The sequence below is a fragment of the Haliotis cracherodii genome, unplaced genomic scaffold (genome assembly GCF_022045235.1).
Source record: "Haliotis cracherodii isolate W230 unplaced genomic scaffold, xgHalCrac1.p SCAF_22, whole genome shotgun sequence".
NCBI classification, from domain to species: domain Eukaryota; kingdom Metazoa; phylum Mollusca; class Gastropoda; order Lepetellida; family Haliotidae; genus Haliotis; species Haliotis cracherodii.
The window spans coordinates 8,358,762-8,502,940 of record NW_027266278.1 but is presented as its reverse complement, the minus strand read 5'-3'; the positions used below and the strand labels follow the sequence as shown (position 1 = coordinate 8,502,940).

The following is a 144,179-nucleotide window of genomic DNA, read 5'->3' as shown; positions in this document are numbered from 1 at the left end:
GACGACGTGTGACGTCACATGCAGAGGATCGTCTGATTGTCTTACGTCACCTCCGTAACCGATTTTTGATGGCTACATCAACCAGAAATGAACTGTTTAGGGGTAGACTGAGTGCGCAAACTGTTCGAAACCGTCTGAGAACTGCTCACCTTCAAGCACGACGGAGATACTGCGTGCCGATTCTGACTCAATTACACAGACGTCAACGTCAATTGTGGGCACTGCGACACTTACGATGGACTCAGAGGAATTGGAATCAAGTCGTCTTCAGTGATGAATCCCGATTTAATCTTGGATTTGCTGATGGTAGGGCGAGGGTGTGGAGGCGCCGTCATGAACGTTACGCCCAGTGTTGTGTACAGGAAGTTGACAGATTTCGAGGCGGAAGTGTCATGGTGTGGGGTGCTTTCTGTGGCAATGCACGTTCCAGGCTTCTTGTCATCCGTGGCAACTTCAACGCTGCTTCTTACTGCGACCAGGTACTGGCACCAGAACTTCTGCCTTTTATGGCAGCACATGGACCCGGTTTGATCTTCAAACACGACAATGCCAGACCCCACACAGCAATTTTGACAAGGAATTTCCTTCAGAATGCTGGAGTCAACGTCATGGACTGGCCGTCAAGGTCTCCCGACCTCAATCCCATCGAACACTTCTGGGATGCTCTTGGCAGAAGTCTGCGCACTCTCCAGAACCAACCACAGAATTTGCAAGAACTTGGCACCATTTTGCAGCAACAATGGCGTCGTCTTCCAAAGCATCACAAGGTCCATGCGGAGGCGATGTGTGGCAGTTGTCAACGCACTTGGTCGCCATACACGCTACTGAATTTGTGTGCCATCAGATTCTCGTGCTTGGGACTTATGATTTAAACTGTTGATAATTATAACCGAATACCGTAGGTGCTTGGAACAAGTTATGGTTACCACCGTTAATTAAAATCCTTCTTTGGACATAATGATTAAAAATTACCTTCTCTGTTACATTTGTCGTATATCATAAATGGGATTACTTTTAAAAATGTGAAGTTTTTAATTTGACTCAGTATAGTTTGTATACAAAGACATCAATACAGACACGATCGTTTTACTCTTAAAAGGCGAGAAACCATACTAGATCAATATAATGACTGACGTGACGATGTAGCATTTACAAACAAACCGTAGTGTTCAGACCGGAGTGTGCATCTGTCCATGTGGAAGCAACGGGTGCCTCAGAAGATGTTTCTACCATTCCTAGTGCCTCAGTTCCTTGTATGTGTTTCCTGCATACAAACATTGAACCATCCTGTTGGTATCAACGTATGCAGAGTCAAGTGCATGGAAAGTGGCTCCTGTCAGGCTGTTGCATACGGCATTGAAACTCTGACATGCCGACAGCTGACTAGTTCCTTGGAACGACAGGAGACGGAGGGTTACATTGTTTTTCGAAAAGGTACAGATCAGATGGTATGTTATATTTGTATATTTGTTAATATTTAGTGACCCGTAATGATCCGGGGAAGAATAGGTCTTCAGCAACCCATGCTTGCCATAAAAGGCAACTGTGCTTTGTGTTTAGAGGCGACTTACGAGATTGTGTGATCCAGACACGATTATTTACAGACCGACGTCATATAGCTGGAATATTGCTGAGCGTGGCGTTAAACAACGACAAAAAACAAGTATAATATTTAGTAAAAGTGATTTCAGGATAATTATATTCATTTGTAGGTTTGTAAATAATGCTGCAAAAATATTTGAATTGTGTGTTGACTGAAATAAAACATTGCACTTATACTATTTGACCTTTGCATAGCCTTCAACAGGTGCTTGCTCAATGAAGATCTGCGTTTCCACCGACCGATGTCTCGAAAATCGTCGGGGTCGTGCGGTCTGTGTCCATGGTAATACATGTTGGAATATAACGAATTAACTAAAGGGTGTAAATGGAAATTTATAGAGTGATCGTTGTGAATCAAAAAGATTACATTGATAATTATAACTTTACGTTGTCAGCAAGTCATTTATCAATTCGATGGGAAATCATCATTAGTATTTAGATATTTGGGCTTGAAATTACATTTTTCAACTTGCGATTTATGTGTGGCATTTCATAATGTAGTTTAATTTGTATTGCGATAAGATGACATAAACTAAACATTTTATGATTCTGTACCTTTTCATGGCATTAGTGCTTTAACTTTCTGGAAGTGTTCCATGTAAATCAATTTTATACATCTGTACATGTTCACAATGTCCTGGCTCAAATTGAAAATATCGACTTCGTCTTCCAAGCATATTGTGCATATTGCCATCATACACAGATTACGATAACCCCGACGCGGCATCCAAGGCAGCTACTCTCTCTCCAGGTAGGACAAAACCTCCATCTGTGTTACATTCTACACATTTCTACTAAGAAATTAGTTTATTTGATGGATAGTACTATCGGCGATATAAGCCAATCCTAGACTTGGTATAAGGATCCAGTAAATGTGCAAAAGAGGTCGCTTAGGAAGAACTACTTTCAAGCTTCATACAACGATGCAATGCCTTTTTTCTCAATACACTAACATTCCTAAATGCTTAGGTTGTTGTAGAGAAACATGGCTACAAATCGTTCAGCGGTATTTGATAAATTCGAATATTGTGTTCATACTCGGTTACTTAATGTTTCTTCATTTAGTGAAATTACATTTTTAACGTCTTCACTTTTGCTCATGATGTCAATCACTGGATTGTCTGGTCCAGACTCGATTATTTACAGACCGCCGTCATATAGCTGGAATATTACTAAGTGCGGCGTAAAACAAATAAAAAAAATAATATAATTTTAATAAATTTACATAGTTTCTTTTGGACAGATATCTTATGAGTTGTAACATATTTGGTCTTTTGGAATAGTGTCTTGTGATGTTCATGTCACTTTGTTCATTGAAATATTTACAATTGAAGTTATACTAGAATTCATCTCCAAAGTAAAAAAGAGACCTGTGAAGATTCCGGGGTGGAATAGGTCTTCAGCAACCCATGCTTGCTGTAAAAGGCGACTATGTTTGTCGTAAGAGGCGACTAACGGGATCGGTTGGTCAGGCTCGCTGACTTGGTTGATGCATGTCATCGATCTCAATTGCGTGTATCGATGCTCATGACATCAATCACTGGATTGTCTGGTCCAAATTCGATTTTACAGACAGCCGTTATATAGCCGGGATATTGCTGAGTGCGGCGTTAAACAACAAACAAATCTTTCTATAGAAGTAAAGTCACACATCTGCTTGTCCTGGCATTATAATCTCGTAACATAACAACATCAAAATCAGAATCATACCTACATATTTCAGCTCCAATATCATGAAAACACACATGGTTATGGTGGGGTGATCGCTCAGGAGGGATGTATGCAACACCAAGTACTAAACCATACTCAGATAGCAGTATCTCAGATGGTATCTTGACAAGAAAAAAACAGTCACTGTTAAATGGGCTGTGTGAGACATACATGTTGATAGTATTCTCCACTAGGATTGCTAATCCTCCTGATCTTGTGTCAGTTGATCTGTTCTTAGTGTTGGCTGTGTAGTTCATTATATCTGAGGCGTCATAGTCATCCAATTTAGTCTCAGCCAGGAGAATGGCGCTTTTGATGATTTGATGCACTGGAGAAAGTCAGGATTAATTAGTTTACTCACACACATTAATAAATGAGAAAGTTGGGGGGAATTTATTTGTCTCGGCAGTTACACCTGTACTTTCTGGCTCCTGCTATCTGGCTCCTGCTGTCTGGCTCCTGTTTTCTGGCTCCTGCTGTCTGGCTCCTGCTTTCTGGCTCCTGCTTTCTGGCTCCTGCTGTCTGGCTCCTGCAGTCTGGTTCTGCTGTCTGGCTTCTGTTTTCTGGCTCCTGCTGTCTAGCTCCTGTTGTCTGGTTTTGTTTTCTGGCTCCTGTTTTCTGGCTCCTGCTGTCTGGTTCTGCTGTCTGGCTCCTGCTGTGTGGCTCCTGCTGTCTGGCTCCTGCTATATGGCTCCTGCTTTCTGGCTCCTGCTGTCTGGTTCTGTTTTCTGGCTCCTGATGTGTGGCTCCTGTTGTGTGGCTCCTGCTTTCTGGCTCCTGCTTTCTGGCTCCTGCTGTCGGCTCCTGTTTTCTGGCTCCTGCTTTCTGGCTCCTGCTGTCTGGTTCTGTTTTCTGGCTCCTGATGTGTGGCTCCTGCTGTGTGGCTCCTGCCTTCTGGCTCCTGCTGTCGGCTCCTATTTTCTGGCTCCTGCTTTCTGGCTCCTGTTTTCTGGCTCCTGCTGTCTGGCTCCTGCTTTCTGGCTCCTACTGTCTGGCTCCTGCTGTGTGGCTCTTCTGTCTGGTTCCTGCTTTCTGGCTCCTGCTGTCTGGCTCCTGCTTTCTGGCTCCTGTTGTCTGGTTCTGTTTTCTGGCTCCTGCTTTCTGGCTCCTGCTGTCGGCTCCTGTTGTCTTGTTCTGCTGTCTGGCTCCTGCTTTCTGGCTCCTGCTGTCTGGCTCCTGTTGTCTGGTTTTGTTTTCTGGCTCCTGTTTTCTGGCTCCTGCTGTCTGGCTCCTGCTCTCTGGCTCCTGCTGTCTGGTTCTGCTGTCTGGCTCCTGCTTTCTTGCTCCTGCTGTCTAGCTCCTGTTGTCTGGTTCTGTTTTCTGGCTCCTGCTGTCTGGTTTTGCTGACTGGCTCCTGCTGTCTGGCTCCTGCTGTCTGGCTCCTGCTTTCAGGTGAAATATTGCTACTTATATTTAAACATCATCGCTCCATCACTCCTATTCTGTTTGGTATTTGCATATGCAGAATAAATCTTGAATAAACACAGGTAAACCGGTAAAAATGCTAAAAAGAAGGTGCAAGGACGGCGGCTGTCCAGGCAGTCTTAAGTGCGACAATGGAAGATGCAAATGTTCGGGGAGATTACTTTTCAACCCTGCTGACAACACCCGTATCAAGCGTAAGTCAAAACTGATACACAATGACATCTCGTTACTACAACTGAGGTTTTACAAGTTATTATGTTTTGTTTCCTTATCAATGATCCACAGTTTTACAAGCGGTCGTACCTTCCATAGCCATGAGATAACCACAGTTAAATTTGTGAGAACAATATACGGCGCCTGTATCTCCTCATATTTTCCTCCAGAAATGGGCTCACATTCCAGATCCGTACGAATCATATTTCTAAGTTTGACGGTGTGTAGTGGGTAGCCTAGCGGTCAAAGCGTTCGCTCGTCAAGCCGAGGACCCGGGTTCAATTCCCCACATGGGTACAATGCCGTGACATTGCTGGAGTATTGCTAAAAGCGTTGTAAAAATATATTCACTCACTCACTCTAGGTTTGACAGTGTCATATCCTGCTCGAGTGTTTTAATAAAGTGATACACGTCTAAGACCGGCGTCAACTCGGGCCTACCTAGCTGACACGTCATGATATAACTAAACAAATGTTGAAGCAGTGATAACCTCACTCACTCACCAAGATGGTGTAATCCTCCTTTGTTTCTACATGCTAATTGTGTTCTATATGATCTTGTGCTATATGCAATATACATGTATACTGATGACTGTTTCAACTCTGATTTCTATTTCAAGGCTGTAAAGTGCATGGACGATGGACGACGTACAAAGGACTTTTCCGTCGCGAATTCTTTATTCGCAATTTCAAGATTTGTTCCCGTAAATGTTCAGCTAAGACCTCATTCTTTTGCTTCGGTTACCACTCCATTGGCAAAACATTTACCTGTCAGGTCTTGGAGTCCTGGCTGGTCTGATTTTCCTTTAGAAACTGTTAAAAGAAAGCAAAACCTTTGGTACCTTGCAGCTAGACATTGCGCTTAAAGACAATAGTAAATAGTGAATTTCAACCCTTTTGGCGAAATAGTGTTGAATGAAATAGTGTTGAATCAGCTTCCCAACCATCGCTGGTCTGTATCACCCAGCTTGTTAATTTAAGGGTTCATATCAGTGACGACAATAGTTATGTCGTACTAGGTTACGAATTGTATTCATTTCGGGTACCCAATGATTTTTTTTTTCTTAATTTATTTTATAGGCATCGGAGGATTGGGTATAGGGGTAGCTGTGTCACAAGAATATCTCACGGGGATGTCTTTGGTCAGAAGGAGTCACTTAAACGTGCATTGTGACGAATATAATAAACATGTTGACAATTTCAAAAATGATTTTTAACATTTCCATTGATGCGGCATTATCAAAATGATTCGATCTACAGAATGCAAACGTTATTACATATCAGTGATAATTGTGATAGTAAGATTAACGGGAACAGATTGATCATGCTGTTAATTATATTTCGTATTCGGGGGAAAGTTATTCCGCTTAAATCTATTCAGGGAAATGTATGCAATTACCAGTATTACCTGTGAAATAATAATATATTGTGCTTTGTTGGATTCTAAAAATAAATATAAAAGACCTATTCGAGTTCATGTTTGTTTTTAATGCTGCAACGATGAGTACCATAGGTGATTGGCAACATTAGCTCAAGATAGACTGTGTTCTGATATTAATGAACAAGTGTCTGTTACATTAGTGAATCAGTATCTATATATTAGGGTAGTATCTACATTAGTGCATGAAATTGTAAATCTATGGATCTGTACCTCCATCAGTGTGTGACGACGTGTCTCCATGAGTGTGTACCCCCATCATTGTGTGACGACGTGTCTCCATGAGTATGTACCTACATAAGTGTGTGACGACTTGTTTCCATGACTGTGTACCTACATTAGTGTGTGTCGACTTGTCTCCATGACTGTGTACCTACATAAGTGTGTGACGACGTGTCTCCATGAGTGTGTACCCCCATCATTGTGTGACGACGTGTCTCCATGAGTATGTACCTACATTAGTGTGTGACGACTTGTCTCCATGACTGTGTACCTACATAAGTGTGTGACGACGTGTCTCCATGAGTGTGTGCCTACATTAGTTGGTGACGACGCGTCTCCATTAATGTGTACCTACATTAGTGTGTGACGACGTGTCTCCATGAGTGTGTACCTACATTATTATGTGACGACGTGTCTCCATGAGTGTGTACCTACATTAGTGTGTGACGACGTGTCTCCATGAGTTCGACCTACATAAGTGTGTGACGACGTGTCTCCATGAGTGTGTACCTACATTAGTTGGTGACGACGTGTCTCCATGAGTGTGTACCTACATTAGTGTGTGACGACGTGTCTCCACGAGTGTGTACCTACATAAGTGTGTGACGACGTGTCTCCATGAGTGTGTACCTACATTAGTTGGTGACGACGTGTCTCCATGAGTATGTACCTAAACTAGTGTGTGACGACGTGTCTCCGTGAGTATGCACCTGCATTATTGTGTAACGACGCGTCTCCATGAGTATGTACCTACATTAGTGCCTGAGTTTGTATATCTATGGATGAGTACCTACATTAGTGTGTGACGACGTGTCTCCATGAGCATGTACGTACACTAGTGTGAGACGACGCGTCGCCATGAGTATGTACCTAGATTAGTGTGTGACGACGTGTCTCCATGAGTATGTACCTGCATTATTGTGTGACGACGTGTCTCCATGAGTATAAACTTACATTAGTGCATGTGTTTGTATATTTGTGGATGTGTACCTACATTAATGTGTGACGACGTGTTTCCATGAGTTTGTACATGTATCTTTTGAAGCTACAGCAACTGGCACGACGATACTTGTGTATAAGAATAAGTTGTTTGATGACGTGAAGCGCTTGTTGACCTTGCTGCCACAGTGCCTCAATAGACGCTCCACAATTGAGATGCAACCATTATGCAACATGAGAAAATGCCTCTTACATTGATACAAGCCTTCATATCTGCCACGTATGAGGTACAATGAAAATTTATATAATTCCATGTTTATGTTAATTAATCCATAATATTGCCGTTTACGGTGCCTAGTGTTCCAGTAGAGTTCGTTCTTTCAATCATTTCTTGTTTAACGCAGCACTCAGCAGTATTCCAGCTGTACGATGGCGGTCTGTGAATAATCGAGTCTGGACCGGACAATCCAGTGATTGACATCATGAACATCGACCCACGCAATTCGGATACAATGATATGCATCAACCACGCTAGAGAGCCTTATCACCGGATCCCGTCAGTCGTTTCTCAGGGCCATACATGAAAGGAAAGAGCCCACCCTTTCCCGCACGATAACGTCGTATTGTGAGGACTTCCTGAAAACCGATAACGTCAAAGCATTACCTTAATTAGCCAGCACACTTTCCAGTCATGCCTATATCAAACATTTCTGGGATGATGGAGATTAACTTGTTCGACATCCTCCAATCAACTGGTAAGAGTCAGACATGATTCACACTTTGAACGAGGACAAGCGACATCTTCAATGACTACCGCGATGCGACGGAGGGTACATGGTCGCATCCAGAGACCGGGAGGTCGCACACGTTATTAGTACAGGTCGCAGCCCTGATGAGGGTTCTAAGAGTTTCACTAACATAGAAATACTGACGTGAATAGCAATGATGATTTATTAGCCATGGTGTCATTAACAAGCGCTACATGCCTATCTTTTTCAGTTTCGGTTTTGTACCATTCGATGTCATACCGACTATCATACCGGTTTGACAAGATACGCGAACACCTGGTATCATCATTATTTAAAAGTGATTCATAAACACATGCTCATGATATAGACGGAATTGTACAATGATCTCTGCTTTTAGAAGGTATTTCTTATGATTACGGAATGTGTTTAGTTGCTCTTATTAAAAAATTAAAAAAAGTTGGCCACCATAGACAGGACTTTCTCTTGACAACATCATGAGGAATTTGGGGTTAAGACTTCAAGGCAAGAGGTATGCATTCCCATGGGCACCAGTTGTGCTCCCCTTAGCGATCAGCTTCTTTATGCATTTGCTTCGGAATTCCTTTTCGGACTGGCAAAATCTAAACAACGGAATTCGTCCAAGATATTTTTAATGATTATAGAAAGGGTTTATTTGAAGTATTAAAAGGTCATTCAAGGAAGTTGGATGTCTTAGGCAGTGACGGATGTAAAATTCTATCTCCAACAAAATACCTGTCAAACCAACTGATGTGAGTGGGCACGTAATCGGAAAATCATGATTCTGCTATCGGATTCAACATACAGGAATTCTATATATACTTCCCTATAAGTATGCATAATAGCCTTTAGTTTACCGGGCCAGAATGAATGAACTAGTCACCTACAACAAAGACTGCTTCACGTGAAAAGAATGTTTTAATGGTAGGGAACCTGCGAACAACCGTAGTCAGGGCTATACTTCACCAACAGCGTGTATACATATGTTATTAGGCTGCTTGTCCATCTTAATCCCATGGAACACAAATACAACTGATCGCGGTCGTCGTGTATACCGCTCAGATCACGGGAATGTTCTCATTGAAATAGTGCAATTGAATGCCTTGGACTACTATAAACTCCTCTCAACATAACAAACGACTCTTTGACAAGGCAGGAAACGTGAGATTATCGCGAGCATCATCGTGCAGTAGAGACATTTAGTGGAAAAGGATTGTCTTTATTGTAGTGCTTGCAAAGACAAATACATACTGAGACCGTATTACCGTATAACTGCCGAGGGCATTGCTTTTTTTTTAATTCAGATATGGCATGATACCGTTGAGCTGAGTGTATAGTCTCATTGTACTCATATGCCAACCTTCAAGGCTTTCAGTTAATCTTGTCTAAGGTTTTGGTAGCAATTCAAGTTTTCAATAACAACAGCGATCCAACGTGAGAGGGCTAATATAAGGACGTTATTGAAGTCTCTGGTCCCTCCATACAGACACAAGCTTGTGTTCCCAAGGAATCCTACTTGACCTCGGTAGTCCTCATGGAATTCAATATTGCCATTGACCTGTTTGATTGATTATGATTCATATCAAGCCTACTGTAACGGCAATGCATATCTAGTTGGCCTTTAGATAATTATATAGGTGTGTGTAGTATAGATTGTCCATTCTAGGGCAAACTAGCTTCTCGAAAATATAACCCTTGGGGCTTTTTCATATCAGATTGGGGTAGTCTAGTAGTTAAAGCGTTTGCTCTCCACGAAGACCCAGGTTCGATTACCCTAGTTGGTACAACGGGCCAAGCCCATTTCTGGTGTCCCCTCATCCCCGCCGTCATATTGCTGGAATATTGCTAAAACGGCGTAAAACCTTACTTACTCACTTACTCGTATCAGATCACCTAGGTCACTTCGACTGCCGACTGAGATGAACTTAACCCATACTGTCAGGAATAGTTTTTTAAGCCGTTTCTAACAATATTTACATTAACGCGAAGAACCATGTGCAATCCTGTTCATCTGTATTTTCTTTCATAGTTAGAAACAACATGACAAAACACTGGCACATGCTGAAGCTTATGTGCTTTGCGAAGAATTGGTCAATACAATAGTCAAAGAAAAGCTAAAAGCTTTGGAGACGCGAGTTTCTGAGTTGAATATTTTCTTTATTTCTGTTTTCTCTTTCTGAAAAAAGTAGCTTCACATGGGTATATTGCTTGAACCTCATAGCCTGGTCGACAAGGAAATCTTTAAAATCCGTCACTACCGAGCGAATAAACCAGGAAATCACTATTGACCGACGTGTTAGTTATATGTGTCTGTGCACAATGCATGGTGAGAAACTCGTGTCGGAACTCAGTAAAAACGGGAGAACTCTGAATTGCGTGTGGAGCCGAGTGTCATTAAACAGCAAAAAACTTAATTTCCACTTTGGTAGCAAACCTGGCGTTGTAGTTCCAATTCTCAAATGCGTGATTATGTTTTTGCACATCTATTGTTATGAACTGTATTAAACTAAAGTGACAAAAGGTCCGGAAAACCTTTTCAAGACTATATTGGCATTTCTAGACATATTTTGATATAAGTATATCGATCAGTACGACAAATATTGTTTGTTCCATATTTCATGACAATAAGCCATATTTTTGCCTCGATCATAGTTCGGCTCAGAACATGTCACCCGTCCTCGTACATGAATGGTTAGAAAAGAAAGCAATACAAAAGTGTAAGTAATATAAACTTGTATCGGAAATAAGTATCATTCCCTTCTTATTGTTGACACCTAATAATAAGATAGATAAACTATTTGCCTTTCTGTGAAATTTGAATAATATATACATGGTATAAAGTTCCAGATGAGAAATGTAGACGGCCAAAAATGGAACTGACGTTATGTTGCTCGACATGAAGGGTAAATTGACGATTGGAAAAACGAAATCATCTCTCTTGTACAGCTTAGTACTAACTCTGGCATCATTTTGAATGGTGGCATGGGTACTTCTTATTATAATACATATACATTTGGAACATAGGAAAAGAAAGCAGCGACGCTTAACGATTTCTGGATCATTGCATATCTCTATCACGAACAATAAGAAAAATCGCTGTTGCTCTCCTAGCACTACACATACCGACGTTCCTCTGTGAAGAGGTCTAGGCAAATATCATCTCAGTGTAAAGACAGATGAGATAACGATTAGACAATTTAAAAGACTTAATCATCACTCAGGAAACAAAGCATTCGCTGAAAACAAACATGCGGAAGTGTTTTCACCCAACCACCTCTGGTCATCGGTTTGGTCGTTAACCGATTCTTGTCCCCCTGTGTCAATGAGAATATCGGTTCTGAGAAATTAAATTTACTTATCGGTCGTTCGCGTGATACCCTCGATTAACTATCACCTTCCGTTTGAGATTGTGTATAAGGCAATAGAGTCGGTCAATATCTGGCATAGGAATATTATTTTCACAATACATAGGGGTCTAGGAAGACCAAGAAGAACAATACTCGAAGCACGTTAATGCTTACGCTACCTGATGTTATCAGTTAAATATATCCTTGATAAATACTAACGGATATATAATTTATATACTAAAGTAACTGTGCAATACAGATACTATTGCAATCCCTTTGCAGACGTTATCTTCAGCAGGGCATCACTCATGAATTGCAACGGGCCGGTCGCCCTCGTGTGACGTAATGTCCGCAAGACAAACATATTCGGTTGGTGCAGCCAATACAATTCCTATGTTGAGACCAAGTAGTGGCTGAATCGTACTCAACCGGTTGAGGGAACACAACATCCAGCCCCGACGACCAGCGATACACCCAGTTTACCTTTCCGTCTCTGCCAGGCATGCATAGCTTAGTGGAGACAACCTCTGAGGATCAGCAGACAAGATTGGGACAGTATACCATTCAGAGATGAGCCTAGGTTTCATCTAGACATTTCTGATGGTCTTTGAAGGGTCTACAGGCGGCCAAGAGACGCTTGTGTCACGCAACGTCGTCAGTTATGGGGTGGAAGTGTAATGGTATTGGGTGGAATCACAATTCATGGGAGAACACTATTCGTCATTGTTAATGGCAATTTGAATGACGTACGCTACCTTGTTCTACTCATGTTCTACCCTTTGGGCAAATGCAGAGTCGAAATGTTGCGTTGCAGCAGGAAAATGCCCGCCCCATGTTGCAGGTGTTTCAACAGACCCTTTGAGCCAGCATCACACTGCTGTATTGCCATGGCCGGCCGTATATTCAGACCTTTTCCCTATAGAACATGTCTGGTATGAGATGGATCGACGCTACGGTAGGACCAGAACGAGCCAGTAACGATAGCGCCATTTCGCAAATCTTTGGTAGACATTTGGCACAACATGTGGACCCTATGCCTCCCTTGCATTAACGCAAATGGTTACATTGTTAAATGATTTGTTGCACCACCCCTATTTCAGGGCGTGTAGCTGTTTCCTGTGAACAGGTACGAGTGTTGTCAACGCATTTCTGATGATAAAACATTGTTTCAAACCAATGACCAAAAAAGTGTGTTGTTATTTTCAAAAGTATGACATTGACACTACTTTGTATGAAACATATTACTCTTTTTGCAGTGAGTATATATCTTTAACACCATAAGATAATATTAACATTTAATAACATCAATGAAACATTTAACATATGGCACTGTGATAAGACGATGGTGTGAGGAGTAAGTGAGTGATTTAGTTGACGCCAGAGGCTTTTATAAAAATCTTACACAGAAGAAATGATGCCATCATTATTTGCATAATGCTTGCCAGACAGTTCTTACTTCACGTTTGGGAAGGAGTCGACTTCTTACCGTGCCGCATCTGGTGATTCTCCTTTGGAACCCCAGATGACAGAAGCCATGTCCTTGCCAGATAATGGCTTCTTTGGAGTTGGAGACAATCTAATTATGACCAATGGTTATATTGATATAATGAATCTCAACGTATCATAACTAAATATTACACAGAGCAGTGGGAGTATTAATATTTGGGCGACGTCGCGAAAACTGCCTCCCCTTACAACTTAAAGGGAATGTTTACAAAAACAAAAAGCCATTCCCTTTGGTGAATGTGTAATGTGTCAAGGAAGTAAGGTTTTATAAAATGCCTTTTGTCGAAATATTACGCAGAATGAGACAAGGTGTGTGCTCCATGGGAAAAAAAGCCTGGAACATTTCGTTCCACATTTAAATGTCAGTGTCAACGTGATTGCCATTAGTGTGTGGTATCATAGGAATGATGGAGAGAAATGCTTGAAGTGTTTTATGAGGGAACTTTGCATTTGATGTCAGGCTGCCGGTGCTCCACTCTGAAAGCATCCTTGCTTGTAGAGCAGCTTGTCATGTTTAACTCGCACTACAATCTCATACACGTGCATTCGTCTTCAACTTTGCCAGGAGTTTGCTAAACAGTTCATAGGCATGATCTATATGTAAGCATTGTTGAGGAATCCCAAACAGATAAGCAGATGAATGAAGTGTTTTACCTGAAGGTTTTAAAGTCCAAACAAAGACAGTTTGTTCAAAACATGTAAAAGTAACATTCATATCTCAGGTCTATCACTGGTTAATGTTTCAATGTCATTTTCAACTTATCATGACATAACCATTTAGATGGTTCAGGAAGTACGACCTCATATACAATAGTGTCAGCTGCACAGGTGATGAAGTACGTCAGGAAATAATTTTTAGGGTTATTTTTTATGTTTGAATTGTTCTCAAAGTTTAATGCACATTCTTCAAACATGAACTATGTATATCTTTTGGGATACGGAATGTGTTAAACTAAGCTTGAATGTTCAAACACCTTCGCGATAACCTACACTGGCTTTTACCCCCAGATACAATCTCTACCTCTAATCGTCGTCTATGTCTACACCTGCGCCTACATTCCCATCTACTTTTACATGTGCATTTGCTTAAACATCAACATCTACATTTACCTTATCGTCTACGTCTACGTATACTCCTACATCAACGTCGACGTACATGTTTAGTGTACACATTCATCTACATGCATTTTATCAGAAACGTTCAAGCCATGTTTGATTACAACTTTTAATATAGCGGACGCGTTAGTATTACTATTTGGAACTTAGGGCGATAAGGCTCGACGTCAGCACAAAGAGCCATATTTAGCTTGCATTTGTATGGTGTAATAACAACCAATCCGTAAACATCAACAATTGGACATCAACATCGAAAATGTACAACGACATCCCTCTGGGCCACATTTCAACAAGCATGTAGTAGTTTGTGTTAACTCTGTTAAATATTAATTACATCTACCCACGAAAGCATTTAGTCAAGCTGTTAAGTTAGGAACCGTTTTTAAGAAAGGAGCTCTTCCTTACCTTAAGTTGTGGAAGGAGTCCAGTGAAATGCATTTTTTGCTTCTACATTATTATCATCAACATGTACATCTGTGTCAACATCTACGTCTACTTCTTTAGCTAAATCTACGTCTACCGCAACGTTTTCTGCGTCTGTTTCTTTATGTACATGTACATCCAAGTCTACTTATATATCTCCATCTACACCTACCTCTACGCTTACATATAAATCTACGTCTACGACTCTATCTTAATCTACTTATACAGATTCACCTACGTTTTCATCTATATACACGTCCTACGTGTACGTCTACAACGGCATCTACCCCTACATTATAAATGAGAGTGAAAGTGCGTTAGATGGGTCATACGTAGATTGTAGCATTATTCCCCCGACTTTACTACTACTTCACACAATGTCCCGATGTAGCCAGTCGAACCCAGCCTTCAGCATGAAATGTCAACGTTCTCATCGCTCGGCTTCACTCTATCGCACACTAAGAAAAGATGTGGTATTTGTGCTCATCATATTCTGGGCATATGACCACGACTAAAAACTGGTGTTCATAAAGATTACTCCTTTCCTTGAAACAGTCACCAATATAAACATTGTAGATACAAATAAACCTATTTCCCTTGAAGCTGTAATAGACATAAATATTGTATATCAAAATACACCAAGGGTATTCAGATTTCCGGAATAACGAGGCCATTGACGTAGAAATACGTGTTCATTGCTTCCATTGTTAAAAGTTTATGTGATAATATAAAGTCAGTATACTGGCTTAGCAGGGTTTTATGTGATTTTACTGCCAAACAGTTTATGGGTTAATATGGTTTCTCATGACAAGCATGTCCCTGGAACAACTTATTTTCACATGTCTTTATTGATTATTAAGTCTAGGTAAACATGATTTCAAGTGGTTTTATTGATTATCAGGTTCCTGATTTACAGTATTTCATGGGATTTTATTATCAGGTTCCATGGTAAACATGGTTTCATGTGGTTTTATTAATTATCAGGTTTCTAGTTAAGAGTGTTTCGTGTGATTTTATTCAATATCAAGATACTGATTAACAGCGTTTCGTGTGGTTTTATTGATTATCAGGTTTCGGGTAAACAGTGTTTCATATGGAATTTCTGTCAAGCAGGATTCGGGTTTATATACTTTCATTGCTCATTTGGATTTAGAATAGATGTAGTTTTAAATATCTGGAGTCTTCCTCATCGCCACCGATCTACGCTTAATGTGCGAAAGTCAACACTCCAGTTTTGATGACAAAGAATTGATGAAAAAACAATCAAAGTAAGAAAACCCCAGATATGATATATTTTTAATGTTACTAGAAAAATAGGATTGATATAACAAACTGCGGCTTACCCCTGATTCATCATGTAGCTGACAACGAATTTGCGGTGAAATGATACAGAGTAAACATCAGTGTCAGCTAAATCATCACTGGTTCATTCTGTGCATGTTGATACCAAGCCAACATGCCCCTGCCAATGACATTCAACATTACTAAAGCCCCGGCTCATTAATTCCGACTCTTCCAGACATGGGGGGTACTATGGGACAACCTTTGATAACGCCAGGCATTGATTTTCTGCTGAAATTGTAGGCGATGAGATTATGGACTGTAGCAACAAATGGCAAGGTGTAAAATGCAACACAATTCTTACACCTAATTTCCAAGTGGTATATTGATCCATAGCCAGTTCGTCCCCCACAAATGACACGCAGCTTATTGGGAAACTGGTCCTCCAACAAAATCGCCGTTAAACTCAACAGGCAAACATTGACCTAAAAGATTACTTCCGCATCAATACATCAATGCATGGATAATAAACTCATTTTGACATGGTGTTCCGTTAACTTTTTTTCTACTATCATTAGTTTCCTGTTGTTAGTTTTTTGAAAAAATGAAACCCAGGACTTGTTTGCTTTGTATTACTTGCACAATAGCTATAATTCTTATTATTTTGTCCTCAGTATTCAATACTACTGACGCCATTGATTTCGAGCTGTTGACACTACCTTTAGAAAATAGTGCAGGAACAATAACACAGATGCATTGAATTCATAATTGGCACAAACCGTGAGATATAAACATGTGGTCATACACTGTAATTCAACAAATCGGAAAAGTGTGAAAATCAACCTAATCCTTACAACTAACTGTAACCACCCCTGACCATAAAGGTGGAGGTTTTATGAGTATAGATGACTTTGTTTATTCCCTCACGGTGTTAATGGGAGTATTGTTTCTTATATTGTGAATGATTTAGTGTGGATATATTCTAGGATTACCTTCTCACCGAATGTAAATGGCCGAATAGACGGGCCAAGACATTATTTAGAATAAAAAAAACCCGTTATACTACATTACATGCTGTCTGCAGTGATGCGGACTTTGACGTTAAGCAGCAATAATACGTCACCAAGGAGATCATACTGTTGTGGTTATAAGCATAGCATATGAAATATTGTGTCTCTTGAGTGCACATGCTGACACTGTCTAGGCACATGTTCGACTGTCTTGTTGAATCATATACTCATATACAAAAGAAGATCGTATGCTTCTAGAATTGTTGTGCTTAATCCCCTTGTCTCAAGTCTCCCGTTAATATCTCCATGTACTTACAACATTGCAATGATAATAGTTAGTCAGCTGGTAATTCCAGTTTGTTATTTGTTGTTGTTGTTGTTGTTGTTGTTTAACACCGCACTCAGCAAGATTCCAGGTATATGGCGGCGGTCTGTAAATAATCGAGTCTGGACCAAACAATCCAGTGATTGGCATCATGAACATCGATCCACGTAATTGGGTTGGTTGGTTTGTTGTTTCACGCCGCACTCGGCAACATTCCAGCTACATGACATGCATGCACGAAGTCAGCAAGCCTGACCACCTGATTCCATTAGTCGCCTCTTACGACAAGCATAGTCAACTTTTACGGCCAGCATGGGTTGCTGAAGACCTATTTCACTTGTACTACAGTTGACACGAACACTTCACCTACCTCCAAAACCCGCATCCTGTAGTGCCATCATCCTACCGTTAATTGCTGTGTCATTATAGAGCCCGCCTTACATTTCAGGACAGTGCCGGCTTGTGTGTTTCATGATGAAAGCACCATTCTTGAATGTATCATGACAGCACTCGTGTTGAATGTATCATGACGGCGCCGTCTTGACTGTATCATGACGGCAACGTCTTGAATGTATCATGTCAGCAACGTCTTGAATGTATGATAACAGCACCATCTTGAATGTATCATGACAGCACCGTCTTGAATGCATAATGACAGCATTCGTCTTGAATGTATAATGACAGCATTCATCTTGAAGGTATCATAACAGAACCGCCTTGAATGTATCATGACAGCACTCGTCTTGAATGTATAATGACAGCATTCATCTTGAAGGTATCATAACAGAACCGCCTTGAATGTATCATGACAGCACTCGTCTTGAATGTATCATAACAGAACCATCTTGAATGTATCATAACAGAACCATCTTGAATGTATCATGACAGAACTCGTTTTGATTGTATCATGACAGCACCATCTTGAATGTATCATGACGGTTCTCGTCTTCAACGTATCATGACAGCATTCATCTTGAATGTATCATGACACCACATTCTTTAATTATCATGACAATACACGTCTCTTGAACGTACCATGACAGCATTCATCTTGAATGTATCATGACAGAACCCGTCTTGAACCCAGGCCATGAATATGTTTGACATACGAAAATTTCATTTAATCCTGGTCAAAAGATCTGAAGAAGTTAAAGACAATATGTGTGAGGACATTATTCCTTCGTGGTAATTGGTCTGTAAGCATGGGAGTAATCGGACGTTGATTCTTGAATGTATCAAGGTTGGTTGGTTTGCTTTTTTACGCCGCAACATTCCAGCTATATGACGGCGGTCTGTAAATAATCGAGTCTTCACCAGACAAGTGATTAAAATCATGAGCATCGATCCACGCAATTGGGATCGATGAGATGCATCAACCAAGACAGTACCCGTCTTGAATGTATCATGACAGCACTGTCTTGAAAGTATCATGACAGTACCCGTCTTGAAAGTTGTATCGTACAGAATCTACAAATGTTAACAATCTCCTCACAGCGCTTGGTAAGTCAAAGATTATCAATTTACAATAACTCCCTCTTATTGAAACAACCGATTTGAAGGCAGCATCACAGCGGAAGCCAATATCTTTCAAAAATATTGTACTTCTTTTTCAGTCATTGTCGGTAGGCATATTTTAGGTACACTTATGGGTCACAAAATGCACAGTTGATGTGATTATAATATTCAAAGTATGTGTGGGACCCGATGAATGTAGAAACAAAATGTGTGAACACATTGTTCCTTCGTGGTAATGGGTCCGTAAGCATGAGCGTAATCGGACGTTGATTCCATAGCGTTATCTGAGCAAGTAAAACATACACAACGGCTTGCCAAAAATTCATGGTATGTCACTGACAATAACCATAGGAGCAACAAAACCCTGCATGAACTTGGAAGTTGTTGTAGCTGTAGTCTGATGCTTGACTCTTTATGTTTGCTAATGTTGCCAACAGCGGGATCATTCAGGAAAGATACCTGGTTCTGTAAGGAACCAGTGCCCTGTAGATTGTATCTATGATATAACATTTCTACAAAAATACAATCAAGATCAAACACAGCAATTTACCATAACTGTCAACGAACGTTCGGTGCAGTATTAAAGTGTAAACAAGGTTGTCAAGTAAATCATCACTGGATCTTTCCGTGCATGTTGGTGCCAAGCCAACATGCCCCTGCCAATGACATTCAACATGTCTAATGTCATTCTGACTTCCCTAGACACGTGTGGTGCGCTGGGACGACCTTAGATAACGCCAAGCATTGATTTCCTGATAAAGTTGTTAGCAATGGGATTAATGACTGATGCAACGAGCCAACAGGTGTGAAATGCATAATTATTCTTACAACTAGTATAATCCTCCAAGAGTACATTGATTCTGTCCATTTTTCCAATGCACATGTCCTAAGGCTTTATAAGCGGAACCTGTTCCTCCACCTTAATTGCACAGTTCATTCCCATGGAATCTGTTTCATAGGATAATCGAGAATCGCTATTCTCTGGTGGTGGAGTTTTATATTTACATTAATCTCCGGTAATCTGTCAAATATATTTTAAACTATAACTTGTTTTAGAGATGTCATTCCCGCAATCAGATTGAACGGTACAAAAAAGGTCAATGAAACGACATGTTTGTTTGTTTGTTTGTGTGTTTGTTTATTGTTTACCGCCGCACTAAGCAATATTGCAGCTATATGACGACGGTCTGTAAATAATCGAGTCTGAAGCAGACAATCCAGTGATTGACATCATGAGCATCGATCCACACAATTTGAATAAGATGACATGCATCAACCAAATCAGCGAGCCTGACCACCCGATCCCGTAAGTCGCCTCTCACGACAAACACAGTCGCCTTTTACAGCAAGAATGGGTTGCTGACGACCTATTCTACCCCGGATCTTCACGGGTCAAAACTACACGTGTATCAACAACGTAATTATCCAGAACGAACAAATAATGTGATATAAACATGTGTCAAACTAATAAGCATCAAATAAGCTTCAAGTGTGAAATTCAAAATAATTCGTAGATCACGCCAAGCAGCTGCACCTCATTAAACCTTCCTCAATACTGCTATATATACACACTCAAACTCACGACAAGATGAGGCATATTGTTGCTATATTTGAAGTGTATGGGAATTAGTTATTTCAGTATTGTCACTTGTGGCACATTATTCTGCTTCTATTGACAATGATTTGTGTCGATAAAACCATTAATTTATGACACTACCAGCCCAACATACAGGGAATTTACAAATGCACTGCATTCTCCGGCATGTATATGCCACGTTGATTTAAAAGCGTGGTAATTCATGTTTGTTTGTTTGTTGTTTAACGCCATACATAACGTTCCAATGACGGTTGGGATTTTATCGAAAATAATACATTGTCCGAAAAAATTCTTGAAAAAAATCATAATGAATGTTGAAATGTTGAATAAGAATGTTGAAATACTGAAAGAAAAAGCAATTGTCTCTCTCAAAACAACTCAATTGTTACAAGTTTTTATTCTAAAAATAATATTCTGGTTCATAGTTTTAATTAGAACAATACCTGGTTTTCAAGCTGTAGCTGACAAGATATTAAACTCCAGCCCAAACCAGATTATCAAATGGTCGGTCCCAGCGACAAGTTGTTGTTCGAGTTAAACATTGCTAAGCTCAAGCAGTGCTCTCCTGTTGTCCTAGCTTTGTTTGAAAATAATTTCGGACTTATGATTGCAAGGTGTGTTAGTAAACCGAATGAAAAATGACCATTTAGTGATCGCAACGTTAGCACATACATGTAATAACGATGTCGCGCGAGGCTCAAGGAGAGCAAATTCGACATGTAGCAAATACCAAACATTGCAACTGATAGTCTACCAGTTTATGTACGCAGTCATCATATACGAGACTTTATTTGATTGCAGATCATGTGTGTATTCATTCATCACAAACAACACCTACGTCTTAAGCTCGGAGTACAATTATTTGTACTTGCTCATAATGCTGCTGACACGAGCCTGCCACAACGATTAATACATGCGCATGCGTCCTGATAATCGCTATATGAATATATTCTCTGTCAATAACCCTCACATAACCATGGAAGCTGAATTCAATGATCTAGCTCAGTTAGGTTTATTATTCTCCAAACCACCGTCGGTGGTACAAAAGAGTACAAAAGTACAAGCATGTAAACAAAGTATTAATATGTGACAAGATGACAGTATGTCATGCATGAATAGGATATATCTTTTCTGTTTTGTGTTTTCTTACTGCTTTAAATATTTCATCAATAAATCTCGATAGGTTCTTAAGATACCTCGTGTTTTGACTGGATAATAAGCTCTTGAATGTATTATAAATTAGACCAATTATTTTGGTAAGCAGTTGGTAAGTATACACTTCTATGTTTTGACAGAGCCTGGCATCTAAACAGATAATGGAATTCGTCTGCGACTGAAGGAGAGTTGCACAGTTCACATACACGATCCTCTTTCTTTACATAAATCAAACGGCCGGTTTCAATAGGTAAATTATGGTTACATGTTCTGAATTTTTAGATTGGAATATACATATTTTTTGTCATTAGTAGGTATCTTTCAAATTTTGGTTTTTCTGTCAGATACTGATAACAGTAGCCTTTACTGCTTAATGCCATATTGCATCTCCATTCTTGTAGGAATTGATCCTGTAGTATCTGGCCTACCTTTGAAACCAGCCATGTGGTTTTACAAGTATAAGAGTTATAGAATATGAGAGTTAGTCCACAGTTATTTAATATAGTTTTAATCCATTCTAGCCAGGGATTGCTTACATCATGATTCCTTTCAACAATGTGATAAATCATTGTGAAAGTTTCTTATCACACACAAGTGCTGCGATGTTATGCGAGAATTTAATAACACGTTTTGAGATAGTTATGCGTAGAGGTTCCCTGCATAATTCGTCATAAACCATAGCCTGATCACATTGGCAGTTGTTGTTGTAGACCTTGACGCACACACGTTGCCCCAAAATGGGCGTTGATATATATTCCCCCTGGATGTTCTTTCCAGGCGAAGTAACATCTCAGGTACAAAATTTCCAGAGAAATATTTTGTCAAGGATATTATTCCGCAGCCAGCTATCTTACTAACACTGGAATATTTTCCATATGAATATTCCTTCCTCGGGAACTATTGGACCAGGAAACATTAATCGTTTACATGCTGCCAGAGCACATGGTCCCTCAGCATGCAATGGTTATTATGATACCGACTGGTCACTGGACTTAATGAACTAAATGAGCTGTTGGTAAGTGTTGGTAAATAAATTATTAAGAGGTTTACTCTACCATCCTGCTAATCAGTTTGGCTGGCCTATCCTTTTAATTGAGTATTCTGATTCACCCACAGTGTCTACGTGAGTATTATATTTTGGGATTACCTTATCGCTGAGACTGTGTAAACGGCCAAGGAGACAGGTCAGGATATTACTTAGAAAAACGATTTCATACTACATTAAGTTTTGTCTAAACTGATGTGGAGGAGAGCAGAATGTGTAGGTGGTAGACGTGAAACACGAAAGGTTATGTTCCTCGAATGTACATTCTTACAGTGAATGTAGCTGTTTAACACTCACTTATGTGCAACTGTTTTTTTATCCATGTCGTGATTATGTAAATTGCCTCAACTACATGTATTCGCAACACTGGTCAAGCTTCCTTGATAGGCGTAGGTTGGATACCGGGCCGAACAGCGATCTTCACACGAAAGCGGGTTTTGAACTGATAGATGAAATGTGAGATGACAAACACGAACCCGCTTCATTTTTATACAGTCTAACCAGCTGCCAGCACTTTCCACACGGTGCTCGACCAGTCCAGTGCCACAAGAACATCACAGAATATTTGACATGTTTCTATAACGCTTGACATCAATCCATGCTATTCTGGAGGTTTACAGATAATTCGAATATCTAAATATAATAACTTCCTCACCACTGCTTATATTAAATAGCAATAAACTCCTGACAACTAGTCATTGTCCAAATACAATACAATGAGCTTCTACGGAATCTGAACAGAAACTATGTAAAACAGTTAGGATAATTGTTTAACAATATATTACACTGCCATATAACACACATATTTAACCTCGATAGTTCAACCTTTTGGGTTTGCATGTCACTAAAAGACGACATGATGTATCAAATATCCACAACAATAACCTTGGGCGGCTTTATTTTTGACATTCTGATCTTCCTAATTATATTCGTTTTCTAGATAGAGAAATCACATATGCTCGTCAGTATACTTCACTGTCTCTTGCCGAGAGATTAGGAGCCTCGACAACGACTGACAACAAAGTTCTCGTGGCGCGACCTCCTTTGGAGATGTTGTCAGCTCAAATTATCAAATAAAAATTTAGTCAAGTCAGCTTGACCTGTCAGTCAAGGCATGATGATTTACCGACGGTGTCTTATTGTCCACAGTCGGTTTTAATGTCTCCTAAAGGTGCCGGGGAAGAACCTCCTAAATGTCACTCCTGTGATGAACTGTCAAGGGGGAGATCGCCAGGGATTCCTAGTTTAGGCAGAAAATCTGGCATCGAAATTTAAAAGTCTCTATCATACATTGTGATAATTTGTTGAAATTATTTGCTTTTATCATATTTAATACAGTTGTCATATCTTCATTGTCCCTGCTTGTTTGATCAGCGTGGTTCAATGTATGTATTGTTTGTATCACTTAATGGTTGAGCTATTGCCGATACGACGGTAAATATTAACTCACTCATTAACTCGATCATTGACGTGTGTAATCTGAAAAATGTAGCACTAGCTGATATTTCCTTTTCAATTTATAATATTAATTATCATCTGATTTTAAGTATTATCTGAGTTTCACATCATAAATATTCATATATTAGGTTTACAAATAGAATTATGTGTGACTTTGACATTCTTGAGATAATCGATGTTTTAGATGTTTTGGTCTGGTTTGTTGTTTAACGGCGCACTCAGCAATATTCCAGCTATATGAGGGCGGCCTGTAAATAATCGAGTCTGAAGCAGACAATCCAGTGATTGATATCATGATCATCGATCCACGCTATTGGGATGGATGACATACATCAATCAAGTCAAAGAGCCGTTAGTCGCCTTTTACAACAAGCATGGTCACCTTTTACGGTAAGCATGGGTTGCTGAAGATCTATTCTATCCCGGAATCTTCACGGACCGTTTTACATGTAATTTTGCTCAGTGAAGTAACTTTCCAAACGGCATGTGAATATGTTTCGGTGAACAGCCCAATAGATGAAATTGTGTGAAGTGATTTGCAGTCATGAACAGCTTCAGAAACATGCATACAGATCCTATTTCTAAACTTTTGTTGGAAACATACGTCACTAGTTTATTGAACAAGCTTCATTGGTTTTTAGAGCTTGAAAGTAGTTCCTGATATGTGACCTTGTTTATCCGTTGTTTAAGTTTGCTAAGATAGCCAACACAGCGAGTGTATCAGTGCGATGGGTTAAATGCTGGTTTGAACTATATTCGAGTGATATATTATCGGGATTTGATATTTAATGGGGAAAAACGATATTATTGAGATTTGATATTTAATGGAGACAAAATTGAATGTCCACACATTATATCAAACACCAGGGATCAACACTGTCAATTAACTGGGACATCTTTAGCTTCTATTTGCAAACAGGGTCATGGGGGAATTGGTCGTTTAAGGTTGTCTAATTCGATGCATGGAGTTGCGACCCTAAGACATCCCAGCAACACTGATTGAATCCCAGATTCGTCCTGGTTACGTTTCTAGGTTTCTAGGTTTCTCAGCACCAGCGCAGGTTCGTGAGTTGCACCAGTGGAAAACCGTCTAAGACCTGCATTAATTTTGGTTGCCTCCCTCAACCTCATCAAACTGACACACTGTGATATGACTGAAACACTGTTTAAAGCGGCGTTAAACTCACGTGATCGCTACTCACTCAACCATCCCCTCACTCACTCACTCAACTACCTACCCACTCGTAACGTCGTGTTTACAGATAAATCTTTTCAGTGCTCTCCGACTTTTTTTTAAAAGACAATCGTTCATATGTTACAGTTTTGAACTGTCCTTATTACTTTAATTGCAAAATATGACATGTTTTAGTCATAATATCCCTGAAATACTGCATATGTGTAACTAACTCACCCACTTTTTTTAACAAGAAGTTGAAATGGTCATGTTGAAATTCGAGATTTGGAAGGCATTGAAACTTATAAATGAAATTTGTTTTGGTCAATCTAGGGTCAGTGCTTAACTCTGATCCAAGACGATAATATCCAATGACGTTTGTTTGTTTGTTTGTTTGTTTATTCTAGCTATATGACGGCGGTCTGTAAAAACGAGTCAGGACCAGACAGTCCAGTGATTGACTTTATGGGCATCGATGCACAGACATGCATCAACCAAGTCAGCGAGCCTGACCACCCGATCCCGTTAGTCGCCTCTTACGACAAGAATAGTCGCCTTTTTCGGCAAGCATGGGTTGCTGAAGACCTGTTCTATCACGTATCTGCGTGTAGACTTATTCTACCCCGGATCGGCACTTTGTACCCGATTTGGGGAATCGAAACCTGGCCTAAACCAGCGAATGATTTACCTACTAGGCTACCCATTGCCCGTTATACACATAACCAATGACATGCCATGGACATCTGCCACATTACCCATGTGTTGCTGTATTAGAAAACCTGTTTTCTGTGTACCATGTGGGCTCAATACAACACTTCCAGACACTGAAAGAGGTACATTTTAGTGAACATTTTAAACAGACATTTAGTTATTGACTATATTTTACAGGTGATGTCAGTTGAAATGGGGTTTTAATGTTGTGTCGGGTTTTAATGTTGTGTCCAACAGTATTGCTCTAATACAGAGGCGTACATGCACGCTGCTTGTACCAGTCCGGACAAATCCCCATTTTACAGTACTAGCCAAATGAGATAACAGTCCGCTGTTTAACATGAATACCCAACCTAGCCACAGTATGCTTACTACGAGCCGATCACGCACACTTTAACAAATTATTATGAAAAATGAACACACTCGGTCATGGTGAAGCATGCATTTCGTGAAAACAAAAAGTGCGAATGCGACTCTTCGATACTCCAATCTGAATCAAAACAGTGTTAAAATTATACCAATTATAGTATTTGTTTGTTTGGTGTTTATCGCCGCACTCATCAACATTACAGCTATATGACGGCGGTCTGTAGATAATCGAGTCTGGACCAGACAATCCAGTGATTAACAACATGAGCATCGGTCCACGCAATTGGGATCGATGACATGCATCAACCAAGACAGCGAGCCTGACCACCAGATCCCGTTAGCCACCTCTGACGACAAGCATAGTCGCCTTTTACAGCAAGCATGGTATGCTGAAGACCTATTTTACACCGGATCTTCACGGGCCTTGATACGATGACATGCATCAACCAAGTCAGCGAGCCTGACCACACGATCGCCTCTTACGATAAGCTCCGTCACCTTTTGCGGCAAGCATGGAATGCTGGAGATCTATTCTACCTCGGATCTTCACGGGTCATCAAGTATAGTGCAAGTAACTTACACATGCATGTATTATACAGAAATGTTTAAGTGTTGTTAATGTAATTCAACCTTAGGTGCAACTGTAGCGTAAATTAGCTTTGCTGTCAATTATATATAATAGTATCATAAGTGTCAGCAAACTATACTACTTTAATGAGATGAAATAAAAAGTTTTTAACATTATTTTCCTCCTTCAGGACAAATACTTTAGTTGCTTACACAAGGACATAATGACACTTTCGGTTTGGTCTTTCTACGCCTTTTTTTCAATGGTTTTGACGGAGGTCGAATAGTATACAACTCAAAGTAGTTGATTGGCCTCTAACTGCACTTGCGTTTGTATTAATTCAACTCCTTTGGTTCTTTTTGTTGCGTTGCTGCCTTCACAAGATGTGTTGATTACAAAGCATAGATGTTGAATGAGATCGATGGAAATAAGAAATAAATTTTACATGGTCCATAGTTATTTCTACGTTATTACAAAAACTGCTTTAATAACTAAAATATGAAAAGAAACCAAAACACATTTTGTGTTACAGTGATTGAACATTAACTGCCGTTACGACGTAAATTGTAATAAAAAGGTAAATTGTAATACTTGCAGCAAATTGTAATAATTTTGTCGTAAATTGTAATAACAACGTAAATTGTAATACAATTTGACGTAAATTGTAATACGCAAATTGTCATAAAAATTGACGATGATAGCATGCCACAAACATCACATCACTTCCAATAAATGTCTTTCACTATGTACCAGCCAAAACCACTTTACTCAAGGTACAACCAGGCATTGATCCACTTCTGATGGCAAATCACTTTCTTCAGCTCTAATGCAAGTCCGTTACCTTTTCCATACGTCATTATTAGCCTTCAGACACTGATAAGAGTCGGTAAATTTTCTAGCGGACAATATATTCGAGGATTTTTTATTTTTACGGATTTGGTTATGGTTCTAAAGGAACTTGAAACTCTCATATCTTGCGGTGGATCGTCCGCACTTAAGGCTACATAAGGCTACAAAGCTATCAAGCATAGTACATTAATATCACAGAAGGTAAAAAAGCTATTTCTCAAGTGAATATATTTCTTACATATAAAACATGCATGGTATTTGTCCCATACTACATGAAGGTCACATTCTATACATATAGATTCTGTATGAGATATATTTAACAATGATATGTTACAAATAATGTTGACTCGAAAGAGATATACGAAATGTCCACATTGCACTAACTAATCGTTTGTTGTTGAGTACTGTTATGTGTGATTTGAAGAGATTTTATATCAACATAATGCTCTAAAACGTAGACGACTCCAAACTGTGGTACCATGATTGGAAATATATATATTTAACGTCTTCTAAATGCAGACAAAACATGTTCTTATCACCAACATCTTGGAATAGCCACACCTACGCAAAACCGCTATAAATTAACATTAGTCTCACATACGATGCCCAATTGAATTTTCAATTCTCATCTAATACTTAAAGCAGAACATAACGCTGTACGGGGTATCGACTTGCATTCATTCGCAAAAGCTTAATTCAGTACTTAATATGTACCTAAAGTACATTTAGCTGCCAATATTCATAAACACATTGACATTTGCAACTTGATCTCTTTATATACCAATTTTTGCTATATTAATATATATCCACCATAATTAAACACTATTCAATCACGCGTTTCAGTGTTTCCAACATTAAACCTGAATTGTCGAGTAATTGTCGTCAATAATGATAATAAACATGTAATATTCAACACTTCCTCGGATACAGATGCCATCACCGTAATGTTCTAATGCTTCTGACTGTATCATATATGATCTGCCTCCTTGATAGGAAACAATAACAGCTTTTCAAAACATTTTGTCCATTATCATATATCGCACAAATAATAATACTTATTGCTAATACCATGCGTTATTGGCCAAGGATCCTGTTTCCAATGACTTTGCTGAAGCACGACAATTCTTCGTGCAGCCAATTCCACCATTTTCGATTTTCAAGGTCATGGTAACCCTTTTTACTTTTAAAAGTTGCTTGGTTGAATTTGTCATGTCAGAAATTATTTTATTAGACACTAAAATCATGACTATCGGACAATGTTAACTGTGTTTGTGAATGTCACCGACTGCAAAAAGTGTGTTGACCTTTCAACGTTTTTGGCCATAGCTCCCCCATTTAAGGTCGGAAGTATAACAAACTATATATTTCTAGGTTCCTTATCATTGGACGAGAAATTTGATATGCATATTGACACAATTTTGTATTTTGACCCCTGTTTTACCTTTGTTGACCCTTCCCCAAAATGCCCGGGATTTTCAACCGGGCAGCCCAAGTCAAAATTGTTCAGTATACATGAGGAAACTCAAAAACACTTTCAAACCTTTGTTTCCATGATTTGGTCACGGGACCTACAGGATGGTCTTCTAGTATATAGGCTACGTTTCGATGAGTTCTACCAGTTGAAGCAGGCCAATAGTTGTAGACGACGCATTCCCAATATGATGTAAATCACTGGATTGTCTGCTCCAGACTGGATTATTTACAGACCGCCGTCACATTGTTGCAATATTGCTGAGTGCGGCGTAAAACAACAAACCAAAACATAAAACGGAGGGACCAGTCTGACCTTTCGTCTCACATCCAAGTTATTCTGATCATGCTGAAACGAATTATTTCTGTTTCGTTGGTTAGTTGGTTGGTTGTTTTACGCCGCACTCAGCAATATTCCAGCTATATGACGGCGGTCTGTAAACAATCGGGTCTGGACCAGACACTCCAGTGATTGATGTAATGAGCTTCGATGTACGCAATTGGGATAGATGACATGCATCAACCAAGTCAGCGAGCCTGATCCCTTTAGTCGCCTCTCACGATAAGCATAGTCCCCTTTGACGGCAAGCATGGATTGCTGATGACCTATTTTACCCCGGATCTTCACGAGTCCCAAATCGCAGGGACTGACCTCCCGATTCCCATTGTAATACACTCTAATTAAAAGCATGACAGAAAGATGTACTCTGTGTTGTTGTTTTTGTTGTTTTACGCTACACTGAGCAACATTCATGCCATATACCACGGTTTGTTGTCTAACGCCGCACTCACCAATATTCCAGCCATATGGCGGTGGCATAATGTACTCTGTTTGTACGGTCATGTGTGTGTGTGTGTGTACGTGTGCGTGTGCGTGTGCGTGTGCGTGTGCGTGTGCGTGTTTGTTGTTTAACGCCGCCATCAGCTATATTCCAGCTACATGACGGTTGCATGATAGTCAAGGAGTCCAAGGAAAACATGGAAAGGTGACCACAAAAACATTTCGTCTAAGCCATCATTTTTTTGCAATCTCAAAAAACTCATTTTGCCGGACTTGTCTAATAGATCCGGATTTAAAGAATGTTGGCAATTAAACAGCATGTTTCCCATGTTCCCGAAGTTCGAAGCATCTTGCTCGCAGATCCGGGGTAGAATAGGTCTTCAGCGAACTATGCTTGTCATAAGAGACGACTAACGGGATCGGGTGGTCAGGCTCGACGACTTTGTTGATGCATGGCATCGATCCCAATTACATGGATCAATGCTCATGATGTCAATCACTGGATTGTGTGGTCCAGACTCGATTATTTACAGACCGCCGTCATATGGCTGGAATATTGCTGAGTGCGGCATTAAAAAACAAACAAAGAAACAGTCGCCAGAGGAGTTGAACTGCCAACAAAAATACATAAAAATTCAAATTAATAATGTGTAATATACTGAACCAAATTAAAACTTCACAATCCTAAAATTTTAACATTTTGACCAGTTATCATTGTTGGCCCTTATTGTGTATTTAAAGAGAAATGGCTACGTAGTGTCCTCAGATAACACCCGTTTTTGTGCAGGTGAATCGATCAAAATCATGTGCACAGCACTAAAGTGGCAAAAGTGGTTTTTCACGTGCAACTGGTCACGTGGCCATAATACCGCACGTGTTTTCAGCCATACTTGTCAGCAGTCATTAACAAAAAATGAAAAACACAAGAAAACAAAAGTCTTGACGGCCATTTGTCATGCCACGCCTTTCAAATGTGCAACGTGAACGTGCCATCGGCATGTTGCAGACGGGAACGTCCGTACCTGAAGTCGCAAGGAGGATGGGTTGTAGTCGACTGACTGTTTATGATTTACAGACGCGTCTACAGAAAACGGGTACCACCGCTGATCGCCCTTGGCCAGGTCGACGACGTGTGACGTCACATGCAGAGGATCGTCTGATTGTCTTACGTCACCTCCGTAACCGATTTTTGACGGCTACATCAACCAGAAATGAACTGTTTAGGGGTAGACTGAGTGCGCAAACTGTTCGAAACCGTCTGAGAACTGCTCACCTTCAAGCACGACGGAGATACTGCGTGCCGATTCTGACTCAATTACACAGGCGTCAACGTCAATTGTGGGCACAGCGACACTTACGATGGACTCAGAGGAATTGGAATCAAGTCGTCTTCAGTGATGAATCCCGATTTAATCTTGGATTTGCTGATGGTAGGGCGAGGGTGTGGAGGCGCCGTCATGAACGTTGCGCCCAGTGTTGTGTACAGGAAGTTGACAGATTTCGAGGCGGAAGTGTCATGGTGTGGGGTGCTTCCTGTGGCAATGCACGTTCCAGGCTTCTTGTCATCCGTGGCAACTTCAACGCTGCTGCTTACTGCGACCAGGTACTGGCACCAGATTTTCTGCCTTTTATGGCAGCACATGGACCCGGTTTGATCTTCAAACACGACAATGCCAGACCCCACACAGCAATTTTGACAAGGAATTTCCTTCAGAATGCGGGAGTCAACGTCATGGACTGGCCATCAAGGTCTCCCGACCTCAATCCCATCGAACACTTCTGGGATGCTCTTGGCAGAAGTCTGCGCACTCTCCAGAACCAACCACAGAATTTGCAAGAACTTGGCACCATTTTGCAGCAACAATGGCGTCGTCTTCCAAAGCATCACAAGGTCCATGCGGAGGCGTTGTGTGGCAGTTGTCAACGCAAATGGTCGCCATACACGCTACTGAATTTGTGTGCCATCAGATTCTCGTGCTTGGGACTTATGATTTAAACTGTTGATAATTATTACCGAATACCGTAGGTGCTTGGAACAAGTTATGGTTACCACCGTTAATTAAAATCCTTCTTTGGACATAATGATTAAAAATTACCTTCTCTGTTACATTTGTCCATTGTATATCATAAATGGGATTACTTTTAAAAATGTGAAGTTTTTAATTTGACTCAGTATAGTTTGTATATAAAGACATCAATACAGACACGATCGTTTTACTCTTAAATGGCGAGAAACCATACTAGATCAATATAATGACTGACGTGACGATGTAGCATTTACAAACAAACCGTAGTGTTCAGACCGGAGTGTGCATCTGTCCATGTGGAAGCAACGGGTGCCTCAGAAGATGTTTCTACCATTCCTAGTGTCTCAGTTCCTTGTATGTGTTTCCTGCATACAAACATTGAACCATCCTATTGGTATCAACTTGTGCAAAGTCAAGTGCATGGAAAGTGGCTCCTGTCAGGCTGTTGCATACGGCATTGAAACTCTGACATGCCGACAGCTGACTAGTTCCTTGGAACGACAGGAGACGGAGGGTTACATTGTTTTTCGAAAAGGTACAGATCAGATGGTATGTTATATTGTTTATTTTTATATGCTTGCAATGAGAAATGCTTATGGTGCTACATTTGATGTAAGGTTTCATATAATATTTAGTGACCCGTAATGATCCGGGGCAGAATAGGTCTTCAGCAACCCATGCTTGCCATAAAAGGCAACTATGCTTTGTGTTTAGAGGCGACTTACAGGATTGTGTGGTCCAGACACGATTATTTACAGACCAACATCATATAGCTGGAATATTGCTGAGCGTGGCGTTAAACAACAACAAAAAACAAGTATAATATTTAGTAAAAGTGATTTCAGGATAATTATATTCATTTGTAGGTTTGTAAATAATGCTGCAAAAACATTTGAATTGTGTGTTGACTGAAATAAAACATTGCACTTATACTATTTGACTTTTGCATAGCCTTCAACAGGTGCTTGCTCAATGAAGATCTGCGTTTCTACCGACCGATGTCTCGAAAATCGTATGGGTTGTGCCGTCTGTGTCCATGGTAATACATGTTGGAATATAACGAATTAACTAAGGGGTGTAAATGGAAATTTATAGAGTGATCATTGTGAATCAAAATGATTACATTGATAATTATAACTTTACATTGTCAGCAAGTCATTTATCAATTCGATGGGAAATCATCATTAGTATTTAGATATTTGGGCTTGAAATTACATTTTTCAAATTGCGATTTATGTGTGGCATTTCATAATGTAGTTTAATTTGTATTGAGATAAGATGACATAAACTAATCATTTACGCATTTTGTACATTTTTCATTGGCGTGGCATTAGTGCTTTAACTTTCTGGAAGTGTTCCATGTAATATGAATTTTATACATCTGTACATGTTCACAATGTCCTGGCTCAAATTGAAAATATCGACTTCGTCTTCCAAGCATATTGTTCAATAATTGCCATCATACACAGATTACGATAACCCCGACGCGGCATCCAAGGCAGCTACTGTCTCTCCAGGTAGGACAAAACCTCCATCTGTGTTACATTCTACACATTTCTACTAAGAAATTAGTTTATTTGATGGATAGTACTATCGGCGCTATAAGCCAATCCTAGACTTGGTATCAGGATCCAGTAAATGTGCAAAAGAGGTCGCCTAGGAAGAACTACTTTCAAGCTTCATACAACGTTTCAATGCCTTTTTTCTCAATACACTAACATTCCTAAATGCTTAGGTTGTTGTAGACAAACATGGCTACAAATCCTTCAGCGGTATTTGATAAATTCGAATATTGTGTTCATACTCGGTTACTTAATGTTTCTTCATTTAGTGAAATTACATCTTTAACGTCTTCACTTTTGCTCATGATGTCAATCACTGGATTGTCTGGTCCAGGCGCGATTATTTACAGACCGCCGTCATATAGCTGGAATATTACTGAGTGCGGCGTAAAACAACAAATCAAAACAATATATTTTTTATAAATTTACATAGTTGCTTTTGGACAGATATCTTATGAGTTGTAACATATTTGGTCTTTCGGAATAGTGTCTTGTGATGTTCATATCACTTTGTTCATTGAAATATTTACAATTGAAGTTATACTAGAATTCATCTCCAAAGTAAAAAAGAGACCTGTGAAGATTCCGGGGTGGAATAGGTCTTCAGCAACCCATGCTTGCTGTAAAAGGCGACTATGTTTGTCGTAAGAGGCGACTAACGGGATCGGTTGGTCAGGCTCGCTGACTTGGTTGATGCATGTCATCGATCTCAATTGCGTGTATCGATGCCCATGACATCAATCACTGGACTGTCTGGTCCAAATTCGATTTTACAGACAGCCGTCATATAGCTGGGATATTGCTGAGTGCGGCGTTAAACATCAAACAAATCTTTCTATAGAAGTAAAGTCACACATCTGCTTGTCCTGGCATTATAATCTCGTAACATAGAACATCAAAATCAGAATCATACCTACATATCTCAGCTCCAATATCATGAAAACACACATGGTTATGGTAGGGTGATCCCTCAGGAGGGTTGTATGCAACACCAAGTACTAAACCATACTCAGATAGCAGTATCTCAGATGGTATCTTGACTAGAAGTAAACAGTCACTGTTAAATGGGCTGTGTGAGACATACATGTTGATAGTATTCTCCACTAGGATTGCTAATCCTCCTGATCTTGTGTCAGTTGATCTGTTCTTAGTGTTGGCTGTGTAGTTCATTATATCTGAGGCGTCATAGTCATCCAATTTAGTCTCAGCCAGGAGAATGGCGTTTTTGATGATTTGATGCACTGGAGAAAGTCAGGATTAATTAGTTTACTCACACACATTAATAAATGAGAAAGTTAGTTGGGGGGGGGGGGGGGGGGGGGGGAATTTATGTGTCTCGGTAGTTGCACCTCTACTTTCTGGCTCGTGCTGTCTTGCTCCTGCTGTGTGGCTCCTGCTGTGTGGCTCCTGCTATCTGGCTCCTGCTTTCTGGCTCCTGCTGTCTGGTTCTGTTTTCTGGCTCCTGCTGTCGGCACCTGCTTTCTGGCTCTTCTGTCTGGTTCCTGCTGCCTGGCTCCTGCTGTCTGGCTTCTACTGTCTGCCTCCTGCTGTCTGGCTCCTGCTTTCTGGCTCCTGCTTTCTGGCTCCTGCTGTGTGGCTCCTGCTGTGTGGCTCCTGCTTTCTGGCTCTTCTGTCTGGTTCCTGCTGCCTGGCTCCTGCTGTCTGGCTTCTACTGTCTGCCTCCTGCTGTCTGGCTCCTGCTTTCTGGCTCCTGCTTTCTGGCTCCTGCTGTGCGGCTCCTGCTGTGTGCCTCCTGCTTTCTGGCTCATGCTTTCTGGCTCCTGCTGTCTAGCTCCTGTTTTCTGACTCCTGCTTTCTGGCTCCTGTTGTCTGATTCTGCTGTCTGGCTCCTGTTTTCTGGCTCCTGCTTTCTGGCTCCTGCTGTCGGCTCCTGCTTTCTGGCTCTTCTGTCTGGTTCCTGCTTCCTGGCTCCTGCTGTCTGCCTCCTGCTGTCTGGCTCCTGCTGTATGGTTCCTGCTGCCTGGCTCCTGCTGTCTGCCTCCTGCTGTGTGGCTTCTGCTTTCTGGCTGATGCTTTCTGGCTACTGCTGTCGGCTCCTGTTTTCTGGCTCCTGCTTTCTGGCTCCTGTTGTCTGGTTCTGCTGTCTGGCTCCTGCTTTCTGGCTCCTGCTTTCTGGCTCCTGCTTTCGGCTCCTGCTTTCTGGCTCTTCTGTCTGGTTTCTGCTGCCTGGCTCCTGCTGTCTGCCTCCTGTTGTATGGCTCCTGCTTTCTGGCTACTGCTGTCGGCTCCTGTTTTCTGGCTCCTGCTTTCTGGCTCCTGTTGTCTGGTTCTGCTGTCTGGCTCCTGTTTTCTGGCTCCTGCTTTCTGGCTCCTGTTGTCTGGCTCCTGCTGTCTGGCTCCTGCTTTCTGGCTCCTGCTGTGTGGCTCTTCTGTCTGGTTCCTGCTGTCTGGCTCCTGCTGTGTGGCTCCTGCTTTCTGGCTCCTGTTTTCTGGCTCCTGCTTTCTGGCTCCTGCTGTCGGCTCCTGTTGTCTTGTTCTGCTGTCTGGCTCCTGCTCTCTGGCTCCTGTTGTCTGGCTCCTGCTGTCTGGTTCTGTTTTCTTGCTCCTGTTTTCTGGCTCCTGCTGTCCGGCTCCTGCTTTCTGGCTCCTGCTCTCTGGCTCCTGCTGTCTGGTTCTGCTGTCTGGCTCCTGCTTTCTGGCTCCTGCTGTCTAGCTCCTGTTGTCTGGTTCTGTTTTCTGGCTCCTGCTCTCTAGCTACTGCTGTCTGGTTCTGCTGTCTGGCTTCTGCTTTCTGGCTCCTGCTGTCTAGCTCCTGCTTTCTGGCTCCTACTGTCTGGCTCCTGCTGTGTGGCTCTTCTGTCTGGTTCCTGCTGTCTGGCTCCTGCTGTGTGGCTCCTGCTTTCTGGCTCCTGTTGTCTGGTTCTGTTTTCTGGCTCCTGCTTTCTGGCTCCTGCTGTCGGCTCCTGTTGTTTTGTTCTGCTGTCTGGCTCCTGCTTTCTGGCTCCTGTTTTCTGGCTCTGTTTTCTGGCTCCTGTTTTCTGGCTCCTGCTGTCTGGCTCCTGCTTTCTGGCTCCTGCTCTCTGGCTCCTGCTGTCTGGTTCTGCTGTCTGGCTCCTGCTGTCTAGCTCCTGTTGTCTGGTTCTGTTTTCTGGCTCCTGCTCTCTGGCTCCTGCTGTTTGGTTCTGCTGTCTGGCTCCTGCTTTCTGGCTCCTGCTGTCTAGCTCCTGCTGTCTGGTTCTGTTTTCTGGCTCCTGCTGTCTGGTTCTGCTGTCTGGCTCCTGCTGTCTGGCTCCTGCTGTCTAGCTCCTGTTGTCTGGTTCTGTTTTCTGGCTCCTGCTGTCTGGTTCTGCTGTCTGGCTTCTGTTTTCTGGCTCCTGCTGTCTGGTTCTGCTGTCTGGCTCCTGCTGTCTGGCTCCTGCTGTCTAGCTCCTGTTGTCTGGTTCTGTTTTCTGGCTCCTGCTGTCTGGTTCTGCTGTGTGGCTCCTGCTGTCTGGCTCCTGCTGTCTGGCTCCTGCTTTCAGGTGAAATATTGCTACTTATATTTAAACATCATCGCTCCATCACTCCTATTCTGTTTGGTATTTACATATGCAGAATAAATCTTGAATAAACACAGGTAAACCGGTAAAAATGCTAAAAAGAAGGTGCAAGGACGGCGGCTGTCCAGGCAATCTTAAGTGCGACAAGGGAAGATGCAAATGTTCGGGGAGATTACGTTTCAACCCTGCTGACAACACCCGTATCGAGCGTAAGTCAAAACTGATACACAATGACATCTCGTTACTACAACTGAGGTTTTACAAGTTATTATGTTTTGTTTCCTTATCAATGATCCACAGTTTTATAAGCGGTCGTACCTGCCATATCCATGAGATAACCACAGTTAAATTTGTGAGAACAATATACGGCGCCTGTATCTCCTCATATTTTCCTCCAGAAATGGGCTCACATTCCATATTTCTTAGTTTGACGGTGTGTAGGGGGTAGCCTAGCGGTCAAAGCGTTCGCTCGTCAAGCCGTGGACCCGGGTTCAATTCCCCACATGGGTACAATGTGTGAAGCCATGTCTGGAGTCCCCCGCCGTGACATTGCTGGAGTATTTCTAAAAGCGTTGTAAAAATATATTCACTCACTCACTCTAGGTTTGACAGTGTCATATCCTGCTTGAGTGTTTTAATAAAGTGATACACGTCTAAGACCTGCGTCAAATCGGGCCTACCTAGCTGCCACGTCATGATATAACTAAACAAATGTTGAAGCAGTGATAACCTCACTCACTCACCAAGATGATGTAATCCTCCTTTGTTTCTACATGCTAATTGTGTTCTATATCATCTTGTGCTATATGCAATATACATGTATACTGATGACTGTTTCAACTCTGATTTCTATTTCAAGGCTGTAAAGTGCAAGGAGGTCGATGGATGATGTACAAAGGACTTTTCCGTCACGGATTCTTTATTCGCAATACCAAGATTTGTTCCCGTAAATGTTTAGCTAAGACCTCATTCAGTTGCTTCGGTTACCACTCCATTGCCAAAACATTTACCTGTCAGGTCTTGGAGTCCTGGCTGGTCTGATTTTCCTTTAGAAACTGTTAAAAGAAAGCAAAACCTTTGGTACCTTGCAGCTAGACATTGCGCTTGAAGACAATAGTAAATAGTGAATTTCAACCCTTTCGGCGAAATAGTGTTGAATGAAATAGTGTTGAATCAGCTTCCCAACCATCGCTGGTCTGTATCACCCAGCTTGTTAATTTAAGGGTTCATATCAGTGACGACAATAGTTATGTCCTACTAGGTTACGAATTGTATTCATTTCGGGTACCCAATGAATTTTTTTTTCTTAATTTATTTTATAGGCATCGGAGGATTGGGTATAGGGGTAGCTGTGTCACAAGAATATCTCACGGGGATGTCTTTGGTCAGAAGGAGTCACTTAAACGTGCATTGTGACGAATATAATAAACATGTTGACAATTTCAAAAATGATTTTTAACATTTCCATTGATGCGGCATTATCAAAATGATTCGATCTACAGAATGCAAACGTTATTACATATCAGTGATAATTGTGATAGTAAGATTAACGGGAACAGATGGATCATGCTGTTAACTATATTTCGTATTCGGGGGAAAGTTATTCCGCTTAAATCTATTCAGGGAAATGTATGCAATTACCAGTATTACCTGTGAAATAATAATATATTGAGCTTTGTTGGATTCTAAAAATAAATATAAAAGACCTATTCGAGTTCATGTTTGTTTTTAATGCTGCAACGATGAGTACCATAGGTGAGTGACAACATTAGCTCAAGATAGACTGTGTTCTGATGTTAATGAACAAGTGTCTGTTACATTAGTGAATCAGCATCTATATATTAGGGGAGTACCTACATTAGTGCATGAATTTGTAAATCTATGGATCTGTACCTACATAAGTGTGTGGCGACGTGTCTCCATGAGTGTGTACCCCCATCATTGTGTGACGACTTGTCTCCATGAGTGTGTACCTACATTCGTGTGTGACGACGTGTCTCCATGACTGGGTACCTACATAAATGTGTGACGACGTGTCTCCATGAGTATGTACCTATATAAGTGTGTGACGACTTGTCTCCATGACTGTGTACGTACATTAGTGTGTGACGACTTGTCTCCATGAGTGTGTACCTACATAAGTGTGTGACGACTTGTCTCCATGAGTGTGTACCCCCATCATTGTGTGACATTTTGTCTTCATGACTGTGTACCTACATAAGTGTGTGACGACGTGTCTCCATGAGTATGTACCTACATTATTGTGTGACGACGCGTCTCCATGTGTATGTATCTACATTAGTGTGTGACGACTTGTCTCCATGAGTATGTACCTACATTATTGTGTGACGACGTGTCTCCATGAGTATGTACCTTTATTAGTGTGTGACGATGTGTCTCCATGAGTATGTACCTACATTAGTGTGTGACGACGTGTCTCCATGAGTATGTACCTTTATTAGTGTGTGACGATGTGTCTCCATGAGTATGTACCTACATTAGTGTGTGACGACGTGTCTCCATGAGTATTTACCTACATTAGTGTGTGACGACGTGTCTCCATGAGTATGCACCTACATTATTGTGTGACGCCGTGTCTCCATGAGTGTAAACCTACATTAGTGCATGAGTTTGTATATTTGTGGATGTGTACCTACATTATTGTGTGACGACGTGTCTCCATGAGTATGTACCTACATTAGTGTGTGACGACGTTTCTCCATGAGTATGTACCTACATTAGTGTGTGACGACGTGTCTCCATGAGTATGCACCTACATTATTATGTGACGCCGTGTCTCCATGAGTATAAACCTACATTAGTGCATGAGTTTGTATATTTGTGGATGTGTACCTACATTAGTGTGTGACGACGTGTTTCCATGAGTATGTACCTACATTATTGTGTGACGACGTGTCTCTATGAGTATGTACTTACATTATTGTGTGACGCCGTGTCTCCATGACTGGGTACCTACATAAATGTGTGACGACGTGTCTCCATGAGTATGTACCTATATAAGTGTGTGACGACTTGTCTCCATGACTGTGTACGTACATTAGTGTGTGACGACTTGTCTCCATGAGTGTGTACCTACATAAGTGTGTGACGACTTGTCTCCATGAGTGTGTACCCCCATCATTGTGTGACATTTTGTCTTCATGACTGTGTACCTACATAAGTGTGTGACGACGTGTCTCAATGAGTATGTACCTACATTATTGTGTGACGACGCGTCTCCATGTGTATGTATCTACATTAGTGTGTGACGACTTGTCTCCATGAGTATGTACCTACATTATTGTGTGACGACGTGTCTCCATGAGTATGTACCTTTATTAGTGTGTGACGATGTGTCTCCATGAGTATGTACCTACATTAGTGTGTGACGACGTGTCTCCATGAGTATGTACCTACATTATTGTGTGACGACGCGTCTCCATGTGTATGTATCTACATTAGTGTGTGACGACTTGTCTCCATGAGTATGTACCTACATTAGTGTGTGACGACGTGTCTCCATGAGTATTTACCTACATTAGTGTGTGACGACGTGTCTCCATGAGTATGCACCTACATTATTGTGTGACGCCGTGTCTCCATGAGTGTAAACCTACATTAGTGCATGAGTTTGTATATTTGTGGATGTGTACCTACATTATTGTGTGACGACGTGTTTCCATGAGTATTTACCTACATTAGTGTGTGACGACGCGTCTCCATGAGTATGTACCTACATAAGTGTGTGACGACGTGTATCCATGAGTATGTACCTACATAAGTGTGTGACGACGTCTCTCCATGAGTATGTACCTACATTATTGTGTGACGACGTGTTTCCATGAGTATTTACCTACATTAGTGTGTGACGACGTGTATCCATGAGTATGCACCTGCATTTTTGTGTTCTTCATGAGTGTAAACCTACATTAGTGCATGAGTTCGTATATTTGTGGATGTGTACCTACATTATTTTGTGACGACGTGTCTCCATGAGTATGTACCTACATTATTGTGTGACGACGTTTCTCCATGAGTATGTACCTAGATTAGTGTGTGACGACGTGTCTCCATGAGTATGCATCTACATTATTGTGTGACGACGTGTCTCCATGAGTATAAACCTACATTAGTGCATGAGTTTGTATATTTGTGGATGTGTACCTACATTAGAGTGTGACGACGTGTTTCCATGAGTTTGTACATGTATCTTATGAAGCTACAGCAACTGGCACGACGATACTTGTGTATAAGAATAAGTTGTTTGATGACGTGAAGCGCTTGTTGACCTTGCTGCCACAGTGCCTCAATAGACGCTCCACAATTGAGATGCAACCATTATGCAACATGAGAAAATGCCTCTTACATTGATACAAGCCTTCATATCTGCCACGTATGAGGTACAATGAAAATTTATATAATTCCAAGTTTATGTTTATTAATCCATAATATTGCCGTTTACGGTGCCTAGTGTTCCAGTAGGGTTTCTTCTTTCAATCGTTTCTTGTTTAACGTAGCACTCAGCAGTATTCCAGCTGTACGATGGCGGTCTGTGAATAATCGAGTCTGGACCGGACAATCCAGTGATTGACATCATGAACATCGACCCACGCAATTCGGATACAATGATATGCATCAACCACGCTAGAGAGCCTGATCACCGGATCCCGCCAGTCGTTTCTGACGACAAGCAGGGCCATACAGGAAAGGAAAGAGCCCACCCTTTTCCCGCACGATAACGTCTTATTGTGAGGACTTCCTGAAAACCGATAACGTCAAAGCGTTACCTTAATTAGCCAGCACACTTTCCAGTCATGCCTATATCAAAAATTTCTGGGATGATGGAGATTGACTTGTTCGACATCCTCCAATCAACTGGTAAGAGTCAGACATGATTCACACTTTGAACGAGGACAAGCGATATCTTCAATGACTACCACGATGCGACGGAGAATCCAGAGACCGGGAGGTCGCACATGTTATTAGTACAGGTCGCAGTCATGATGAGGTTTCTAAGAGTTTCACTAAGATAGAAACACTGACGTGAATAGCAATGATGATTTATTAGCCATGGTGTCATTAACAAGCGCTGCATGCCTATCTTTTTCAGTTTCGGTTTTGTACCATTCGATGTCATACCGACTATCATACCGGTTAGACAATATACGCGAACACCTGGTATCATCATTATTTAAAAGTGATTCATAAACACATGCTCATTATTTAGACGGAATTGCACAATGATCTCTGCTTTTAGAAGGTAGTTCTTATGATTACGGAATGTGTTTTGTTGCTCTAATTAAAAAAAAGTTTGCCACCATAGACAGGACTTTCTCTTGACAACATCATGAGGAATTTGGGGTTAAGACTTTAAGACAAGACGTATGCATTGCCATGGGCACCAGTTGTGCTCCCCTTAGCGATCAGCTTCTTTATGCATTTGCTTCGGAATTTCTTTTCGGACTGGCAAAATCTAAACAACGGAATTCGTCCAAGATAAGTTTAATGATTATAGAAAGGGTTTATTTGAAGTATTAATAGGTCATTCTAGGAAGTTGGATGTCTTAGGCAGTGACGGATGTTAAACTTCTCTCTCCAAGAAAATCGGAAAACATATCGGAATTCTATATATACTTCCCTATAAGTATGCATAATAGCCTTTAGTTTACCGGGCCAGAATGAATGAACTAGTCAACTTCAACAAGGACGGCTTCACGTGATAAGAATGTTTTAATGGTAGGGAACCTGTAACCAACCGTAGTCAGGGCTTTACTTCAGCAACAGCGTGTATACATATGTTATTAGGCTGCTTGTCCATCGTAATCCCATGGAACACAAATACGACTGATCGCGATCGTCGTGTTTACCGCTCAGATCACGGGAATGTTCTCATTGAAATAGTGCAATTGAATGCCTTGGACTTCCATAAACCCCTCTCTACGTAACACACGAGCCATGGACTCTTTGACAAGGCAGGAAACGTGAGATTATCGCGAGCATCATCGTGCAGTAGAGACATTTAGTGGAAAAGGATTGTCTTTATTGTAGTGCTTGCAAAGACAAATACATACTGAGACCGTATAACCGTATAACTGCCGAGGGCATTGCTTTTTTAATTCAGATATGGCATGATACCGTTGAGTAGAGTGTATAGTCTCATTGTACTCATATGCCAACCTTCAAGGCTTTCAGTTAATCTTGTCTAAGGTTTTGGTAGCAATTCAAGTTTTCAATAACAACAGCGATCCAACGTGAGAGGGCTAATATAAGGACGTTATTGAAGTCTCTGGTCCCTCCATACAGACACAAGCTTGTGATCCCAAGGAATCCTACTTGACCTCGGTAGTCCTCATGGAATTCAATATTGCCATTGACCTTTTTGATTGATTATGATTCATATCAAGCCTACTGTAACGGCAATACGTTCAATTGTATTAGCATATCTAGTTGGGATTTAGATAATTATATAGGTGTGTGTAGTATAGATAGGGTAGCCTAGTAGTTAAAGCGTTTGCTCTCCACGAAGACCAAGGTTCGATTACCATAATTGGTACAATGTGTCAAGCCCATTTCTGGTGTCCTCTCATCCCCGCCGTGATATTGCTGGAATATTGCTAAAACGGCGTAAAATCTTACTCACTAACTCGTATCAGATCACCTAGGTCACTTCGACTGCCGACTGAGATGAACGTAACCCATACTGTCAGGAATAGTTTTTTAAGCCATTTCTAACAATATTTACATTAACGCGAAGAACCATTGACCGACGTGTTAGTTATATGTGTCTGTGCACAATGCATGGTGAGAGACTCGTGTCGGAACTCAGTACAAACGGGAGAACTCTGAATTGCGTGTGGAGCCGAGTGTCATTAAACAGCAAAAAACTTAATTTCCACTTTAGTAGCAAACCTGGCGTTGTAGTTCCAATTCTCAAATGCGTGATTATGTTTTCGCATATCAAAATAAAATGACAAAAGGTCTGGAAAACCTTTCCAAGACTATATTGGCATTTCTAGACATATTCTGATATAAGTATATCGATCAGTACAACACATATTGTTTGTTTCATATTTCATGACAATAAGCCATATTTTTGCCTCCATCATAGTTCGGCTGAGAACATGTCACCTGTCCTCGTACATGAATGGTTAGAAAAGAAAGCAATACAAAAGTGTAAGTAATATAAACTTGTATCGGAAATAAGTATCATTCCCTTCTAATTGTTGACACCTAATAATAAGATAAATAAACTATTTGTCTTTCTGTGAAATTTGAATAATATATACATGGTATTAAGTTCCAGATGAGAAATGTAGACGGCCAAAAAATTGAACTGACGTTATGTTGCTCGACATGAAGGGTAAATTGACGATTGGAAAAACGGAATCATCACTCCTGTACAGCTTAGTAATAACTCTGGCATCATTTTGAATGGTGGCATGGGTACTTCTTATTATAATACATATACATTTGGAACAAAGGAAAAGAAAGCAGCGACGCTTAACGATTTCCGGATCATTGCATATCTCTATCACGAACAATAAGCAAAATCGCTGTTGCTCTCCTAGCACTACACATACCGACGTTCCTCTGTGAAGAGGTCTGGGCAAATATCATCTCAGTGTAAAGACAGATGAGATAACGATTGGACAATTTAAAAGACTTAATCATCACTCAGGAAAAAAAGCATTCGCTGAAAACAAATATGCGGAAGTGTTTTCACCCAACCACCTCTGGTCATCGGTTTGGTCGTTAACCGATTCTTGTCCCCCTGTGTCAATGAGAATATCGGTTCTGAGAAATTAAATTTAATTATCGGTCGTTAGCGTGATACCCTCGATTAACTATCACCATCCGTTTGAGATTGTGTATAAGGCAATAGAGTGGGTCAATATCTGGCATTGGAATATTATTTTCACAATAAGACCAAGAAGAACTATACTCGAAGCACGTTAATGCTTACGCTACCTGAAGTTACCAGTTAAATATATCCTTGATATATACAAACGGATATATGCTTTATATACTTAAGTAACTGTGCTACATATAAGGTCCAATACAGATACTATTGCAATCCCTTTGCAGACGTTATCTTCAGCAGGGCATCAGTCATGACTTGCACCGGGCCGGTCTTCCTCGTGTGACGTAATGTCCGCAAGACAAACATATTCGGTTGGTGCATCTATGATACCAAACTGCCACATTGACAGCCAATACAATTCCTATATTGAGACCAAGTAGTGACTGAATCGTACTCAACCGGTTGAGGGAACACAACATCCAGCCCCGACGACCAGCGATACACCCAGTTTACCTTTACGTCTCTGCCAGGCATGCATAGCTTAGTGGAGACAACCTCTGAGGATCAGCAGACAAGATTGGGACAGAGATGAGCCTAGGTTTCATCTAGACATTTCTGATGGTCTTTGAAGGGTCTACAGGCGGCCAAGAGACGCTTGTGTCACGCAACGTCGTCAGTTATGGGGTGGAAGTGTAATGGTATTGGGTGGCATCACAATTCATGGGAGAACACTATTCGTCATTGTTAATGGCAATTTGAATGACGTACGCTACCTTGTTCTACTCATGTTCTACCCTTTGGGCAAATGCAGAGTCGAAACGTTGCGTTGCAGCAGGAAAATGCCCGCCCCATGTTGCAGGTGTTTCAACAGACCCTTTGAGCCAGCATCACACTGCTGTATTGCCATGGCCGGCCGCATATTCAGACCTTTTCCCTATAGAACATGTCTGGTATGAGATGGATCGAGTATATATCTTTAACACCATAAGATAATATTAACATTTAATAACATCAATGAAACATTTAACATAAGGCACTGTTATAAGACAGTGGTGTGAGGAGTAAGTGAGTGATTTAGTTGACGCCAGAGGCTTTTATAAAAATCTTACACAGTGAAATGACGCCATCATTATTTGCATAATGCTTGCCAGATAGTTCTTACTTCACGTTTGGGAAGGAGTGGACTTCTTACCGTGCCGCATCTGGTGATTGTGGAGGAAATTCAATGAGTTCAAAGCCAATGTCAGGCATTGTAACCATGGCGATAACGAACTTGTGGACAGGTGCATTGGCCAGTTTTCCGCGACGTTGATATTCTCACGCAAAAGCCTAAGCAGAGCAGCATAATCTTGGTCTCCTTTGGAGCCCCAGATTACAGAAGCCATGTCCTTGCCAGATGATGGATTCTTCGGAATTGGAGACAATAGATATCTTTGACCGTTGTTTGTCTAAAAGAGGTGATCCCATGACGTATCCATGGTCCCAAATTGCTCAACAATTCCATCTGTGTCTTTATCAAACGAGCGTTTCTGATCAGAAGTGAAAAGCCTTGCTAACCAGCTTGCTGAAACCTTCATCATTGCCCGTCCATGTTATGAATATTTCGCCACTTTTGCCTTGGATCACCTTCAAAGCTCCCTCTTCCCGTCTTGAACTCTGTCAACATCCTAGCAGTGGCAAAGGACGGAAACACCAGTTTTGTCCTTTTTCATTAATGGAGAATACCTCGTCTTTTTGATGCATGTTAAGAAATGCTGTCTGGTTGTGTACTTGGTTCAAATGCAGAATGTGTGTGGGGGACGTATTGTAGATAATACACGCACACTGTGTACTATACACCCTTCATAGTTGATTTCAGAACTTTTCAGCCACTACTCGTATGTTCCATTTGAAACCCACGAGCACGAGAACGGTGTTGTCAAAGCAAGTAACATGATCAGAGCCAATCAGTGAGAATCATGGTTTCCTGAAACGCAGTAGCAATGCAGCTCTCCACAGCTAATTGTGGCGCCATAGACGTCTGACAGTACCATGATGCCTGGTTAAAACAATTGTTGGTTCGTTAAATATATGATTTATATTCCACAATAATTTGAAATTATGCTTAAAATGAGTTTTTTTCTGAGTGAGATATAACACTGAATATCACATTATTCAAAACACATAACGGATTCCTTGCGTTTTTGTTTTCAGCTACGACTTGACAGATGGAAGTTTAATCTCCCCATAACACTCACAGACGATTAGGCAAGTATATATGTGTCATTTTCCCCAGATCCGCCTCCACCACCACATCACGCCATTATCCTCACATACATTAAAACAAATTCTACTCAAGACGTCCAACAACTGCAAACGTATCTGGCCAGAAACTGCATGACACAGCATGCATGGCAGAAGTATTTAAGACATGTCACAAGTGTCCACTACGAGATCCATTGGGGGTAATAATGTGAGCAGTTGAATAATTGATGTGGGAATTACCGGGGAAGGTAGGTTTAGTGTTTCACTGACAGGTCTTGAAACATCTCCATACCTTCACATGCAAATACATGAGCCAGCAGAACCTGGCTTGCGTTTTCCATGATAATGGTTTAGTGTTGGTGGATAAATGACACAGCTTGAAAACATCGCCATAGATCGTCATTTACATGAACATGAACATTTACATTAACACATTCTGCTGCTAATGGTCCTTTCTCTCCTGCTTCTAACACTACTGTTCGAGATGGGTATATTTCCTCTCCTCCTACTCCTACTACTATTACTACGAATACTACTGCTACTTCCACCACGACTACTACAACGACTACTATTACTACTACTACTACTATTACTACTACTATTACCACTACTACTACTACTACTACTACTACTACTACTATTACTATTACTATTACTATGCAGAATGAGACAAGGTGTGTGCTCCATAGGAAAAAAAACCTGGAACATTTCGTTCCACATTTAAATGTCAGTGTCAACGTGATTGCCATTGGTGTGTGGTATCATAGGAATGATGGAGAGAAATGCTTGAAGAGTTTGATGAGGGAACTTTGCATTTGATGTCAGGCTGCCGGTGCTCCACTCTGAAAGCATCCTTGCTTGTAGAGCAGCTTGTCATGTTTAACTCGCACTACAATCTCCTACACATGTATTCGTCTCCAGCTTTGCCAGGAGTTTTCTAAACAGTTCATAGGCATGATCTATGTGTAAGCATTGTTGAGGAATCCCAAACCGATAAGCAGATGAATGAAGTGTTTTACCTGAAGGTTTTAAAGTCCAAGCAAAGACAGTTTGTTCAAAACATGTAAAAGTAACATTCATATCTCAGGTCTATCACTGGTTAATGTTTCAATGTCATTTTCAACTTATCATGACATAACCATTTAGATGGTTCAGGAAGTACGACCTCATATACAATAGTGTCAGGTGCATAGGTGATGAAGTACGTCAGGAAATAATTCATGGGTTATTTTTTATGTTTGAATTGTTCTCAAAGTTTACTGCACATTCTTCAAACATGAACTATGTATATCTTTTGGGATACGGAATGTGTTGAACTAAGCTTGAATGTTCAAACACCTTTGCGATGACCTACATTGCGTTTTACTCCCAAATGCATCTCTACCTCTAATCGTCGTCTATGTCTACACCTGCGCCTACATCCCCATCTACTTTTACACGTGTATCTGCTTATATATCTACATCTATATTTACCTTATCGACTACGTCTACGTATACTCCTACATCAACGTCGACGTACATGTTTAGTGTACACATTCATCTACGTGCATTTTATCAGAAACGTTCAAGCCATGTTTGATTACAACTTTTAATATAGCGGACGCGTTAGTATTACTATTTGGAACTTAGGGCGATAAGGCTCGACGTCAGCACAAAGAGCCATATTTAGCTTGCATTTGTATGGTGTAATAACAACCAATCCGTAAACATCAACAATTGGAAATCAACATCGAAAATGTACAACGACAACGACATCGTTTTCTGCGTCTGTTTCTTTATGTACATTTACATCCAAGTCTACTTATATATCTTCATCTCCACCTACGTCTACGCTTACATATAAATCTACGTCTACGACTCTATCTTAATCTACTTATACAGATTCACCTACTTTTCATCTATATACACGTCCTACGTGTACGTCTACAACGGCATCTACCCCTACATTATAAATGAGAGTGAAAGTGCGTTAGATGGGTCATAGTAGATTGTAGCATTATTCCCCCGACTTTACTACTACTTCACACAATGTCCCGATGTAGCCAGTCGAACCCAGCCTTCAGCATGAAATGTCAACGTTCTCATCGCTCGGCTTCACTCTATCGCACACCAAGAAAAGATGTGGTATTTGTGCTCATCATATTCTGGGCATATGACCACGACTAAAAACTGGTGTTCATAAAGATTACTCCTTTCCTTGAAACAGTCACCGATATAAACATTGTAGATACAAATAAACCTATTTCCCTTGAAGCTGTAATAGACATAAATATTGTATATCAAAATACACCAAGGGTATTCAGATTTCCGGATTAACGAGGCCATTGCCGTAGAAATACGTGTTCATTGCTTCCATTGTTAAAAGTTTATATGATAATATAAAGTCAGTACACTGTCTTAGCAGGGTTTTATGTGATTTTACTGCCAAACAGTTTATGGGTTAATATGGTTTCTCATGACAAGCATGTTCTGGAACAACTTATTTTCACATGGCTTTATTGATTATTAAGTCTAGGTAAACAAGGTTTCACGTGGTTTTATTGATTATCAGGTTCCTGATTTACAGTATATCATGGGATTTTATTATCAGGTTCTATGGTAAACATGGTTTCAAGTGGTTTTATTAATTATCAGGTTTCTAGTTAACAGTGTTTCATGTGTTTTTATTCATTATCAAGATACTGATTAAGAGCGTTTCGTGTCGTTTTATTGATTATCAGGTTTCGGGTAAACAGTGTTTCATATGGAATTTCTGTCAAGCAGGATTCGGGTTTATATACTTTCATTGCTCGTTTGGATTTAGAATAGATGCAGTTTTAAATATCTGGAGTCTTCCTCATCGCCACCGATTTACGCTTAATGTGCGAAAGTCAACACTCCAGTTTTGATGACAAAGAATTGATGAAAAAACAATCAAAGTAAGAAAACCCCAGATATGATATATTTTTAATGTTACTAGAAAAATAGGATTGATATAACAAACTGCGGCTTACCCCTGATTCATCATGTAGCTGACAACGACTGTGCGGTGAAATGATACAGAGTAAACATTAGTGTCAGCTAAATCATCACTGGTTCATTCTGTGCATGTTGATACCAAGCCAACATGCCCCTGCCAATGACATTCAACATTACTAAAACCCCGGCTCATTAATTCTGACTCTTCCAGACATGGGGGGTACTATGGGACAACCTTTGATAACGCCAGGCATTGATTTTCTGCTGAAATTGTAGGCGATGAGATTATGGACTGTAGCAACAAATGGCAAGGTGTAAAATGCAACACAAGTCTTACACCTAATTTCCAAGTGGTATATTGATCCATAGCCAGTTCGTCCCCCACAAATGACAACACGCAGCTTATTGGGAAACTGGTCCTTCAACAAATCGCCGTTAAATTCAACAGGCAAACATTGACCAAAAAGATTACTTCCGCATCAATACATCAATGCATGGATAATAAACTCATTTTGACATGGTGTTCCGTTAACTTTTTTTCTACTATCATTAGTTTCCTGTTGTTAGTTTTTTGAAAAAATGAAACCCAGGACTTGTTTGCTTTGTATCACTTGCACAATAGCTATAATTCTTATTATTTTGTCCTCAGTATTCAATACTACTGACGCCACTGATTTCGAGCTGTTGACACTACCTTTAGAAAATAGTGCAGGAACAATAACACAGATGCATTAAATTCATAATTGGCACAAACCGTGAGATATAAACATGTGGTCATACACTGTAATTCGACATAAAGGTGGAGGTTTTATGATCATAGATGACTTTGTTTATTCCCTCACGGTGTTAATGGGAGTATTGTTTCTTATATTGTGAATGATTTAGTGTGGATATATTCTAAGATTACCTTCTCACCGAGTGTAAATGGCCGAATAGACGGGCCAAGACATTACTTAGAATAAAAAAACCGTTATACTACATTACATGCTGTCTGCAGTGATGCGGACTTTGACGTTAAGCAGCAATAATACGTCACCAAGGAGATCATACTGTTGTGGTTATAAGCATAACACATGAAATATTGTGTCTCTTGAGTTTACATGCTGACACTGTCTAGGCACATGTTCGACTGTCTTGTTGAATCATATACTCATATACAAAAGAAGATCGTATGCTTCTAGAATTGTTGTGCTTAATCCCCTTGTCTCAAGTCTCCCGTTAATATCTCCATGTACTTACAACATTGCAATGATAATAGTTAGTCAGCTGGTAATTCCAGTTTGTTATTTGTTGTTGTTGTTGTTGTTGTTTAACACCGCACTCAGCAATATTCCAGGTATTTGGCGGCGGTCTATAAGTACTCGAGTCTGGACCAAACAATCCAGTGATTGGCATCATGAACATCGATCCACGTAATTGGGTTGGTTGGTTTGTTGTTTCACGCCGCACTCGGCAACATTCCAGCTACATTACATGCATGCACGAAGTCAGCGAGCCTGACCACCCGATTCAATTAGCCGCCTCTTACGACAAGCATAGTCAACTTTTACGGCCAGCATGGGTTGCTGAAGACCCATTTCAACTTGTACTACACGAACACTTCACCTACCTCCAAAACCCGCATCCTGTAGTGCCATCATCCTACCGTTAATTGCTGTGTCATTATAGAGCCCGTCTTACATGTTTCAGGACAGTGCCGGCTTGTGTGTTTCATGATGAAAGCACCATTCTTGAATGTATCATGACAGCACTCGTGTTGAATGTATCATGACGGCACCGTCTTGACTGTATCATGACGGCAACGTCTTGAATGTATAATGACAGCATTCGTCTTGAATGTATAATGACAGCACTCGTCTTGAATGTATAATGACAGTACTCGTCTTGAATGTATAATGACAGCATTCGTCTTGAATGTATAATGACAGCATTCGTCTTGAATGTATAATGGCAGCACTCGTCTTGAATGTATAATGACAGTACTCGTCTTGAATGTATAATGACAGCACTCGTCTTGAATGTATAATGACAGCACTCGTTTTGAATGTATCATGAGAGCAACATCTTGAATGTATCATGACAGCAACATCTTGAATGTATCATGACAGCACCATCTTGAATGTATCATGACAGAACCATCTTGAATGTATCATGACAGCACTCGTCTTGAATGTATAATGACAGCATTCATCTTGAATGTATCATAACAGAACCGCCTTGAATGTATCATGACACCACTCGTCTTAAATGTATCATGACAGTATTCATCTTGGATGTATCATAACAGAACCATCTTGAATATATCATGACAGAACTCGTCTTGATTGTATCATGACAGCACCATCTTGAACGTATCATGACGGTTCCCTTCTTCAACGTATCATGACAGCATTCATCTTGAATGTATCATGACACCACATTCTTTAATTATCATGACAATACACGTCTCTTGAACGTACCATGACAGCATTCATCTTGAATGTATCATGACAGAACCCGAATATGTATGACATACGAAAATTTCATTTAATCCTTGTCAAAGGATCCGAAGAACTTAAATACAATATGTGTGAGGACATTATTCCTTCGTGGTAATTCATCTGTAAGCATGAGAGTAATCGGACGTTGATTCTTGAATGTATCAAGGTTGGTTGGTTTGTTGTTTTACTATGACGGCGGTCTGTAAACAATCGAGTCTTCACCAGACAAGTGATTAATATCATGAGCATCGATCCACGCAATTGGGATCGATGAGATGCATCAACCAAGACAGTACCCGTCTTGAATGTATCATGACATCACTGTCTTGAAAGTATCATGACAGTACCCGTCTTGAATCTATCATGACAGTACCCGTCTTGAAAGTTGTATCGTACAGAATCTACAACTGTTAACAATCTCCTCACAGCGCTAGGTAAGTCAAAGGTTATACATTCACAATAACTCCCTCTTATTGAAACAACGGATTTGAAGGCCGCATCACAGCGGAAGCCAATATCTTTAAAAAGTATTGTACTTCTTTTTCAGTCATTGTCGGTAGGCATATTATAGGTACACTTATAGGTCACAAAATGCACAGTTGATGTGATTATAATATTCAAAGTATGTGTGGGACCCGATGAATGTAGAAACAAAATGTGTGAACACATTGTTCCTTCGTGGTAATGGGTCCGTAAGCATGAGCGTAATCGGACGTTGATTCAACAGCGTTATCTGAGCAAGTAAATCATACACAACGGCTTGCCAAAAATTCATGGTATGTCACTGACAATAACCATTGGAGCAACAAAACCCTGCATGAACTTGGAAGTTGTTGTAGCTGTAGTCTGATGCTTGACTCTTTATGTTTGCTAATGTTGCCAACAGCGGCATCATTCAGGAAAGATATCTGGTTCTGTAAGGAAGTAAATATTACACAGAATCAAATTACACAGAACCAGTGCCCTGTAGATTGTATCTATGATATAACATTTCTACAAAAATACAATCAAGATCAAACACAGCAATTTACAATAACTGTCAACGAACGTTCGGTGCAGTTTTAAAGAGTAAACAAGGTTGTCATCACTGGATCTTTCCGTGCATGTTGGTGCCAAGCCAACATGCCCCTGCCAATGACATTCAACATGTCTAATGTCATTCTGACTTCCCTAGACACGTGTGGTGCGCTGGGACGACCTTAGATAACGCCAAGCATTGATTTCCTGATAAAGTTGTTAGCAATGGGATTAATGACTGATGCAACGAGCCAACCGGTGTGAAATGCATAATTATTCTTACAACTAGTATAATCCTCCAAGAGTACATTGATTCTGTCCATTTTTCCAATGCACATGTCCTAAGGCTTTATACGCGGAACCTGTTCCTCCACCTTAATTGCACAGTTCATTCCCATGGAATCTGTTTCATAGGATAATCGAGAATCGCTATTCTCTGGTGGTGGAGTTTTATATTTACATTAATCTCAGGTAATCTGTCAAATATATTTTAAACTATAACTTGTTTTAGAGATGTCATTACCTTAATCAGATTGAACGGTACAAAAAAGGTCAATGAAACGACATGTTTGTTTGTTTGTTTGTGTGTTTGTTTATTGTTTACCGCCGCACTAAGCAATATTGCAGCTATATGACGACGGTCTGTAGATAATCGAGTCTGAAGCAGACAATCCAGTGATTGACATCATGAGCATCGATCCACGCAATTTGAATAAGATGACATGCATCAACCAAATCAGCGAGCCTGACCACCCGATCCCGTAAGTCGCCTCTCACGACAAACACAGTCGCCTTTTACAGCAAGATTGGGTTGCTGACGACCTATTCTACCCCGGATCTTCACGGGTCAAAACTACACGTGTATCAACAACGTATTTATCCAGAACGAACAAATAATGTGATATAAACATGTGTCAAACTAATAAGCATCAAATAAGCTTCAAGTGTGAAATTCAAAATAATTCGTAGATCACGCCAAGCAGCTGCACCTCATTAAACCTTCCTCAATACTGCTATATATACACACTTAAACTCACGAAAAGATGAGGCATATTGTTGCTATATTTGAAGTGTAGGGGGAATTAGTTATTTCAGTATTGTCACTTGCGGCACATTATTCTGCTTCTATTGACAATGATTTGTGTCGATAAAACCATTCATTTATGACTCTACCAGCCCAACATACAGGGAATTTACAAATGCACTGCATTCTCCGGCATGTATATGCCAAATTGATTTAAAAGCGTGGTAATTAATGTTTGTTTCTTTGTTGTTTAACGCCATACATAACGTTCCAATGACGGTTGGGATTTTATCGAAAATAATACATTGTCCGTGAAAATTCTTGAAAAAAATCATAATGCTTAAGAATGTTGAAATACTGAAAGAAAAAGCAATTGTCTCTCTCAAAACAACTCAATTGTTACAAGTTTTATTCTAACAATAATATTCAAGCTGTAGCTGACAAGATATTAAACTCCAGCCCAAACCAGATTATCAAATGGTCGGTCCCAGAGACAAGTTGTTGTTCGAGTTAAACATTGCTGAGCTCAAGCAGTGCTCTCCTGTTGTCCTAGCTTTGTTTGAAAAGAATTTCGGACTTATTATTGCAAGGTGTGTTAGTAAACCGAATGAAAAATGACCATTTAGCGATCGCAACGTTAGCACATACATGTAATAACGATATCGCGCGAGGCTCAAGAAGAGCAAATTCGACATGTAGCAAATACCAAACATTGCAACTGATAGTCTACCAGTTTATGTACGCAGTCATCATATACGAGACTTTATTTGATTGCAGATCATGTGTGTATTCATTCATCACAAACAACACCTACGTCCTAAGCTCGGAGTACAATTATTTGTACTTGCTCTTAATGCTGCTGACACGATCCTGCCACAACGATTAATACATGCGCATGCGTCCTGATAATCGCTATATGAATATATTCTCTGTCAATAACCCTCACATAACCATGGAATTCAATGATCTAGCTCAGTTCAGTTTATCATTCTCCAAACCACCGTCGGTGGTACAAAAGAGTACAAAGTACAAGCATGTAAACAAAGTATTAATATGTGACAAGATGACAGTATGTCATGCATGCATAGGTTATATCTTTTCTGTTTTGTGTTTTCTTACTGCTTTAAATATTTCATCAATAAATCTCGATAGGTTCTTAAGATACCTCGTGTTTTGACTGGATAATAAGCTCTTGAATGTATTATAAATTAGACCAATTATTTTGGTAAGCAGTTGGTAAGTATACACTTCTATGTTTTGACAGAGCCTGGCATCTAAACAGATAATGGAATTCGTCTGCGACTGAAGGAGAGTTGCACAGTTCACATACACGATCCTCTTTCTTTACATAAATCCAACGGCCGGTTTCAATAGGTAAATTATGGTTACATGTTCTGAATTTTAAGATTGGAATATACATATTTTTTGTCATTAGTAGGTATCTTTCAAATTTTGGTTTTTCTGTCAGATACTGATAACAGTAGCCTTTACTGCTTAATGCCATATTGCATCTCCATTCTTGTAGGAATTGATCCTGTAGTATCTGGCCTACCTTTGCAACCAGCCATGTGGTTTTACAAGTATAAGGGTTATAGAATATGAGAGTTAGTCAACAGTTATTTAATATAGTTTTAATCCATTCTAGCCAGGGATTGCTTACATCATGATTCCTTTCAACAATGTGATAAATCATTGTGAAAGTTTATTATCACACACAGGTGCTGCGATGTTATGCCAGAATTTAATAACACGTTTTGAGATAGTTATGCGTAGAGGTTCCCTGCCTAATTCGCCATAAACCATAGCCTGATCACATTGGCAGTTGTTGTTGTAGACCTTGACGCACACACGTTGCCCCAAAATGGGCGTGGATATATATTCCCCCTGGATGTTCTTTCCAGGCGAAGTAACATCTCAGGTACAAAATTTCCAGAGAAATATTTTGTCAAGGATATTATTCCGCAGCCAGCTATCTTACTTACACTGGAATATTTTCCATATGAATATTCCTTCCTCGGGAACTATTGGACCAGGAAACATTAATCGTTTACATGCTGCCAGAGCACATGGTCCCTCAGCATGCAATGGTTATTATGATACCGACTGGTCACTGGACTTAATGAACTAAATGAGCTGTTGGTAAGTGTTGGTAAATAAATTATTAAGAGGTTTACTCTACCATCCTGCTCATCAGTTTGGCTGGCCTATCCTTTTAATTGAGTATTCTAATTCACCCACAGTGTCTACGGGAGTATTATATTTTGGGATTACCTTATCGCTGAGACTGTGTAAACGGCCAAGGAGACAGGTCAGGATATTACTTAGAAAAACGACTTCATACTACATTAAGTTTTGTCTAAAGAATTGGTGATGTTAACAGTTCGTAACTGATGTGGAGGAGAGCAGAATGTGTAGGTGGTAGACGTGAAACACGAAAGGTTATGTTCCTCGAATGTACATTCTTACAGTGAATGGCGCTGTTTAACACTCACTTATGTGCAACTGTTTTTTTTATCAATGTCGTGATTATGAAAATTGCCTCAACTACATGTATTCGCAACACTGGTCAAGCTTCCTTGATAGGCGTAGGTTGGATACCGGGCCGAACAGCGATCTTCACACGAAAGCGGGTTTTGAACTGTGAGATGAAATGTGAGATGACAAACACGAACCTGCTTCATTTTTATATAGTCTAACCAGCTGCCAGCACTTTCCACACGGTGCTCGACCAGTCCAGTGCCACAAGAACATCACAGAATATTCGACATGTTTCTATAACGCTTGACATCAATCCATGCTATTCTGGAGGTTTACAGATAATTCGAATATCTAAATATAATAACTTCCTCACCACTGCTTATATTAAATAGCAATAAACTCCTGACAACTAGTCATTGTCCAAATACATTACAATGAGCTTCTACGGAATCTGAACAGAAACTATGTAAAACAGTTAGGATAATTGTTTAACAATATATTACACTGCCATATAACACACATATTTAACCTCGATAGTTCAACCTTTTGGGTTTGCATGTCACTAAAAGACGACATGATGTATCAAATATCCACAAGAATAACCTTGGGCGGCTTTATTTTTGACATTCAGATCTTCCTAATTATATTCGTTTTCTAGATAGAGAAATCACATATGCTTGTCAGTATACTTCACTGTCTCTTGCCGAGAGATTAAGAGCCTCGACAACGACTGACAACAAAGTTCTCGTGGCGCGACTTCCTTTGGAGATGTTGTCAGCTCAAATTATCAAATCAAAATTTAGTCAAGTCAGCTTGACCTGTCAGTCAAGGCATGATGAAGGTGCCGGGGAAGAACCTCCTAAATGTCACTCCTGTGATGAACTGTCAAGGGGGAGATCGCCTGGGATTCCTAGTTTAGGCAGAAAATCTGGCATCGAAATTTAAAAGTCTGTATCATACATTGTGATAATTTGTTGAAATTATTTGCTTTTATCATATTTAATACAGTTGTCATATCTTCATTGTCCCTGCTTGTTTGATCAGCGTGGTTCAATGTATGTATTGTTTGTTTTTATCACTTAATGGTTGAGCTATTGCCGATACCACGGTAAATATTAACTCACTCATTAACTCGATCATTGACGTGTGTAATCAGAAAAATGTAGCACTAGCTGATATTTCCTTTTCAATTTATAATATTAATTATCATCTGATTTTAAGTATTATCTGAGTTTCACATCATAAATATTCATATATTAGGTTTACAAATAGAATTATGTGTGACTTTGACATTCTTGAGATAATCGATGTTTTAGATGTTTTTGGTCTGGTTTGTTGTTTAACGGCGCACTCAGCAATATTCCAGCTATATGATGGCGGCCTGTAAATAATCGAGTCTGAAGCAGACAATCCAGTGATTGATATCATGATCATCGATCCACGCTATTGGGATGGATGACATACATCAATCAAGTCAACGAGCCGTTAGTCGCCTTTTACAACAAGCATGGTCACCTTTTACGGCAAGCATGGGTTGCTGAAGACCTATTCTCTCCCGGTATCTTCACGGACCGTTTTACATGTAATTTTGCTCAGTGAAGTAACTTTCCAAACGGCATGTGAATACGTTTCGGTGAACAGCCCCATAGATGAAATTGTGTGAAGTGATTTGCAGTCATGAACAGCTTCCGAAACATGCATACAGATCCTATATCTAAACTTTTATTGGAAACATACGTAACTAGTTTATTGAACAAGCTTCTTCGGTTTTTAGAGCTTGAAAGTAGTTCCTGATATGTGACCTTGTTTATCCGTTGTTCAAGTTTGCTAAGATAGCCAACACAGCGAGTGTATCAGTGACATGGGTTAAATGCTGGTTTGAACTATATTCGAGTGATATATTATCGGAATTTGATATTTAATGGAGAAAAACGATATTATTGAGATTTGATATTTAATGGAGATAAAATTAAATGTCCACACATTATATCAAACGAACACCAGGGATCAACACTCTCAATTAACTGGGACATCTTTAGCTTCTATTTCCAAACAGGGTCATGGGGTAATTGGTCGTCTAAGGTTGTCTAATTGGATGCATGGAGTTGCGACCCTAAGACATCCCAGCAACACTGATCGAATCCCAGATTCGTCCTGGTTACGTTTCTAGGTTTCTAGGTTTCTCATCACCAGCGCAGGTTCGTGAGTTGCACCAGTGGAAAACCAGTCTAAGACCTGCATTAATTTTGGTTGCCTCCCTCAACCTCATCAAACTGACACACTGTGATATGATTGAAACACTGTTTAAAGCGGCGTTAAATTCACGTGATCGCTACTCACTCAACCATCCCCTCACTCACTCACTCAAACACCTACCCACTCGTAACGTCGTGTTTACAGATAAATCTTTTCAGTGCTCTCCGACTTGTTTTAAAAGACAATCGTTCATCTGTTACAGTTTTGAACTGTCCTTATTACTTTAATTGCAAAATATGACATGTTTTAGTCATAATATCCCTGAAATACTGCATATGTGTCACTAACTCACCCACTTTTTTTAACAAGAAGTTGAAATGGTCATGTTGAAATTCGAGATTTGGAAGGCATTGAAACTTATAAATGAAATTTGTTTTGGTCAGTCTAGGGTCAGTGCTTAACTCTGATCCAAGACGATAATATCCAATGACGTTTGTTTATTCTAGCTATATGACGGCGGTCTGTAAAATCGAGTCTGGACCAGACAGTCCAGTGATTGACTTTATGGGCATCGATGCACAGACATGCATCAACCAAGTCAGCGAGCCTGACCACCCGATCCCGTTAGTCGCTTCTTACGACAAGAATAGTCGCCTTTTTCGGCAAGCATGGGTTGCTGAAGACCTGTTCTATCACGTATCTGCGTGTAGACTTATTCTACCCCGGATCGGCACTTTGTACCCGATTGGGGAATCGAAACCTGGCCTTAACGAGCGAATGATTTACCTACTAGGCTACGCATCGCCCTTTATACGCTTAACCAATGACATACCATGGACATCTGCCACATTACCCATGTGTTGCTGTATTAGAAAACCTGTTTTCTGTGTACCCAATGGGCTCAATACAACACTTCCAGAAACTGAAAGAGGTACATTTTAGTGGACATTTTAAACAGACATTTAGTTATTGACTATCTTATATTTTACAGGTGATGTCAGTTGAAATGGGGTTTTAATGTTGTGTCGGGTTTTAATGTTGTGTCCAATATCATTGCTCTAATATAGAGGCGCACATGCATGCTGCTTGTAACAGTCCGGACAAATCCCCATTTTACAGTGCTAGCCAAATGAGATAACAGTCCGCTGTTTAACATGAATACCCAACCAAGCCACAGTATGCTTACTACGAGCCGATCACGCACACTTTAACAAGTATTTATGAAAAATGAACACACTCGGTCATGGTGAAGCATGCATTTCGTGACAACAAAAAGTGCGAATGCGACTCCTCGATACTCCACTCTGAATCAAAACAGTGTTAAAATTATACCAATTATAGTATTTGTTTGTTTGTTGTTTATCGCCGCACTCATCAACATTACAGCTATATGACGGCGGTCTGTAGATAATAAAGTCTGGACCAGACAATCCAGTGATTAACAACATGAGCATCGATCCACGCAATTGGGATCGATGACATGCATCAACCAAGACAGCGAGCCTGATCACCAGATCCCGTTAGCCACCTCTGACGACAAGCATAGTCGCCTTTTACAGCAAGCATGGTATGCTGAAGACCTATTTTACACCGGATCTTCACGGGCCTTGATACGATGACATGTATCAACCAAGTCAGCGAGCCTGACCACCCGATCCCGTTAGTCGCCTCTTACGATAAGCACCGTCACCTTTTGCGGCAAGCATGGAATGCTGGAGATCTATTCTACCTCGGATCTTCACGTGTCATCAAGTATAGTGCAAGTAACTTACACATGCATGTATTATACAGAAATGTTTAAGTGTTGTTAATGTAATTCAACCTTAGGTGCAACTGTAGCGTAAAACGAAATTAGCTTTGCTGTCAATTATATATAATAGTATCATAAGTGTCAGCAAACTATACTACTTTAATGAGATGAAATAAAAAGTTTTTAACATTATTTTCCTCCTTCAGGACAAATACTTTAGTTGCTTACACAAGGACATAATGACACTTTCGGTTTGGTCTTTCTACGCCTTTTTTCAATGGTTTTGACGGAGGTCGAATAGTATACAACTCAAAGTAGTTGATTGGCCTCTAACTGCACTTGCGTTTGTATTAATTCAACTCCTTTGGTTCTTTTTGTTGCGTTGCTGCCTTCACAAGATGTGTTGATTACAAAGCATAGATGTTGAATGAGATCGATGGAAATAAGAAATAAATTTTACATGGTCCATAGTTATTTCTACTTTATTACAAAAACTGCTTTAATAACTAAAATATGAAAAGAAACCAAAACACATTTTGTGTTACAGTGATTGAACATTAACTGCCGTTACGACGTAAATTGTAATAAAAAGGTAAATTGTAATACTTGCAGCAAATTGTAATAATTTTGTCGTAAATTGTAATAACAACGTAAATTGTAATACAATTTGACGTAAATTGTAATACGCAAATTGTCATAAAAATTGACGATGATAGCATGCCACAAACATCACATCACTTCCAATAAATGTCTTTCACTATGTACCAGCCAAAACCACTGTACTCAAGGTACAACCAGGCATTGATCCACTTCTGATGGCAAATCACTTTCTTCAGCTCTAATGCAAGTCCATTACCTTTTCCATACGTCATTATTAGCCTTCGGACACTGATAAGAGTCGGTAAATTTTCTAGCGGACAATATATTCGAGGATTTTTTATTTTTACGGATTTGGTTATGGTTCTAAAGGAACTTGAAACTCTCATATCTTGCGGTGGATCGTCCGCACTTAAGGCTACATAAGGCTACAAAGCTATCAAGCATAGTACATTAATATCACAGAAGGTAAAAAAGCTATTTCTCAAGTGAATATATTTCTTACATATAAAACATGCATGGTATTCGTCCCCTACTACATGAAGGTCACATTCTATACATATAGATTCTGTATGAGATATATTTAACAATGATATGTTACAAATAATGTTGACTCGAAAGAGATATACGAATGTCCACATTGCACTAACTAATCGTTTGTTGTTGAGTACTGTTATGTGTGATTCGAAGAGATTTTATATCAACATAATGCACTAAAACGTAGACGACTCCAAACTGTGGTACCATGATTGGAAATATATATATATATATATATATATATATATATATTTAACGTCTTCTAAATGCAGACAAAACATGTTCTTATCACCAACATCTTGGAATAGCCACACCTACGCAAAACTGCTATAAATTAACATTAGTCTCACATACGATGCCCAATTGAATTTTCAATTCTCATCTAATACTTAAAGCAGAACATAACGTTGTACGGAGTATCGACTTGCATTCATTCGCAAAAGCTTAATTCAGTACTTAATATGTACCTAAAGTATTCATAAACACATTGACATTTGCAACTTGATCTCTTTATATACCAATTTTTGCTATATTAATATATATCCACCATAATTAAACACTATTCAATCACACGTTTCAGTGTTTCCAACATTAAACCTGAATTGTCGAGTAATTGTCGTCAATAATGATAATAAACATGTAATATTCAACACTTCCTCGGATACAGATGCCATCACCGTAATGTTCTAATGCTTCTGACTTTATCATATATGATCTGCCTCCTTGATAGGAAACAATAACAGCTTTTCAAAACATTTTGTCCATTATCATATATCGCACAAATAATAATACTTATTGCTAATACCATGCGTTATTGGCCAAGGATCCTGTTTCCAATGACTTTGCTGAAGCACGACAATTCTTCGTGAAGCCAATTCCACCATTTTCGATTTTCAAGGTCATGGTAACCCTTTTTACTTTTAAAAGTTGCTTGGTTGAATTTGTCATGTCAGAAAACATATTATTAGACACTAAAATCATGACTATCGGACAATGTTAACTGTGTTTGTGAATGTCACCGACTGCAAAAAGTGTGTTGACCTTTCAACGTTTTTGGCCATAGCTCCCCCATTTAAGGTCGGAAGTATAACAAACTATATATTTCTAGGTTCCTTATCATTGGACGAGTAATTTGATATGCATATTGACACAATTTTGTATTTTGACCCCTGTTTTACCTTTGTTGACCCTTCCCCAAAATGCCCGGGATTTTCAACCGGGCAGCCCAAGTCAAATTTGTTCAGTATACATGAGGAAACTCAAAAACATTTTCAAACCTTTGTTTCGATGATTTGGTCACGGGACCTACAGGATGGTCTTCTAGTATATAGGCTACGTTTCGATGAGTTCTACCAGTTGAAACAGGCCAATAGTTGTAGACGACGCATTCCCAATATGATGTAAATCACTGGATTGTCTGCTCCAGACTCGATTATTTACAGACCGCCGTCATATTGCTGCAATATTGCTGAGTGCGGCGTAAAACAACAAACCAAAATATAAAACGGAGGGACCAGTCTGACCTTTCGTCTCACATCCAAGTTATTCTGATCATGCTGAAACGAATTATTTCTGTTTCGTTGGTTAGTTGGTTGGTTGTTTTACGCCGCACTCAGCAATATTCCAGCTATATGACGGCGGTCTGTAAACAATCGAGTCTGGACCAGACACTCCAGTGATTGATGTAATGAGCTTCGATGTACGCAATTAGGATCGATGACATGCATCAACCAAGTCAGCGAGCCTGATCCCTTTAGTCGCCTCTCACGACAAGCATAGTCCCCTTTGACGGCAAGCATGGGTTGCTGAAGAACTATTTTACCCCGGATCTTCACGAGTCCCAGGTCGCAGGGACTGACCTCCCGATTCCCATTGTAATACACTCTAATTAAAAGCATGACAGCAAGATGTACTCTGTGTTGTTGTTTTTTGTTGTTTTACGCTACACTGAGCAACATTCATGCCATATACCACGGCATTCTGTACTCTGTGTCTCTGTTTGTTGTCTAACGCCGCACTCACCAATATTCCAGCCATATGGCGGTGGCATAATGTACTCTGTGTGTACGGTCATTTGTGTGCGTGTGCGTGTGCGTGTGCGTGTGCGTGTTTGTTGTTTAACGCCGCACTCACCAATATTCCAGCCATATAGCGGTGGCATAATGTACTCTGTGTGTACGGTCATTTGTGTGTGTGTGCGTGTGCGTGTGCGTGTGCTTGTACGTGTGCGTGTGCGTGTTTGTTGTTTAACGCCGCCATCAGCTATATTCCAGCTGCATGACGGTTGCATGATAGTCAAGGAGTCCAAGGAAAACATGGAAAGGTGACCACAAAAACATTTCGTCTAAGCCATCAGTTTTTTGCAATCTCAAAGAATATAACTCATTTTGCCGGACTTGTCTAATAGATCCGGAGTTAAAAAATGTTGGCAATTAAAAAGCATGTTTCCCATGTTCCCAAGTTCGAAGCATCTTGCGCGCAGATCCGGGGTAGAATAGGTCTTCAGCAACCCATGCAAGTCCGTTAAAAGCGACTATGCTTGTCATAAGAGGCGACTAACGGGATCGGGTGGTCAGGCTCGATGACTTTGTTGATGCATGTCATCGATCCCAATTACATGGATCAATGCTCATGATGTCAATCACTGGATTGTCTGGTCCAGACTCGATTATTTACAGACCGCCGTCATATGGCTGGAATATTGCTGAGTGCGGCGTTAAAAAACAAACAAAGAAACAGTCGCCAGAGGAGTTGAACTGCCAACATAAATACATAAAAATTCAAATTAATAATGTGTAATATACTGAACCAAATTAAAAACTTCACAATCCTAAAATTTTAACATTTTGACCAGTTATCATTGTTGGCCCTAATTGTGTATTTAAAGAGAAATGGCTACGTAGTGTCCTCAGATAACACCCGTTTTTGTGCAGGTGAATCGATCAAAATCATGTGCACAGCACTAAAGTGGCAAAAGTGGTTTTTCTTGTCACGTGACCATAATACCGCACGTGTTTTCAGCCATACTTGTCAGCAGTCATTAACAAAAAATGAAAAAAACAAGAAAACAAAAGACTTTCCGGCCATTTGTCATGCTACGCCTTTCAAATGTGTAAAGTGAACGTGCCATCGGCATGTTGCAGACGGGAACGTCCGTACCTGAAGTCGCAAGGACGATGGGTTGTAGTCGACTGACTGTTTATGATTTACAGACGCGTCTACAGCAAACGGGTACCACCGCTGATCGCCCTCGGCCAGGTCGACGACGTGTGACGTCACATGCAGAGGATCGTCTGATTGTCTTACGTCACCTCCGTAACCGATTTTTGATGGCTACATCAACCAGAAATGAACTGTTTAGGGGTAGACTGAGTGCGCAAACTGTTCGAAACCGTCTGAGAACTGCTCACCTTCAAGCACGACGGAGATACTGCGTGCCGATTCTGACTCAATTACACAGACGTCAACGTCAATTGTGGGCACTGCGACACTTACGATGGACTCAGAGGAATTGGAATCAAGTCGTCTTCAGTGATGAATCCCGATTTAATCTTGGATTTGCTGATGGTAGGGCGAGGGTGTGGAGGCGCCGTCATGAACGTTACGCCCAGTGTTGTGTACAGGAAGTTGACAGATTTCGAGGCGGAAGTGTCATGGTGTGGGGTGCTTTCTGTGGCAATGCACGTTCCAGGCTTCTTGTCATCCGTGGCAACTTCAACGCTGCTTCTTACTGCGACCAGGTACTGGCACCAGAACTTCTGCCTTTTATGGCAGCACATGGACCCGGTTTGATCTTCAAACACGACAATGCCAGACCCCACACAGCAATTTTGACAAGGAATTTCCTTCAGAATGCTGGAGTCAACGTCATGGACTGGCCGTCAAGGTCTCCCGACCTCAATCCCATCGAACACTTCTGGGATGCTCTTGGCAGAAGTCTGCGCACTCTCCAGAACCAACCACAGAATTTGCAAGAACTTGGCACCATTTTGCAGCAACAATGGCGTCGTCTTCCAAAGCATCACAAGGTCCATGCGGAGGCGATGTGTGGCAGTTGTCAACGCACTTGGTCGCCATACACGCTACTGAATTTGTGTGCCATCAGATTCTCGTGCTTGGGACTTATGATTTAAACTGTTGATAATTATAACCGAATACCGTAGGTGCTTGGAACAAGTTATGGTTACCACCGTTAATTAAAATCCTTCTTTGGACATAATGATTAAAAATTACCTTCTCTGTTACATTTGTCGTATATCATAAATGGGATTACTTTTAAAAATGTGAAGTTTTTAATTTGACTCAGTATAGTTTGTATACAAAGACATCAATACAGACACGATCGTTTTACTCTTAAAAGGCGAGAAACCATACTAGATCAATATAATGACTGACGTGACGATGTAGCATTTACAAACAAACCGTAGTGTTCAGACCGGAGTGTGCATCTGTCCATGTGGAAGCAACGGGTGCCTCAGAAGATGTTTCTACCATTCCTAGTGCCTCAGTTCCTTGTATGTGTTTCCTGCATACAAACATTGAACCATCCTGTTGGTATCAACGTATGCAGAGTCAAGTGCATGGAAAGTGGCTCCTGTCAGGCTGTTGCATACGGCATTGAAACTCTGACATGCCGACAGCTGACTAGTTCCTTGGAACGACAGGAGACGGAGGGTTACATTGTTTTTCGAAAAGGTACAGATCAGATGGTATGTTATATTTGTATATTTGTTAATATTTAGTGACCCGTAATGATCCGGGGAAGAATAGGTCTTCAGCAACCCATGCTTGCCATAAAAGGCAACTGTGCTTTGTGTTTAGAGGCGACTTACGAGATTGTGTGATCCAGACACGATTATTTACAGACCGACGTCATATAGCTGGAATATTGCTGAGCGTGGCGTTAAACAACGACAAAAAACAAGTATAATATTTAGTAAAAGTGATTTCAGGATAATTATATTCATTTGTAGGTTTGTAAATAATGCTGCAAAAATATTTGAATTGTGTGTTGACTGAAATAAAACATTGCACTTATACTATTTGACCTTTGCATAGCCTTCAACAGGTGCTTGCTCAATGAAGATCTGCGTTTCCACCGACCGATGTCTCGAAAATCGTCGGGGTCGTGCGGTCTGTGTCCATGGTAATACATGTTGGAATATAACGAATTAACTAAGGGGTGTAAATGGAAATTTATAGAGTGATCGTTGTGAATCAAAAAGATTACATTGATAATTATAACTTTACGTTGTCAGCAAGTCATTTATCAATTCGATGGGAAATCATCATTAGTATTTAGATATTTGGGCTTGAAATTACATTTTTCAACTTGCGATTTATGTGTGGCATTTCATAATGTAGTTTAATTTGTATTGCGATAAGATGACATAAACTAAACATTTTATGATTCTGTACCTTTTCATGGCATTAGTGCTTTAACTTTCTGGAAGTGTTCCATGTAAATCAATTTTATACATCTGTACATGTTCACAATGTCCTGGCTCAAATTGAAAATATCGACTTCGTCTTCCAAGCATATTGTGCATATTGCCATCATACACAGATTACGATAACCCCGACGCGGCATCCAAGGCAGCTACTCTCTCTCCAGGTAGGACAAAACCTCCATCTGTGTTACATTCTACACATTTCTACTAAGAAATTAGTTTATTTGATGGATAGTACTATCGGCGATATAAGCCAATCCTAGACTTGGTATAAGGATCCAGTAAATGTGCAAAAGAGGTCGCTTAGGAAGAACTACTTTCAAGCTTCATACAACGATGCAATGCCTTTTTTCTCAATACACTAACATTCCTAAATGCTTAGGTTGTTGTAGAGAAACATGGCTACAAATCGTTCAGCGGTATTTGATAAATTCGAATATTGTGTTCATACTCGGTTACTTAATGTTTCTTCATTTAGTGAAATTACATTTTTAACGTCTTCACTTTTGCTCATGATGTCAATCACTGGATTGTCTGGTCCAGACTCGATTATTTACAGACCGCCGTCATATAGCTGGAATATTACTAAGTGCGGCGTAAAACAAATAAAAAAAATAATATAATTTTAATAAATTTACATAGTTTCTTTTGGACAGATATCTTATGAGTTGTAACATATTTGGTCTTTTGGAATAGTGTCTTGTGATGTTCATGTCACTTTGTTCATTGAAATATTTACAATTGAAGTTATACTAGAATTCATCTCCAAAGTAAAAAAGAGACCTGTGAAGATTCCGGGGTGGAATAGGTCTTCAGCAACCCATGCTTGCTGTAAAAGGCGACTATGTTTGTCGTAAGAGGCGACTAACGGGATCGGTTGGTCAGGCTCGCTGACTTGGTTGATGCATGTCATCGATCTCAATTGCGTGTATCGATGCTCATGACATCAATCACTGGATTGTCTGGTCCAAATTCGATTTTACAGACAGCCGTTATATAGCCGGGATATTGCTGAGTGCGGCGTTAAACAACAAACAAATCTTTCTATAGAAGTAAAGTCACACATCTGCTTGTCCTGGCATTATAATCTCGTAACATAACAACATCAAAATCAGAATCATACCTACATATTTCAGCTCCAATATCATGAAAACACACATGGTTATGGTGGGGTGATCGCTCAGGAGGGATGTATGCAACACCAAGTACTAAACCATACTCAGATAGCAGTATCTCAGATGGTATCTTGACAAGAAAAAAACAGTCACTGTTAAATGGGCTGTGTGAGACATACATGTTGATAGTATTCTCCACTAGGATTGCTAATCCTCCTGATCTTGTGTCAGTTGATCTGTTCTTAGTGTTGGCTGTGTAGTTCATTATATCTGAGGCGTCATAGTCATCCAATTTAGTCTCAGCCAGGAGAATGGCGCTTTTGATGATTTGATGCACTGGAGAAAGTCAGGATTAATTAGTTTACTCACACACATTAATAAATGAGAAAGTTGGGGGGAATTTATTTGTCTCGGCAGTTACACCTGTACTTTCTGGCTCCTGCTATCTGGCTCCTGCTGTCTGGCTCCTGTTTTCTGGCTCCTGCTGTCTGGCTCCTGCTTTCTGGCTCCTGCTTTCTGGCTCCTGCTGTCTGGCTCCTGCAGTCTGGTTCTGCTGTCTGGCTTCTGTTTTCTGGCTCCTGCTGTCTAGCTCCTGTTGTCTGGTTTTGTTTTCTGGCTCCTGTTTTCTGGCTCCTGCTGTCTGGTTCTGCTGTCTGGCTCCTGCTGTGTGGCTCCTGCTGTCTGGCTCCTGCTATATGGCTCCTGCTTTCTGGCTCCTGCTGTCTGGTTCTGTTTTCTGGCTCCTGATGTGTGGCTCCTGTTGTGTGGCTCCTGCTTTCTGGCTCCTGCTTTCTGGCTCCTGCTGTCGGCTCCTGTTTTCTGGCTCCTGCTTTCTGGCTCCTGCTGTCTGGTTCTGTTTTCTGGCTCCTGATGTGTGGCTCCTGCTGTGTGGCTCCTGCCTTCTGGCTCCTGCTGTCGGCTCCTATTTTCTGGCTCCTGCTTTCTGGCTCCTGTTTTCTGGCTCCTGCTGTCTGGCTCCTGCTTTCTGGCTCCTACTGTCTGGCTCCTGCTGTGTGGCTCTTCTGTCTGGTTCCTGCTTTCTGGCTCCTGCTGTCTGGCTCCTGCTTTCTGGCTCCTGTTGTCTGGTTCTGTTTTCTGGCTCCTGCTTTCTGGCTCCTGCTGTCGGCTCCTGTTGTCTTGTTCTGCTGTCTGGCTCCTGCTTTCTGGCTCCTGCTGTCTGGCTCCTGTTGTCTGGTTTTGTTTTCTGGCTCCTGTTTTCTGGCTCCTGCTGTCTGGCTCCTGCTCTCTGGCTCCTGCTGTCTGGTTCTGCTGTCTGGCTCCTGCTTTCTTGCTCCTGCTGTCTAGCTCCTGTTGTCTGGTTCTGTTTTCTGGCTCCTGCTGTCTGGTTTTGCTGACTGGCTCCTGCTGTCTGGCTCCTGCTGTCTGGCTCCTGCTTTCAGGTGAAATATTGCTACTTATATTTAAACATCATCGCTCCATCACTCCTATTCTGTTTGGTATTTGCATATGCAGAATAAATCTTGAATAAACACAGGTAAACCGGTAAAAATGCTAAAAAGAAGGTGCAAGGACGGCGGCTGTCCAGGCAGTCTTAAGTGCGACAATGGAAGATGCAAATGTTCGGGGAGATTACTTTTCAACCCTGCTGACAACACCCGTATCAAGCGTAAGTCAAAACTGATACACAATGACATCTCGTTACTACAACTGAGGTTTTACAAGTTATTATGTTTTGTTTCCTTATCAATGATCCACAGTTTTACAAGCGGTCGTACCTTCCATAGCCATGAGATAACCACAGTTAAATTTGTGAGAACAATATACGGCGCCTGTATCTCCTCATATTTTCCTCCAGAAATGGGCTCACATTCCAGATCCGTACGAATCATATTTCTAAGTTTGACGGTGTGTAGTGGGTAGCCTAGCGGTCAAAGCGTTCGCTCGTCAAGCCGAGGACCCGGGTTCAATTCCCCACATGGGTACAATGCCGTGACATTGCTGGAGTATTTCTAAAAGCGTTGTAAAAATATATTCACTCACTCACTCTAGGTTTGACAGTGTCATATCCTGCTCGAGTGTTTTAATAAAGTGATACACGTCTAAGACCGGCGTCAACTCGGGCCTACCTAGCTGACACGTCATGATATAACTAAACAAATGTTGAAGCAGTGATAACCTCACTCACTCACCAAGATGGTGTAATCCTCCTTTGTTTCTACATGCTAATTGTGTTCTATATGATCTTGTGCTGTATGCAATATACATGTATACTGATGACTGTTTCAACTCTGATTTCTATTTCAAGGCTGTAAAGTGCATGGACGATGGACGACGTACAAAGGACTTTTCCGTCGCGAATTCTTTATTCGCAATTTCAAGATTTGTTCCCGTAAATGTTCAGCTAAGACCTCATTCTTTTGCTTCGGTTACCACTCCATTGGCAAAACATTTACCTGTCAGGTCTTGGAGTCCTGGCTGGTCTGATTTTCCTTTAGAAACTGTTAAAAGAAAGCAAAACCTTTGGTACCTTGCAGCTAGACATTGCGCTTAAAGACAATAGTAAATAGTGAATTTCAACCCTTTTGGCGAAATAGTGTTGAATGAAATAGTGTTGAATCAGCTTCCCAACCATCGCTGGTCTGTATCACCCAGCTTGTTAATTTAACGGTTCATATCAGTGACGACAATAGTTATGTCCTACTAGGTTACGAATTGTATTCATTTCGGGTACCCAATGAATTTTTTTTTCTTGATTTATTTTATAGGCATCGGAGGATTGGGTATAGGGGTAGCTGTGTCAAAAGAATATCTCACGGGGATGTCTTTGGTCAGAAGGAGTCACTTAAACGTGCATTGTGACGAATATAATAAACATGTTGACAATTTCAAAAATGATTTTTAACATTTCCATTGATGCGGCATTATCAAAATGATTCGATCTACAGAATGCAAACGTTATTACATATCAGTGATAATTGTGATAGTAAGATTAACGGGAACAGATGGATCATGCTGTTAACTATATTTCGGATTCGGGGGAAAGTTATTCCGCTTAAATCTATTCAGGGAAATGTATGCAATTACCAGTATTACCTGTGAAATAATAATATATTGTGCTTTGTTGGATTCTAAAAATAAATATAAAAGACCTATTCGAGTTCATGTTTGTTTTTAATGCTGCAACGATGAGTACCATAGGTGATTGGCAACATTAGCTCAAGATAGACTGTGTTCTGATGTTAATGAACAAGTGTCTGTTACATTAGTGAATCAGTATCTATATATTAGGGTAGTATCTACATTAGTGCATGAAATTGTAAATCTATGGATCTGTACCTCCATCAGTGTGTGACGACGTGTCTCCATGAGTGTGTACCCCCATCATTGTGTGACGACGTGTCTCCATGAGTATGTACCTACATAAGTGTGTGACGACTTGTTTCCATGACTGTGTACCTACATTAGTGTGTGTCGACTTGTCTCCATGACTGTGTACCTACATAAGTGTGTGACGACGTGTCTCCATGAGTGTGTACCCCCATCATTGTGTGACGACGTGTCTCCATGAGTATGTACCTACATTAGTGTGTGACGACTTGTCTCCATGACTGTGTACCTACATAAGTGTGTGACGACGTGTCTCCATGAGTGTGTGCCTACATTAGTTGGTGACGACGCGTCTCCATTAATGTGTACCTACATTAGTGTGTGACGACGTGTCTCCATGAGTGTGTACTTACATTATTATGTGACGACGTGTCTCCATGAGTGTGTACCTACATTAGTGTGTGACGACGTGTCTCCATGAGTGTGTACCTACATTATTATGTGACGACGTGTCTCCATGAGTGTGTACCTACATTAGTGTGTGACGACGTGTCTCCATGAGTTCGACCTACATAAGTGTGTGACGACGTGTCTCCATGAGTGTGTACCTACATTAGTTGGTGACGACGTGTCTCCATGAGGGTGTACCTACATTAGTTGGTGACGACGTGTCTCCATGAGTATGTACCTAAACTAGTGTGTGACGACGTGTCTCCGTGAGTATGCACCTGCATTGTGTAACGACGCGTCTCCATGAGTATGTACCTACATTAGTGCCTGAGTTTGTATATCTATGGATGAGTACCTACATTAGTGTGTGACGACGTGTCTCCATGAGCATGTACGTACACTAGTGTGAGACGACGCGTCGCCATGAGTATGTACCTACATTAGTGTGTGACGACGTGTCTCCATGAGTATGTACCTGCATTATTGTGTGACGACGTGTCTCCATGAGTATAAACTTACATTAGTGCATGTGTTTGTATATTTGTGGATGTGTACCTACATTAATGTGTGACGACGTGTTTCCATGAGTTTGTACATGTATCTTTTGAAGCTACAGCAACTGGCACGACGATACTTGTGTATAAGAATAAGTTGTTTGATGACGTGAAGCGCTTGTTGACCTTGCTGCCACAGTGCCTCAATAGACGCTCCACAACTGAGATGCAACCATTATGCAACATGAGAAAATGCCTCTTACATTGATACAAGCCTTCATATCTGCCACGTATGAGGTACAATGAAAATTTATATAATTCCATGTTTATGTTAATTAATCCATAATATTGCCGTTTACGGTGCCTAGTGTTCCAGTAGAGTTCGTTCTTTCAATCATTTCTTGTTTAACGCAGCACTCAGCAGTATTCCAGCTGTACGATGGCGGTCTGTGAATAATCGAGTCTGGACCGGACAATCCAGTGATTGACATCATGAACATCGACCCACGCAATTCGGATACAATGATATGCATCAACCACGCTAGAGAGCCTTATCACCGGATCCCGTCAGTCGTATCTCAGGGCCATACATGAAAGGAAAGAGCCCACCCTTTCCCGCACGATAACGTCGTATTGTGAGGACTTCCTGAAAACCGATAACGTCAAAGCGTTACCTTAATTAGCCAGCACACTTTCCAGTCATGCCTATATCAAACATTTCTGGGATGATGGAGATTAACTTGTTCGACATCCTCCAATCAACTGGTAAGAGTCAGACATGATTCACACTTTGAACGAGGACAAGCGACATCTTCAATGACTACCGCGATGCGACGGAGGGTACATGGTCGCATCCAGAGACCGGGAGGTCGCACACGTTATTAGTACAGGTCGCAGCCCTGATGAGGGTTCTAAGAGTTTCACTAACATAGAAATACTGACGTGAATAGCAATGATGATTTATTAGCCATGGTGTCATTAACAAGCGCTACATGCCTATCTTTTTCAGTTTCGGTTTTGTACCATTCGATGTCATACCGACTATCATACCGGTTTGACAAGATACGCGAACACCTGGTATCATCATTATTTAAAAGTGATTCATAAACACATGCTCATGATATAGACGGAATTGTACAATGATCTCTGCTTTTAGAAGGTATTTCTTATGATTACGGAATGTGTTTAGTTGCTCTTATTAAAAAAATAAAAAAAGTTGGCCACCATAGACAGGACTTTCTCTTGACAACATCATGAGGAATTTGGGGTTAAGACTTCAAGGCAAGAGGTATGCATTCCCATGGGCACCAGTTGTGCTCCCCTTAGCGATCAGCTTCTTTATGCATTTGCTTCGGAATTCCTTTTCGGACTGGCAAAATCTAAACAACGGAATTCGTCCAAGATATTTTTAATGATTATAGAAAGGGTTTATTTGAAGTATTAAAAGGTCATTCAAGGAAGTTGGATGTCTTAGGCAGTGACGGATGTAAACTTCTATCTCCAACAAAATACCTGTCAAACCAACTGATGTGAGTGGGCACGTAATCGGAAAATCATGATTCTGCTATCGGATTCAACATACAGGAATTCTATATATACTTCCCTATAAGTATGCATAATAGCCTTTAGTTTACCGGGCCAGAATGAATGAACTAGTCACCTACAACAAGGACTGCTTCACGTGAAAAGAATGTTTTAATGGTAGGGAACCTGCGAACAACCGTAGTCAGGGCTATACTTCACCAACAGCGTGTATACATATGTTATTAGGCTGCTTGTCCATCTTAATCCCATGGAACACAAATACAACTGATCGCGGTCGTCGTGTATACCGCTCAGATCACGGGAATGTTCTCATTGAAATAGTGCAATTGAATGCCTTGGACTACTATAAACTCCTCTCAACATAACAAACGACTCTTTGACAAGGCAGGAAACGTGAGATTATCGCGAGCATCATCGTGCAGTAGAGATATTTAGTGGAAAAGGATTGTCTTTATTGTAGTGCTTGCAAAGACAAATACATACTGAGACCGTATTACCGTATAACTGCCGAGGGCATTGCTTTTTTTTTAATTCAGATATGGCATGATACCGTTGAGCTGAGTGTATAGTCTCATTGTACTCATATGCCAACCTTCAAGGCTTTCAGTTAATCTTGTCTAAGGTTTTGGTAGCAATTCAAGTTTTCAATAACAACAGCGATCCAACGTGAGAGGGCTAATATAAGGACGTTATTGAAGTCCCTGGTCCCTCCATACAGACACAAGCTTGTGTTCCCAAGGAATCCTACTTGACCTCGGTAGTCCTCATGGAATTCAATATTGCCATTGACCTGTTTGATTGATTATGATTCATATCAAGCCTTCTGTAACGGCAATGCATATCTAGTTGGCCTTTAGATAATTATATAGGTGTGTGTAGTATAGATTGTCCATTCTAGGGCAAACTAGCTTCTCGAAAATATAACCCTTGGGGCTTTTTCATATCAGATTGGGGTAGTCTAGTAGTTAAAGCGTTTGCTCTCCACGAAGACCCAGGTTCGATTACCCTAGTTGGTACAACGGGTCAAGCCCATTTCTGGTGTCCCCTCATCCCCGCCGTCATATTGCTGGAATATTGCTAAAACGGCGTAAAACCTTACTTACTCACTCACTCGTATCAGATCACCTAGGTCACTTCGACTGCCGACTGAGATGAACTTAACCCATACTGTCAGGAATAGTTTTTTAAGCCGTTTCTAACAATATTTACATTAACGCGAAGAACCATGTGCAATCCTGTTCATCTGTATTTTCTTTCATAGTTAGAAACAACATGACAAAACACGGGCACATGCTGAAGCTTATGTGCTTTGCGAAGAATTGGTCAATACAATAGTCAAAGAAAAGCTAAAAGCTTTGGAGACGCGAGTTTCTGAGTTGAATATTTTCTTTATTTCTGTTTTCTCTTTCTGAAAAAAGTAGCTTCACATGGGTATATTGCTTGAACCTCATAGCCTGGTCGACAAGGAAATCTTTAAAATCCGTCACTACCGAGCGAATAAACCAGGAAATCACTATTGACCGACGTGTTAGTTATATGTGTCTGTGCACAATGCATGGTGAGAAACTCGTGTCGGAACTCAGTAAAAACGGGAGAACTCTGAATTGCGTGTGGAGCCGAGTGTCATTAAACAGCAAAAAACTTAATTTCCACTTTGGTAGCAAACCTGGCGTTGTAGTTCCAATTCTCAAATGCGTGATTATGTTTTTGCACATCTATTGTTATGAACTGTATTAAACTAAAATGACAAAAGGTCCGGAAAACCTTTTCAAGACTATATTGGCATTTCTAGACATATTTTGATATAAGTATATCGATCAGTACGACAAATATTGTTTGTTCCATATTTCATGACAATAAGCCATATTTTTGCCTCGATCATAGTTCGGCTCAGAACATGTCACCCGTCCTCGTACATGAATGGTTAGAAAAGAAAGCAATACAAAAGTGTAAGTAATATAAACTTGTATCGGAAATAAGTATCATTCCCTTCTTATTGTTGACACCTAATAATAAGATAGATAAACTATTTGCCTTTCTGTGAAATTTGAATAATATATACATGGTATAAAGTTCCAGATGAGAAATGTAGACGGCCAAAAATGGAACTGACGTTATGTTGCTCGACATGAAGGGTAAATTGACGATTGGAAAAACGAAATCATCTCTCTTGTACAGCTTAGTACTAACTCTGGCATCATTTTGAATGGTGGCATGGGTACTTCTTATTATAATACATATACATTTGGAACATAGGAAAAGAAAGCAGCGACGCTTAACGATTTCTGGATCATTGCATATCTCTATCACGAACAATAAGAAAAATCGCTGTTGCTCTCCTAGCACTACACATACCGACGTTCCTCTGTGAAGAGGTCTAGGCAAATATCATCTCAGTGTAAAGACAGATGAGATAACGATTAGACAATTTAAAAGACTTAATCATCACTCAGGAAACAAAGCATTCGCTGAAAACAAACATGCGGAAGTGTTTTCACCCAACCACCTCTGGTCATCGGTTTGGTCGTTAACCGATTCTTGTCCCCCTGTGTCAATGAGAATATCGGTTCTGAGAAATTAAATTTACTTATCGGTCGTTCGCGTGATACCCTCGATTAACTATCACCTTCCGTTTGAGATTGTGTATAAGGCAATAGAGTCGGTCAATATCTGGCATAGGAATATTATTTTCACAATACATAGGGGTCCAGGAAGACCAAGAAGAACAATACTCGAAGCACGTTAATGCTTACGCTACCTGATGTTATCAGTTAAATATATCCTTGATAAATACTAACGGATATATAATTTATATACTAAAGTAACTGTGCAATACAGATACTATTGCAATCCCTTTGCAGACGTTATCTTCAGCAGGGCATCACTCATGACTTGCAACGGGCCGGTCGCCCTCGTGTGACGTAATGTCCGCAAGACAAACATATTCGGTTGGTGCAGCCAATACAATTCCTATGTTGAGACCAAGTAGTGGCTGAATCGTACTCAACCGGTTGAGGGAACACAACATCCAGCCCCGACGACCAGCGATACACCCAGTTTACCTTTCCGTCTCTGCCAGGCATGCATAGCTTAGTGGAGACAACCTCTGAGGATCAGCAGACAAGATTGGGACAGTATACCATTCAGAGATGAGCCTAGGTTTCATCTAGACATTTCTGATGGTCTTTGAAGGGTCTACAGGCGGCCAAGAGACGCTTGTGTCACGCAACGTCGTCAGTTATGGGGTGGAAGTGTAATGGTATTGGGTGGCATCACAATTCATGGGAGAACACTATTCGTCATTGTTAATGGCAATTTGAATGACGTACGCTACCTTGTTCTACTCATGTTCTACCCTTTGGGCAAATGCAGAGTCGAAATGTTGCGTTGCAGCAGGAAAATGCCCGCCCCATGTTGCAGGTGTTTCAACAGACCCTTTGAGCCAGCATCACACTGCTGTATTGCCATGGCCGGCCGTATATTCAGACCTTTTCCCTATAGAACATGTCTGGTATGAGATGGATCGACGCTACGGTAGGACCAGAACGAGCCAGTAACGATAGCGCCATTTCGCAAATCTTTGGTAGACATTTGGCACAACATGTGGACCCTATGCCTCCCTTGCATTAACGCAAATGGTTACATTGTTAAATGATTTGTTGCACCACCCCTATTTCAGGGCGTGTAGCTGTTTCCTGTGAACAGGTACGAGTGTTGTCAACGCATTTCTGATGATAAAACATTGTTTCAAACCAATGACCAAAAAAGTGTGTTGTTATTTTCAAAAGTATGACATTGACACTACTTTGTATGAAGCATATTACTCTTTTTGCAGTGAGTATATATCTTTAACACCATAAGATAATATTAACATTTAATAACATCAATGAAACATTTAACATATGGCACTGTTATAAGACGATGGTGTGAGGAGTAAGTGAGTGATTTAGTTGACGCCAGAGGCTTTTATAAAAATCTTACACAGAAGAAATGATGCCATCATTATTTGCATAATGCTTGCCAGACAGTTCTTACTTCACGTTTGGGAAGGAGTCGACTTCTTACCGTGCCGCATCTGGTGATTCTCCTTTGGAACCCCAGATGACAGAAGCCATGTCCTTGCCAGATAATGGCTTCTTTGGAGTTGGAGACAATCTAATTATGACCAATGGTTATATTGATATAATGAATCTCAACGTATCATAACTAAATATTACACAGAGCAGTGGGAGTATTAATATTTGGGCGACGTCGCGAAAACTGCCTCCCCTTACAACTTAAAGGGAATGTTTACAAAAACAAAAAGCCATTCCCTTTGGTGAATGTGTAATGTGTCAAGGAAGTAAGGTTTTATAAAATGCCTTTTGTCGAAATATTACGCAGAATGAGACAAGGTGTGTGCTCCATGGGAAAAAAAGCCTGGAACATTTCGTTCCACATTTAAATGTCAGTGTCAACGTGATTGCCATTAGTGTGTGGTATCATAGGAATGATGGAGAGAAATGCTTGAAGTGTTTTATGAGGGAACTTTGCATTTGATGTCAGGCTGCCGGTGCTCCACTCTGAAAGCATCCTTGCTTGTAGAGCAGCTTGTCATGTTTAACTCGCACTACAATCTCATACACGTGCATTCGTCTTCAACTTTGCCAGGAGTTTGCTAAACAGTTCATAGGCATGATCTATATGTAAGCATTGTTGAGGAATCCCAAACAGATAAGCAGATGAATGAAGTGTTTTACCTGAAGGTTTTAAAGTCCAAACAAAGACAGTTTGTTCAAAACATGTAAAAGTAACATTCATATCTCAGGTCTATCACTGGTTAATGTTTCAATGTAATTTTCAACTTATCATGACATAACCATTTAGATGGTTCAGGAAGTACGACCTCATATACAATAGTGTCAGCTGCACAGGTGATGAAGTACGTCAGGAAATAATTTTTAGGGTTATTTTTTATGTTTGAATTGTTCTCAAAGTTTAATGCACATTCTTCAAACATGAACTATGTATATCTTTTGGGATACGGAATGTGTTAAACTAAGCTTGAATGTTCAAAGACCTTCGCGATAACCTACACTGGCTTTTACCCCCAGATACAATCTCTACCTCTAATCGTCGTCTATGTCTACACCTGCGCCTACATTCCCATCTACATTTACATGTGCATTTGCTTAAACATCAACATCTACATTTACCTTATCGTCTACGTCTACGTATACTCCTACATCAACGTCGACGTACATGTTTAGTGTACACATTCATCTACATGCATTTTATCAGAAACGTTCAAGCCATGTTTGATTACAACTTTTAATATAGCGGACGCGTTAGTATTACTATTTGGAACTTAGGGCGATAAGGCTCGACGTCAGCACAAAGAGCCATATTTAGCTTGCATTTGTATTGTGTAATAACAACCAATCCGTAAACATCAACAATTGGACATCAACATCGAAAATGTACAACGACATCCCTCTGGGCCACATTTCAACAAGCATGTAGTAGTTTGTGTTAACTCTGTTAAATATTAATTACATCTACCCACGAAAGCATTTAGTCAAGCTGTTAAGTTAGGAACCGTTTTTAAGAAAGGAGCTCTTCCTTACCTTAAGTTGTGGAAGGAGTCCAGTGAAATGCATTTTTTGCTTCTACATTATTATCATCAACATGTACATCTGTGTCAACATCTACGTCTACTTCTTTAGCTAAATCTACGTCTACCGCAACTTTTTCTGCGTCTGTTTCTTTATGTACATGTACATCCAAGTCTACTTATATATCTCCATCTACACCTACCTCTACGCTTACATATAAATCTACGTCTACGACTCTATCTTAATCTACTTATACAGATTCACCTACGTTTTCATCTATATACAACGGCATCTACCCCTACATTATAAATGAGAGTGAAAGTGCGTTAGATGGGTCATACGTAGATTGTAGCATTATTCCCCCGACTTTACTACTACTTCACACAATGTCCCGATGTAGCCAGTCGAACCCAGCCTTCAGCATGAAATGTCAACGTTCTCATCGCTCGGCTTCACTCTATCGCACACCAAGAAAAGATGTGGTATCTGTGCTCATCATATTCTGGGCATATGACCACGACTAAAAACTGGTGTTCATAAAGATTACTCCTTTCCTTGAAACAGTCACCAATATAAACATTGTAGATACAAATAAACCTATTTCCCTTGAAGCTGTAATAGACATAAATATTGTATATCAAAATACACCAAGGGTATTCAGATTTCCGGAATAACGAGGCCATTGCCGTAGAAATACGTGTTCATTGCTTCCATTGTTAAAAGTTTATGTAATAATATAAAGTCAGTATACTGGCTTAGCAGGGTTTTATGTGATTTTACTGCCAAACAGTTTATGGGTTAATATGGTTTCTCATGACAAGCATGTCCCTGGAACAACTTATTTTCACATGTCTTTATTGATTATTAAGTCTAGGTAAACATGATTTCAAGTGGTTTTATTGATTATCAGGTTCCTGATTTACAGTATTTCATGGGATTTTATTATCAGGTTCCATGGTAAACATGGTTTCATGTGGTTTTATTAATTATCAGGTTTCTAGTTAAGAGTGTTTCGTGTGATTTTATTCAATATCAAGATACTGATTAACAGCGTTTCGTGTGGTTTTATTGATTATCAGGTTTCGGGTAAACAGTGTTTCATATGGAATTTCTGTCAAGCAGGATTCGGGTTTATATACTTTCATTGCTCATTTGGATTTAGAATAGATGTAGTTTTAAATATCTGGAGTCTTCCTCATCGCCACCGATCTACGCTTAATGTGCGAAAGTCAACACTCCAGTTTTCATGACGAAGAATTGATGAAAAAACAATCAAAGTAAGAAAACCCCAGATATGATATATTTTTAATGTTACTAGAAAAATAGGATTGATATAACAAACTGCGGCTTACCCCTGATTCATCATGTAGCTGACAACGAATTTGCGGTGAAATGATACAGAGTAAACATCAGTGTCAGCTAAATCATCACTGGTTCATTCTGTGCATGTTGATACCAAGCCAACATGCCCCTGCCAATGACATTCAACATTACTAAAGCCCCGGCTCATTAATTCCGACTCTTCCAGACATGGGGGGTACTATGGGACAACCTTTGATAACGCCAGGCATTGATTTTCTGCTGAAATTGTAGGCGATGAGATTATGGACTGTAGCAACAAATGGCAAGGTGTAAAATGCAACACAATTCTTACACCTAATTTCCAAGTGGTATATTGATCCATAGCCAGTTCGTCCCCCACAAATGACACGCAGCTTATTGGGAAACTGGTCCTCCAACAAAATCGCCGTTAAACTCAACAGGCAAACATTGACCTAAAAGATTACTTCCGCATCAATACATCAATGCATGGATAATAAACTCATTTTGACATGGTGTTCCGTTAACTTTTTTTCTACTATCATTAGTTTCCTGTTGTTAGTTTTTTGAAAAAATGAAACCCAGGACTTGTTTGCTTTGTATTACTTGCACAATAGCTATAATTCTTATTATTTTGTCCTCAGTATTCAATACTACTGACGCCATTGATTTCGAGCTGTTGACACTACCTTTAGAAAATAGTGCAGGAACAATAACACAGATGCATTGAATTCATAATTGGCACAAACCGTGAGATATAAACATGTGGTCATACACTGTAATTCAACAAATCGGAAAAGTGTGAAAATCAACCTAATCCTTACAACTAACTGTAACCACCCCTGACCATAAAGGTGGAGGTTTTATGAGTATAGATGACTTTGTTTATTCCCTCACGGTGTTAATGGGAGTATTGTTTCTTATATTGTGAATGATTTAGTGTGGATATATTCTAGGATTACCTTCTCACCGAGTGTAAATGGCCGAATAGACGGGCCAAGACATTATTTAGAATAAAAAAACCCCGTTATACTACATTACATGCTGTCTGCAGTGATGCGGACTTTGACGTTAAGCAGCAATAATACGTCACCAAGGAGATCATACTGTTGTGGTTATAAGCATAGCATATGAAATATTGTGTCTCTTGAGTGCACATGCTGACACTGTCTAGGCACATGTTCGACTGTCTTGTTGAATCATATACTCATATACAAAAGAAGATCGTATGCTTCTAGAATTGTTGTGCTTAATCCCCTTGTCTCAAGTCTCCCGTTAATATCTCCATGTACTTACAACATTGCAATGATAATAGTTAGTCAGCTGGTAATTCCAGTTTGTTATTTGTTGTTGTTGTTGTTGTTGTTTAACACCGCACTCAGCAAGATTCCAGGTATATGGCGGCGGTCTGTAAATAATCGAGTCTGGACCAAACAATCCAGTGATTGGCATCATGAACATCGATCCACGTAATTGGGATGGTTGGTTTGTTGTTTCACGCCGCACTCGGCAACATTCCAGCTACATGACATGCATGCACGAAGTCAGCAAGCCTGACCACCTGATTCCATTAGTCGCCTCTTACGACAAGCATAGTCAACTTTTACGGCCAGCATGGGTTGCTGAAGACCTATTTCACTTGTACTACAGTTGACACGAACACTTCACCTACCTCCAAAACCCGCATCCTGTAGTGCCATCATCCTACCGTTAATTGCTGTGTCATTATAGAGCCCGCCTTACATTTCAGGACAGTGCCGGCTTGTGTGTTTCATGATGAAAGCACCATTCTTGAATGTATCATGACAGCACTCGTGTTGAATGTATCAAGACGGCACCGTCTTGACTGTATCATGACGACAACGTCTTGAATGTATCATGTCAGCAACGTCTTGAATGTATGATAACAGCACCATCTTGAATGTATCATGACAGCACCGTCTTGAATGCATAATGACAGCATTCGTCTTGAATGTATAATGACAGCATTCATCTTGAAGGTATCATAACAGAACCGCCTTGAATGTATCATGACAGCACTCGTCTTGAATGTATAATGACAGCATTCATCTTGAAGGTATCATAACAGAACCGCCTTGAATGTATCATGACAGCACTCGTCTTGAATGTATCATAACAGAACCATCTTGAATGTATCATAACAGAACCATCTTGAATGTATCATGACAGAACTCGTTTTGATTGTATCATGACAGCACCATCTTGAATGTATCATGACGGTTCTCGTCTTCAACGTATCATGACAGCATTCATCTTGAATGTATCATGACACCACATTCTTTAATTATCATGACAATACACGTCTCTTGAACGTACCATGACAGCATTCATCTTGAATGTATCATGACAGAACCCGTCTTGAACCCAGGCCATGAATATGTTTGACATACGAAAATTTCATTTAATCCTGGTCAAAAGATCTGAAGAAGTTAAAGACAATATGTGTGAGGACATTATTCCTTCGTGGTAATTGGTCTGTAAGCATGGGAGTAATCGGACGTTGATTCTTGAATGTATCAAGGTTGGTTGGTTTGCTTTTTTACGCCGCAACATTCCAGCTATATGACGGCGGTCTGTAAATAATCGAGTCTTCACCAGACAAGTGATTAATATCATGAGCATCGATCCACGCAATTGGGATCGATGAGATGCATCAACCAAGACAGTACCCGTCTTGAATGTATCATGACAGCACTGTCTTGAAAGTATCATGACAGTACCCGTCTTGAAAGTTGTATCGTACAGAATCTACAAATGTTAACAATCTCCTCACAGCGCTTGGTAAGTCAAAGATTATCAATTTACAATAACTCCCTCTTATTGAAACAACCGATTTGAAGGCAGCATCACAGCGGAAGCCAATATCTTTCAAAAATATTGTACTTCTTTTTCAGTCATTGTCGGTAGGCATATTTTAGGTACACTTATGGGTCACAAAATGCACAGTTGATGTGATTATAATATTCAAAGTATGTGTGGGACCCGATGAATGTAGAAACAAAATGTGTGAACACATTGTTCCTTTGTGGTAATGGGTCCGTAAGCATGAGCGTAATCGGACGTTGATTCCATAGCGTTATCTGAGCAAGTAAAACATACACAACGGCTTGCCAAAAATTCATGGTATGTCACTGACAATAACCATAGGAGCAACAAAACCCTGCATGAACTTGGAAGTTGTTGTAGCTGTAGTCTGATGCTTGACTCTTTATGTTTGCTAATGTTGCCAACAGCGGGATCATTCAGGAAAGATACCTGGTTCTGTAAGGAACCAGTGCCCTGTAGATTGTATCTATGATATAACATTTCTACAAAAATACAATCAAGATCAAACACAGCAATTTACCATAACTGTCAACGAACGTTCGGTGCAGTATTAAAGTGTAAACAAGGTTGTCAAGTCAATCATCACTGGATCTTTCCGTGCATGTTGGTGCCAAGCCAACATGCCCCTGCCAATGACATTCAACATGTCTAATGTCATTCTGACTTCCCTAGACACGTGTGGTGCGCTGGGACGACCTTAGATAACGCCAAGCATTGATTTCCTGATAAAGTTGTTAGCAATGGGATTAATGACTGATGCAACGAGCCAACAGGTGTGAAATGCATAATTATTCTTACAACTAGTATAATCCTCCAAGAGTACATTGATTCTGTCCATTTTTCCAATGCACATGTCCTAAGGCTTTATAAGCGGAACCTGTTCCTCCACCTTAATTGCACAGTTCATTCCCATGGAATCTGTTTCATAGGATAATCGAGAATCGCTATTCTCTGGTGGTGGAGTTTTATATTTACATTAATCTCCGGTAATCTGTCAAATATATTTTAAACTATAACTTGTTTTAGAGATGTCATTCCCGCAATCAGATTGAACGGTACAAAAAAGGTCAATGAAACGACATGTTTGTTTGTTTGTTTGTGTGTTTGTTTATTGTTTACCGCCGCACTAAGCAATATTGCAGCTATATGACGACGGTCTGTAAATAATCGAGTCTGAAGCAGACAATCCAGTGATTGACATCATGAGCATCGATCCACACAATTTGAATAAGATGACATGCATCAACCAAATCAGCGAGCCTGACCACCCGATCCCGTAAGTCGCCTCTCACGACAAACACAGTCGCCTTTTACAGCAAGAATGGGTTGCTGACGACCTATTCTACCCCGGATCTTCACGGGTCAAAACTACATGTGTATCAACAACGTAATTATCCAGAACGAACAAATAATGTGATATAAACATGTGTCAAACTAATAAGCATCAAATAAGCTTCAAGTGTGAAATTCAAAATAATTCGTAGATCACGCCAAGCAGCTGCACCTCATTAAACATTCCTCAATACTGCTATATATACACAATCAAACTCACGACAAGATGAGGCATATTGTTGCTATATTTGAAGTGTATGGGAATTAGTTATTTCAGTATTGTCACTTGTGGCACATTATTCTGCTTCTATTGACAATGATTTGTGTCGATAAAACCATTAATTTATGACACTACCAGCCCAACATACAGGGAATTTACAAATGCACTGCCTTCTCCGGCATGTATATGCCACGTTGATTTAAAAGCGTTGTAATTCATGTTTGTTTGTTTGTTGTTTAACGCCATACATAACGTTCCAATGACGGTTGGGATTTTATCGAAAATAATACATTGTCCGAAAAAATTCTTGAAAAAAATCATAATGAATGTTGAAATGTTGAATAAGAATGTTGAAATACTGAAAGAAAAAGCAATTGTCTCTCTCAAAACAACTCAATTGTTACAAGTTTTTATTCTAAAAATAATATTCTGGTTCATAGTTTTAATTAGAACAATACCTGGTTTTCAAGCTGTAGCTGACAAGATATTAAACTCCAGCCCAAACCAGATTATCAAATGGTCGGTCCCAGCGACAAGTTGTTGTTCGAGTTAAACATTGCTAAGCTCAAGCAGTGCTCTCCTGTTGTCCTAGCTTTGTTTGAAAATAATTTCGGACTTATGATTGCAAGGTGTGTTAGTAAACCGAATGAAAAATGACCATTTAGTGATCGCAACGTTAGCACATACATGTAATAACGATGTCGCGCGAGGCTCAAGGAGAGCAAATTCGACATGTAGCAAATACCAAACATTGCAACTGATAGTCTACCAGTTTATGTACGCAGTCATCATATACGAGACTTTATTTGATTGCAGATCATGTGTGTATTCATTCATCACAAACAACACCTACGTCTTAAGCTCGGAGTACAATTATTTGTACTTGCTCATAATGCTGCTGACACGAGCCTGCCACAACGATTAATACATGCGCATGCGTCCTGATAATCGCTATATGAATATATTCTCTGTCAATAACCCTCACATAACCATGGAAGCTGAATTCAATGATCTAGCTCAGTTAGGTTTATTATTCTCCAAACCACCGTCGGTGGTACAAAAGAGTAGAAAAGTACAAGCATGTAAACAAAGTATTAATATGTGACAAGATGACAGTATGTCATGCATGAATAGGTTATATCTTTTCTGTTTTGTGTTTTCTTACTGCTTTAAATATTTCATCAATAAATCTCGATAGGTTCTTAAGATACCTCGTGTTTTGACTGGATAATAAGCTCTTGAATGTATTATAAATTAGACCAATTATTTTGGTAAGCAGTTGGTAAGTATACACTTCTATGTTTTGACAGAGCCTGGCATCTAAACAGATAATGGAATTCGTCTGCGACTGAAGGAGAGTTGCACAGTTCACATACACGATCCTCTTTCTTTACATAAATCAAACGGCCGGTTTCAATAGGTAAATTATGGTTACATGTTCTGAATTTTTAGATTGGAATATACATATTTTTTGTCATTAGTAGGTATCTTTCAAATTTTGTTTTTTCTGTCAGATACTGATAACAGTAGCCTTTACTGCTTAATGCCATATTGCATCTCCATTCTTGTAGGAATTGATCCTGTAGTATCTGGCCTACCTTTGAAACCAGCCATGTGGTTTTACAAGTATAAGAGTTATAGAATATGAGAGTTAGTCCACAGTTATTTAATATAGTTTTAATCCATTCTAGCCAGGGATTGCTTACATCATGATTCCTTTCAACAATGTGATAAATCATTGTGAAAGTTTCTTATCACACACAAGTGCTGCGATGTTATGCGAGAATTTAATAACACGTTTTGAGATAGTTATGCGTAGAGGTTCCCTGCATAATTCGTCATAAACCATAGCCTGATCACATTGGCAGTTGTTGTTGTAGACCTTGACGCACACACGTTGCCCCAAAATGGGCGTGGATATATATTCCCCCTGGATGTTCTTTCCAGGCGAAGTAACATCTCAGGTACAAAATTTCCAGAGAAATATTTTGTCAAGGATATTATTCCGCAGCCAGCTATCTTACTAACACTGGAATATTTTCCATATGAATATTCCTTCCTCGGGAACTATTGGACCAGGAAACATTAATCGTTTACATGCTGCCAGAACACATGGTCCCTCAGCATGCAAAGGTTATTATGATACCGACTGGTCACTGGCCTTAATGAACTAAATGAGCTGTTGGTAAGTGTTGGTAAATAAATTATTAAGAGGTTTACTCTACCATCTTGCTAATCAGTTTGGCTGGCCTATCCTTTTAATTGAGTATTCTGATTCACCCACAGTGTCTACGTGAGTATTATATTTTGGGATTACCTTATCGCTGAGACTGTGTAAACGGCCAAGGAGACAGGTCAGGATATTACTTAGAAAAACGATTTCATACTACATTAAGTTTTGTCTAAAGAATTGGTGATGTTAACAGTTCGTAACTGATGTGGAGGAGAGCAGAATGTGTAGGTGGTAGACGTGAAACACGAAAGGTTATGTTCCTCGAATGTGCATTCTTACAGTGAATGTAGCTGTTTAACACTCACTTATGTGCAACTGTTTTTTTATCAATGTCGTGATTATGTAAATTGCCTCAACTACATGTATTCGCAACACTGGTTAAGCTTCCTTGATAGGCGTAGGTTGGATACCGGGCCGAACAGCGATCTTCACACGAAAGCGGGTTTTGAACTGAGAGATGAAATGTGAGATGACAAACACGAACCCGCTTCATTTTTATACAGTCTAACCAGCTGCCAGCACTTTCCACACGGTGCTCGACCAGTCCAGTGCCACAAGAACATCACAGAATATTCGACATGTTTCTATAACGCTTGACATCAATCCATGCTATTCTGGAGGTTTACAGATAATTCGAATATCTAAATATAATAACTTCCTCAACACTGCTTATATTAAATAGCAATAAACTCCTGACAACTAGTCATTGTCCAAATACAATACAATGAGCTTCTACGGAATCTGAACAGAAACTATGTAAAACAGTTAGGATAATTGTTTAACAATATATTACACTGCCATATAACACACATATTTAACCTCGATAGTTCAACCTTTTGGGTTTCCATGTCACTAAAAGACGACATGATGTATCAAATATCCACAACAATAACCTTGGGCGGCTTTATTTTTGACATTCTGATCTTCCTAATTATATTCGTTTTCTAGATAGAGAAATCACATATGCTCGTCAGTATACTTCACTGTCTCTTGCCGAGAGATTAGGAGCCTCGACAACGACTGACAACAAAGTTCTCGTGGCGCGACCTCCTTTGGAGATGTTGTCAGCTCAAATTATCAAATAAAAATTTAGTCAAGTCAGCTTGACCTGTCAGTCAAGGCATGATGATTTACCGACGGTGTCTTATTGTCCACAGTCGGTTTTAATGTCTCCTAAAGGTGCCGGGGAAGAACCTCCTAAATGTCACTCCTGTGATGAACTGTCAAGGGGGAGATCGCCAGGGATTCCTAGTTTAGGCAGAAAATCTGGCATCGAAATTTAAAAGTCTGTATCATACATTGTGATAATTTGTTGAAATTATTTGCTTTTATCATATTTAATACAGTTGTCATATCTTCATTGTCCCTGCTTGTTTGATCAGCGTGGTTCAATGTATGTATTGTTTGTATCACTTAATGGTTGAGCTATTGCCGATACGACGGTAAATATTAACTCACTCATTAACTCGATCATTGACGTGTGTAATCTGAAAAATGTAGCACTAGCTGATATTTCCTTTTCAATTTATAATATTAATTATCATCTGATTTTAAGTATTATCTGAGTTTCACATCATAAATATTCATATATTAGGTTTACAAATAGAATTATGTGTGACTTTGACATTCTTGAGATAATCGATGTTTTAGATGTTTTGGTCTGGTTTGTTGTTTAACGGCGCACTCAGCAATATTCCAGCTATATGAGGGCGGCCTGTAGATAATCGAGTCTGAAGCAGACAATCCAGTGATTGATATCATGATCATCGATCCACGCTATTGGGATGGATGACATACATCAATCAAGTCAAAGAGCCGTTAGTCGCCTTTTACAACAAGCATGGTCACCTTTTACGGTAAGCATGGGTTGCTGAAGATCTATTCTATCCCGGAATCTTCACGGACCGTTTTACATGTAATTTTGCTCAGTGAAGTAACTTTCCAAACGGCATGTGAATATGTTTCGGTGAACAGCCCAATAGATGAAATTGTGTGAAGTGATTTGCAGTCATGAACAGCTTCAGAAACATGCATACAGATCCTATTTCTAAACTTTTGTTGGAAACATACGTCACTAGTTTATTGAACAAGCTTCATTGGTTTTTAGAGCTTGAAAGTAGTTCCTGATATGTGACCTTGTTTATCCGTTGTTTAAGTTTGCTAAGATAGCCAACACAGCGAGTGTATCAGTGCGATGGGTTAAATGCTGGTTTGAACTATATTCGAGTGATATATTATCGGGATTTGATATTTAATGGAGAAAAACGATATTATTGAGATTTGATATTTAATGGAGACAAAATTGAATGTCCACACATTATATCAAACACCAGGGATCAACACTGTCAATTAACTGGGACATCTTTAGCTTCTATTTCCAAACAGGGTCATGGGGGAATTGGTCGTTTAAGGTTGTCTAATTCGATGCATGGAGTTGCGACCCTAAGACATCCCAGCAACACTGATTGAATCCCAGATTCGTCCTGGTTACGTTTCTAGGTTTCTAGGTTTCTCAGCACCAGCGCAGGTTCGTGAGTTGCACCAGTGGAAAACCGTCTAAGACCTGCATTAATTTTGGTTGCCTCCCTCAACCTCATCAAACTGACACACTGTGATATGACTGAAACACTGTTTAAAGCGGCGTTAAACTCACGTGATCGCTACTCACTCAACCATCCCCTCACTCACTCACTCAACTACCTACCCACTCGTAACGTCGTGTTTACAGATAAATCTTTTCAGTGCTCTCCGACTTTTTTTTAAAAGACAATCGTTCATATGTTACAGTTTTGAACTGTCCTTATTACTTTAATTGCAAAATATGACATGTTTTAGTCATAATATCCCTGAAATACTGCATATGTGTAACTAACTCACCCACTTTTTTTAACAAGAAGTTGAAATGGTCATGTTGAAATTCGAGATTTGGAAGGCATTGAAACTTATAAATGAAATTTGTTTTGGTCAATCTAGGGTCAGTGCTTAACTCTGATCCAAGACGATAATATCCAATGACGTTTGTTTATTCTAGCTATATGACGGCGGTCTGTAAAAACGAGTCAGGACCAGGCAGTCCAGTGATTGACTTTATGGGCATCGATGCACAGACATGCATCAACCAAGTCAGCGAGCCTGACCACCCGATCCCGTTAGTCGCCTCTTACGACAAGAATAGTCGCCTTTTTCGGCAAGCATGGGTTGCTGAAGACATGTTCTATCACGTATCTGCGTGTAGACTTATTCTACCCCGGATCGGCACTTTGTACCCGATTTGGGGAATCGAAACCTGGCCTAAACCAGCGAATGATTTACCTACTAGGCTACCCATTGCCCGTGATACACATAACCAATGACATGCCATGGACATCTGCCACATTACCCATGTGTTGCTGTATTAGAAAACCTGTTTTCTGTGTACCATGTGGGCTCAATACAACACTTCCAGACACTGAAAGAGGTACATTTTAGTGAACATTTTAAACAGACATTTAGTTATTGACTATATTTTACAGGTGATGTCAGTTGAAATGGGGTTTTAATGTTGTGTCGGGTTTTAATGTTGTGTCCAACAGTATTGCTCTAATACAGAGGCGTACATGCACGCTGCTTGTACCAGTCCGGACAAATCCCCATTTTACAGTACTAGCCAAATGAGATAACAGTCCGCTGTTTAACATGAATACCCAACCAAGCCACAGTATGCTTACTACGAGCCGATCACGCACACTTTAACAAATTATTATGAAAAATGAACACACTCGGTCATGGTGAAGCATGCATTTCGTGACAACAAAAAGTGCGAATGCGACTCTTCGATACTCCAATCTGAATCAAAACAGTGTTAAAATTATACCAATTATAGTATTTGTTTGTTTGGTGTTTATCGCCGCACTCATCAACATTATAGCTATATGACGGCGGTCTGTAGATAATAAAGTCTGGACCAGACAATCCAGTGATTAACAACATGAGCATCGGTCCACGCAATTGGGATCGATGACATGCATCAACCAAGACAGCGAGCCTGACCACCAGATCCCGTTAGCCACCTCTGACGACAAGCATAGTCGCCTTTTACAGCAAGCATGGTATGCTGAAGACCTATTTTACACCGGATCTTCACGGGCCTTGATACGATGACATGCATCAACCAAGTCAGCGAGCCTGACCACACGATCGCCTCTTACGATAAGCTCCGTCACCTTTTGCGGCAAGCATGGAATGCTGGAGATCTATTCTACCTCGGATCTTCACGGGTCATCAAGTATAGTGCAAGTAACTTACACATGCATGTATTATACAGAAATGTTTAAGTGTTGTTAATGTAATTCAACCTTAGGTGCAACTGTAGCGTAAATTAGCTTTGCTGTCAATTATATATAATAGTATCATAAGTGTCAGCAAACTATACTACTTTAATGAGATGAAATAAAAAGTTTTTAACATTATTTTCCTCCTTCAGGACAAATACTTTAGTTGCTTACACAAGGACATAATGACACTTTCGGTTTGGTCTTTCTACGCCTTTTTTTCAATGGTTTTGACGGAGGTCGAATAGTATACAACTCAAGGTAGTTGATTGGCCTCTAACTGCACTTGCGTTTGTATTAATTCAACTCCTTTGGTTCTTTTTGTTGCGTTGCTGCCTTCACAAGATGTGTTGATTACAAAGCATAGATGTTGAATGAGATCGATGGAAATAAGAAATAAATTTTACATGGTCCATAGTTATTTCTACGTTATTACAAAAACTGCTTTAATAACTAAAATATGAAAAGAAACCAAAACACATTTTGTGTTACAGTGATTGAACATTAACTGCCGTTACGACGTAAATTGTAATAAAAAGGTAAATTGTAATACTTGCAGCAAATTGTAATAATTTTGTCGTAAATTGTAATAACAACGTAAATTGTAATACAATTTGACGTAAATTGTAATACGCAAATTGTCATAAAAATTGACGATGATAGCATGCCACAAACATCACATCACTTCCAATAAATGTCTTTCACTATGTACCAGCCAAAACCACTGTACTCAAGGTACAACCAGGCATTGATCCACTTCTGATGGCAAATCACTTTCTTCAGCTCTAATGCAAGTTTATTACCTTTTCCATACGTCATTATTAGCCTTCAGACACTGATAAGAGTCGGTAAATTTTCTAGCGGACAATATATTCGAGGATTTTTTATTTTTACGGATTTGGTTATGGTTCTAAAGGAACTTGAAACTCTCATATCTTGCGGTGGATCGTCCGCACTTAAGGCTACATAAGGCTACAAAGCTATCAAGCATAGTACATTAATATCACAGAAGGTAAAAAAGTTATTTCTCAAGTGAATATATTTCTTACATATAAAACATGCATGGTATTTGTCCCCTACTACATGAAGGTCACATTCTATACATATAGATTCTGTATGAGATATATTTAACAATGATATGTTACAAATAATGTTGACTCGAAAGAGATATACGAAATGTCCACATTGCACTAACTAATCGTTTGTTGTTGAGTACTGTTATGTGTGATTCGAAGAGATTTTATATCAACATAATGCTCTAAAACGTAGACGACTCCAAACTGTGGTACCATGATTGGAAATATATATATTTAACGTCTTCTAAATGCAGACAAAACATGTTCTTATCACCAACATCTTGGAATAGCCACACCTACGCAAAACCGCTATAAATTAACATTAGTCTCACATACGATGCCCAATTGAATTTTCAATTCTCATCTAATACTTAAAGCAGAACATAACGCTGTACGGGGTATCGACTTGCATTCATTCGCAAAAGCTTAATTCAGTACTTAATATGTACCTAAAGTACATTTAGCTGCCAATATTCATAAACACATTGACATTTGCAACTTGATCTCTTTATATACCAATTTTTGCTATATTAATATATATCCACCATAATTAAACACTATTCAATCACGCGTTTCAGTGTTTCCAACATTAAACCTGAATTGTCGAGTAATTGTCGTCAATAATGATAATAAACATGTAATATTCAACACTTCCTCGGATACAGATGCCATCACCGTAATGTTCTAATGCTTCTGACTGTATCATATATGATCTGCCTCCTTGATAGGAAACAATAACAGCTTTTCAAAACATTTTGTCCATTATCATATATCGCACAAATAATAATACTTATTGCTAATACCATGCGTTATTGGCCAAGGATCCTGTTTCCAATGACTTTGCTGAAGCACGACAATTCTTCGTGCAGCCAATTCCACCATTTTCGATTTTCAAGGTCATGGTAACCCTTTTTACTTTTAAAAGTTGCTTGGTTGAATTTGTCATGTCAGAAAACATTTTATTAGACACTAAAATCATGACTATCGGACAATGTTAACTGTGTTTGTGAATGTCACCGACTGCAAAAAGTGTGTTGACCTTTCAACGTTTTTGGCCATAGCTCCCCCATTTAAGGTCGGAAGTATAACAAACTATATATTTCTAGGTTCCTTATCATTGGACGAGAAATTTGATATGCATATTGACACAATTTTGTATTTTGACCCCTGTTTTACCTTTGTTGACCGTTCCCCAAAATGCCCGGGATTTTCAACCGGGCAGCCCAAGTCAAAATTGTTCAGTATACATGAGGAAACTCAAAAACACTTTCAAACCTTTGTTTCCATGATTTGGTCACGGGACCTACAGGATGGTCTTCTAGTATATAGGCTACGTTTCGATGAGTTCTACCAGTTGAAGCAGGCCAATAGTTGTAGACGACGCATTCCCAATATGATGTAAATCACTGGATTGTCTGCTCCAGACTGGATTATTTACAGACCGCCGTCACATTGTTGCAATATTGCTGAGTGCGGCGTAAAACAACAAACCAAAACATAAAACGGAGGGACCAGTCTGACCTTTCGTCTCACATCCAAGTTATTCTGATCATGCTGAAACGAATTATTTCTGTTTCGTTGGTTAGTTGGTTGGTTGTTTTACGCCGCACTCAGCAATATTCCAGCTATATGACGGCGGTCTGTAAACAATCGGGTCTGGACCAGACACTCCAGTGATTGATGTAATGAGCTTCGATGTACGCAATTGGGATAGATGACATGCATCAACCAAGTCAGCGAGCCTGATCCCTTTAGTCGCCTCTCACGATAAGCATAGTCCCCTTTGACGGCAAGCATGGATTGCTGATGACCTATTTTACCCCGGATCTTCACGAGTCCCAAATCGCAGGGACTGACCTCCCGATTCCCATTGTAATACACTCTAATTAAAAGCATGACAGAAAGATGTACTCTGTGTTGTTGTTTTTGTTGTTTTACGCTACACTGAGCAACATTCATGCCATATACCACGGTTTGTTGTCTAACGCCGCACTCACCAATATTCCAGCCATATGGCGGTGGCATAATGTACTCTGTTTGTACGGTCATGTGTGTGTGTGTGTGTACGTGTGCGTGTGCGTGTGCGTGTGCGTGTGCGTGTTTGTTGTTTAACGCCGCCATCAGCTATATTCCAGCTACATGACGGTTGCATGATAGTCAAGGAGTCCAAGGAAAACATGGAAAGGTGACCACAAAAACATTTCGTCTAAGCCATCATTTTTTTGCAATCTCAAAAAACTCATTTTGCCGGACTTGTCTAATAGATCCGGATTTAAAGAATGTTGGCAATTAAACAGCATGTTTCCCATGTTCCCGAAGTTCGAAGCATCTTGCTCGCAGATCCGGGGTAGAATAGGTCTTCAGCGAACTATGCTTGTCATAAGAGACGACTAACGGGATCGGGTGGACAGGCTCGACGACTTTGTTGATGCATGGCATCGATCCCAATTACATGGATCAATGCTCATGATGTCAATCACTGGATTGTCTGGTCCAGACTCGATTATTTACAGACCGCCGTCATATGGCTGGAATATTGCTGAGTGCGGCATTAAAAAACAAACAAAGAAACAGTCGCCAGAGGAGTTGAACTGCCAACAAAAATACATAAAAATTCAAATTAATAATGTGTAATATACTGAACCAAATTAAAACTTCACAATCCTAAAATTTTAACATTTTGACCAGTTATCATTGTTGGCCCTTATTGTGTATTTAAAGAGAAATGGCTACGTAGTGTCCTCAGATAACACCCGTTTTTGTGCAGGTGAATCGATCAAAATCATGTGCACAGCACTAAAGTGGCAAAAGTGGTTTTTCACGTGCAACTGGTCACGTGGCCATAATACCGCACGTGTTTTCAGCCATACTTGTCAGCAGTCATTAACAAAAAATGAAAAACACAAGAAAACAAAAGTCTTGACGGCCATTTGTCATGCCACGCCTTTCAAATGTGCAACGTGAACGTGCCATCGGCATGTTGCAGACGGGAACGTCCGTACCTGAAGTCGCAAGGAGGATGGGTTGTAGTCGACTGACTGTTTATGATTTACAGACGCGTCTACAGCAAACGGGTACCACCGCTGATCGCCCTTGGCCAGGTCGACGACGTGTGACGTCACATGCAGAGGATCGTCTGATTGTCTTACGTCACCTCCGTAACCGATTTTTGACGGCTACATCAACCAGAAATGAACTGTTTAGGGGTAGACTGAGTGCGCAAACTGTTCGAAACCGTCTGAGAACTGCTCACCTTCAAGCACGACGGAGATACTGCGGGCCGATTCTGACTCAATTACACAGGCGTCAACGTCAATTGTGGGCACAGCGACACTTACGATGGACTCAGAGGAATTGGAATCAAGTCGTCTTCAGTGATGAATCCCGATTTAATCTTGGATTTGCTGATGGTAGGGCGAGGGTGTGGAGGCGCCGTCATGAACGTTGCGCCCAGTGTTGTGTACAGGAAGTTGACAGATTTCGAGGCGGAAGTGTCATGGTGTGGGGTGCTTCCTGTGGCAATGCACGTTCCAGGCTTCTTGTCATCCGTGGCAACTTCAACGCTGCTGCTTACTGCGACCAGGTACTGGCACCAGATTTTCTGCCTTTTATGGCAGCACATGGACCCGGTTTGATCTTCAAACACGACAATGCCAGACCCCACACAGCAATTTTGACAAGGAATTTCCTTCAGAATGCGGGAGTCAACGTCATGGACTGGCCATCAAGGTCTCCCGACCTCAATCCCATCGAACACTTCTGGGATGCTCTTGGCAGAAGTCTGCGCACTCTCCAGAACCAACCACAGAATTTGCAAGAACTTGGCACCATTTTGCAGCAACAATGGCGTCGTCTTCCAAAGCATCACAAGGTCCATGCGGAGGCGTTGTGTGGCAGTTGTCAACGCAAATGGTCGCCATACACGCTACTGAATTTGTGTGCCATCAGATTCTCGTGCTTGGGACTTATGATTTAAACTGTTGATAATTATTACCGAATACCGTAGGTGCTTGGAACAAGTTATGGTTACCACCGTTAATTAAAATCCTTCTTTGGACATAATGATTAAAAATTACCTTCTCTGTTACATTTGTCCGTTGTATATCATAAATGGGATTACTTTTAAAAATGTGAAGTTTTTAATTTGACTCAGTATAGTTTGTATATAAAGACATCAATACAGACACGATCGTTTTACTCTTAAATGGCGAGAAACCATACTAGATCAATATAATGACTGACGTGACGATGTAGCATTTACAAACAAACCGTAGTGTTCAGACCGGAGTGTGCATCTGTCCATGTGGAAGCAACGGGTGCCTCAGAAGATGTTTCTACCATTCCTAGTGTCTCAGTTCCTTGTATGTGTTTCCTGCATACAAACATTGAACCATCCTATTGGTATCAACTTGTGCAAAGTCAAGTGCATGGAAAGTGGCTCCTGTCAGGCTGTTGCATACGGCATTAAAACTCTGACATGCCGACAGCTGACTAGTTCCTTGGAACGACAGGAGACGGAGGGTTACATTGTTTTTCGAAAAGGTACAGATCAGATGGTATGTTATATTGTTTATTTTTATATGCTTGCAATGAGAAATGCTTATGGTGCTACATTTGATGTAAGGTTTCATATAATATTTAGTGACCCGTAATGATCCGGGGCAGAATAGGTCTTCAGCAACCCATGCTTGCCATAAAAGGCAACTATGCTTTGTGTTTAGAGGCGACTTACAGGATTGTGTGGTCCAGACACGATTATTTACAGACCAACATCATATAGCTGGAATATTGCTGAGCGTGGCGTTAAACAACAACAAAAAACAAGTATAATATTTAGTAAAAGTGATTTCAGGATAATTATATTCATTTGTAGGTTTGTAAATAATGCTGCAAAAACATTTGAATTGTGTGTTGACTGAAATAAAACATTGCACTTATACTATTTGACTTTTGCATAGCCTTCAACAGGTGCTTGCTCAATGAAGATCTGCGTTTCTACCGACCGATGTCTCGAAAATCGTATGGGTTGTGCCGTCTGTGTCCATGGTAATACATGTTGGAATATAACGAATTAACTAAGGGGTGTAAATGGAAATTTATAGAGTGATCATTGTGAATCAAAATGATTACATTGATAATTATAACTTTACATTGTCAGCAAGTCATTTATCAATTCGATGGGAAATCATCATTAGTATTTAGATATTTGGGCTTGAAATTACATTTTTCAAATTGCGATTTATGTGTGGCATTTCATAATGTAGTTTAATTTGTATTGAGATAAGATGACATAAACTAATCATTTACGCATTTTGTACATTTTTCATTGGCGTGGCATTAGTGCTTTAACTTTCTGGAAGTGTTCCATGTAATATGAATTTTATACATCTGTACATGTTCACAATGTCCTGGCTCAAATTGAAAATATCGACTTCGTCTTCCAAGCATATTGTTCAATAATTGCCATCATACACAGATTACGATAACCCCGACGCGGCATCCAAGGCAGCTACTGTCTCTCCAGGTAGGACAAAACCTCCATCTGTGTTACATTCTACACATTTCTACTAAGAAATTAGTTTATTTGATGGATAGTACTATCGGCGCTATAAGCCAATCCTAGACTTGGTATCAGGATCCAGTAAATGTGCAAAAGAGGTCGCCTAGGAAGAACTACTTTCAAGCTTCATACAACGTTTCAATGCCTTTTTTCTCAATACACTAACATTCCTAAATGCTTAGGTTGTTGTAGACAAACATGGCTACAAATCCTTCAGCGGTATTTGATAAATTCGAATATTGTGTTCATACTCGGTTACTTAATGTTTCTTCATTTAGTGAAATTACATCTTTAACGTCTTCACTTTTGCTCATGATGTCAATCACTGGATTGTCTGGTCCAGGCGCGATTATTTACAGACCGCCGTCATATAGCTGGAATATTACTGAGTGCGGCGTAAAACAACAAATCAAAACAATATAATTTTTATAAATTTACATAGTTGCTTTTGGACAGATATCTTATGAGTTGTAACATATTTGGTCTTTCGGAATAGTGTCTTGTGATGTTCATATCACTTTGTTCATTGAAATATTTACAATTGAAGTTATACTAGAATTCATCTCCAAAGTAAAAAAGAGACCTGTGAAGATTCCGGGGTGGAATAGGTCTTCAGCAACCCATGCTTGCTGTAAAAGGCGACTATGTTTGTCGTAAGAGGCGACTAACGGGATCGGTTGGTCAGGCTCGCTGACTTGGTTGATGCATGTCATCGATCTCAATTGCGTGTATCGATGCCCATGACATCAATCACTGGACTGTCTGGTCCAAATTCGATTTTACAGACAGCCGTCATATAGCTGGGATATTGCTGAGTGCGGCGTTAAACATCAAACAAATCTTTCTATAGAAGTAAAGTCACACATCTGCTTGTCCTGGCATTATAATCTCGTAACATAGAACATCAAAATCAGAATCATACCTACATATCTCAGCTCCAATATCATGAAAACACACATGGTTATGGTAGGGTGATCCCTCAGGAGGGTTGTATGCAACACCAAGTACTAAACCATACTCAGATAGCAGTATCTCAGATGGTATCTTGACTAGAAGTAAACAGTCACTGTTAAATGGGCTGTGTGAGACATACATGTTGATAGTATTCTCCACTAGGATTGCTAATCCTCCTGATCTTGTGTCAGTTGATCTGTTCTTAGTGTTGGCTGTGTAGTTCATTATATCTGAGGCGTCATAGTCATCCAATTTAGTCTCAGCCAGGAGAATGGCGTTTTTGATGATTTGATGCACTGGAGAAAGTCAGGATTAATTAGTTTACTCACACACATTAATAAATGAGAAAGTTAGTTGGGGGGGGGGGGGGATTTATGTGTCTCGGTAGTTGCACCTCTACTTTCTGGCTCGTGCTGTCTGGCTCCTGCTGTGTGGCTCCTGCTGTGTGGCTCCTGCTATCTGGCTCCTGCTTTCTGGTTCTGTTTTCTGGCTCCTGCTGTCGGCACCTGCTTTCTGGCTCTTCTGTCTGGTTCCTGCTGCCTGGCTCCTGCTGTCTGGCTTCTACTGTCTGCCTCCTGCTGTCTGGCTCCTGCTTTCTGGCTCCTGCTTTCTGGCTCCTGCTGTGTGGCTCCTGCTGTGTGGCTCCTGCTTTCTGGCTCCTGCTGTGCGGCTCCTGCTGTGTGCCTCCTGCTTTCTGGCTCATGCTTTCTGGCTCCTGCTGTCTAGCTCCTGTTTTCTGACTCCTGCTTTCTGGCTCCTGTTGTCTGATTCTGCTGTCTGGCTCCTGTTTTCTGGCTCCTGCTTTCTGGCTCCTGCTGTCGGCTCCTGCTTTCTGGCTCTTCTGTCTGGTTCCTGCTTCCTGGCTCCTGCTGTCTGCCTCCTGCTGTCTGGCTCCTGCTGTATGGTTCCTGCTGCCTGGCTCCTGCTGTCTGCCTCCTGCTGTGTGGCTTCTGCTTTCTGGCTGATGCTTTCTGGCTACTGCTGTCGGCTCCTGTTTTCTGGCTCCTGCTTTCTGGCTCCTGTTGTCTGGTTCTGCTGTCTGGCTCCTGCTTTCTGGCTCCTGCTTTCTGGCTCCTGCTTTCGGCTCCTGCTTTCTGGCTCTTCTGTCTGGTTTCTGCTGCCTGGCTCCTGCTGTCTGCCTCCTGTTGTATGGCTCCTGCTTTCTGGCTACTGCTGTCGGCTCCTGTTTTCTGGCTCCTGCTTTCTGGCTCCTGTTGTCTGGTTCTGCTGTCTGGCTCCTGTTTTCTGGCTCCTGCTTTCTGGCTCCTGTTGTCTGGCTCCTGCTGTCTGGCTCCTGCTTTCTGGCTCCTGCTGTGTGGCTCTTCTGTCTGGTTCCTGCTGTCTGGCTCCTGCTGTGTGGCTCCTGCTTTCTGGCTCCTGTTTTCTGGCTCCTGCTTTCTGGCTCCTGCTGTCGGCTCCTGTTGTCTTGTTCTGCTGTCTGGCTCCTGCTCTCTGGCTCCTGTTTTCTGGCTCCTGCTGTCTGGTTCTGTTTTCTTGCTCCTGTTTTCTGGCTCCTGCTGTCCGGCTCCTGCTTTCTGGCTCCTGCTCTCTGGCTCCTGCTGTCTGGTTCTGCTGTCTGGCTCCTGCTTTCTGGCTCCTGCTGTCTAGCTCCTGTTGTCTGGTTCTGTTTTCTGGCTCCTGCTCTCTAGCTACTGCTGTCTGGTTCTGCTGTCTGGCTTCTGCTTTCTGGCTCCTGCTGTCTAGCTCCTGCTTTCTGGCTCCTACTGTCTGGCTCCTGCTGTGTGGCTCTTCTGTCTGGTTCCTGCTGTCTGGCTCCTGCTGTGTGGCTCCTGCTTTCTGGCTCCTGTTGTCTGGTTCTGTTTTCTGGCTCCTGCTTTCTGGCTCCTGCTGTCGGCTCCTGTTGTTTTGTTCTGCTGTCTGGCTCCTGCTTTCTGGCTCCTGTTTTCTGGCTCTGTTTTCTGGCTCCTGTTTTCTGGCTCCTGCTGTCTGGCTCCTGCTTTCTGGCTCCTGCTCTCTGGCTCCTGCTGTCTGGTTCTGCTGTCTGGCTCCTGCTGTCTAGCTCCTGTTGTCTGGTTCTGTTTTCTGGCTCCTGCTCTCTGGCTCCTGCTGTCTGGTTCTGCTGTCTGGCTCCTGCTTTCTGGCTCCTGCTGTCTAGCTCCTGTTGTCTGGTTCTGTTTTCTGGCTCCTGCTGTCTGGTTCTGCTGTCTGGCTCCTGCTGTCTGGCTCCTGCTGTCTAGCTCCTGTTGTCTGGTTCTGTTTTTTGGCTCCTGCTGTCTGGTTCTGCTGTCTGGCTTCTGTTTTCTGGCTCCTGCTGTCTGGTTCTGCTGTCTGGCTCCTGCTGTCTGGCTCCTGCTGTCTAGCTCCTGTTGTCTGGTTCTGTTTTCTGGCTCCTGCTGTCTGGTTCTGCTGTCTGGCTCCTGCTGTCTGGCTCCTGCTGTCTGGCTCCTGCTTTCAGGTGAAATATTGCTACTTATATTTAAACATCATCGCTCCATCACTCCTATTCTGTTTGGTATTTACATATGCTGAATAAATCTTGAATAAACACAGGTAAACCGGTAAAAATGCTAAAAAGAAGGTGCAAGGACGGCGGCTGTCCAGGCAATCTTAAGTGCGACAAGGGAAGATGCAAATGTTCGGGGAGATTACGTTTCAACCCTGCTGACAACACCCGTATCGAGCGTAAGTCAAAACTGATACACAATGACATCTCGTTACTACAACTGAGGTTTTACAAGTTATTATGTTTTGTTTCCTTATCAATGATCCACAGTTTTATAAGCGGTCGTACCTGCCATATCCATGAGATAACCACAGTTAAATTTGTGAGAACAATATACGGCGCCTGTATCTCCTCATATTTTCCTCCAGAAATGGGCTCACATTCCATATTTCTTAGTTTGACGGTGTGTAGGGGGTAGCCTAGCGGTCAAAGCGTTCGCTCGTCAAGCCGTGGACCCGGGTTCAATTCCCCACATGGGTACAATGTGTGAAGCCATGTCTGGAGTCCCCCGCCGTGACATTGCTGGAGTATTTCTAAAAGCGTTGTAAAAATATATTCACTCACTCACTCTAGGTTTGACAGTGTCATATCCTGCTTGAGTGTTTTAATAAAGTGATACACGTCTAAGACCTGCGTCAAATCGGGCCTACCTAGCTGCCACGTCATGATATAACTAAACAAATGTTGAAGCAGTGATAACCTCACTCACTCACCAAGATGATGTAATCCTCCTTTGTTTCTACATGCTAATTGTGTTCTATATCATCTTGTGCTATATGCAATATACATGTATACTGATGACTGTTTCAACTCTGATTTCTATTTCAAGGCTGTAAAGTGCAAGGAGGTCGATGGATGATGTACAAAGGACTTTTCCGTCACGGATTCTTTATTCGCAATACCAAGATTTGTTCCCGTAAATGTTTAGCTAAGACCTCATTCAGTTGCTTCGGTTACCACTCCATTGCCAAAACATTTACCTGTCAGGTCTTGGAGTCCTGGCTGGTCTGATTTTCCTTTAGAAACTGTTAAAAGAAAGCAAAACCTTTGGTACCTTGCAGCTAGAAATTGCGATGGAAAGACAATAGTAAATAGTGAATTTCAACCCTTCCGGCGAAATAGTGTTGAATGAAATAGTGTTGAATCAGCTTCCCAACCATCGCTGGTCTGTATCACCCAGCTTGTTAATTTAACGGTTCATATCAGTGACGACAATAGTTATGTCCTACTAGGTTACGAATTGTATTCATTTCGGGTACCCAATGAATTTTTTTTTCTTGATTTATTTTATAGGCATCGGAGGATTGGGTATAGGGGTAGCTGTGTCAAAAGAATATCTCACGGGCATGTATTTGGTCAGAAGGAGTTACTTAAACGTGCATTGTGACGAATATAATAAACATGTGGACAATTTCAAAGATGATTTTTAACATTTCCATTGATGCGGCATTATCAAAATGATTCGATCTACAGAATGCAAACGTTATTACATATCAGTGATAATTGTGATAGTAAGATTAACGGGAACAGATTGATCATGATGTTAACTATATTTCGGATTCGGGGGAAAGTTATTCCGCTTAAATCTATTCAGGGAAATGTATGCAATTACCAGTATTACCTGTGAAATAATAATATATTGAGCTTTGTTGGATTCTAAAAATAAATATAAAAGACCTATTCGAGTTCATGTTTGTTTTTAATGCTGCAACGATGAGTACCATAGGTGATTGGCAACATTAGCTCAAGATAGACTGTGTTCTGATATTAATGAACAATTGTCTGTTACATTAGTGAATCAGTATCTATATATTAGGGTAGTACCTACATTAGTGCATGAAATTGTAAATCTATGGATCTGTAACTCCATCAGTGTGTGACGACGTGTCTCCATGAGTGTGTACCCCCATCATTGTGTGACGACGTGTCTCCATGAGTATGTACCTACATAAGTGTGTGACGACTTGTTTCCATGACTGTGTACCTACATTAGTGTGTGTCGACTTGTCTCCATGACTGTGTACCTACATAAGTGTGTGACGACGTATCTCCATGAGTGTGTACCCCCATCATTGTGTGACGACGTGTCTCCATGAGTATGTACCTACATTATTGTGTGACGACTTGTCTCCATGACTGTGTACCTACATAAGTGTGTGACGACGTGTCTCCATGAGTGTGTGCCTACATTAGTTGGTGACGACGCGTCTCCATGAGTGTGTACCTACATTAATGTGTGACGACGTGTCTCCATGAGTGTGTACCTACATTATTATGTGTCGACGTGTCTCCATGAGTGTGTACCTACATTAGTGTGTGACGACGTGTCTCCATGAGTTCGACCTACATTAGTGTGTGACGACGTGTCTCCATGAGTGTGTACCTACATTAATTGGTGACGACGTGTCTCCATGAGTGTGTACCTACATTAGTGTGTGACGACGTGTCTCCACGAGTGTGTACCTACATAAGTGTGTGACGACGTGTCTCCATGAGTGTGTACCTACATTAGTTGGTGACGACGTGTCTCCATGAGTATGTACCTACATTAGTGTGTGACGACGTGTCTCCGTGAGTATGCACCTGCATTATTGTGTCACGACGCGTCTCCATGAGTATGTACCTACATTAGTGCCTGAGTTTGTATATCTATGGATGAGTACCTACATTAGTGTATGACGACGTGTCTCCATGAGCATGTACGTACACTAGTGTGAGACGACGCGTCGCCATGAGTATGTACCTACATTAGTGTGTGACGACGTGTCTCCATGAGTATGTACCTGCATTATTGTGTGACGATGTGTCTCCATGATTATAAACTTACATTAGTGCATGTGTTTGTATATTTGTGGATGTGTACCTACATTAATGTGTGACGACGTGTTTCCATGAGTTTGTACATGTATCTTTTGAAGCTACAGCAACTGGCACGACGATACTTGTGTATAAGAATAAGTTGTTTGATGACGTGAAGCGCTTGTTGACCTTGCTGCCACAGTGCCTCAATAGACGCTCCACAATTGAGATGCAACCATTATGCAACATGAGAAAATGACTCTTACATTGATACAAGCCTTCATATCTGCCACGTATGAGGTACAATGAAAATTTATATAATTCCATGTTTATGTTAATTAATCCATAATATTGCCGTTTACGGTGCCTAGTGTTCCAGTAGAGTTCGTTCTTTCAATCATTTCTTGTTTAACGCAGCACTCAGCAGTATTCCAGCTGTACGATGGCGGTCTGTGAATATATCGAGTCTGGACCGGACAATCCAGTGATTGACATCATGAACATCGACCCACGCAATTCGGATACAATGATATGCATCAACCACGCTAGAGAGCCTTATCACCGGATCCCGTCAGTCGTTTCTCAGGGCCATACATGAAAGGAAAGAGCCCACCCTTTCCCGCACGATAACGTCGTATTGTGAGGACTTCCTGAAAACCGATAACGTCAAAGCGTTACCTTAATTAGCCAGCACACTTTCCAGTCATGCCTATATCAAACATTTCTGGGATGATGGAGATTAACTTGTTCGACATCCTCCAATCAACTGGTAAGAGTCAGACATGATTCACACTTTGAACGAGGACAAGCGACATCTTCAATGACTACCGCGATGCGACGGAGGGTACATGGTCGCATCCAGAGACCGGGAGGTCGCACACGTTATTAGTACAGGTCGCAGCCCTGATGAGGGTTCTAAGAGTTTCACTAACATAGAAATACTGACGTGAATAGCAATGATGATTTATTAGCCATGGTGTCATTAACAAGCGCTACATGCCTATCTTTTTCAGTTTCGGTTTTGTACCATTCGATGTCATACCGACTATCATACCGGTTCGACAAGATACGCGAACACCTGGTATCATCATTATTTAAAAGTGATTCATAAACACATGCTCATGATATAGACGGAATTGTACAATGATCTCTGCTTTTAGAAGGTATTTCTTATGATTACGGAATGTGTTTAGTTGCTCTTATTAAAAAATTAAAAAAACTTGGCCACCATAGACAGGACTTTCTCTTGACAACATCATGAGGAATTTGGGGTTAAGACTTCAAGGCAAGAAGTATGCATTCCCATGGGCACCAGTTGTGCTCCCCTTAGCGATCAGCTTCTTTATGCATTTGCTTCGGAATTCCTTTTCGGACTGGCAAAATCTAAACAACGGAATTCGTCCAAGATATTTTTAATGATTATAGAAAGGGTTTATTTGAAGTATTAAAAGGTCATTCAAGGAAGTTGGATGTCTTAGGCAGTGACGGATGTAAACTTCTATCTCCAACAAAATCCCTGTCAAACCAACTGATGTGAGTGGGCACGTAATCGGAAAATCATGATTCTGCTATCGGATTCAACATACAGGAATTCTATACATACTTCCCTATAAGTATGCATAATAGCCTTTAGTTTACCGGGCCAGAATGAATGGACTAGTCACCTACAACAAGGACTGCTTCACGTGAAAAGAATGTTTTAATGGTAGGGAACCTGCGAACAACCGTAGTCAGGGCTATACTTCACCAACAGCGTGTATACATATGTTATTAGGCTGCTTGTCCATCTTAATCCCATGGAACACAAATACAACTGATCGCGGTCGTCGTGTATACCGCTCAGATCACGGGAATGTTCTCATTGAAATGGTGCAATTGAATGCCTTGGACTACTATAAACTCCTCTCAACATAACAAACGACTCTTTGACAAGGCAGGAAACGTGAGATTATCGCGAACATCATCGTGCAGTAGAGACATTTAGTGGAAAAGGATTGTCTTTATTGTAGTGCTTGCAAAGACAAATACATACTGAGACCGTATTACCGTATAACTGCCGAGGGCATTGCTTTTTTTTTAATTCAGATATGGCATGATACCGTTGAGCTGAGTGTATAGTCTCATTGTACTCATATGCCAACCTTCAAGGCTTTCAGTTAATCTTGTCTAAGGTTTTGGTAGCAATTCAAGTTTTCAATAACAACAGCGATCCAACGTGAGAGGGCTAATATAAGGACGTTATTGAAGTCTCTGGTCCCTCCATACAGACACAAGCTTGTGTTCCCAAGGAATCCTACTTGACCTCGGTAGTCCTCATGGAATTCAATATTGCCATTGACCTGTTTGATTGATTATGATTCACATCAAGCCTACTGTAACAGCAATGCATATCTAGTTGGCCTTTAGATAATTATATAGGTGTGTGTAGTATAGATTGTCTATTCTAGGGCAAAATAGCTTCTCGAAAATATAACCCTTGGGGCTTTTTCATATCAGATTGGGGTAGTCTAGTAGTTAAAGCGTTTGCTCTCCACGAAGACCCAGGTTCGATTACCCTAGTTGGTACAATGTGTCAAGCCCATTTCTGGTGTCCTCTCATCCCCGCCGTCATATTGCTGGAATATTGCTAAAACGGCGTAAAACCTTACTTACTCACTCACTCGTATCAGATCACCTAGGTCACTTCGACTGCCGACTGAGATGAACTTAACCCATACTGTCAGGAATAGTTTTTTAAGCCGTTTCTAACAATATTTACATTAACGCGAAGAACCATGTGCAATCCTGTTCATCTGTATTTTCTTTCATAGTTAGAAACAACATGACAAAACACGGGCACATGCTGAAGCTTATGTGCTTTGCGAAGAATTGGTCAATACAATAGTCAAAGAAGAGCTAAAAGCTTTGGAGACGCGAGTTTCTGAGTTGAATATTTTCTTTATTTCTGTTTTCTCTTTCTGAAAAAAGTAGCTTCATATGGGTATATTGCTTGAACCTCATAGCCTGGTCGACGAGGAAATCTTTAAAATCCGTCACTACCGAGCGAATAAACCAGGAAATCACTATTGACCGACGTGTTAGTTATATGTGTCTGTGCACAATGCATGGTGAGAAACTCGTGTCGGAACTCAATAAAAACGGGAGAACTCTGAATTGCGTGTGGAGCCGAGTGTCATTAAACAGCCAAAAACTTAATTTTCACTTTGGTAGCAAACCTGGCGTTGTAGTTCCAATTCTCAAATGCGTGATTATGTTTTTGCACATCTATTGTTATGAACTGTATTAAACTAAAATGACAAAAGGTCCGGAAAACCTTTTCAAGACTATATTGGCATTTCTAGACATATTTTGATATAAGTATATCGATCAGTACGGCAAATATTGTTTGTTCCATATTTCATGACAATAAGCCATATTTTTGCCTCGATCATAGTTAGAACATGTCACCCGGCTCAGAACATGTCACCCGTCCTCGTACATGAATGGTTAGAAAAGAAAGCAATACAAAAGTGTAAGTAATATAAACTTGTATCGGAAATAAGTATCATTCCCTTCTTATTGTTGACACCTAATAATAAGATAGATAAACTATTTGCCTTTCTGTGAAATTTGAATAATATATACATGGTATAAAGTTCCAGATGAGAAATGTAGACGGCCAAAAATGGAACTGACGTTATGTTGCTCGACATGAAGGGTAAATTGACGATTGGAAAAACGAAATCATCTCTCTTGTACAGCTTAGTACTAACTCTGGCATCATTTTGAATGGTGGCATGGGTACTTCTTATTATAATACATATACATTTGGAACATAGGAAAAGAAAGCAGCGACGCTTAACGATTTCTGGATCATTGCATATCTCTATCACGAACAATAAGCAAAATCGCTGTTGCTCTCCTAGCACTACACATACCGACGTTCCTCTGTGAAGAGGTCTAGGCAAATATCATCTCATTGTAAAGACAGATGAGATAACGATTAGACAATTTAAAAGACTTAATCATCACTCAGGAAACAAAGCATTCGCTGAAAACAAACATGCGGAAGTGTTTTCACCCAACCACCTCTGGTCATCGGTTTGGTCGTTAACCGATTCTTGTCCCCCTGTGTCAATGAGAATATCGGTTCTGAGAAATTAAATTTACTTATCGGTCGTTCGCGTGATACCCTCGATTAACTATCACCTTCCGTTTGAGATTGTGTATAAGGCAATAGAGTCGGTCAATATCTGGCATAGGAATATTATTTTCACAATACATAGGGGTCCAGGAAGACCAAGAAGAACAATACTCGAAGCACGTTAATGCTTACGCTACCTGATGTTATCAGTTAAATATATCCTTGATAAATACTAACGGATATATAATTTATATACTAAAGTAACTGTGCAATACAGATACTATTGCAATCCCTTTGCAGACGTTATCTTCAGCAGGGCATCACTCATGACTTGCAACGGGCCGGTCGCCCTCGTGTGACGTAATGTCCGCAAGACAAACATATTCGGTTGGTGCAGCCAATACAATTCCTATGTTGAGACCAAGTAGTGGCTGAATCGTACTCAACCGGTTGAGGGAACACAACATCCAGCCCCGACGACCAGCGATACACCCAGTTTACCTTTCCGTCTCTGCCAGGCATGCATAGCTTAGTGGAGACAACCTCTGAGGATCAGCAGACAAGATTGGGACAGTATACCATTCAGAGATGAGCCTAGGTTTCATCTAGACATTTCTGATGGTCTTTGAAGGGTCTACAGGCGGCCAAGAGACGCTTGTGTCACGCAACGTCGTCAGTTATGGGGTGGAAGTGTAATGGTATTGGGTGGCATCACAATTCATGGGAGAACACTATTCGTCATTGTTAATGGCAATTTGAATGACGTACGCTACCTTGTTCTACTCATGTTCTACCCTTTGGGCAAATGCAGAGTCGAAATGTTGCGTTGCAGCAGGAAAATGCCCGCCCAATGTTGCAGGTGTTTCAACAGACCCTTTGAGCCAGCATCACACTGCTGTATTGCCATGGCCGGCCGTATATTCAGACCTTTTCCCTATAGAACATGTCTGGTATGAGATGGATCGACGCTACGGTAGGACCAGAACGAGCCAGTAACGATAGCGCCATTTCGCAAATCTTTGGTAGACATTTGGCACAACATGTGGACCCTATGCCTCCCTTGCATTAACGCAAATGGTTACATTGTTAAATGATTTGTTGCACCACCCCTATTTCAGGGCGTGTAGCTGTTTCCTGTGAACAGGTACGAGTGTTGTCAATGCATTTCTGATGATAAAACATTGTTTCAAACCAATGACCAAAAAAGTGTGTTGTTATTTTCAAAAGTATGACATTGACACTACTTTGTATGAAGCATATTACTCTTTTTGCAGTGAGTATATATCTTTAACACCATAAGATAATATTAACATTTAATAACATCAATGAAACATTTAACATATGGCACTGTGATAAGACGATGGTGTGAGGAGTAAGTGAGTGATTTAGTTGACGCCAGAGGCTTTTATAAAAATCTTACACAGAAGAAATGATGCCATCATTATTTGCATAATGCTTGCCAGACAGTTCTTACTTCACGTTTGGGAAGACGTGGACTTCTTACCGTGCCGCATCTGGTGATTCTCCTTTGGAACCCCAGATGACAGAAGCCATGTCCTTGCCAGATGATGGCTTCTTTGGAGTTGGAGACAATCTAATTATGACCAATGGTTATATTGATATAATGAATCTCAACGTATCATAACTAAATATTACACAGAGCAGTGGGAGTATTAATATTTGGGCGACCTCGCGAAAACTGCCTCCCCTTACAACTTAAAGGGAATGTTTACAAAAACAAAAAGCCATTCCCTTTGGTGAATGTGTAATGTGTCAAGGAAGTAAGGTTTTATAAAATGCCTTTTGTCGAAATATTACGCAGAATGAGACAAGGTGTGTGCTCCATGGGAAAAAAAGCCTGGAACATTTCGTTCCACATTTAAATGTCAGTGTCAACGTGATTGCCATTAGTGTGTGGTATCATAGGAATGATGGAGAGAAATGCTTGAAGTGTTTTATGAGGGAACTTTGCATTTGATGTCAGGCTGCCGGTGCTCCACTCTGAAAGCATCCTTGCTTGTAGAGCAGCTTGTCATGTTTAACTCGCACTACAATCTCATACACGTGCATTCGTCTTCAATTTTGCCAGGAGTTTGCTAAACAGTTCATAGGCATGATCTATATGTAAGCATTGTTGAGGAATCCCAAACCGATAAGCAGATGAATGAAGTGTTTTACCTGAAGGTTTTAAAGTCCAAGCAAAGACAGTTTGTTCAAAACATGTAAAAGTAACATTCATATCTCAGGTCTATCACTGGTTAATGTTTCAATGTCATTTTCAACTTATCATGACATAACCATTTAGATGGTTCAGGAAGTACGACCTCATATACAATAGTGTCAGCTGCACATGTGATGAAGTACGTCAGGAAATAATTTTTAGGGTTATTTTTTATGTTTGAATTGTTCTCAAAGTTTACTGCACATTCTTCAAACATGAACTATGTGTATCTTTTGGGATACGGAATGTGTTAAACTAAGCTTGAATGTTCAAACACCTTCGCGATAACCTACACTGGCTTTTACCCCCAGATACAATCTCTACCTCTAATCGTCGTCTATGTCTACACCTGCGCCTACATTCCCATCTACTTTTACATGTGCATTTGCTTAAACATCAACATCTACATTTACCTTATCGTCTACGTCTACGTATACTCCTACATCAACGTCGACGTACATGTTTAGTGTACACATTCATCTACATGCATTTTATCAGAAACGTTCAAGCCATGTTTGATTACAACTTTTAATATAGCGGACGCGTTAGTATTACTATTTGGAACTTAGGGCGATAAGGCTCGACGTCAGCACAAAGAGCCATATTTAGCTTGCATTTGTATGGTGTAATAACAACCAATCCGTAAACATCAACAATTGGACATCAACATCGAAAATGTACAACGGCATCCCTCTGGGCCACATTTCAACAAGCATGTAGTAGTTTGTGTTAACTCTGTTACATATTAATTACATCTACCCACGAAAGCATTTAGTCAAGCTGTTAAGTTAGGAACCGTTTTTAAGAAAGGAGCTCTTCCTTACCTTAAGTTGTGGAAGGAGTCCAGTGAAATGCATTTTTTGCTTCTACATTATTATCATCAACATGTACATCTGTGTCAACATCTACATCTACTTCTTTAGCTAAATCTACGTCTACCGCAACGTTTTCTGCGTCTGTTTCTTTATGTACATGTACATCCAAGTCTACTTATATATCTCCATCTACACCTACCTCTACGCTTACATATAAATCTACGTCTACGACTCTATCTTAATCTACTTATACAGATTCACCTACGTTTTCATCTATATACACGTCCTACGTGTACGTCTACAACGGCATCTACCCCTACATTATAAATGAGAGTGAAAGTGCGTTAGATGGGTCATACGTAGATTGTAGCATTATTCCCCCGACTTTACTACTACTTCACACAATGTCCCGATGTAGCCAGTCGAACCCAGCCTTCAGCATGAAATGTCAACGTTCTCATCGCTCGGCTTCACTCTATCGCACACCAAGAAAAGATGTGGTATTTGTGCTCATCATATTCTGGGCATATGACCACGACTAAAAACTGGTGTTCATAAAGATTACTCCTTTCCTTGAAACAGTCACCAATATAAACATTGTAGATACAAATAAACCTATTTCCCTTGAAGCTGTAATAGACATAAATATTGTATATCAAAATACACCAAGGGTATTCAGATTTCCGGAATAACGAGGCCATTGACGTAGAAATACGTGTTCACTGCTTCCATTGTTAAAAGTTTATGTAATAATATAAAGTCAGTATACTGGCTTAGCAGGGTTTTATGTGATTTTACTGCCAAACAGTTTATGGGTTAATATGGTTTCTCATGACAAGCATGTCCCTGGAACAACTTATTTTCACATGTCTTTATTGATTATTAAGTCTAGGTAAACATGATTTCACGTGGTTTTATTGATTATCAGGTTCCTGATTTACAGTATTTCATGGGATTTTATTATCAGGTTCTATGGTAAACATGGTTTCAAGTGGTTTTATTAATTATCAGGTTTCTAGTTAACAGTGTTTCATGTGTTTTTATTCATTATCAAGATACTGATTAACAGCGTTTCGTGTGGTTTTATTGATTATCAGGTTTCAGGTAAACAGTGTTTCATATGGAATTTCTGTCAAGCAGGATTCGGGTTTATATACTTTCATTGCTCATTTGGATTTAGAATAGATGTAGTTTTAAATATCTGGAGTCTTCCTCATCGCCACCGATCTACGCTTAATGTGCGAAAGTCAACACTCCAGTTTTGATGACAAAGAATTGATGAAAAAACAATCAAAGTAAGAAAACCCCAGATATGATATATTTTTAATGTTACTAGAAAAATAGGATTGATATAACAAACTGCGGCTTACCCCTGATTCATCATGTAGCTGACAACGACTGTGCGGTGAAATGATACAGAGTAAACATCAGTGTCAGCTAAATCATCACTGGTTCATTCTGTGCATGTTGATACCAAGCCAACATGCCCCTGCCAATGACATTCATTACTAAAGCCCCGGCTCATTAATTCCGACTCTTCCAGACATGGGGGGTACTATGGGACAACCTTTGATAACGCCAGGCATTGATTTTCTGCTGAAATTGTAGGCGATGAGATTATGGACTGTAGCAACAAATGGCAAGGTGTAAAATGCAACACAATTCTTACACCTAATTTCCAAGTGGTATATTGATCCATAGCCAGTTCGTCCCCCACAAATGACACGCAGCTTATTGGGAAACTGGTCCTTCAACAAAATCGCCGTTAAACTCAACAGGCAAACATTGGCCTAAAAGATTACTTCCGCATCAATACATCAATGCATGGATAATAAACTCATTTTGACATGGTGTTCCGTTAACTTTTTTTCTACTATCATTAGTTTCCTGTTGTTAGTTTTTTGAAAAAATGAAACTCAGGACTTGTTTGCTTTGTATTACTTGCACAATAGCTATAATTCTTATTATTTTGTCCTCAGTATTCAATACTACTGACGCCATTGATTTCGAGCTGTTGACACTACCTTTAGAAAATAGTGCAGGAACAATAACACAGATGCATTGAATTCATAATTGGCACAAACCGTGAGATATAAACATGTGGTCATACACTGTAATTCAACAAATCGGAAAAGTGTGAAAATCAACCTAATCCTTACAACTAACTGTAACCACCCCTGACCATAAAGGTGGAGGTTTTATGAGTATAGATGACTTTGTTTATTCCCTCACGGTGTTAATGGGAGTATTGTTTCTTATATTGTGAATGATTTAGTGTGGATATATTCTAGGATTACCTTCTCACCCAGTGTAAATGGCCGAATAGACGGGCCAAGACATTATTTACAATAAAAAAAACCCGTTATACTACATTACATGCTGTCTGCAGTGATGCGGACTTTGACGTTAAGCAGCAATAATACGTCACCAAGGAGATCATACTGTTGTGGTTATAAGCATAACATATGAAATATTGTGTCTCTTGAGTGCACATGCTGACACTGTCTAGGCACATGTTCGACTGTCTTGTTGAATCATATACTCATATACAAAAGAAGATCGTATGCTTCTAGAATTGTTGTGCTTAATCCCCTTGTCTCAAGTCTCCCGTTAATATCTCCATGTACTTACAACATTGCAATGATAATAGTTAGTCAGCTGGTAATTCCAGTTTGTTATTTGTTGTTGTTGTTGTTGTTGTTTAACACCGCACTCAGCAAGATTCCAGGTATATGGCGGCGGTCTGTAAATAATCGAGTCTGGACCAAACAATCCAGTGATTGGCATCATGAACATCGATCCACGTAATTGGGTTGGTTGGTTTGTTGTTTCACGCCGCACTCGGCAACATTCCAGCTACATGACATGCATGCACGAAGTCAGCAAGCCTGACCACCCGATTCCATTATTCGCCTCTTACGACAAGCATTGTCAACTTTTACGGCCAGCATGGGTTGCTGAAGACCTATTTCACTTGTACTACAGTTGACACGAACACTTCACCTACCTCCAAAACCCGCATCCTGTAGTGCCATCATCCTACCGTTAATTGCTGTGTCATTACAGAGCCCGTCTTACATGTTTCAGGACAGTGCCGGCTTGTGTGTTTCATGATGAAAGCACCATTCTTGAATGTATTATGACAGCACTCGTCTTGAATGTATAATGACAGCATTCGTCTTGAATGTATAATGACAGCATTCATCTTGAAGGTATCATAACAGAACCGCCTTGAATGTATCATAACAGCACTCGTCTTGAATGTATCATGACAGTATTCATCTTGAAGGTATCATAACAGAACCGCCTTGAATGTATCATGACAGAACCATCTTGAATGTATCATGACAGCACTCGTCTTGAATGTATAATGACAGCATTCATCTTGAAGGTATCATAACAGAACCGCCTTGAATGTATCATGACAGCACTCGTCTTGAATGTATCATAACAGAACCATCTTGAATGTATCATAACAGAACCATCTTGAATGTATCATGACAGAACTCGTCTTGATTGTATCCTGACAGCACCATCTTGAATGTATCATGACGGTTCTCGTCTTCAACGTATCATGACAGCATTCATCTTGAATGTATCATGACACCACATTCTTTAATTATCATGACAATACACGTCTCTTGAACGTACCATGACAGCATTCATCTTGAATGTATCATGACAGAACCCGTCTTGAACCCAGGCCATGAATATGTTTGACATACGAAAATTTCATTTAATCCTGGTCAAAGGATCTGAAGAACTTAAATACAATATGTGTGAGGACATTATTCCTTCGTGGTAATTCATCTGTAAGCATGGGAGTAATCGGACGTTGATTCTTGAATGTATCAAGGTTTGTTTGTTTGTTGTTTTACGCCGCAACATTCCAGCTATATGACGGCGGTCTGTAAATAATCGAGTCTTCACCAGACAAGTGATTAATATCATGAGCATCGATCCACGCAATTGGGATCGATGAGATGCATCAACCAAGACAGTACCCGTCTTGAATGTATCATGACAGCACTGTCTTGAAAGTATCATGACAGTACCCGTCTTGAATGTATCATGACAGTACCTGTCTTGAAAGTTGTATCGTACAGAATCTACAACTGTTAACAATCTCCTCACAGCGCTTGGTAAGTCAAAGATTATCAATTTACAATAACTCCCTCTTATTGAAACAACCGATTTGAAGGCCGCATCACAGCGGAAGCCAATATCTTTCAAAAATATTGTACTTCTTTTTCAGTCATTGTCGGTAGGCATATTTTAGGTACACTTATGGGTCACAAAATGCACAGTTGATGTGATTATAATATTCAAAGTATGTGTGGGACCCGATGAATGTAGAAACAAAATGTGTGAACACATTGTTCCTTCGTGGTAATGGGTCCGTAAGCATGAGCGTAATCGGACGTTGATTCCATAGCGTTATCTGAGCAAGTAAAACATACACAACGGCTTGCCAAAAATTCATGGTATGTCACTGACAATAACCATAGGAGCAACAAAACCCTGCATGAACTTGGAAGTTGTTGTAGCTGTAGTCTGATGCTTGACTCTTTATGTTTGCTAATGTTGCCAACAGCGGCATCATTCAGGAAAGATAGCTGGTTCTGTAAGGAACCAGTGCCCTGTAGATTGTATCTATGATATAACATTTCTACAAAAATACAATCAAGATCAAACACAGCAATTTACCATAACTGTCAACGAACGTTCGGTGCAGTATTAAAGTGTAAACAAGGTTGTCAAGTAAATCATCACTGGATCTTTCCGTGCATGTTGGTGCCAAGCCAACATGCCCCTGCCAATGACATTCAACATGTCTAATGTCATTCTGACTTCCCTAGACACGTGTGGTGCGCTGGGACGACCTTAGATAACGCCAAGCATTGATTTCCTGATAAAGTTGTTAGCAACGGGATTAATGACTGATGCAACGAGCCAACAGGTGTGAAATGCATAATTATTCTTACAACTAGTATAATCCTCCAAGATTTATACGCGAAACCTGTTCCTCCACCTTAATTGCACAGTTCATTCCCATGGAATCTGTTTCATAGGAAAATCGAGAATCGCTATTCTCTGGTGGTGGAGTTTTATATTTACATTACTCTCCGGTAATCTGTCAAATATATTTTAAACTATAACTTGTTTTAGAGATGTCATTACCGCAATCAGATTGAACGGTACAAAAAAGGTCAATGAAACGACATGTTTGTTTGTTTGTTTGTGTGTTTGTTTATTGTTTACCGCCGCACTAAGCAATATTGCAGCTATATGACGACGGTCTGTAAATAATCGAGTCTGAAACAGACAATCCAGTGATTGACATCATGAGCATCGATCCACGCAATTTGAATAAGATGACATGCATCAACCAAATCAGCGAGCCTGACCACTCGATCCCGTAAGTCGCCTCTCACAACAAACACAGTCGCCCTTTACAGCAAGAATGGGTTGCTGACGACCTATTCTACCCCGGATCTTCACGGGTCAAAACTACACGTGTATCAACAACGTATTTATCCAGAACGAACAAATAATGTGATATAAACATGTGTCAAACTAATAAGCATCAAATAAGCTTCAAGTGTGAAATTCAAAATAATTCGTAGATCACGCCAAGCAGCTGCACCTCATTAAACCTTCCTCAATACTGCTATATATACACACTCAAACTCACGACAAGATGAGGCATATTGTTGCTATATTTAAAGTGTATGGGAATTAGTTATTTCAGTATTGTCACTTGCGGCACATTATTCTGCTTCTATTGACAATGATTTGTGTCGATAAAACCATCAATTTATGACACTACCAGCCCAACATAGAGGGAATTTACAAATGCACTGCATTCTCCGGCATGTATATGCCACATTGATTTAAAAGCGTGGTAATTCATGTTTGTTTGTTTGTTGTTTAACGCCATACGTAACGTTCCAATGGCGGTTGGGATTTTATCGAAAATAATACATTGTCCGTGAAAATTCTTGAAAAAAATCATAATGCTTAAGAATGTTGAAATACTGAAAGAAAAAGCAATTGTCTCTCTCAAAACAACTCAATTGTTACAAGTTTTTATTCTAACAATAATATTCTGGTTCATAGTTTTAATTAGAACAATACCTGGTTTTCAAGCTGTAGCTGACAAGATATTAAACTCCAGCCCAAACCAGATTATCAAATGGTCGGTCCCAGAGACAAGTTGTTGTTCGAGTTAAACATTGCTAAGCTCAAGCAGTGCTCTCCTGTTGTCCTAGTTTTGTTTGAAAATAATTTCGGACTTATGATTGCAAGGTGTGTTAGTAAACCGAATGAAAAATGACCATTTAGTGATCGCAACGTTAGCACATACATGTAATAACGATGTCGCGCGAGGCTCAAGGAGAGCAAATTCGACATGTAGCAAATACCAAACATTGCAACTGATAGTCTACCAGTTTATGTACGCAGTCATCATATACGAGACTTTATTTGATTGCAGATCATGTGTGTATTCATTCATCACAAACAACACCTACGTCTTAAGCTCGGAGTACAATTATTTGTACTTGCTCATAATGCTGCTGACACGATCCTGCCACAACGATTAATACATGCGCATGCGTCCTAATAATCGCTATATGAATATATTCTCTGTCAATAACCCCCACATAACCATGGAAGCTGAATTCAATGATCTAGCTCAGTTAGGTTTATTATTCTCCAAAAGAGTAGAAAAGTACAAGCATGTAAACAAAGTATTAATATGTGACAAGATGACAGTATGTCATGCATGAATAGGTTATATCTTTTCTGTTTTGTGTTTTCTTACTGCTTTAAATATTTCATCAATAAATCTCGATAGGTTCTTAAGATACCTCGTGTTTTGACTGGATAATAAGCTCTTGAATGTATTATAAATTAGACCAATTATTTTGGTAAGCAGTTGGTATCCATTCTAGCCAGGGATTGCTTACATCATGATTCCTTTCAACAATGTGATAAATCATTGTGAAAGTTTCTTATCACACACAGGTGCTGCGATGTTATGCCAGAATTTAATAACTTTGAGATAGTTATGCGTAGAGGTTCCCTGCCTAATTCGCCATAAACCATAGCCTGATCACATTGGCAGTTGTTGTTGTAGACCTTGACGCACACACGTTGCCCCAAAATGGGCGTGGATATATATTCCCCCTGGATGTTCTTTCCAGGCGAAGTAACATCTCAGGTACAAAATTTCCAGAGAATTATTTTGTCAAGGATATTATTCCGCAGCCAGCTATCTTACTTACACTGGAATATTTTCCATATGAATATTCCTTCCTCGGGAACTATTGGACCAGGAAACATTAATCGTTTACATGCTGCCAGAGCACATGGTCCCTCAGCATGCAATGGTTATTATGATACCGACTGGTCACTGGCCTTAATGAACTAAATGAGCTGTTGGTAAGTGTTGGTAAGTAAATTATTAAGAGGTTTACTCTACCATCCTGCTCATCAGTTTGGCTGGCCTATCCTTTTAATTGAGTATTCTAATTCACCCACAGTGTCTACGGGAGTATTATATTTTGGGATTACCTTATCGCTGAGACTGTGTAAACGGCCAAGGAGACAGGTCAGGATATTACTTAGAAAAACGACTTCATACTACATTAAGTTTTGTCTAAAGAATTGGTGATGTTAACAGTTCGTAACTGATGTCCAGTCCAGTGCCACAAGAACATCACAGAATATTCGACATGTTTCTATAACGCTTGACATCAATCCATGCTATTCTGGAGGTTTACAGATAATTCGAATATCTAAATATAATAACTTCCTCACCACTGCTTATATTAAATAGCAATAAACTCCTGACAACTAGTCATTGTCCAAATACAATACAATGAGCTTCTACGGAATCTGAACAGGAACTATGTAAAACAGTTAGGATAATTGTTTAACAATATATTACACTGCCATATAACACACATATTTAACCTCGATAGTTCAACCTTTTGGGTTTCCATGTCACTAAAAGACGACATGATGTATCAAATATCCACAACAATAACCTTGGGCGGCTTTACTTTTGACATTCTGATCTTCCTAATTATATTCGTTTTCTAGATAGAGAAATCACATATGCTCGTCAGTATACTTCACTGTCTCTTGCCGAGAGATTAGGAGCCTCGACAACGACTGACAACAAAGTTCTCGTGGCGCGACTTCCTTTGGAGATGTTGTCAGCTCAAATTATCAAATCAAAATTTAGTCAAGTCAGCTTGACCTGTCAGTCAAGGCATGATAATTTACCGACGGTGTCTTATTGTCCACAGTCGGTTTTAATGTCTCCTAAAGGTGCCGGGGAAGAACCTCCTAAATGTCACTCCTGTGATGAACTGTCAAGGGGGAGATCGCCAGGGATTCCCAGTTTAGGCAGAAAATCTGGCATCGAAATTTAAAAGTCTCTATCATACATTGTGATAATTTGTTGAAATTATTTGCTTTTATCATATTTAATACAGTTGTCATATCTTCATTGTCCCTGCTTGTTTGATCAGCGTGGTTCAATGTATGTATTGTTTGTTTTTATCACTTAATGGTTGAGCTATTGCCGATACGACGGTAAATATTAACTCATTCATTAACTCGATCATTGACGTGTATAATCAGAAAAATGTAGCACTAGCTGATATTTCCTTTTCAATTTATAATATTAATTATCATCTGATTTTAAGTATTATCTGAGTTTCACATCATAAATATTCATATATTAGGTTTACAAATAGAATTATGTGTGACTTTGACATTCTTGAGATAATCGATGTTTTAGATGTTTTTGGTCTGGTTTGTTGTTTAACGGCGCACTCAGCAATATTCCAGCTATATGATGGCGGCCTGTAAATAATCGAGTCTGAACCAGACAATCCAGTGATTGAAATCATGATCATCGATCCACGCTATTGGGATGGATGACATACATCAATCAAGTCAACGAGCCGTTAGTCGCCTTTTACAACAAGCATGGTCACCTTTTACGGCAAGCATTGGTTGCTGAAGACCTATTCTATCCTGGAATCTTCACGGACCGTTTTACATGTAATTTTGCTCAGTGAAGTAACTTTCCAAACGGCATGTGAATATGTTTCGGTGAACAGCCCAATAGATGAAATTGTGTGAAGTGATTTGCAGTCATGAACAGCTTCCGAAACATGCATACAGATCCTATTTCTAAACTTTGTTGGAAACATACGTCACTAATTTATTAAACAAGCTTCATCGGTTTTTAGAGCTTGAAAGTAGTTCCTGATATGTGACCTTGTTTATCCGTTGTTTAAGTTTGCTAAGATAGCCAACACAGCGAGTGTATCAGTGCGATGGGTTAAATGCTGGTTTGAACTATATTCGAGTGATATATTATCGGGATTTGATATTTAATGGAGAAAAACGATATTATTGAGATTTGATATTTAATGGAGACAAAATTAAATGTCCACACATTATATCAAACACCAGGGATCAACACTGTCAATTAACTGGGACATCTTTAGCTTCTATTTGCAAACAGGGTCATGGGGGAATTGGTCGTTTAAGGTTGTCTAATTCGATGCATGGAGTTGCGACCCTAAGACATCCCAGCAACACTGATCGAATCCCAGATTCGTCCTGGTTACGTTTCTAGGTTTCTAGGTTTCTCAGCACCAGCGCAGGTTCGTGAGTTGCACCAGTGGAAAACCGTCTAAGACCTGCATTAATTTTGGTTGCCTCCCTCAACCTCATCAAACTGACACACTGTGATATGACTGAAACACTGTTTAAAGCGCATAAACTCACGTGATCGCTACTCACTCAACCATCCCCTCACTCACTCACTCAACCACCTACCCACTCGTAACGTCGTGTTTACAGATAAATCTTTTCAGTGCTCTCCGACTTGTTTTAAAAGACAATCGTTCATCTGTTACAGTTTTGAACTGTCCTTATTACTTTAATTGCAAAATATGACATGTTTTAGTCATAATATTCCTGAAATACTGCATATGTGTAACTAACTCACCCACTTTTTTTAACAAGAAGTTGAAATGGTCATGTTGAAATTCGAGATTTGGAAGGCATTGAAACTTATAAATGAAATTTGTTTTGGTCAGTCTAGGGTCAGTGCTTAACTCTGATCCAAGACGATTATAATATCCAATGACGTTTGTTTGTTTATTCTAGCTATATGACGGCGGTCTGTAAAATCGAGTCTGGACCAGGCAGTCCAGTGATTGACTTTATGGGCATCGATGCACAGACATGCATCAACCAAGTCAGCGAGCCTGACCACCCGATCCCGTTAGTCGCCTCTTACGACAAGAATAGTCGCCTTTTCCGGCAAGCATGGGTTGCTGAAGACCTGCTCTATCACGTATCTGCGTGTAGACTTATTCTACCCGGGATCAGCACTTTGTACCCGATTGGGGAATCGAAACCTGGCCTAAACCAGCGAACGATTTACCTACTAGGCTACCCATCGCCCGTTATACACATAACCAATGACATACCATGGACATCTGCCACATTACCCATGTGTTGCTGTATTAGAAAACCTGTTTTCTCTGTACCCCATGGGCTCAATACAACACTTCCAGACACTGAAAGAGGTACATTTTAGTGGACATTTTAAACAGACATTTAGTTATTGACTATCTTATATTTTACAGGTGATGTCAGTTGAAATGGGGTTTTAATGTTGTGTCGGGTTTTCATGTTGTGTCCAATAGTATTGCTCTAATACAGAGGCGTACATGCACGCTGCTTGTACCAGTCCGGACAAATCCCCATTTTACAGTGCTAGCCAAATGAGATAACAGTCCGCTGTTTAACATGAATACCCAACCTAGCCACAGTATGCTTACTACGAGCCGATCACGCACACTTTAACAAATTATTATGAAAAATGAACACACTCGGTCATGGTGAAGCATGCATTTCGTGATAACAACAAGTGCGAATGCGACTCCTCGATACTCCAATCTGAATCAAAACAGTGTTAAAACTATACCAATTATGCTATTTGTTTGTTTGTTGTTTATCGCCGCACTCATCAACATTACAGCTATATGGCGGCGGTCTGTAGATAATCGAGTCTGGACCAGACAATCCAGTGATTAACAACATGAGCATCGGTCCACGCAATTGGGATCGATGACATGCATAAACAAAGACAGCGAGCCTGACCACCCGATCCCGTTAGCCACCTCTTACGACAAGCATAGTCGCCTTTTACAGCAAGCATGGTATGCTGAAGACTTATTTTACACCGGATCTTCACGGGCCTTGATACGATGACATGCATCAACCAATTCAGCGAGCCTGACCACCCGATCCAGTTAGTCGCCTCTTACGATAAGCACCGTCACCTTTTGCGGCAAGCATGGAATGCTGGAGATCTATTCTACCTCGGATCTTCACGTGTCATCAAGTATAGTGCAAGTAACTTACACATGCATGTATTATACAGAAATGTTTAAGTGTTGTTAATGTAATTCAACCTTAGGTGCAACTGTAGCGTAAAACGAAATTAGCTTTGCTGTCAATTATATATAATAGTATCATAAGTGTCAGCAAACTATACTACTTTAATGAGATGAAATAAAAAGTTTTTAACATCATTTTCCTCATTCAGGACAAATACTTTAGTTGCTTACACAAGGACATAATGACACTTTCGGTTTGGTCTTTCTACGCCTTTTTTCAATGGTTTTGACGGAGGTCGAATAGTATACAACTCAAAGTAGTTGATTGGCCTCTAACTGCACTTGCGTTTGTATTAATTCAACTCCTTTGGTTCTTTTTGTTGCGTTGCTGCCTTCACAAAATGTGTTGATTACAAAGCATAGATGTTGAATGAGATCGATGGAAATAAGAAATACATTTTACATGGTCCATAGTTATTTCTACGTTATTACAAAAACTGCTTTAATAACTAAAATATGAAAAGAAACCAAAACACATTTTGTGTTACAGTGATTGAACATTAACTGCCGTTACGACGTAAATTGTAATAAAAAGGTGAATTGTAATACTTGCAGCAAATTGTAATAATTTTGTCGTAAATTGTAATAACAACGTAAATTGTAATACAATTTGACGTAAATTGTAATACGCAAATTGTAATAAAAATTGACGATGATAGCATGCCACAAACATCACATCACTTCCAATAAATGTCTTTCACTATGTACCAGCCAAAACCACTGTACTCAAGGTACAACCAGGCATTGATCCACTTCTGATGGCAAATCACTTTCTTCAGCTCTAATGCAAGTCCATTACCTTTTCCATACGTCATTATTAGCCTTCGGACACTGATAAGAGTCGGTAAATTTTCTAGCGGACAATATATTCGAGGATTTTTTATTTTTACGGATTTGGTTATGGTTCTAACCAGTGGAAAACCGTCTAAGACCTGCATTAATTTTGGTTGCCTCCCTCAACCTCATCAAACTGACACACTGTGATATGACTGAAACACTGTTTAAAGCGCATAAACTCACGTGATCGCTACTCACTCAACCATCCCCTCACTCACTCACTCAACCACCTACCCACTCGTAACGTCGTGTTTACAGATAAATCTTTTCAGTGCTCTCCGACTTGTTTTAAAAGACAATCGTTCATCTGTTACAGTTTTGAACTGTCCTTATTACTTTAATTGCAAAATATGACATGTTTTAGTCATAATATTCCTGAAATACTGCATATGTGTAACTAACTCACCCACTTTTTTTAACAAGAAGTTGAAATGGTCATGTTGAAATTCGAGATTTGGAAGGCATTGAAACTTATAAATGAAATTTGTTTTGTTCAGTCTAGGGTCATTGCTTAACTCTGATCCAAGACGATTATAATATCCAATGACGTTTGTTTGTTTGTTTGTTTATTCTAGCTATATGACGGCGGTCTGTAAAATCGAGTCTGGACCAGGCAGTCCAGTGACTGACTTTATGGGCATCGATGCACAGACATGCATCAACCAAGTCAGCGAGCCTGACCACCCGATCCCGTTAGTCGCCTCTTACGACAAGAATAGTCGCCTTTTCCGGCAAGCATGGGTTGCTGAAGACCTGCTCTATCACGTATCTGCGTGTAGACTTATTCTACCCGGGATCAGCACTTTGTACCCGATTGGGGAATCGAAACCTGGCCTAAACCAGCGAACGATTTACCTACTAGGCTACCCATCGCCCGTTATACACATAACCAATGACATACCATGGACATCTGCCACATTACCCATGTGTTGCTGTATTAGAAAACCTGTTTTCTCTGTACCCCATGGGCTCAATACAACACTTCCAGACACTGAAAGAGGTACATTTTAGTGGACATTTTAAACAGACATTTAGTTATTGACTATCTTATATTTTACAGGTGATGTCAGTTGAAATGGGGTTTTAATGTTGTGTCGGGTTTTCATGTTGTGTCCAATAGTATTGCTCTAATACAGAGGCGTACATGCACGCTGCTTGTACCAGTCCGGACAAATCCCCATTTTACAGTGCTAGCCAAATGAGATAACAGTCCGCTGTTTAACATGAATACCCAACCTAGCCACAGTATGCTTACTACGAGCCGATCACGCACACTTTAACAAATTATTATGAAAAATGAACACACTCGGTCATGGTGAAGCATGCATTTCGTGATAACAACAAGTGCGAATGCGACTCCTCGATACTCCAATCTGAATCAAAACAGTGTTAAAATTATACCAATTATACTATTTGTTTGTTTGTTGTTTATCGCCGCACTCATCAACATTACAGCTATATGGCGGCGGTCTGTAGATAATCGAGTCTGGACCAGACAATCCAGTGATTAACAACATGAGCATCGGTCCACGCAATTGGGATCGATGACATGCATAAACAAAGACAGCGAGCCTGACCACCCGATCCCGTTAGCCACCTCTTACGACAAGCATAGTCGCCTTTTACAGCAAGCATGGTATGCTGAAGACTTATTTTACACCGGATCTTCACGGGCCTTGATACGATGACATGCATCAACCAATTCAGCGAGCCTGACCACCCGATCCAGTTAGTCGCCTCTTACGATAAGCACCGTCACCTTTTGCGGCAAGCATGGAATGCTGGAGATCTATTCTACCTCGGATCTTCACGTGTCATCAAGTATAGTGCAAGTAACTTACACATGCATGTATTATACAGAAATGTTTAAGTGTTGTTAATGTAATTCAACCTTAGGTGCAACTGTAGCGTAAAACAAAATTAGCTTTGCTGTCAATTATATATAATAGTATCATAAGTGTCAGCAAACTATACTACTTTAATGAGATGAAATAAAAAGTTTTTAACATCATTTTCCTCATTCAGGACAAATACTTTAGTTGCTTACACAAGGACATAATGACACTTTCGGTTTGGTCTTTCTACGCCTTTTTTCAATGGTTTTGACGGAGGTCGAATAGTATACAACTCAAAGTAGTTGATTGGCCTCTAACTGCACTTGCGTTTGTATTAATTCAACTCCTTTGGTTCTTTTTGTTGCGTTGCTGCCTTCACAAAATGTGTTGATTACAAAGCATAGATGTTGAATGAGATCGATGGAAATAAGAAATACATTTTACATGGTCCATAGTTATTTCTACGTTATTACAAAAACTGCTTTAATAACTAAAATATGAAAAGAAACCAAAACACATTTTGTGTTACAGTGATTGAACATTAACTGCCGTTATGACGTAAATTGTAATAAAAAGGTGAATTGTAATACTTGCAGCAAATTGTAATAATTTTGTCGTAAATTGTAATAACAACGTAAATTGTAATACAATTTGACGTAAATTGTAATACGCAAATTGTAATAAAAATTGACGATGATAGCATGCCACAAACATCACATCACTTCCAATAAATGTCTTTCACTATGTACCAGCCAAAACCACTGTACTCAAGGTACAGCCAGGCATTGATCCACTTCTAATGGCAAATCACTTTCTTCAGCTCTAATGCAAGTCCATTACCTTTTCCATACGTCATTATTAGCCTTCGGACACTGATAAGAGTCGGTAAATTTTCTAGCGGACAATATATTCGAGGATTTTTTATTTTTACGGATTTGGTTATGGTTCTAAAGGAACTTGAAACTCTCATATTTTGCGGTGGATCGTCCGCACTTAAGGCTACATAAGGCTACAAAGGTATCAAGCATAGTACATTAATATCACAGAAGGTAAAAAAGCTATTTCTCAAGTGAATATATTTCTTACATATAAAACATGCATGGTATTCGTCCCCTACTACATGAAGGTCACATTCTATACATATAGATTCTGTATGAGATATATATAACAATGATATGTTACAAATAATGTTGACTCGAAAGAGATATACGAAATGTCCACATTGCACTAACTAATTGTTTGTTGTTGAGTACTGTTATGTGTGATTCGAAGAGATTTTATATCAACATAATGCTCTAAAACGTAGACGACTCCAAACTGTGGTACCATGATTGGAAATATATATATATATATATATTTAACGTCTTCTAAATGCAGACAAAACATGTTCTTATCACCAACATCTTGGAATAGCCACACCTACGCAAAACCGCTATAAATTAACATTAGTCTCACATACGATGCCCAATTGAATTTTCAATTCTCATCTAATACTTAAAGCAGAACATAACGCTGTACGGGGTATCGACTTGCATTCATTCGCAAAAGCTTAATTCAGTACTTAATATGTACCTAAAGTATTCATAAACACATTGACATTTGCAACTTGATCTCTTTATATACCAATTTTTGCTATATTAATATATATCCACCATAATTAAACACTATTCAATCACACGTTTCAGTGTTTCCAACATTAAACCTGAATTGTCGAGTAATTGTCGTCAATAATGATAATAAACATGTAATATTCAACACTTCCTCGGATACAGATGCCATCACCGTAATGTTCTAATGCTTCTGACTTTATCATATATGATCTGCCTCCTTGATAGGAAACAATAACAGCTTTTCAAAACATTTTGTCCATTATCATATATCGCACAAATAATAATACTTATTGCTAATACCATGCGTTATTGGCCAAGGATCCTGTTTCCAATGACTTTGCTGAAGCATGACAATTCTTCGTGCAGCCAATTCCACCATTTTCGATTTTCAAGGTCATGGTAACCCTTTTTACTTTTAAAAGTTGCTTGGTTGAATTTGTCATGTCAGAAAACATATTATTAGACACTAAAATCATGACTATCGGACAATGTTAACTGTGTTTGTGAATGTCACCGACTGCAAAAAGTGTGTTGACCTTTCAACGTTTTTGGCCATAGCTCCCCCATTTAAGGTCGGAAGTATAACAAACTATATATTTCTAGGTTCCTTATCATTGGACGAGAAATTTGATATGCATATTGACACAATTTTGTATTTTGACCCCTGTTTTACCTTTGTTGACCCTTCCCCAAAATGCCCGGGATTTTCAACCGGGCAGCCCAAGTCAAAATTGTTCAGTATACATGAGGAAACTCAAAAACACTTTCAAACCTTTGTTTCGATGATTTGGTCACGGGACCTACAGGATGGTCTTCTAGTATATAGGCTACGTTTCGATGAGTTCTACCAGTTGAAACAGGCCAATAGTTGTAGACGACGCATTCCCAATATGATGTAAATCACTGGATTGTCTGCTCCAGACTCGATTATTTACAGACCGCCGTCATATTGCTGCAATATTGCTGAGTGCGGCGTAAAACAACAAACCAAAATATAAAACGGAGGGACCAGTCTGACCTTTCGTCTCACATCCAAGTTATTCTGATCATGCTGAAACGAATTATTTCCGTTTCGTTGGTTAGTTGGTTGGTTGTTTTACGCCGCACTCAGCAATATTCCAGCTATATGACGGCGGTCTGTAAACAATCGAGTCTGGACCAGACACTCCAGTGATTGATGTAATGAGCTTCGATGTACGCAATTAGGATCGATGACATGCATCAACCAAGTCAGCGAGCCTGATCCCTTTAGTCGCCTCTCACGACAAGCATAGTCCCCTTTGACGGCAAGCATGGGTTGCTGAAGAACTATTTTACCCCGGATCTTCACGAGTCCCAGGTCGCAGGGACTGACCTCCCGATTCCCATTGTAATACACTCTAATTAAAAGCATGACAGCAAGATGTACTCTGTGTTGTTGTTTTTTGTTGTTTTACGCTACACTGAGCAACATTCATGCCATATACCACGGCATTCTGTACTCTGTGTCTCTGTTTGTTGTCTAACGCCGCACTCACCAATATTCCAGCCATATGGCGGTGGCATAATGTACTCTGTGTGTACGGTCATTTGTGTGCGTGTGCGTGTGCGTGTGCGTGTGCGTGTTTGTTGTTTAACGCCGCACTCACCAATATTCCAGCCATATAGCGGTGGCATAAAGTACTCTGTGTGTACGGTCATATGTGTGCGTGTGCGTGTGCGTGTGCGTGTGCGTGTTTGTTGTTTAACGCCGCCATCAGCTATATTCCAGCTGCATGACGGTTGCATGATAGTCAAGGAGTCCAAGGAAAACATGGAAAGGTGACCACAAAAACATTTCGTCTAAGCCATCAGTTTTTTGCAATCTCAAAGAATATAACTCATTTTGCCGGACTTGTCTAATAGATCCGGAGTTAAAAAATGTTGGCAATTAAACAGCATGTTTCCCATGTTCCCAAGTTCGAAGCATCTTGCGCGCAGATCCGGGGTAGAATAGGTCTTCAGCAACCCATGCAAGTCCGTTAAAAGCGACTATGCTTGTCATAAGAGGCGACTAACGGGATCGGGTGGTCAGGCTCGATGACTTTGTTGATGCATGTCATCGATCCCAATTACATGGATCAATGCTCATGATGTCAATCACTGGATTGTCTGGTGGAGACTCGATTATTTACAGACCGCCGTCATATGGCTGGAATATTGCTTAGTGCGGCGTTAAAAAACAAACAAAGAAACAGTCGCCAGAGGAGTTGAACTGCCAACATAAATACATACAAATTCAAATTAATAATGTGTAATATACTGAACCAAATTAAAAACTTCACAATCCTAAAATTTTAACATTTTGACCAGTTATCATTGTTGGCCCTAATTGTGTATTTAAAGAGAAATGGCTACGTAGTGTCCTCAGATAACACCCGTTTTTGTGCAGGTGAATCGATCAAAATCATGTGCACAGCACTAAAGTGGCAAAAGTGGTTTTTCTTGTCACGTGACCATAATACCGCACGTGTTTTCAGCCATACTTGTCAGCAGTCATTAACAAAAAATGAAAAAAACAAGAAAACAAAAGACTTTCCGGCCATTTGTCATGCTACGCCTTTCAAATGTGTAAAGTGAACGTGCCATCGGCATGTTGCAGACGGGAACGTCCGTACCTGAAGTCGCAAGGACGATGGGTTGTAGTCGACTGACTGTTTATGATTTACAGACGCGTCTACAGCAAACGGGTACCACCGCTGATCGCCCTCGGCCAGGTCGACGACGTGTGACGTCACATGCAGAGGATCGTCTGAATGTCTTACGTCACCTCCGTAACCGATTTTTGATGGCTACATCAACCAGAAATGAACTGTTTAGAGGTAGACTGAGTGCGCAAACTGTTCGAAACCGTCTGAGAACTGCTCACCTTCAAGCACGACGGAGATACTGCGTGCCGATTCTGACTCAATTACACAGACGTCAACGTCAATTGTGGGCACTGCGACACTTACGATGGACTCAGAGGAATTGGAATCAAGTCGTCTTCAGTGATGAATCCCGATTTAATCTTCGATTTGCTGATGGTAGGGCGAGGGTGTGGAGGCGCCGTCATGAACCTTACGCCCAGTGTTGTGTACAGGAAGTTGACAGATTTCGAGGCGGAAGTGTCATGGTGTGGGGTGCTTTCTGTGGCAATGCACGTTCCAGGCTTCTTGTCATCCGAGGCAACTTCAACGCTGCTGCTTACTGCGACCAGGTACTGGCACCAGAACTTCTGCCTTTTATGGCAGCACATGGACCCGGTTTGATCTTCAAACACGACAATGCCAGACCCCACACAGCAATTTTGACAAGGAATTTCCTTCAGAATACTGGAGTCAACGTCATGGACTGGCCGTCAAGGTCTCCCGACCTCAATCCCATCGAACACTTCTGGGATGCTCTTGGCAGAAGTCTGCGCACTCTCCAGAACCAACCACAGAATTTGCAAGAACTTGGCACCATTTTGCAGCAACAATGGCGTCGTCTTCCAAAGCATCACAAGGTCCATGCGGAGGCGATGTGTGGCAGTTGTCAACGCACTTGGTCGCCATACACGCTACTGAATTTGTGTGCCATCAGATTCTCGTGCTTGGGACTTATGATTTAAACTGTTGATAATTATTACCGAATACCGTAGGTGCTTGGAACAAGTTATGGTTACCACCGTTAATTAAAATCCTTCTTTGGACATAATGATTAAAAATTACCTTCTCTGTTACATTTGTCGTATATCATAAATGGGATTACTTTTAAAAATGTGAAGTTTTTAATTTGACTCAGTATAGTTTGTATACAAAGACATCAATACAGACACGATCGTTTTACTCTTAAATGGCGAGAAACCATACTAGATCAATATAATGACTGACGTGACGATGTAGCATTTACAAACAAACCGTAGTGTTCAGACCGGAGTGTGCATCTGTCCATGTGGAAGCAACGGGTGCCTCAGAAGATGTTTCTACCATTCCTAGTGCCTCAGTTCCTTGTATGTGTTTCCTGCATACAAACATTGAACCATCCTATTGGTATCAACGTATGCAGAGTCAAGTGCATGGAAAGTGGCTCCTGTCAGGCTGTTGCATACGGCATTGAAACTCTGACATGCCGACAGCTGACTAGTTCCTTGGAACGACAGGAGACGGAGGGTTACATTGTTTTTCGAAAAGGTACAGATCAGATGGTATGTTATATTTGTTTATTTTTATATGCTTGCAATGAGAAATGCTTATGGTGCTACATTTAATGTAAGGTTTCATATAATATTTAGTGACCCGTAATGATCCGGGGAAGAATAGGTCTTCAGCAACCCATGCTTGCCATAAAAGGCAACTGTGCTTTGTGTTTAGAGGCGACTTACGGGATTGTGTGATCCAGACACGATTATTTACAGACCGACGTCATATAGCTGGAATATTGCTGAGCGTGGCGTTAAACAACGACAAAAAACAAGTATAATATTTAGTAAAAGTGATTTCAGGATAATTATATTCATTTGTAGGTTTGTAAATAATGCTGCAAAAACATTTGAATTGTGTGTTGACTGAAATAAAACATTGCACTTATACTATTTGACCTTTGCATAGCCTTCAACAGGTGCTTGCTCAATGAAGATCTGCGTTTCCACCGACCGATGTCTCGAAAATCGTATGGGTCGTGCGGTCTGTGTCCATGGTAATACATGTTGGAATATAACGAATTAACTAAGGGGTGTAAATGGAAATTTATAGAGTGATCGTTGTGAATCAAAAAGATTACATTGATAATTATAACTTTACGTTGTCAGCAAGTCATTTATCAATTCGATGGGAAATCATCATTAGTATTTAGATATTTGGGCTTGAAATTACATTTTTCAACTTGCGATTTATGTGTGGCATTTCATAATGTAGTTTAATTTGTATTGCGATAAGATGACATAAACTAAACATTTTATGATTCTGTACCTTTTCATGGCATTAGTGCTTTAACTTTCTGGAAGTGTTCCATGTAAATCAATTTTATACATCTGTACATGTTCACAATGTCCTGGCTCAAATTGAAAATATCGACTTCGTCTTCCAAGCATATTGTGCATATTGACATCATACACAGATTACGATAACCCCGACGCGGCATCCAAGGCAGCTACTCTCTCTCCAGGTAGGACAAAACCTCCATCTGTGTTACATTCTACACATTTCTACTAAGAAATTAGTTTATTTGATGGATAGTACTATCGGCGATATAAGCCAATCCTAGACTTGGTATAAGGATCCAGTAAATGTGCAAAAGAGGTCGCTTAGGAAGAACTACTTTCAAGCTTCATACAACGATGCAATGCCTTTTTTCTCAATACACTAACATTCCTAAATGCCTAGGTTGTTGTAGACAAACATGGCTACAAATCGTTCAGCGGTATTTGATAAATTCGAATATTGTGTTCATACTCGGTTACTTAATGTTTCTTCATTTAGTGAAATTACATTTTTAACGTCTTCACTTTTGCTCATGATGTCAATCACTGGATTGTCTGGTCCAGACTCGATTATTTACAGACCGCCGTCATATAGCTGGAATATTACTAAGTGCGGCGTAAAACAAATAAAAAAAATAATATAATTTTAATAAATTTACATAGTTTCTTTTGGACAGATATCTTATGAGTTGTAACATATTTGGTCTTTTGGAATAGTGTCTTGTGATGTTCATGTCACTTTGTTCATTGAAATATTTACAATTGAAGTTATACTAGAATTCATCTCCAAAGTCAAAAGGAGACCTGTGAAGATCCGGGGTGGAATAGGTCTTCAGCAACCCATGCTTGCTGTAAAAGGCGACTATGTTTGTCGTAAGAGGCGACTAACGGGATCGGTTGGTCAGGCTCGCTGACTTGGTTGATGCATGTCATCGATCTCAATTGCGTGTATCGATGCTCATGACATCAATCACTGGATTGTCTGGTCGAAATTCGATTTTACAGACAGCCGTTATATAGCTGGGATATTGCTGAGTGCGGCGTTAAACAACAAACAAATCTTTCTATAGAAGTAAAGTCACACATCTGCTTGTCCTGGCATTATAATCTCGTAACATAACAACATCAAAATCAGAATCATACCTACATATTTCAGCTCCAATATCATGAAAACACACATGGTTATGGTGGGGTGATCGCTCAGGAGGGATGTATGCAACACCAAGTACTAAACCATACTCAGATAGCAGTATCTCAGATGGTATCTTGACAAGAAGAAAACAGTCACTGTTAAATGGGCTGTGTGAGACATACATGTTGATAGTATTCTCCACTAGGATTGCTAATCCTCCTGATCTTGTGTCAGTTGATCTGTTCTTAGTGTTGGCTGTGTAGTTCATTATATCTGAGGCGTCATAGTCATCCAATTTAGTCTCAGCCAGGAGAATGGCGCTTTTGATGATTTGATGCACTGGAGAAAGTCAGGATTAATTAGTTTACTCACACACATTAATAAATGAGAAAGTTAGTTGGGGGGAATTTATTTGTCTCGGCAGTTGCACCTCTACTTTCTGGCTCGTGCTGTCTTGCTCCTGCTGTGTGGCTCCTGTTGTGTGGCTCCTGCTATCTGGCTCCTGCTTTCTGGCTCCTGCTTTCTGGCTCCTGCTTTCTGGTTCTGCTTTCTGGCTCCTCCTGTGTGGCTCCTGCTGTCTGGCTCCTGCTGTCGGCTCTTGCTTTCTGGCTCCTGCTGTCTGGGTCTGCTTTCTGGCTCCTGTTTTCTGGCTCCTGCTTTCTGGCTCCTGTTGTCTGGCTCCTGCTGTCTGGCTCCTGCTTTCTGGCTCCTACTGTCTGGCTCCTGCTGTGTGGCTCTTCTCTCTGGTTCCTGCTGTCTGGCTCCTGCTGTGTGGCTCCTGCTTTCTGGCTCCTGTTGTCTCGTTCTGATTTCTGGCTCCTGCTTTCTGGCTCCTGCTGTCGGCTCCTGTTTTCTGGCTCCTGCTTTCTGGCTCCTCCTGTCTTGTTCTGCTGTCTGGCTCCTGCTTTCTGGTCTGGCTCCTGCATTCTGGCTCCTGTTGTGTGGCTCCTGCTGTATGGCTCCTGTTGTCTGGTTCTGTTTTCTGGCTCCTGTTTTCTGGCTCCTGCTGTCTGGCTCCTGTTTTCTGGCTCCTGCTGTCTGGCTCCTGCTTTCTGGCTCCTGCTTTCTGGCTCCTGCTGTCTGGCTCCTGCAGTCTGGTTCTGCTGTCTGACTTCTGCTTTCTGGCTCCTGCTGTCTAGCTCCTGTTGTCTGGTTTTGTTTTCTGGCTCCTGTTTTCTGGCTCCTGCTGCCTGGTTCTGCTGTCTGGCTCCTGCTGTGTGGCTCCTGCTGTCTGGCTCCTGCTATATGGCTCCTGCTTTCTGGCTCCTGCTGTCTGGTTCTGTTTTCTGGCTCCTGATGTGTGGCTCCTGTTGTGTCGCTCCTGCTTTCTGGCTCCTGCTGTCGGCTCCTGTTTTCTGGCTCCTGCTTTCTGGCTCCTGCTGTCTGGTTCTGTTTTCTGGCTCCTGATGTGTGGCTCCTGCTGTGTGGCTCCTGCCTTCTGGCTCCTGCTGTCGGCTCCTGTTTTCTGGCTCCTGCTTTCTGGCTCCTGTTTTCTGGCTCCTGCTGTCTGGCTCCTGCTTTCTGGCTCCTACTGTCTGGCTCCTGCTTTCTGGCTCCTGTTGTCTGGTTCTGTTTTCTGGCTCCTGTTTTCTGGCTCCTGCTGTCTGGCTCCTGCTCTCTGGCTCCTGCTGTCTGGTTCTGCTGTCTGGCTCCTGCTTTCTTGCTCCTGCTGTCTAGCTCCTGTTGTCTGGTTCTGTTTTCTGGCTCCTGCTGTCTGGTTCTGCTGACTGGCTCCTGCTGTCTGGCTCCTGCTGTCTGGCTCCTGCTTTCAGGTGAAATATTGCTACTTGTATTTAAACATCATCGCTCCATCACTCCTATTCTGTTTGGTATTTGCATATGCAGAATAAATCTTGAATAAACACAGGTAAACCGGTAAAAATGCTAAAAAGAAGGTGCAAGGACGGCGGCTGTCCAGGCAGTCTTAAGTGCGACAATGGAAGATGCAAATGTTCGGGGAGATTACTTTTCAACCCTGCTGACAACACCCGTATCAAGCGTAAGTCAAAACTGATACACAATGACATCTCGTTACTACAACTGAGGTTTTACAAGTTATTATGTTTTGTTTCCTTATCAATGATCCACAGTTTTACAAGCGGTCGTACCTTCCATAGCCATGAGATAACCACAGTTAAATTTGTGAGAACAATATACGGCGCCTGTATCTCCTCATATTTTCCTCCAGAAATGGGCTCACATTCCAGATCCGTACGAATCATATTTCTTAGTTTGACGGTGTGTAGTGGGTAGCCTAGTGGTCAAAGCGTTCGCTCGTCAAGCCGAGGACCCGGGTTCAATTCCCCACATGGGTACAATGCCGTGACATTGTGGAGTATTGCTAAAAGCACTCACTCTAGGTTTGACAGTGTCATATCCTGCTCGAGTGTTTTAATAAAGTGATACACGTCTAAGACCGGCGTCAACTCGGGCCTACCTAGCTGACACGTCATGATATAACTAAACAAATGTTGAAGCAGTGATAACCTCACTCACTCACCAAGATGGTGTAATCCTCCTTTGTTTCTACATGCTAATTGTGTTCTATATGATCTTGTGCTATATGCAATATACATGTATACTGATGACTGTTTCAACTCTGATTTCTATTTCAAGGCTGTAAAGTGCATGGACGATGGACGACGTACAAAGGACTTTTCCGTCGCGAATTCTTTATTCGCAATTTCAAGATTTGTTCCCGTAAATGTTCAGCTAAGACCTCATTCTTTTGCTTCGGTTACCACTCCATTGGCAAAACATTTACCTGTCAGGTCTTGGAGTCCTGGCTGGTCTGATTTTCCTTTAGAAACTGTTAAAAGAAAGCAAAACCTTTGGTACCTTGCAGCTAGACATTGCGCTTAAAGACAATAGTAAATAGTGAATTTCAACCCTTTCGGCGAAATAGTGTTGAATGAAATAGTGTTGAATCAGCTTCCCAACCATCGCTGGTCTGTATCACCCAGCTTGTTAATTTAACGGTTCATATCAGTGACGACAATAGTTATGTCGTACTAGGTTACGAATTGTATTCATTTCGGGTACCCAATGAATTAATTTATTTTATAGGCATCGGAGGATTGGGTATAGGGGTAGCTGTGTCAAAAGAATATCTCACGGGGATGTCTTTGGTCAGAAGGAGTCACTTAAACGTGCATTGTGACGAATATAATAAACATGTTGACAATTTCAAAGATGATTTTTAACATTTCCATTGATGCGGCATTATCAAAATGATTCGATCTACAGAATGCAAACGTTATTACATATCAGTGATAATTGTGATAGTAAGATTAAAAGGAACAGATGGATCATGTTGTTAACTAAACTATATTTCGGATTCGGGGGAAAGTTATTCCGCTTAAATCTATTCAGGGAAATTGTTGGATTCTAAAAATAAATATAAAAGACCTATTCGAGTTCATGTTTGTTTTTAATGCTGCAACGATTAGTACCATATATAAGCTTTTATTCCTCCAAAGAAGAGTACAATGTGCAGGGGGAAATATTGAAAAAATATTTAGGGGACTAGATACATGTTATTTTAAAGTTCAGGAGTTGATGCGAATGCTGAAAGGTGCTGTATTACAGTCTTTGCATAGTTTATTGTATCTTCGTCTGGCAGAGGAAGTGGAGGTCTGCACGAGAGCAGAGAACACACAAGATCAGTGTAATTTTTACTGTGGAGACTGACGCTCACTTCTACATGACTACAGTCTATAATGTCCATCCAGAGACTGTCACGTATATGTGTACGGTTCACACACGAGCACACACTGTGGACCAGAGGATCACTGATGTCAGCATTACACAAGACACAGGTGCCCTTTTTTTTCCTGGTCTCCAGCAAGCACACAGATTCACAATTAGTCTGCAGAGGGGCTTCATCAAGGGAAATAGTTTGGCAATCTGCCATGCAATGTGAGGCTGAATTTCGGGATGGATTTTTTTAAAGTGTATTAGGTCTGGATCAGCAGCTATTCTACAGTCCCACTGGTCTTTTTCATAAGTGAAGATAGCTTCTGTGACGATCTTCTTCCAGGAGATATACCTCACAAAATTTCCAGAGTCTATGAACATTTCAAGATATTCTTTTAGTCCGTACTTCTTTACGAGTCGATAGACATACGGGATGAATCCAAGTGAAACTGGACTGCAGCTGTTCTTGTAGCAGAAGAGGCGGGTTTTGAAGACACTGTGGGATATATTAGTGTGCTTTGTATGACAAAGCTTTCCAAAGAACAACAGCTTCTTTTTATCAATTGCTGCTTCTGCAGGTAAGGTTCCCAAAAGAGAGTTACATAGTTCAGTTCTGATATGTTTGGGAAGTCCTTGTGCCATCTTTATTGCTAGTCTTTGTGAGCGTTCAATTGCTAGTAGCTCCCTCTTTGTCAAATCTGACCACAACTCACAGCCATACAATACAACCAGCTTGAGACTGGTGAGGGGACTCAGTGCATTAGAGTGATAGCCTGATTTGATTAATGCGAATGCTGTAGACTTCATTTTCGAGCAAGCTGCTATTGTCCTGTTCCACGAATTAAATGATTCATGAAGCTCTATACCAAGATGTTTTAGCTCAGACACATTCTGGATCTCTCTGCCATAGAGGATGATTGTTGTAGGCTGGGGTGAAGACTTCTTGAAGGAGATTATGTTGCTCTTTGAGGCAGAGAAGGTAAAGCGCCACTTGGCGCTATATTGTTCACATTTGTCCACCATTGTCTGAAGGTTGGAGTTTAGAGGACTTAGCAATGTGATGTCATCTGCTTGTGTTGGGCTTGCCACGTGGACATCGAGTACCATTGCCCCTTTCTTGGAGGATGAAAGATTCTCTAGCAGGCTGTTTATGTAGACGAGGTAGAGTTTTGCAGCAAGAACGCTGCCCTGTCTAACCCCTCTTTTTAGTTCAAACCAGTAAGATGTGACATTGTTCACCAGGATACAGCTCTTTATGCCATCATAACAGTGGGACAACAATCTCCATATTGGACCGGGGATATCCAATTCATGCAATTTCCATAGCAGGCCGTCATGCCAGACTGTGTCAAAAGCTTTTGCACTATCAAGCATCACAGGGTGTCGCCTCTTTCAATATAATGCCGGGCAGATTCTTGGATGGTGAAGGAAGCATGAGATGACGATAGTCTTTTCTGGAATCCACACTGGTGTCCATCAGGGAAAGATGTGTTCTCCTGGAATTGGCTGATTCTCTTGTCAGTGACTGCTTCAAAGACTTTGTAAAGGACAGGCAACAAGGCCACACCTCTGTAGGAGTCTGGAGAGGATTTGGGTTTCTCACCACCACTTGTATATTGGAATGATGATGCCGCACTTCCCTGCACTTGGTACAATCCAGAATCACTGATGCTGTTGAAAAGCCCTGCGACACAGTGATTTAGGTAGCGACCACCATGTTTCAGGTGTTCATAGGTGATGCCATCTATCCCTGGAGCCTTCCTATTCTTCATTCTTTTACAGATGCATTCTAATTCTGACTCAGATATATGAAGGTCCGGGTTATTGGAGATATCTTGATATTTCCTTTTCAGGTCCTGAACAAGAGATTGAATCTTGCTTTTGAATTCGGGGTCATAATGTTCCTCTTCATTGTCATTGAAGATTTGCTTCATGTGATCAGCCATAGCATCACAGATCTCTTTTGAGTCTCTGATGTCCCTTTCATTGATTGTTAGAGAATTAATCTGTCGTTTCCTGTCACCCTTTCTCAGGAGGGACCAAAATAACTTTTGGTCAATGTCATACATTTTATCTATGTCACTGAAATATTCTGCTTCGTAAGCAGCTGCAGCGTCCCGCAGTGAGTTTCTAAATATGTCCTTTGCCCTTTTGTAGTCACGAAAGGATTTGTATTCCATTCCCCTTGGCGAGTCATTGTCCTTCCACTGCTGCCGTGCACTAATCATCAGTCTGTGATTTGAAGCTACCACTGAAGTCCAGAAGGGTTTGAGGTAAGGTTTGTAAACTGTTTTGGGAAGGCATTCATCAGCAGCTTTAGTTAGAGAGTTCACTAGTGATGTGTAGTAGCTTTCAAGTTCGGCCTCCAACGGATGTTCTGGTAGACTTGGGATGCTCCAAAGGATATGTGAAACAGCAAAAGTGTAGTCATTGATTGCACCAGATCTGCCTGCCTTTTCCCAAGCAGGTTTCGAACGATTAGCACTGTCTGCAGGCAAATCATACCCATTGATGCAAATGGAGCAGATTACTGGGTGGTGATCAGACACGTTATATGGATGATCATCCATTACTTCTGCTTGACAGATGGATATTGCCCAATCCTTTGGGATAAGAATGAAGTCAATTGTTGACTGTGGGCCTCCATCATAAGCCTGAAAAGTGTGAACTGGTCCAGTGCACATTTCAAGCATATTGACTGCAATAAGGCAGTGTTTTTCCAAGAGGTTTTTGAGAATAACATCTCTGTGATCCAAGGGGAACTTGGCTCTGGGGCCAGAGATTCTTGCATTAAAATCACCAAGTACACAAACATATCCCTTGAGTGAATAGGCAGACAATAGGTCATCAAGTAAAGTAACATTTTCCCTGAACAATTCGTTTCATCTGTTGGAGGGTGGCATGTACACTGCAAGGACATAGAGTTTTGTGTCTTGAGACAGAATTACCTCAATGCCACAAACACGATCCAAGTCTACCTCAAGGTCTGTAATAACCGAGAGAAGATGTGTGTGGCATAGGATAGCTATGCCTCCAGATGCAGCATAGTTGCACGAATCCTTACATTCTGGAGCAGGTTGTGCAAAGGCTACGTAGTCCCTGTTGACTGAATTGAGGAATGCCAAGTTGTAACTTCTCAGCTGATGATCTGAAATTACAAGAATGTCGACATTATCCATCATTGTGTGACGACTTGTCTCCATGACTGTGTACCTACATAAGTGTGTGACGACGTGTCTCCATGAGTGTGTACCCCCATCATTGTGTGACAACGTGTCTTCATGAGTATATACCTACATTAGTGTGTGACGACTTGTCTCCATGACTGTGTACCTACATAAGTGTGTGACGACGTGTCTCCATGAGTGTGTGCCTACATTAGTTGGTGACGACGTGTCTCCATGAGTGTGTGCCTACATTAGTTGGTGACGACGTGTCTCCATGAGTGTGTACCTACATTAGTGTGTGATGACGTGTCTCCATGAGTGTGTGCCTACATTAGTTGGTGACGACGTGTCTCCATGAGTGTGTACCTACATTAGTGTGTGACGACGTGTCTCCATGAATGTGTGCCTACATTAGTTGGTGACGACGTGTCTCCATGAGCGTGTACCTACATTAGTGTGTGACGACGTGTCTCCATGAGTGTGTACGTACACTAGTGTGTGACGACGCGTCTCCATGGGTGTGTACCTACGTGTGTTTTGTTGCTCTTATTAAAAATAACTTGGCCACCATAGACAGGACTTTCTCTCGACAACATTATGAGGAATTTGGGGTTAAGACTTTAAGACAAGACGCATGCATTCCCATGGGCACCAGTTGTGCTCCCCTTAGCGACCAGCTTCTTTATGCATTTGCTTCGGAATTTCTTTTTGGACTGGCAAAATCTAAACAACGGAATTCGTCCAAGATATGTTTAATGATTATAGAAAGGGTTTATTTGAAGTATTAATAGTTCATTCTAGGACTGGTCACGCCGAGGACCCGGGTTCGATTCCCGACATGTGTACAATGTGTGAAGCCCATTTGTGGTGGCCCCCGCCGTGATATTGCTGGACTATTGCTAAAAGCGGCGTAAAACCATACTCACTCACTCACTCATTCTAGGAAGTTGGATGTCTTCGGCAGTGACGGATGTAAAATTCTCTCTCCAAGAAAATCGGAAAACATATCGGAATTCTATATATACTTCCCTATAAGTATGCATGATAGCCTTTAGTTTACCGGGCCAGAATGAATGAACTAGTCAACTTCAACAAGGACGGCTTCACGTGATAAGAATGTTTTAATGGTAGGGAACCTGTAACCAACCGTAGTCAGGGCTTTACTTCAGCAACAGCGTGTATACATATGTTATTAGGCTGCTTGTCCATCTTAATCCCATGAAACACAAATGCGACTGATCGCGGTCGTCGTGTTTACCGCTCAGATCACGGGAATGTTCTCATCAAAATAATGCAATTGAATGCCTTGGACTTCCATAAACCCATCTCTACATAACACACGAGCCATGGACTCTTTGACAAGGCAGGAAACGTGAGATTATCGCGAACATCATCGTGCAATAAAGACATTGAGTGGAAAAGGATTGTCTTTAATGTAGTGCTTGCAAAGACAAATACATACTGAGACCGTATTACCGTATAACTGCCGAGGGCATTGCTTTTTTAATTCAGACATGACATGATATCGTTGAGTAGAGTGTATAGTCTCATTGTACTCATATGCCAACCTTCAAGGCTTTCAGTTAATCTTGTCTAAGGGTTTGGTAGCAATTCAAGTTAAATAACAACAACGATCCAACGTTACATGGTTTATATAAGGACGTTATTGAAGACACTGGTCCCTCCATACAGACACAAGCTTGTGATCCCAAGGAATCCTACTTGACTTGACTAGTCCTCATGGAATTCAATATTGAAATTGACCTGTTTGATTGACAATGATTCATATTTAACAAAACCATATATCAAGCTTTACTGTAACGGCAATACTTTCAATTGTATTAGCATATCTTGTTGGCCTTTAGATGTTATATAGGTGTGTGTAGTATAGATTGTCCATTCTAGGGCAAACTAGCTCCTCGTAAATATAACCCTTGGGACTTTTTCATATCAGATTGGGGTAGCCGAGTAGTTAAAGTGTTCGCTCTCCACGAAGGCCAATGTTCGAGTCCCCTAATTGGTACAATGTTTAAAGCCCATTCCTGGTGGCCCCTCATCCCCGCCGTGATATTGCTGGAATATTGCTAAAAACTCACTCACTCGCATCAGATCACTTAGGTCACTTCGACTGCCGACTGAGATGAACTTAACCCATACTGTCAGGAATAGTTTTTAAGCCTTTTCTAACGTTATTTACATTATCGCGAAGATCCATGTGCAATCCTGGTCATCTGTATTTTCTTTCACAGTTTGAAACAACCCGACATGGCAGAACAAAACACTGGCACATGCTGAAGCTTATTTGCTTTGCGTAGAATTGTTCAATGCAATAGTAAAAAATAGCTAAAAGCTTTGGAGACGCCAGTTTCTGAGTTGAAGATTTGAAGTTGAAGATATTTCTGTTTTCTCTTGTAGCTTGATATGGATATATTGCTTGAACCCCATAGCCTGGTCGACAAGGAAATCTATAAAATCCGTCACTACCGAGCGAATAAACCAGGAAATCACTATTTACCGACGTGTTAGTTATATGTGTCTGTGCACCATGCATGGTGAGGAACTCGTGTTGAAACTCAGTAAAAACGGAAAAACTCTGAATTGCGTGTTTTGCCGAGTGTCATTAAACAGTAAAAAAGCTTAATTTCCACTTTGGTAACAAACTTGCGTCGTAGTTCCAATTCTCAAATGCGTGATTATGTTATTGCACATCTATTGTTATGAACTGTATTAAAATAAAATGACAAAAGTTCTTGAAAACCTTTTCAAGACTATATTGGCATTTCTAGACATATACTGATATAAGTATATCGATCAGTACACCAAATATTGTCTGTTGCATATTTCATGACAATAAGCCGTATTGTTGCCTCCATCATAGTTAGGCTCAGAAAAGTAAGCAACACAAATGTGAAAGTAAACATGTATCCGAAATTAGTATAATTCCCTTCTTGTTTGGCGCAGATACGAAACTGTGTGTCGTAAGTATATCGATCAGCATTACAACAAATATTGTTTGTTCCATATTGCATGACAATAAGCCATAT

At 40.5% G+C, this 144,179-nt stretch overlaps 2 protein-coding genes across 2 annotated transcripts; both read right to left on the bottom strand.

Moving 5' to 3' along the window:
- Positions 1–3,889: 3,889 nt before the first annotated feature.
- Positions 3,890–46,166, bottom strand: LOC139471463 (trichohyalin-like). The gene is made up of 5 exons (XM_071253824.1): positions 46,099–46,166; positions 36,397–37,077; positions 34,961–36,302; positions 13,150–13,220; positions 3,890–4,694 (listed from the first exon to the last, which is right to left on the bottom strand). The coding sequence occupies exons 1-5, from the start codon at positions 46,164–46,166 to the stop codon at positions 3,890–3,892; spliced, it is 2,967 nt and encodes a 988-aa protein (XP_071109925.1).
- Positions 46,167–69,337: 23,171 nt separating this feature from the next.
- On the bottom strand, positions 69,338–139,342 carry LOC139471462 (trichohyalin-like). Its single transcript, XM_071253823.1, has 6 exons — positions 138,264–139,342; positions 134,709–136,034; positions 101,701–102,381; positions 100,376–101,606; positions 78,595–78,665; positions 69,338–70,142 (listed from the first exon to the last, which is right to left on the bottom strand). The coding sequence occupies exons 1-6, from the start codon at positions 139,340–139,342 to the stop codon at positions 69,338–69,340; spliced, it is 5,193 nt and encodes a 1,730-aa protein (XP_071109924.1).
- Between the last annotated feature and the right edge of the window lie 4,837 nt (positions 139,343–144,179).

Coding starts and splice junctions, on each gene's coding strand:
- LOC139471462 (XM_071253823.1), bottom strand. CDS start 139,342: ATGCTTGATAGTGCAAAAGCTTTTGACACAGTCTGGCATGACGGCCTG. Junction 136,035..138,263: donor TTCACTTATGAAAAAGACCA/GTGGGACTGTAG, acceptor ACCTGAAAGCAG/GAGCCAGACAGCAGGAGCCA. Junction 70,143..78,594: donor GAATCACCAGATGCGGCACG/GTAAGAAGTCGA, acceptor ACCTGAAAGCAG/GAGCCAGACAGCAGGAGCCA.
- LOC139471463 (XM_071253824.1), bottom strand. CDS start 46,166: ATGGTTACAATGCCTGACATTGGCTTTGAACTCATTGAATTTCCTCCA. Junction 36,303..36,396: donor CACACAGCAGGAGCCAGACA/GTAGGAGCCAGA, acceptor AGCAGGAGCCAG/AAAACAGAACCAGACAACAG. Junction 13,221..34,960: donor AAGACAGCACGAGCCAGAAA/GTAGAGGTGCAA, acceptor CCAACTCCAAAG/AAGCCATTATCTGGCAAGGA.